We start from the raw sequence: 144,179 nt of genomic DNA, 5'->3' as shown, positions 1-144,179 counted from the left end.
ATATGTACCACATCTTTATCCAATTTGGAGGGATATTTCAGTAGTTTCCATGTCGTGGCCATTGTAAATAATTCTGAAATTTAAAAATGGATGAAAATATTTTTGTTTTCACATTTTTTAAATATAATTCTATTCTTCCTTTTTTGAGGAACTTCCATACTGTTTTCTATAATGGTTGAACAAGTTTACATTTCCAACAGCAGCAAATGAGGAGGGTTCCTTTTTCTCTGTAACCTCTTGAACCCTTGTTATTACTTATCTTACCTAATAATAGAGAAACATGTAAATTGACCATACCTCTGCTACATCCACAGCCAATCAGAGTGAGTATGCAAATTAACCCAATACCCAGGTCACTCCCAGCTGGCCATCAGGTGAAGGCTTTAGGCTTGGTAAGGGGCTGATCAGAGGTGTGGGTGGGAGAACCCCTTCCCAAGCCTAAAGCCTGGGGAAGAGACTTTAGGGCCAAGCCTGTAATTGGAGGTACAAATGGGGGAATCCTCCTAAGACTATAGCCTGGGGCAAAGGCTTTAGGCTTGGGAAGGGGCTGATCCTGGGATCAGAGGGAAGGGGGAAAAATTAATGGAAACATATCCTCAGGTAAGGATAAAAAGAAAAAGAAAGAAATGTCATATCCTATGAAAGACACATCTTGAAAATGCTTAAAGAAAGTTGTCATTTTTTTATTGTGAAGGAACTGGAGTCAGAGTTGATGAAAATACCTTGGTGGCTGAAGTGACTGGCAATGGCTGCAGCTGTGGAGTGATAGGGCTGGCACCTTCTCCGTATCAGCCCAGTCACCTCTCTCAAAGGGAGGCCAGACTGTGGCTTAGTTCTACTCCCAATGGGGAGCAGGCCTAAGCCATCAGTAGGACATCCCCTGAGAACTCCTAATATGTGAGAGGGAGCAGGCTGGGCTGAGGAACCCCACCACAGTGCACAAATTTTGTGAACTAGGCCCCTAGTTTTACTGATAATAATCATTATAACAGGTGTGAGGTAAAATCTCATTTTGGTGTTGACTTGAATTTTCCTAATAGCTAGTAGAGCACCTTTTCATAGATCTGTTGAACATGTACATGTCTTCTTGGGAGAAAACTCTGTTTAGTTCCACTTCCCACTTTTTAATTGAATTACTTGTTGTTGAGTTGTATGCATAACATATATTTTTATATTAGCCCTTTATTTGAGGTATTGTCTGTAAATATCTTCTCCCATTTATTTGGCTGCCTTTTTCTTTTGTTGTTTTTTTTTCTTTTTCTTTTTCTTTTTTTAATCCCTAATTACAACATTTTTTTCTTTCCTCAGCAAATATAACTTCTATCTATTCTTTGTATGATGGTTTGGGGTCATATTTTCCTTGTAGATTCTTTCTGTCAAGTCTGGTCATCACGAATTTTATTAATTAATGTTATTCTTTTTAATTTAATATTGGAATGAGTGTGAGGTTTTGTTCTAGATATGATTTTTGTGGCTACAAAGATGGACCAGATATAAATCCTTTCCTAGGCAGTTTATAGTTTGTTTTGTTTTTAAATAAATCTTTATTGTTCAGATTAATACAGGTGTTCCTCTTCCCCACTCCTCTTAGTTCACCTCCACCTGATTCCCAACCCTGCCCTACGCCCTTACCACCACCACTGTCTTCATCAATAGGTGTAAGATTTTCATCCAATCTCTTCCCACACCCCTCAGACCCCTTTTCCCCTGTGAATTGTTAGTCCAATCCCTTTCTATGTCTCTGATTCTATTATATTCACCAGTCCATTTTGTTCTTCAGATTTTTTTTATTATCTTGATTTTTAGATTCGCTTATTGGTAGGTATGTATTTAATGCCTTTTTGTTGTTCATAATTTTTTACCTTTACCTTTTTCTTCTTTTTTCTCTTCTTAAAGAATACCTTTCAACACTTCATGTAATCCTGGTTTGGTATTGATGAACTCCTTTAACTTTTTCTTGTCTGTGAAGCTCTTTATCTGACCTTCAATTCTGAATGATAGCTTTGCTGGGTAGAGTAATCTTGGTTGTAGGTACTTGTTGTTCATCATTTTACATATTTCTTGCCACGCCCTTCTGGCCTGCATAGTTTCTGTTGAGAAATCAGCTGACAGTCTTATGGGTACTCCCTTGTAGGTAACTAGTTGTTTTTTTTCTTGCTGCTTGTAAGATTTTCTCTTTGTCTTTTGCTCTTGGCATATTAATTATATGTCTTGGTGTATTCCTCTTTGGATTCCTCCTGTTTGGGGTCCTGTGCACTTCCTGAACTTGTAGGACTATTTCTTTCACCAGGTAGGGAAAGTTTTCTGTCATTATTTCTTCCATTAAGCCTTCAATATTCTGCTCTCTCTCTTCTTCTGGCACCCCAAAAATGCAGATATTGGTACATTTTAAGCCGTCCCAGAGGTACACTATCCTCACACTTTTGGATTCTTCTTTCTTTTTGCCTCTCTGGTTGGAAGATTTTTGCTTTCTTATATTACAGATCTTTGGTTTGATTCTTACAGCATGTTGATCTATATTTTCTGTATATTCTTTATTTTAGATTGTGTATGCTTAATTTCTGGCTGGTCCTTTTCCATTTTTTTTTTGGTATTCTCATTAAGGTCTATGAAGGTCTCACCAAGCTTCTTAGAGGTCTCATCAAGTTTCTCAAAGGTTTTTAGAAGATTCTTGAGTAATCTTATAAATGTGATTCTGAATTGTGTGTCATCCATTAGTTTACTCTGCTCCATCTCTACCATTCGTGTCATGCTTCTGTGTTTCCTCATTTTGGCTGCCTCCCTGTGTTGATGGAGTGGCTTTGTGTGGTTGGTGGCCTATAGGGGTCAGTAGCTCAGCTTCCCCAATCACCTGAGGTGATCACTTTTGCTATATTCTTTTGTGAGCTTAGTGCACAGTCTTCGTGTAATTAAGCCTTGATTGCTGTAGGTATACTGGGAGGAATTGACCTCCAGGCCAGCTGTCTGTGAGGATCCACTGTGTCTATAAAGGAAAAATTACTGTGTGGAGATATTCCTTGTTTCAGTGGAGTTTTGGTGCTCACTGAGACCATCTCCCTAATGTGCCACTTATGGGTGTGAGGGATTGAAACTGGGCACTAGAACTCTGGTTTCTGGGTCTCAATGAGGTGCAGTTAAGCTACTGTCTGAGGCCAATACTGTCACAGAAGCTACAGTGTGAACCACAGTCCTGTCCTCCTTGGATCTATTTGCCCCAGGTTGCAGTTTTGCTAAACTGCAACAGAGAGGGCCATTTATATGCAAAGTCCGTTGCTGGTAGCTTGGATGTGTTGTGAGGGGCGGAGTCTCAGGGCATCACTAGGTTGGGGCATGGCCAACAGCAATGGCTACCTGTCAGCTGCTTCTGGGATGGCATCCTGGCATCTCCAGTCTTGCACTACAGCACAGTAAAAAATTTCAGCTCTGCAAGCAAGCCAGCCTCACTTTCTGACCCGATGGCAGATAGTCTAGCCTCTCTCCAGAAACTGGATTTCAGAGAGATCCGGCGCTTGTCTCTCTTGGGTTGAAGAAAGCACTGCCCTCTGCACGCAGGGATCCTCTGCCAGGCAGTATCGAGTCCTCACCTTCCCCCCGCCCCCATCTCAGTTTTTCAGCACGTATGCCCTGGATTCTCCTCTGTCTCTTTCAGTCTATATGTAGGGCTTCCTCTCAGCCAGCTTTCATTTGGTTTTTGGGAGATAGACGTTTGTTTTTTAGTTTTTCCTTGGATTTGTTGTGCCCGGAGGCCATTTAGTAGTGTTTACCCAACACTGTCATCTTCGTTTTTTCCTTTTGTTTCTTTTGCTGTGTAGAATTTTTTTCATTTGATGTAATCCCATTCATATATTTTTGCCTTTACTTTCCTTGCCTTTGAGGTCCAATACATAAAATCATAAGACAAATGTCTAGAATTAAAATATCTATGGTTTCTATTTACTTTATTGCTTCAGGTCTTATATTTACATCTTTGATCCATTTTGAGTTAATTTTTGTATATAGGGGTAAACCGTAATGTTTCATTCTTTTGCATGTGACTTTTCAATTTCTCTAGCACCATTTATTAAAGAGGCTTCCCCCCACAGCACCAATTGTATGTTTTTGTCTCCTTTGTTGAAAGTAATTTGCCTGCATACATTATTTCTGGGCTCTTAATTATGTTTCACTGGTCAGTGTGTCTATTTTTCTACCAATACTATGTGTTTTGATTTTTGTTGCTTTGTAGTATACTTTGTCAGGTAGTGTTATACCTCTGGCTTCATTAATTTTTCTCAGGATTGCTTTGGCTATTCAGAGTCTCTTGTGGTTCCATATAAATCTAATGATTTTTCTAAAGTTTTTTTGTTTGTTTAATAAATACCTTTATTTTACTTTTAATTCATGCAGTGATGGTACCAAGAAAATGTTTTATGTGAGTTTTTCCTTTTATGTGTGGATGAGACTCATGTAATTATTATCATTAGTTCAGCATAAATAGGTAAGTTCTTTAAAAAGCTGTTTTCATTTTGAAGTGGTTGAATTTTTAGGTATTAATTTGTTTGTTAGAACTCTTCTTTACATCTATTAATAGGTAAACTTCAGCCTGAGCTAGTTCAACAGAACATAATTTCTAAATTACTGAAACCTCAATGATTTTTACTATAAATTCAAATGGAAAAAATAAGCATCTAGTCACAGACAAATATTGATTTTTCTACTTAGCTTTAAGGGAGTGTGTGTGTGTGTGTGTGTGTGTGTGTGTGTGTGTTTTCCTTTCAGGTTGGAGAAAAAATTAGAACCTGGTTTATGCTGATCGCTTTTATGTGTTCTGGAAGGAAACAGCTTTCTACTGAGCAGACAGCTGTGCAATCCTGACTCCACATTCCCCCCTTGTTGTAGATATAACATTAAAAAAATTTTTTTTTATTGATTAAGGTATTATATGTGTCCATATCCCTAATTGCTCCCCACTCAAGTGTCTTGGGTCCTTTGGTAATGTGTGCATACAAGTCCATCAGTTTATCTCTTACCTTCCTCCCCATCAAAGCCTTCCCTCTATAATTTGATAGTCTGTTTGATACTTCTTTGCCTCTGTATCTATCTGTTTGTTCATCAGGTTATAATGTTATTTGTTATCCATAAATGAGTGAGATCATGGGGTATTTCTCTTTCACTGACTGGCTTATATCACTTAGCATAATGCACTCCAGTTTTATCCATGATCTCACTTATATGTGGGATCTAATAAATAATATAAACTGGTAAACAAAAAAGACCCAGAGACATTGAGGCATATAATAGACTGATGTACTTCTGAGGAAAGTTGGGGGGGGGGGGTGATGTGGGAAAGAGATTAACTAATATATATATATATATATATATATATATATATATATATATATATATATGATTGCGCTAGGTCTTATTTTCAGGGGATGTCTTATCTTTCCATGCGCTAGGTCTTATTTTTGGAGGATGTCTTATTTCGGGGAAACACTTTATATATATAAAGTCTATGCCACCATTATGATTGGAATGACCAGAACTGGTCGCTACAATGTGCACTGACCACCAGGAGGCAGACCCCCAATGCAAGAGTTGCCCCCTTGTGGTCAATGTGCTCCCACAGCCAACCTCCCCCCAGCTGGCCAACCTCCTGCTGTCCTTCCCTCCCCATCCCCCCCAGCTGCCAGGTCCCAGGTTGGGACAGGGAACCAGGGGTGAATGGCAGCAGATGTGGCCCCCTAGAAAAGGGGGAGGGGCCAACCTCCTGCAGTCCCTCACCCTGTCCTTTCCCCTAGCTAGCAGTCCCTAATTGGCCCGCACCTGCCCACTGCAATGGCAGTGCAGCAGTGAGGGAAAGAGAAGGGAGGAAGGTGGCTAATCTCTCATGGTCCCTCCTCCCAGCTAGCAAACCTACAGTGGTCCCTCTCCCCAGCCCTCCCCCTGGCCAGCAGGTCCTGGGTCTCCCCCCTCCCTGACTGGTAGGCCCTGGTGGCAGCATGACAGTGAGGAAAGGAGTGGGGAAGTGGAGAACCACGGGGTGGTGCGGCACAGATGGTGGTGTCAGCATCTGGCATCCGTCCTTCTGCACCCAGCTTGGTGATCATCGCCTCCTTTCCTGACCCCACTGGAGCCTTTGGGCTCCTAATCGACCTGGCCCTGATCAGCCCTAATCACCAATCAGGCCTAGAGACCCCACCCATGCACATATTTTGTGTACCAGGTCTCTAATTAACTTATATGCATATATGCATAACCCATTGACAGACAATAGGGTAGGGAAAGCCTGGAGAGGGAGTAGAAGGAGGGAGGAAAGGGTCAATGGGGGAGGGGAAAATTGGACATCTGTAATACTTTCAACAATAAAGATAATTTTTTTAAAAAGATAAAAATAAATAGAAAGATAGTGTGTATTCTTGGATTGGAAGAATCAACAATTAAAATGACCATATTACTCAAAGAATTATAGATTTAATGCAATTCTAATAAAAATTCCTATGGCATTTTTATAAACAAATACAACAATAAAATGTTAGATTTGGAGAGCCCACACTATCTTGAATGGCAGAGTAGCCTTTTCTAGGAACTCATCAGTCCCACCACCCATACAGGCCTTGGACAGTGACTGTGATACAGCAGCCACTCCAACCAAAATCCTGCTGCCCCACCCATGGACACATGGACCCTGGGACCTCCACCTCCAAAGGGGCACCACTCCCATAGCAGTAAGTGCAAATTCCCCCAGCAACAGAACTTTGTATACCACATGTTTTTGTTTCTAGTGTGTAGGCACCAAAGGCACACTACTCAATAGGCATCACTTGGGAGCTACTGTGTACTCCTGTTGGGTGTGATTCTGTACAGACAAGGGTGCACTGCCCCACAATAGAAATTCTGAATTCCCTCTTTCTGAATATCTGCTCACAGATACTCCAGCTTCACAACTTCATTACCAGGGCACCTCAGAGTGTGTCAGAGCTCTGCACCAGCAAATACACCACCACAGTGGTGCACTTCAAATAGGAAGGCACCCTGAGCCCATCTATCCACAGAGCACTTGAGGGATCTGCTGTGAGCCCTCATTGAGTGTGATCTTAGACAAACAAGGACACACACACAAACACATCCCTGCAGTAGAAATTATGAATTCACTCATCCTGGATACCTGACCACAGATGCATCAATTATTAGGATTCAGTGTCAGGGACCTTCAGAGTGCTTCAGTCCACTTTGCTGACAAATTTACCATGGGTGCCCCTGTGAGCTGCCACTGGGATCTTGTGCCTATCCCCTACAGGTGAAGCAGCAAAAGCTGAGTCTGCCCACCCCACAACTGCAGAACTCTGGATATCACAGTCACAGCTTTCCAGAGCATAGGCTTCTTGAGCCCCATCAGCCCAACAGACAGTTCCTGGCTGCCACTGTGAGTCCCTGCTGGGCCTGTGTGATTTAAATCAAGGGCACAAGATAGCAAAATTGGAACACCCCCCTCCACAACTGTTGACTTCTAGATACTGCAGTTGTGCCTTTTCAACTTGAAGGCCTACATCAAGAGAACCCAAATAGCTTAAGTAGGGAGCTACACTAGATTACCAATCCCAGAACTAAGAGATCACACCAGTAGAACCATCCCCAAAAGAACCTGGGTAGCAAAGCAATTGGATCTACAATTAAAACATTACAGCAAAACATGGGAAGACAAAAAAGCAATCTCAGAAGGAAAAAAAATAAAATAAAAAGGAATCACCAGAAAGGGAGTTAAATGAAATTGAGGCTAGCAACATATCAGAAGGAAGAATTCAGAGTATCGTGTTTTCCGGCGTATAAGACGACCCCCTAATTTTATAGTTAAAACATAGGTTTAGGCCTATATTCGCTGTATAAGACTAACCCCACTTCCGAGGCAACACCAGTTCTTTTTTGAATAGACTGCCTCTCTGACTCTGGCCAAACTGAGCAGGCTTTTTACTAGAACACAGTGTAGCTTCGGGTACAGAACATGTATAATTTGCATGCATAAAAAGCCTGCTTAGATTGGCTGAGTTAGAGAGGTGGTCAATTAAAAAAAGAACTGGTGTTGCCTCGGAAGTGGGGGTAGTCTTATACAGCAAATATAGGCCTAAACCTATGCTTTAACTGTAAAATTAGGGCATCGTCTTATATGCCCAGTCGTCTTATACATTGGAAAATATCGTAATGGTTAAAAGGATGCTCAAACGGCTGGATGACAAATACACACAACTCAATGAGAATTATAAGGAGCCGAATGAGAATGTCAGCAATATGAAAAGGAACTAAAAGCTGTTGAAGAACATAGCTGCAATAAAAAACACAACAGAAGGCTTAAAAAGTAGACTAGAAGAAGATGGGGATCACATCAGCAAATTAGAAGACAGGAAAAACACACAACCACAGCAGCAACAGGAAAGAAGACTTAAAAAGCAAGAAGAGAGCCTAGGAGAGCTTTGGGACAACACAAAACAAAACAATATTTGCATAATAGAGATACCAGAAGAAGAGGAAGAGTAGCAAGGAATAGAAAATCTGTTTGAAGAAATAATGACAGAAAACTTCCCTGAGAGTGGCAAGAAAAAAATTATGCAAGTCTGAGAAGTACATAGGGTCCCAAAGAAGATGAACCCCAAAAGACCAACACCAAGACACATCATAATTAAATTGGCAAACACCAACATCAAAGTAAGGATCTTAAAGGTTGCTACAGAAAGGTTACCTACAAGGGATCTCCTATTAGAATATCGACTGATTTCTCAACAGAAACATACGAGGCCAGGAGAGAATGGAATGAAATATATATAGTCATGCAAAGCAAGGGATTGAATCCGAGAATATTATACCCAGCAAGATTATCATTCAAAATTGAAGGTGGTATCAGGAGCTTCACAGACAAAAAAGGGCTAAGAGAGTTTATCACTACCAAGCCAGCAATGCAAGAAATGCTAAAGGGATTGCTGTAATAAAAAGAAACAGAAAGCCAAGAAGAAACACAAACATTAAAAATAAAAATGACAACAAACAAGTACTTATCAACAAATAATTATCAATAATAACATTAAATGTAAATGTATTAAATGAACCAATCAGAGAGGATCCAAGACCTAACCACAGCCGCACACAACAATTTCAATAAAATACAACTAAAATATAAAATGGACATTGCCCAGAGCTACAGGAAGTCGACTGACTGAAAATCCTACAACAAGAAGGAAAGAGAAAACCAGAAGGAAAATCAGAAGAGCTGTAAAAGCCTAAGGTACGGAGACATGCTCCACGCATGCATGGAGAGGACGGAGCCGGAGAGGAGGGGGAGGCTGAGTGCCTGGCTGGCGTTCCTTAGCGGGAAGGAGATAAAAGCTCCGGACTGTGCTGAACCCCAGACCCGACAGTGCTGAACCCCAGTTGTAGGCCAGACCCTGGGGATCCAGGCTCAAACAGAGGGAGCCTGGGCTGTGAGGCAGAATCCCAGGGGAGCGGTGAAAGGCAGAGGCCCCAGAGTTGCACACATTGCACTCAGATGATGGACTATTGACTCTGCTGCCAAATTGCCCTAGCAGGAAGGAGACAAAAGCTCCAGACTGGAAAGAATGTGATGAGCAGGAGCCGCCGCCAGGTGCTGGCAAGGAGCCGGGCGAAAGGGCCCCCATGCAGGAGGTGCCACTGGACTCATGACCACTGATCGAGGGCCATGGAGCCGAGGCTGGGGGCTGCTTTCTGGGTGGCGCCAACCCCAGCAACAGGCTGAAGCCACACAGGAGGCCACAGAGAACAAAGGGGTGCCGTGGGCCAACCAGCTGAGCTTTCAGGACGAGGAGGAAGAAACCGAAGTTTTCAATGTGAAGAAGTCAAGTTATAGCAAAAAGATAGTAAAATTACTTAAGGAAGAATACAAAGAAAATCTTGAAAAATCAAAGATTAAGACAGAACTCAACTCATCAGCCAACATTGCAACATAAATGCATTAAAAAAAAAAAAAAAAAGACAGAATGTTGCAGTGGCAGTGGCCAGGCCCAGAGTGGCCAGGCCCAAGGCAGTGGCAGCCGGGTCCAGAACAGCAGCAGCCAGGCCCTGGAGCACCCAGGCCTGGGGCAGTGGCAGCCAGGCCTGGGGCGGCCAGGCCCAGAGCATCCAGAACCAGAGCATCTGGGCCTTGAGCAGCCAGGTCGGGAGCAGCCAGGCCCAGAGCAGCAGCAGCCAGGCCCGGAGCAGCCGGGCCCAGAGCAGCCAGGTTGGGAGCAGCCAGGCTTGGAGCAGCAGCAGCCAGGCCTGGAGCAGCCAGGCCGGGAGAGGCCAGGGCCGGAGCATCCAGGCCAGGAGTGGCCACGCCCGGAGCAGCCGGGTCGGAAGCTGCCAGGCCTGGAGCAGCAGCAGCCAGCCCCAGAGTGGCAGCAGCTGGGCCCAAAGCTGCAGCAGCTGGGCCCAGAGCAGCTGGATGTGGAGCAGCCAGGTCAGAAGCAGTCAGGTTGGGAGCAGCCAGGCCCAGAGCAGCAGCATCCAGGCCTGGAGCAGCCAGGCCAGGAGTGGCCAGACCCAGAGCAGCTGGACCCAGAGCAGCAGCAGCCAGGCCCAGAGCATCCAGGCTGGGAGCGGCCAGGCCTGGAGCGGCAGGGCCTGGGACAGCCGGATCAGAAGCAGCCAGGCCTGAAGCAGCACCATCCAGGCCCGGAGCAGCTGGGTGTGGAGCGGCGGCAGCCGGGCCCAGAGCAACAGAGGCCAGGCCCGGAGCAACAACCACCAGGCCCAGAGCAGCCCGGCCCAGAACAGCTCACTCCTCGCCTGCCCATGCCCCAGGGATGCTTCTCAGACATGGCTGAAAACTTTTGTGGGAACTTGAGGGTCTGCTGAATCAAGTGATGAAGGCTTAGAACTGGATGTGTTGATTTATTATAGCACTGGGGTGTTGATCTGTGAGTGCCTTGTGTGGGGTCTGCATGAGGTTGGTTGATATATTTGGAAGTGTCTTTTGTGTGAAGTGTATCCTTGGGCATGTGGAGGTATTATTGATTTCAGAAAATACTGAGTAATTGATTTACTACCTGAAAAATTTAAAGTTCTGAAAGTGTAAGGTCTCTTGCCAAAAAGAGGTTTTAAAGCTAACACCTTAATTTCAATGGAGAAAGGGGAGGACAAGCTCTTCCCACCCAGAACAGGTAATCCAATTCCATTCAGCAGATATCTTTAAACAATGTGTTCATTTACATTTGAATGGCTATACCTTTTGATAGCCTAAGGGCAAGTTTACATGTAAACAAGTTTGCTTCTCAGTTCCCAGGGCAGAAAAAACAAGGTTTAAAATTATTAGATTTTAAAATTTATTCTTAAAAATATAAAAGTTTATTAATTAAAAAACACACAAGGAAATTAAAAAACCTAATGAACAATATTAACTGTTGATTATAATAGAATCAGAGATACGGGAGAGTGAGGAATGGAAAATAACTGACCTTGCCTGGAGGGTAGAAAGTTGCTACTAACCCCTCCTGGGCCTGAAGGCCAAATCAACAGTCTGGGGTAGATAAGGCTGAAGGCCAAATCAGCAGACTGTTAGTCAAGGCTAAAAAAACAGGACAAACCAAGAAGGGAGATTACGCCATCTGGCCGATGCATGCAACCATAGAAATGACCTCCACCCCCTTTTTTTGAAATGTATATAAAAAGCTGGATTTATAGCTGCTGGCTTCTGTTTGCTGCCTGCTCCATCCTGGTGGCAGCAGCCCAGATTTGAATCTGTAATAAAATTTGTTATTTGACTCCACAATTGGCTAGTTGGAGTTGTTTCCCGGGTAGGGGTCTCTGCCTCTTGGGTGGTCTCTACTCCATTCAACAGAGAGGAGTGGACTGACAATTCTTGAGGAAAAGGGGAAAGGGGGGTGTGGGAAGAGACTGAACATAAACTGTGCACCTATGGATGAGGACAATGGGAGATGGGAAAAGGGCAGAGGGTGGGGTGGGAACCCAGTGGAGGGGGGGGAAATGAGGAACTTTTGTGATAATATGAACAATAAAGATTGGTTTTTAAAAAATTAATTAAATGAACCAATCAAAAGACATATGACAGCTGAATGGATAAGAAAAACATGGCCCATACATGTATTTGCTGTCTGAATGAAACCCACCTAAGAACAAAGGATTCACACCAACTGAGAGTGAAGGGGTGGAAAAACATTTTTCAGGCAAATAGAAATGAGAAAAAGAGCTGGGATTGTGATACTTATATCTGATCAAATAGATCTCAAAGTAAAGGCCATAAGAAGAGATAAGAAAGGCCACAGCATAATATTTAAGGGACCAATTCAACAAGAAGATATAACTCTGCTAAATATATACTGAGTATCCAGATTATTATGATCTCTGAATGTATAATAATCTGTCCACTCAGTGTATATATTGTATATATATATATATATTAGAGGCCTGATGCATGAATTCATGCATGGGAGGGGTCCAGCCAGCCTAGCCAGGCAGAGAGGACATGCGCAGTTTTCTGACCTGCTGGTCGAACTTCTGGTCCAGGGGACAATTTACATATTAATCTTTTATTATATAGGATATACATTGAGTGCCAGATTATTATGCATTCAAAGGTAATAATAATCTGGCCACTCAGTATATATGCACCAAATAAAAGAGCAAACCAAATACATTAAAAAAAAAACCTTCTGGAAGATATCAAGGGAGATATTGATAGCAATACAATCGTAGTAGAGTACTTTAATGCCATACTGACAACACTGGATAAATCCTCTAAACAAAAAAACAAAACAAAAAATCAGCAAAGAAAACAGCAATTCTAAATGACTTACTAGATCAGATGGGCTTAATTGACATCATCAGAAAATTTCACCCTTAAGCTACAGAATATACATTCTTCTCCAGTGCACATGGGACATTTTCAAAGATAGACCATATATAAGGACACAGGTAAAGTCTCTTCAAATTCAAGAAGATAGGAATAATAACAAGTACCTTCTTAGACCATAATGGAATAAAACTGGAAGTCAACTATAATTAAAAAAATGGGGGGGAAACCTTAAATACTTGGAGGCTAAATAGCATGATATTAAACAGTGATTGGGTTACAAAAGAGATCAAAGAAGAAATTAAAAGCATCCTGGAAACAAATGACAATGAAAACACAACAATCCAAAATCTATGGAACATAATGAAAGCAGTCCTGTGAGGGAAGTTCATAGATCTATAGGCCTAACTCAAAAAACAAGAAAAAATGGTAATAAAGTATCCAACCTTGCAACTTGAAGAACTAGAAAGAGAACAATAAGAAAAGCCCACAGTAACTAGAAGGAAGGAGATAATAAAAATAATAAAGATCAGAGCAGAAATAAATGACATAGAGATAAAACAAACAAACAAACAAACAAAACAAAACAAACAAACAAAAAGCAATACATAAGATCAATGAAACCAAGAGCTGGTTCTTTGAAAGGATAACCAAGATTGATGAATCTCTAGGCAGGAAACAACTAGAGAGAACCCAAACGAACAAAATAAAAAATTAAAGTGGTGATGTAAAACTGACCCCACAGATATACAAAGGATTGTAAAAAAATAAATTAATTAATTTTAAAAAATACTATAAACAACTCTACTCCAACAAACTGGACAATCTAAATGAAATGGACACATTCCTAGAAAAATATAAGCTTCTAAAACTCAATCAGTAAGAATAAAAAACCTAAATAGACTGATAACTACTGAAGAATTTGAAACAGTAATCAAAAAGCTTCTAGCAAACAAAATCCCTGGACCAGATGGCTTCACAGGGGAGTTTTATGGAGCATTCAAATAAGAACTAAAACCGTTTTTTTCTCAGACTATTCCAAAAATTCAAGAGGAAAGCACAATTCCAAACTCTTTCTCTGAAGCCAACATTCCAAAACCAGACAAAGACACCACAAATAAAGAGAATTACAAGCCAGTATCCTTCATGAACATAGATGCTAAAATCCTCAAAAAATTCTAGCAAACTGGATCCAGCATTACATTAGAAGGATCCTACACAATGACCAGGTTGGATTTATTCCAGGAATGCAAGGCTGGTACAGTATCCACAAATCAATAAATGTGTTACAGCACATGAACAAAGTGAAAGACAAAAATCACATAATCATATCAATTGATGCAGAAAAGGCATTTGACAAAATCCAGAACTCTTTTCTGATTAAAGTGCTCCTCAAAGTGAGAACAGAGGAATCATACCTCAACATAATAAAAGCCCTATATGACAAACATCATACTGAATGGGCAAAAACTAAAACCATTTCCACTAAGAACAGGAACAAGACAGGGATGTATGCTTTCACTGCTTCTGTTCAACATAGTACTAGAAGTGCTAGCCAGAGCAATCAGACAAGAAGAAGAAATAAAGGGCATCCAAATTGGAAAAGAAGAACAATTTTTCATTAGTCACAGATGACATGATACTGTACATAGAAAACCCTAAAGACTCCATCAAAAATTATTAGACTTAATAAATGAATTTGGCAATGTAGCGGGATAGAAAATTAACACCAAGAAATCTATGGCATTTCTACACACCAACAGTGAATTTACAGAAAGAGAGACTAAGAAAACAATCCCATTTACCATCGCACCAAAAAAATTTAAGATACCTAGGAATAAACTTAACTAAGGAGGTAAAAGACCTCAACTCAGAAAACTACAGGACATTGAAAAAAGAGACAGAAGAAGACATAAATAGATGTAGGAGCATACCGTGTTCATTGATTGGTAGAATCAACATCATTAAAATGTCCATACTGCCCAAATTCAATGCACTCCCCATTAAAATAGCAATGTCATATTTCATAGACCTAGAACTAACTCTCCAAAAATGCATCTGGAATTAAAAAAAAAAAAAAAAAAAAAAAAAAAAAAAAGACCTCAGCCTGGACCGGTTTGGCTTAGTGGATAGATCATTAGCTTGCGAACTAAAATGTCCCGGGTTCGATTCCGGTCAAGGGCATGTACCTTGGTTGCTGGCACATCCCCAGTGTGTGTGTGTGTGTGTGTGTGTGTGTGTGTGTGTGTGCAAGAGGCAGCTGGTCGATGTTTCTCTCTCATCGATGTTTCTAACTCTCTGTCTCTCTTAATTCCTCTCTGTGTAAAATCAATAAAATATATTTTTTTAAAAAGACCTCAAATAGCTGCACCAATCCTGAGAAAGAAGAGCAACATAGGAGGGCTTTCAATACGACATATAAGCTGTTCTCAAAAGCCACTGTTCTCAGAACTTCCTGGTACTGTCATAAGAACAGACATATAGACCAATGAATGGAATAGAGAACCTAGATATTGAGCCAAACCACTATGTTCAATTAATATTTGACAAAGGAGACAAGGCATACAATAGAGTCAAGACAGTTTCTTCAATAAATGGTGTTGGGAAAATTGGAAAGATACATACAAAAACATGAAACTAGACCACCAATTTACACTACACACACACACACACACACACACACACACACACACACAAAACAAAACAAAAAAACCCTCAAAATTGATAAAGGACTTCAATGTAATACAGGAAACCATAGAAATATTACAGGAATCCACAGGCAGCAAAATCTCAATTATATGCCAAAGCAATATCTTCACCAATATAGCTCGTAGAACAAGAGAAACTAAAGACACAATAAACAAATGGGACTACATCAAAATAAAAAGCTTCTGCACAGCAAAAGAAGCTATCAACAGAATAACAAGAAATCCCATTGCATGGGAAAACGTATTTGGGTTTAATCTCCAACATTTAGAGGAAACTCATCCAATTTAACAAAAGGAAAATAAACAGCCCAATCAAAAAATTGGCAATGGACCTAAATAGATACTTTGTGAAAGAGGACATAAGGAAGGTCAAGAGACACATGAAAACATGCTCAAAATCGCTGATCATCCAAGAGATGCAAATCAAAATGACAATGAGGTGCCTTCACACACCTGTCAGAATGGGTATCATCAAGAAATCAACCAATGACAAGTTCTGTGCAGAAGGCAGCTAGTTGATGTTTCTCTCTCATCTATGTTTCTAACTCTCTATCCCTCTCCCTTCCTCTCTGTAAAAAAATAATAAAATATGTTTGTTTAAAAAAAAGAGAGAGAGAAAGAAAGAAAACTTAAGGGGAGAGACAAAGGGAAAATCTCATACCATTATTTCTCTGACAACACCAAATTTATTTAAATTTAGTACACATTTTGTTGTATCTATGTTTGGAAAAATAAATCCATTATCTCTGTTACAATGGAGTAAATGCTGAAGCTTGATTGCTGCATAAATCTGATTTCTTATTTTTTGGCTTTTAATAGAGACTAGAGATGTGGGGGGTCTTTTAATAAAAACTATCTTGCGCTCCATTAAAAAATATTTCTGGGAAATATGAATGTTTTTTGCCAATCAAAGAAACTTTGTTTCTAAGGGTTATAAATTGTGTTCATGAATTACCAATCTAAGGAGTGAGAGGGCAGGGCGGGGTGGGGCTAACTCCTGACTCCATTTTTTACTGTGAGGCAGGGTGGGGCTATCCTCCATTTTGTAACCGGACCCTAGCCCTCACCCAACCAATCAGGGTCAGCCAAAACAGTGACATCACCACCCCATAAAACCCCTTGATCTGTTGAAGCTCACTCTCTTCTGCCACGCTGCTGTTGGTATAAGTGGGACAGATCCCATGCTCGCATGGAATACAGGTTCTCTGCTATTGCATCGGTCTTGGCTCCCTGGTGGTCTTTGGGGATCACGAAATCTGGGCATAACCAGAGCACTAATTATTTACTTTTGGGTGTCACTCAAATTAGGGTTTCTAAATGTTAAGAATTCTAAATAAGATGGAAATAAATGTTAAGTTTTAGTAATAGAAGGCATGAGGTATGAAAGTACATTTTTGAAAAAATCTAAAGAATAAGGTATGTCTTTTAAAAAATTTTATCTTATCTAATAAGAGTGATATGCAAATTGATCATCATTCCAACACACAAGATGGCTGGTCCCATGTGGTCAAAAATGGCTTCCCCCATGTGGACACCAGAGTGCCACCACAAAATGGCCAGCAGGGGAGCGCATTTGAGAGGGACCAGGCATGCAAGGGAGGGCAGTTGAGGGCAATAAAGCCTGCAGGGGAGGGTAATTAGGGGGTAACCAGGCTAGCAGAGGAGTGAAGTTGGAGGTGACCAGGCTTGCAGGGAAGGGCAGTTGTGTGTGTGTGTGTGTGGGGGGGGGGGGGCGGACCCAGGGATGCAGGAAAGAGAATTTCAGGGGGACCAGGCCTGACGGGGAGGGCAGTTGGAGGGGACCAGGCCTGCATGGAGGGCAGTTAGGGGCAATCACACTGGCAGGGGAGCATTTAGGCATCAATCAGGCTGGCAGAGGAGAGGTCAGGGGGTGATCAGGCTGGCAGGCAGAAGCAGTTAGGGGCTAATAGGAAGGCAGGCAGGTGAGTACTTGGGAGCCAGCAGTCCTGAATTGTGAGAGGGATGTCCAACTGCCCGTTTAGGCCTTATCCTGGGATTGGACTGCCAGACTTCCCTTGAGGGATCCCAGATTGGGAAGAGTACAGTCTGGGCTGAGGAACACACACCCTCATGCACAAATTTCATGCATAGGACCTCTAGTTTCTAAATAAATAAAAGAATTACAAATAAAATTGTAATTCTTTTAAGAAAAATCTTGAGGAAATTTTACATACGGTTAAGTTCAATAGAATTGAACATTAAGTCAATAAATTTAAATATCCCATGTAAGCTAACATAGAATGAAAGTTTGGTTCTCTTTTTTTTTTAATGTATTTTATTGATTTTGTACAGAGAGGAAGGGAGAGAGATAGAGAGTTAGAAACATCGACGAGAGAGAGTCATCGATCAGCTGCCTCTTGCACACCCCCTACTGGGGATATGCCCACAACCAAGGTACATGCCCTTGACCGGAATCGAACCCGGGACCTTTCAGTCCCCAAGCCGACGCTCTATCCATTGAGCCAAACCAGTTTCGGCTAGTTCTCTTTTGTTCTGTTAGTTTTCCTGTATTTAGTGTTCTACTCCAGATAATATTATAAAAAGAATTCTGCCTATAAAGCACAAATTCAACTTTTGTTAAAATAATTGTCATTATTGTTTCAAATAGATTACTTAAGAAAACAATCTTCTGAATGCTAAGAACCAAAGTTTTCTAAAGCAAATTTTAATTTGTTATTTTTAAGAAATATATTGATTTCAGAGAGGAAGGGAGAGGGAGATATAGAAATATCAATGATGAGAGAAAATCATTGATCGGTTGCCTCTTGCAGGCACTCCACTGAGGATCAAACCTGCAACCTGGGCATGTGCTCTGACCTGAAATAGAATTATGACCTCCCAATTCATAGGATGATGTTCAACCAATGACCCATGCCAGACAGGCTATTTGATATCTTTTATTGTCACATGGGTAAATAGATAATTATTGTTTCATAATAACATATGGTATCTTTTTTTTTCAAGTGTGTTTGACATACTTCCCAGGGTTTAAATTTTTAAAGGCTACTTAAGCTGGAAATGGCTCTGGGTTGTTCTAATGAACACCTGAAATACTTCAAAGGAGGATTTGTTTTCTGAGTCTTCACTTGATCTAAATAGAAACAGCATTTGACACTATCCTGAACTAGAGCTTAGGAGGTGTAATAGATTTACACAATACATAGTCACAAAACCAAACAGGCAGCCAAAATGGGGAGACAAACAACAACAACAACCCCCAAGTGAAAGAACAAGAAAATTCTCCAGAAGAAGACCTAAGTGAAACCTAGATAAGAAATTTATCAAGAGTTCAGAATAATTGTGGCAAAAATGCTCAACAGCATGAGAAAAAATATAGTAACTATGAAGCATGACATAGCACTAATAAAGAACACAATGGAAGAAATACACAGAAGATTACAGGAAGCTGAAAATTGGGTCAATGAATTAGAAGATAGGACCTTAGGTAGTTTGGCTCACTGGCCTTCAGACTGAAGGGTCCCAGGTTCAATTTTGGTCAAGGGTACATGCTTATGGGCTTGATACCCAGTGGGGGGCATGTAGGAGGCAGCTGATCAGTGGTTCTCTCTAATCATTGATAATTCTGTCTCTCTCTTCTTCTCTGAAATCAATAAACTATATTACACACACACACACACACACACACACACACACACACACTCACACACACACACACACACTAGAGGAGGCCCGATGCATGAAATTCATGCATGGATGTGGTGGTATTCCTAAGCCCAGCCTGCACCCTCTCCATTCTGGGATCCCTCAAGGGATGTACAACTGCCTGTTTAGACCTGATTCCACCAGTGAGATTGGGCTTTAAGGGGCAGTCGGACTTCTCTCACAATCCAGGACTGCTGGCTCCCAACTGCTCACCTGCCTGCCTTCCTGATTGCCCCTAACTGCTTCTGCCTGCCAGCCTAGTCACCTCCTAACAACTCACATGCCAGCCTGATTCATGTTTACCTGTTACTCTGCCAGCCTGTTTGTCCACAACTTCCATCCTCTGCCAGCCTGATCACCCCTTAACCACTTCCCTGCCAGCCTGATTGATGCTTAACTGCTCCCCTGCCAGAATTTTTGCCCCTAACAGCCATCCCCTGCAGGCCTGGTGATCCCTAACTGTCCTCCTCTTCAGGCCTGGTCCCCCCAACTGCTTTCCCCTGAAGGCCTGGGTCTCTCCTAACTTCCCTCCCCTGCTGGCCATCTTGTGGTGGTCATCTTGTGTCCACATGGGGGCATTGATGCTTAACTGCTCCCCTGCCAGAATTTTTGCCCCTAACAGCCATCCCCTGCAGGCCTGGTGATCCCTAACTGTCCTCCTCTTCAGGCCTGGTCCCCCCAACTGCTTTCCTCTGAAGGCCTGGGACTCTCCTAACTTCCCTCCCCTGCTGGCCATCTTGTGGTGGTCATCTTGTGTCCACATGGGGGCAGCCATCTTTGACCACATGGGGGAAGCCATCTTATGTGTTGGAGAGATGGTCAATCTGCATATTACTCTTTTATTATATCGGATAGTGGCCAGCTGGTTTTCCCTGAAAGATGTCCTGGATCAGGGTGGGGGTTTCCTTGGGGTGTGGGGCAACCTGGGCGAGGGGCCTGTGGTGGTTTGCAGGTCAGCCATGCCCCCCTGGAGAACCAAGCAGAGACTCTGGTATCTCAGGTTTATTTATCTTCTACAATTAAAACTTTGTAACCTAAAGCAGAGCCAAGCCTTCTGTTTGTTCCATGGTGGCAGCCATTTCCTTTGGGATATATGTATCTTCTATAATTGAAACTTTGTAGCCTTAAGCTGGAAAGAACAAGAGGCTAAGGTTTCTCCTGGCAATGGAGGAAGCCAAGCTTTCTGCACACCCTGGCTTTCTCCATTGCCAGGAGAAACCCTAGCCTCCTGTTCATTCCAGCTCTGTGGCTGCTGCCATTTCTGTTTGGATTTATGTAACTTCTATCATTGAAACTTTGTAGCCTTGAGTGGAGGCCTGGGCCAGCAAGGGCAGGTGGAAATCTTGGCTTCCTCCATTGCATGAGAAACCCAAGCCTTCCTACTGCTCTCTGTGGCTGTAGCCATCTTGGTTGGGTTTATATGCATATTTGCTCCTGATTGGCTGGTGGGCGTGGCTTGTAAGTGTAGCAGGGTGATGGTTAATTTGCATATTACTCTTTTATTAGAAAGGAGATATATATACATATATATATATATATATATATATATATATATATATATTTTTTTTTTTTTTTAAGAGTGAAAAGATAGGATAGAAAAAAATCATGGAATCAGAAAACCAGAAAGATAAAACAATTAGAAAATAGAAGAACAGCTTAAGGGAGCTGTGGAACAACATGAAACATAATATCCACATGATAGGTGGTCAAAAGAAGAAAGTGAGCAAGGAATAGAGAATGTGTTCAAAGAAATACTGACAGAAAACTTCATGAACCTGGTGAAAGAAAAAGTCACACAAGTACAGGAGTCACAAGAGAGTCCCACACAAGAAGAACCCAAACAGGCCCATGCCCAGACACATCATAATTAAAATTTCAAAAATTAAAGACAAAAAGAGAATCTTAAAGACAGCAAGAGAAAATAAATTTGACCTACAAAGGAGTTCTCACAAGGCTGTCAACAAATTTCTCATCAGACACTTTCCAGGTGAGAAGGGAATGGCATGAAATACTCAAGGTAATGAAAAGGAAGGAATTTATTATTATATACAACAAGACTATGATTAAAAATATATGATGAAATAAAGAGCTCCCCAGACACAATTATTGAAGGAGTTTATCATAATCAAACCCATGCTATACAAAATGTTAAAGGGACTTTTATAATGATAAAAAAAAAATAATGTGAGAAACATAGGTGTACATAATTCAAATGGCAATAAATAAGTACCACCAAAACAGGTTTGGCTCAGTGGATAGAGCATAAGCTTGCAGACTGAAAGGTCCCAGGTTCGATTCCAGTCAAGGGCATGTACCTTGGTTGCAGGCACATTCCCAGTAGGGGGTGTGCAAGAGGCAACTGATTGATGTTTCTAACTCTCTATCCCTCTTCCTCTCTGTAAAAACTCAATAAAATATATTTGATAAATAAAAAATAAGTAAATAAATAAGTACCTATCAATAATAAACTTAAATATAAATGGAATAAATGTCCCCATCAAAAGTAGGGTAGACATTCCATTACCATTGCACCAAAAAATTTAAGATACCTAGGAATAAAATTAACCAAGGATGTAAAAGACTTGTACTCAGAAAACTACAGGACATTGAAAAAGAGATAGAGGAAGACATAAACAAATGGAAAAACATACCATGTTCATGTATTGGTAGAATCAACATCATTAAAATGTCCATATTACCTAAAGCAATCTATAGATTCAATGCAATACCTATTAAGATACCAATAGCGTATTTCAAAGATCTAGAACAAATTCTCCAAAAATTAATTTGAAATAAAAAAGAGAACCCAAATTGCCACAGCTATACTGAGAAATAAGAACAAAGTTAGAGGGATCACAATACCAGACATCAAACTATATTACCAAGCCATGGTTCTCGAAACTGTCTGGTACTGGCACAAACACAGACATGTTGAGCAATGGAACAGACTAGAGAACCTAGAAAGCGAGCCAAGCCATTATACTCAATTAATATTTGATAAAAGAGGCAAGAGCATACAAAGAAGTCAAAACAGTCTCTCTTTAATAAATGATTCTGGAAATTTTGGTGAGAAACATGCAAACAAATGAAGCTAGACCACCAACTTACACCATACACAAAAACAAGCTCAAAATGGCTTGAATATAAGATGGGAAACCATAAAAATTCTACAAGACTCTATAGGCAGCAAAATTGCAGACATATGTTGTAGCAATATCTTTACAGACACAGATCCAAGGGCAAGAGAGACTAAGGAGAAAATAAACAAATGGGACTACCTCAAAAAAAAGAAAGAAAAAAAGAAAGGAAATATATGTAATACTTTAAACAAAAAATAAAAATTTTAAAAAGCCTCTGCTGCACAGCAGAAGAAACCATAAACAAAACAATAAGAAAGCCCACTGCATGGGAGAACATATTTGCCAATGATTCTGATAAGGGTTTAATTTCCAACATTTATAGGAAACTTATACAACATAACAAAAGGAAGATAATTCAGTCAAAAAAGGGCAAAGGATCTAAATAGATACTTTTTAAATTTTTATTGTTCAGATTATTATTGTTATTCCTATTTTCCCCCCGATAGCTCCCCACCACCTGGTTCCCACACCATCCCACCGCACGCCCTTACCGCCCCCACTGTCCTCATCCATAGGTGTATGATTTTTGTCCAGTCTCTCCCCACACCCCCATATCCCTTTCCCCTGAGGATTGACAGTCCACTCCCTTTCTATGCCTCTGATTCTATTATATTCATCAGATTATTCTGTTCATCAGCTTTTTTATTCATTTGACTTTTAGATTCAATTACTGATAGATATGTATTTGTTGTTCATAATTTTTATCTTTATCTTCTTCTTCTTCTTCTTCTTCTTCTTCTTCTTCTTCTTCTTCTTCTTCTTCTTCTTCTTCTTCTTCTTCTTCTTCTTCTTCTTCTTCCAGAATACCTTTCAGCACTTCAGGTAATACTGGTTTGGCGATGATGAACAACTTTAGCTTTTTCTTATCTGTGAAGATCTTTATCTGTCCTTTAATTCTGAATGATAGCTTTGCTGTGTAGACTAATCTTGGTTGTAGGTTCTTGTTATTCATCACTTTGAATATTTCTTGCCGCTCTCATTTGGCCTGCATAGTTTCTGTTGATAAATCAGCTGACATTATATGGGTGCTCCTTTGTAGGTAACTAACTTTTTCTCTTGTTGCTTTTAAGATTCTCTCTTTGTATTTTGCCCTTGGGATATTAATTATTATGTGTCTTGGCGTGGTACTCTTTGGATTCCTCTTGATTGGGGTTCTGTGTGCTTCCTGGACTTATATCTAATTCTATTTCTTTCACCAAGCAGGGAAAGTTTTCTGTCATTATTTCTTCAGGTTTTCAGTATCTTTCTCTCTCTCTTCTTCTTCTGGCACCCCAATAATTTGAATGTTGGTACACTTGAAGTAGTTCCAGATAGTTATACTATCTTCATGTTTTTTTATTCTTTTTTCTTTTTGCTTTACCAGTTGGGTGTTTTTTGCATCTTTGTATTTCAAATCTTTGACTTGATTCTTGTGATCCTCTGGTATGCTGTTGAATTTCTATTTATTGTTTATTTCAACCAGTGTGTGCTTAATTTCTAGTTGGTCCTTTTTCATATTCTGGAGGGTCTCCCTAAATTTATTAGCCTTTTCTAGAAAATTCTTAAAAAAAACCTTATAACCGTAGTTTTGAATTCTATATCCAGTCATTTGCTTTCCTCCATTTCTTTTATTTGTGACCTATTTCTTTATATCTGCATTTTGGCTGCTTCCCTGAGTTGATAGAATGGCTTTGTGTTCTTGGTGTCCTATAGAGCTCAGTGGCTCAGCCTCCCCAGTTACCTGAGGTGGACACTCTTTGTGTACCCCTTTCTGGGCTGTGTGCACAGTCTTGTTGCAGGTAAGTCTTGATTGTTATTGATATCACTGGGAGGAATTGAACTGTAGGCCATTTGGCTGTGAGGATTAGCTGTGTCTATGCTGGGAGAACTTCTGTGCTGGAGACAACAATATGAGGCAAGAATTGCTTCAGTGGGGCTTTGTTGCTCACTGAGTCTGCCCTCTGAGTGCCCTCCCTTATGAATCTGATGAGTTGTAATCTATGGTCCTACTCTGAACACTCAATACAGTGGCTCTTGGATCTCAAGGAGGTGCCAATTTAGCCTCTGCCTGAGGCCACCCAGCACAAGCTATGGAGAGATCTGCAGATTCTTCTTTTTTGTTTGGGTTTTGGAGGTGCCCAGATGAGGCCCAGCTGTGAAGCAATGCAAGCTTCTGTGAGGCCTTGGGCCTTCATTTGGATGTTCTGGGTCTCTCTTACTTAGCTGAAGTTTTATAGGTAAGTTTAAATTTCAAAGGACCAGGCCATTCATATGCAAAAGCCTCTGCGTACAACTTGAATGGGGCAGAGTCTCTGGTCACAGAAAACAGCAATGGCTTCCCATTATCCCTGCCCTAAGAGGCCCCAGGTTTTAGTGTGTCTTGGTAATCTCTGCAAGTACCCCTTAGAGAAAGCCGCCCTCAAGTTCTGCCCACTGACAGACAATCCAGTTTCTCCCCAAATGAGTCTGGGTCCCCATAGTGTTGCCCAGAACTGAAGTTCAATGCAGCCAGGAGTTTGTGTCTCCCTCCAGCTTGAAAAAGCCTGCCATGTACTCAGTTGCCAGCCTTCTCCATGCACGTGCCTCCATGCATCTGCCTTCTGCACCTCCTCTGAATCATAGTGTGCTTTTCTCTTTCTTGCCAGTTGTAGGATTTCCATTCAGTTACTCTTCCTGTGATTCTGGATGATGCCCATTTTATCTTTTAGTTGTAATTTTGAAGTTGTTGTGTGAGGTAGGAAGTACAGTTGTTTACCTATGCTGCCATCTTGGTTTCCCTATATGGACATTTTTTGAAAGTGGATATTCAGAAAGCCGAGAGACATATGAAAACATGCCCACAGTCACTAATCATTTGAAATATGTAAATTAAAACAACAATGAGGTACCAACTCTCACCTGTCAGAATGCATAACATCAACAAAAAAACAAGTAACTGGAAAGAATGTGGAGAAAAAGAAACCCTCCTTCACTGTTTTTTGGAATGCAGAGTGGTGCAGTCACTGTGAAAAACAGTATGGCATTTTCTCAAAATTTTAAAAATGGATCTACCATTTGACTGAATAATACCACTTCTAGGAATATATCCTAAGAAAACAGAAACACAGATCAGAAAGGATATATTCATCCCTATGTTCATAGCAGCACAATTTACAATACCTAAGATTTGGAAACAGCCTAGGTGCCCCTAAGCAGATGAGTGGATTGGAAAACTATGGTACAACAACACAATGGAATACTACACTGACATAAATAAAGAAGGAATTCTTACCATTTGCAGCAGCATGGATGGAACTAAAGTGCATTATGCAAAGTGAAATAAGCCAGGCAGTGAAAGAAAAATTTCACATTATCTTACTTATTTATGGATAATAAAGAACATTTTAATTTGATGAACAAAAAATAGATACAGAGGAAGAGAAACATTGAACAAACCTTCAAATTATAGTGGGAAGGCTGAAGTGAGGTGGGTAGGGAAGGTAAGAGGTCAACCAAAGGACTTGTATGTATGCATATAAGCATAACCAATGGACAAAAGATACTGGGGTGGTGGGGTGAGGGCATATGCTTGGTGGTAGGGGAGCCTGGGGGAAGGTCAATGGGCAGGAGGAAGAAAGAGACATATGTACTACTATTTTTAATACTTTAAACAATATAATAAAATTACAAAAAAATCATGGCCCAATTATATGATGTCTATAAGAGACCCACCTCAGAACAAAAGATGCACATAGGATAGGATTGAAGGGATGGGAAAACTTCATAAGCAATGGGAATAGGAAAAAAAATGGGATAGTAATACTATTGTAATATCTGACAAAATAGACTACAAATTCAAGGCCATTGCAAGAAACAACAAAGGTCACTAATGGGATTGACTCAATAAGAGGTAAACATGTATGTATCCAATATAGGAGCCCCTAAATATATATATATTTTAAAAACTTCTAGAGGATTTTAAGGGAGAGATAGACAACAATACAATCAAAGAAGGGGGCTTGAACATCCTACTGACTTCACTAGATAGATCACTAGACAAAATATTCACAGGGAAACAGTGGATCAGATGGATTGAATTTATATTTATAAAACATTTCCCTCTGAAAGCTGCAGAATATAAATTGTAACCAGATGGGTTTAATTGACATTTATAGAACATTTCTCCCCATAGCTGAAGAATATACATTCCTCAAGCACACATGGATCATTTATAAAGATAGGCCACATGTTGGGACACAAAACAAGTCTCTACATGTTCAAGAAGACTGAAATTATATCACACATCTTCTCAGATCACAATGAAATAAAATTAACAATAAAAAGATAATCTTAAAGGCAGCAAGAGAAAAACAGTTAAAATAGTAAAATATTCAAGCACATGAAGAATAAATAGCATATTATCAAACAATGAATTGGTCACCAGTGAGATCAGGAAAGAAATAAAAAACTTACTGGAAACAAATAATAATGAACATAGAACAACCCCAAATCTCTGAGACACAGTGAAAGCAGTTCAAAGAGGCAAGTTCATAGCAACACATGCCTACCTCAAAAAAAATTTAATAATAAATTTATAATATTTAACACTACAACTTAAAGAATTATAAAGAGAAAAACAAGAAAAATCCAGAGAAGGTAAAAGGAAGGAAATCTATATATATAAAAGCCAAGTGACTGGAACAATGGAACAACCAGAACAACAGGAATGACCAGTGGTTATAATGAGAACTTCAGTGGCCAAATGGCCAACCAGCTCAATCGAGGCCAGGCCCTGATTGCCACCCACCCAAACCTCTTGCAGCCTCTCCCACCTGCTGATTGGCTTTCATCAGGGTTGGCCGGCTGGACCTCACCCATGCACATATTTGTGCACTGGGCCTCTAGTAATAAATATTAGGGCAGAAATAAGTGATATACAAACTAAAAAAAACAAAACAAAAAACAAAAAACAAACAAACAAACAAAAATGACCTGGTTCTCTGAAAATATAAACAAGATTGATGAATCATTAAGAAATATAGAGGACCCAAATAAATAAAATCAGAAACAAATGTAGAAAAGTAACCACTGACCACAGAAATACAAAGGATTATTAAAAAAAAAAAATACTATGAACAACTATATGCCAACAAGCTGGACAATGTGAGTGAACTGAACAAATTCCTAGAAAAATACAATCTCCCAAAACTGAATCAGGAAGAATTAAAAAAAAAAAAAAAAAAAAACCTGAATAGGTTAATAACAACTGATGAAATAGAATTAGTAATAATTTAAAAAAGAAATACACCTCACCACAAACAAAAGCCCTGGTCAGGAGAGCTTCACAAGGGAGTTTTACCAAACATTCAAAGAAGAGCTAACACCTATTTTCCTCAAACTATTGAAAATCTTAGTAGGATACAGCAAATTAATATGATAAGTAGAAACTAGATATTAATGTGAAATCATGTTCTAACAAGGAAATACCTTTTTCTAGCTGTCTCCAAATGGGGCCCAATCGTAATGATACAACTTTGCTCAAAATTCACATGCAGTCCAAAATTCAAAGACAGTACTGCTAAAAGGGTACATGACTCAGTGAAAATTTAATTATATGTCACACAAAGTTTTACATTGTTTGTTCAGCCAGCTGTCTTAAATATTTTTAAAAATAAAGAAAACCTTTCATAGGGAAAAGAGAACTGGAATTGTAAAGCATGTGGAGAAGTGTAGCCACAGTTTCTTTTGACTCATTTACATCAATTGAGGTTAATATTAAATTAATTTTCATTTTAAAATATAAGTTATTGAGATAATGTTCTGCAAGTCCTGAAACAACTTTATAAAAGGTAATTAATATATATTTCTTACTAAAGTGTGCTCTCCTATGAAGTTGTGCCATCCTTTTATTCTTGGGCAGTAGGAACAATAGAAAATATGGTATATAAGGAAAATCCAAATTTACTTTAGTGTCTGTGTTAGGCTTTCAAATCTAGCTAGCAAGACCTTTTACTGAGAAAAATTTTAAATAGAAACTTCTATTTCTGGTTTCATATCCTCTTTCAAATATATTTGTTTGTTTTCTCCTTTCCTAAATTCCTTGGAAAGTAACTAACTTCATGACTTTGGGCAAAAAACACTGAGGATGGGTTTGGAACATACTACTATTGCCAGAAATTAAAGATGCTTGCAAATGTGTCATCAGAGCAGTACTGAAGGGAGCTTAAGTTGTGACTATTTGAGTGCAAATTGCAAAAGTCCATGAATTTATAAGAATAAAAAGAAAAATATTAAAAATGCAATACACAGCCAAAACCAGTTTATCTCATTGGATAGAGTGTTGGTCTGAGGACTGAAAGGTCCCAGGTTCAATTCCGGCACATTCTCAGTAAGGGGTGTGCAGGAGGCAGCTGGTCGATGTTTCTCTCTAATTGATGTTTCTAGCTCTCTATCTCTATCCCTTCCTCTCTGTAAAAATCAATAAAATATATATTTTTAAAAATAAAATAAAATGAAAATAAAAATGCAACACACAAATACACAGGCATCCTACCTAATAAAAGAGTAATTGCAAATTAACCATCTCTCCACTCCACAAGCCACACCCACCAGCCAATCAGAGCAAGTATGCAAATAAACACAACCAAGATGGCTACAGCCACAGAGAGCAGGAGGGAGGCTTTCCCCCGGAAACAGAGGAAGCCAGCCTAAGCCTCCATTCAAGGCAACAAAGTTTCAATTATAGAAGGTAAACAAATCCAAACAGAAACAGCTGCTGCCACTGAGCGCAGGAGGCTTGGCTCTGCTTCGGGCTACAAAGTTTCAATTGTAGAAAGTAAATATAACCCAGATACTAGGGCCTCTGCTTGGGTCACTGGGAGCTGTGGCCGGCCTGCAAACCACCACAGGCCCCTAGCTCAGGCTGCCACACACCCCAAGGGAACCCCCACCCTAATCCGGGACATCCTTCAGGGCAAACCACCTGGCCCCCATCTGTGCACCAGGTTTCTATCCTATCTAATAAAAGAGTGATATGCAGATTGACCATCACTCCAACACACAAGATGGCTGCCCCATGTGGTTAAAGATTCTGCCCCCATGTGGACACAAGATGGCCAGCACAAGATGGCCAGCAGGGGAGGGCAGTTGGGAGGGACCAGACCTGCAAGGGAGGGCAGTTGTGGGTGATCAGGAAATTAGGTGAGGGTAGTTGGGAGGCACCAGGCCTGAAAGGGAGGGCAGTTGACAGGGACCAGGCCTGCAAGGGAGGGCAGTTGAAGGTGATAAACCCTGTAGGTGAGGGCAGTTAGGGGTGACCAGGCCAGCAGAGAGGGAAGTAGGGGGTAAACAGGCTGGCAGGGAGCAGTTAGACATCAATCAGGCTGGCATGGGAGTGGTTAGGGGTGATCAGGCTGGCAGGCAGAAGCAGTTAGGGCAATCAGGAAGGCAGGCAGGTGAGCAGTTCGGAGCCAGCAGTCTTGGATTGTGAGAGGGATGTCTGACTGTCTGATGGGATCAGGCCTAAACAAGCAGTTGGACATCCCTCAAAGGGTCCCAGATTGGAGAAGGTGAAGGCTTGGCTGAGGGACAACTCCTCCCCTGCCCCTGTGCACGAATTTCATGTACCGGGCCTCTAGTAATAATATAAGAATGAATTTAGTAAGTACAAAGTTTAAATACACATACATGGATTTCTCATCCATTAAGTATATAAGGCATATAAATGTGTATCTCAATGTATAGTATTAATAGATATATCTCTTTTATTTCCCATGTCTTTAATCAAACATCAAATATAAGAGTCCTTCCATGGCCACACAATCTAAAATATCAACCTGGTTCCCCACCTCTTCTTTCACCTTAGAACTTATTATTTTATAAAGTATATATTCTATTATCTATCTATCTATCTATCTATCTATCATCTATCTATCTATCATCTATGTATCTACATATCATCTATCTTTATTTCCTGCCTGACTCATCAGAAATCAACTCTATAAAAGTAGATTTGTCTGTTTAATTCACCATTTTTATTTCCAATGCCCAGATTAGAACAAAGATTGGCACACAGTAGGCACTCAATACAAAATTTTCAAATAAAGCACACACAAATAAAAACCTTCTTCTTAATGAAACTCTTAAATATGACAAGCAAAAGTTATACAAACTATAACAAGGCAGAACGATATGGCAGCATAATCAAATTTAAAAAGGGGATCTAATGGTTCATCACTATTGATCACACTCAACATTAGAAGGATTTCACCCAGCATGTTCTAAATTAACTTGTAATTTAAGGCATATGCCTGGGTTGCAGGCTTGATACCCAATGTGGGTTGCTCCCCAGGCCTGGTTGTCCCAAACTACCCTTGTAATATCTGTAAGCTACTAATGAATCATGAATATAGATAGATAGATAGATAGATAGATAGATAGATAGATAGATAGATAGATAGATAGATAGCCTGGTGCACAAAATTAATGCATAGGGGTTGGGGGGGTCCCTCAGCCCAGCCTGCATGCTCTCAAGTCTGGAATTCCTCTCACAATCCAGAACTGCTTGTTCCCAACTGCTCACATGCCTGCAATCCTGATCACCCTCTAACTACTCCCGTGTCAACCTGATCGATACTTAACTGCTCCCATGCTGGCCCCGTTGCCCCTAACTGCCATCCCCTGCAGGCCTGGCCACCCCCAACTGCCCTCCCCTGCAGGCCTGATCACCCCTAATTGCCCTCTCCTGCTGGTCCGGTCACCCCCAACTGCCTTCACCTGCAGGTCTGGTCCCTCCCAACTTCCCTTTCCTATAGGCCTGGTCCCCCACAACTGCCCTCCACTGCAGGCCTGGTAATCCACAACTGCCCTCCCCTGAAGGCCTGGCCTCCCCGCCTCCCCACTGCCCTCCTCTGCTGGCCCGATCACCTCTTAACTGCCCTCTCATGCCAGCCTGGTTGCCCCTAACTGCGCTCTCCTACTGGTCTGGTTATTCCCAACATTCCTCCCCTGTAGGCTTGGTCCCCACTGACTGCCCTTCCCTGCAGGCCTGGTTCTCCCCAACTTCCCTCCCCTGCAGGCCTGGTTGCCCCCAACTGCCCTCCCCTGCTGGGCTGGTTTTCCCCAACTGCCCACCCCTGCAGGCCTGGTTGCCCCAACTGCCCTCCCTTGCAGGCCTGGCCCCTCCCAAAAACCCTTCCTTGCTGGCCTGATTACCCACAACTGCCCTCTGCTGCCGGCCATCTTTTGGTGGCCATCTTGTGTCCACATGGGGACAGCCATTTTTAACCATATAGGGGTAGCATCTTGTGTGTCGGAGTGATGGTCAATTTGCATATTACTTTTTTATTAGATAGAATATATTTTGATTTCAGAGAGGAAGGTAGAGGGAGAGATAGAAACATCTATGATAAGAGAATCATTGTCTCCCACTTGCACCCACTCTAGGGATCAGCCTGCAACATGGGCATGTGCCCTTGAATGAAATAGAACCCAGGAACCTTCAGTCTTCAGGCTGACACTATTTACTGAGCCAAACCAGTTAGGGCTGAAGCAAGAGTTTTTAATAATGTGAAATGATCAAATCAATATATCACAACAAGACAATGGATTGTATAATTACAAAAAATATTAGTACCTTGCTGTGAGGAGAATCACTAGATTATAAATTATAAACACCTACACTAAAAGCATGGATGTAAAGATTTTATCAACATTACAAATGAAATTGAACTATAAAAATAGCCTGGCCTACCCCCTCTCCAATCAGGGACCCTGCAGAGGATGTCCAACTACCAGTTTAGGCCTGATAGCAGAGACTGGGCCTAAACTGGAAGTTGGACATTTTTCTCACAATCTGGGACCACTGGCTCCTAACCGCTTGCCTGCCTGCTTGCCTGCTCACCCCTTAAATGATCTCCTGCTGGCCTTGTTGCCCCCAACCAACCTGGCCACCCCCTAACAACCCTCCTGCCTGGATGCTCCCAATTGGCCCCTGCTGGCTTGCCTGCTTGCTCCCTAACTGTCCCCCTGCTGGCCTGGTTGCCCCCAACTGCCCCCTTCCAGCCTGGCAAACCCCCAATTGCCCCCCTGCTGGCCTAGTCACCCCCTGTCCAGAAGGAAGTCGAATGTCTGGAAGATGGGGAACCAAGATGGCAGCGTAGGTAAACACTCCTAAAAGGCTATTGGGCACAACAGGTTAAAAAAAAAAAAACAACTATAAAACAAACGTCTGTCTCCCAAAAACCAAATAAAAGCTGGCTGAGAGGAAGCCCTACAACTAGACTGAAGGAGAAAGAAGAGAATCCAGGGCACAAGCGCTGAAAATCTGAGGTAGGGGGGCGAGAACACAATAAGGGCTGGTGATAGATCCAGGCTGGCAGAGGGCAGTGCTTTCTTTAACCCAAAGAGAGACAAGAACCCGATCTCTCTGAAAACCAGTTTCTGGGGAGAGGCTAGACTGTCTGCCATCAGGTCAAAAAGTGAGGCTGGCTTACTAGCAGAGCTGAGATTGTTTGCTGTGCTGTGGTGCAAGATGCGGGGAGACACGGGGAGATGCCAAGACACCATCAGAGACGCGGCAACCATTGCTGTTGGCCATGCCCCAGCCTGAGACTCAGCCCTGAGACTCCACTCCTCACAACACATCCAAGCTACCAGCAGCGGACTTTGCATATAAATGGCCCTCTCTGTTGCAGTTTAGCCAAATTGCAACCTGGGGCAAACAGATACAAGGAGGACAGGACTGTGGTTCACAATGTAGCTTCTGTGACAGTACTGGCCTCAGACAGTAGCTGAACTGCACCTCATTGAGACCCAGAAACCAGAGTTCTAGTGCCCAGTTTCAATCCCTCACACCCATAAGTGACACATTCAGGAGACGGTCTTGGTGAGCACCAAAGCCCCACTGAAACAAGGTGTCTCCAGCACAGCAGTTCTTCCTTTATAGACACAGCAGATCCTCACAGACAGCTGGCCTGGAGGTCAATTCCTCCCAGTATACCAACAGCAATCAAGGCTTAATTACACCAAGACTTTGCACTAAAACCACAAAGAGATATAGCAAAAGCGACCACCTCAGGTGATTGGGGAAGCTAAGCTACTGACCCCTATAGGCCACCGACCACACAAAGCCACTCCATCAACACAGGGAGGCAGCCAAAATGAGGAAACACAGAAGCATGACACGAATGGTAGAGATGGAGCAGAGTAAACTAATGGATGACACACAGTTCAGAATCACATTTATAAGATTACTCAAGAATCTTCTAAAAATCTTTGAGAAACTTGATGAGACCTCAAAGAAGCTCGGTGAGACCTTCATGGACCTTAATGAGATACCAAAAAAAAAATAAATAAATAATGGAAAAGGACCAGCCAGAAATTAAGCATATACAATCTAAAATAAAGAATATACAGAAACTCAACTATAGATCAACATGCCCCAAGAATCAAACCAAAGATCTGGAATATAAGAAAGCAAAAATCATCCAACCAGAGAGACAAAAAGAAAGAAGAATCCAAAAGTGTGAGAATAGTGTAAGGAGCCTCCAGGACAGGTTAAAGCATACCAACATCTGGATTTTTGGGGTGCCAGAAGAGAGAGAGCAGAATATTGAAGGCTTAATGGAAAAATAATGACAGAAAACTTTCCCTACCTGGTGAAAGAAATAGTCCTACAAGTTCAGGAAGCACACAGAACCCCAAACAGGAGGAATCCAAAGAGGAACACACCAAGACACATCATAATTAAAATGCCAAGAGCAAAAGACAAAGAGAAAATCTTATAAGCAGCAAGATAAAACAGCTAGTTACCTACAAGGGAGTACCCATAAGACTGTCAGCTGATTTCTCAACAGAAACTATGCAGGCCAGAAGGGAGTGGCAAAAAATATTCAAAATGAACAAGAACCTACAACCAAGATTACTCTACCCAGCAAAGCTATCATTCAGAATTGAAGGTCAGATAAAGTGCTTCACAGACAAGAAAAAGTTAAAGGAGTTTATCAACACCAAACCAAGATTACATGAAATGTTTAATAAAAGAAAGAAGAAGAAAAAGGTAAAGGCAAAAAAATTATGAACAATAAAAAGGCATCAAATTAAAAAATAATCTGAAGAACAAAATGGACTGGTGAATATAATAGAATCAGGGACATAGAAATGAATTGGATTAACAATTCACAGGGGAAAAGGGGTCTGAGGGGTGCAGGAAGAGATTAGACAAAAATCTTATACCTATGAATAAAGACAGAGGCGGGGGTAAAGGCGTGGGGTGGGGTTGGGAATCAGGTGGAGGGGAGCTAGGTGGGATGGGGAGGAATACCTATAATAATCTGAACAATATTTATTAAAATTAATTAATTAATTAAATGCAAAATGCCTCTACAATTAAAAAAAATGTCTGGAAGATGTCCAGTCATCCAGTCTAATTAGCATATTACCCTTTTATTAGTATAGGTAATATAGTTCAACAGTGTTTTATTACCAGTATATTTGTTTCTGTTCAAAGTCTGAAGTATTTAGTTATTCTAAATCTATCCTTTAAAGGGAATTTGTCTTTATACTTCACAAAAATATTTTTTAGATTTTTGTTCAATGTATATAAGTATAAATTAACTATTAAAGGAATTGTGAAAGTAGTAGCCATTGTTTTGCTCCATGCACATATGCAAATCCTTCACTCTTTTCTAACTCATTTGTTCTGATTTTTTTTTAAGGGTGACCTCCAGAAAATGCTCAAGATTCTAACCAGTTCTAACTGTTCAAGGTTTACCTCCCTACATCCACTCATAAAATAGGAACATGCTGCTTCACATCTTCATGTTCCTCATTACTCTGAAGAATGGTATTTATTTATTACCTAAATATTTCAGGCTCCAACTTCTTTATTTTTACCATTATTTGAAAATGGCCAATTCTGTCTGCCAGCAATGTCTTTATCTGATATCTTTTTTTTTTGAAATTTATCTTTATTCTTTAAAATATTACAGATGTTCCCTTTATTTCCCCCATGGACCTCCTCTACCCTCCACGCCCCAAGATTTCACTGCATTGTTGTCGGTGCCCATGAGTTATGCATTTATGCACAGAAGTTATTTGGTTGATCGCTTCCCATTCCTTTCCATCTGAGATTGGTTAGTCTGTTCCATACTTCCATGTCTCAAATACAAAGGCTCTTTAGTTGAACCAGCAATTTCTCTTTTCCTCCCCATTTTTTTTGTCCTCATCCCCCCCCCATCCCATCCTAAACCCCATATGCCCTTACCCCCTCCCCAGCCCCCCACTCCTCCCCCACCCCCCCGTTGTCCATGGCCACTGGCCAGGGCTATATGCATGCACACAAGTCCTTTGGTTGATCTCTTCCCCTTTACCCCCACCCTCCCCTACTTTCCCTCTAAGGTTTGAAAGTCTGTTTGGTGCTTCTCTTTCTCTGAGTCTGTTTTTGTTCATCAGTCTATGTTGTTCATCATTTTCTCTAGATGTGTGAGATCTTGTGATCTAAGAAATACCTTTGTAAGAACCTAAACTGAGAAAAATCATAATGGTTATGCTGAGAGGCAAATGAATCAGTCTGTAGTGAGTTCCTTCCTGGACCAACAGTTCTTTTGAGTCCCAATTTCAATGTCAAATAGTTCCTTATGTATACATGTCATCCATGCTATTTCAGATCTGGGTGGTGGCCAAACGGTGGTGATGCAGGTCCAACCACCTCTGGTTTGGTCCTGGGTATCCTTCAGCAACACACAACTGCTGTCTGCTGGTATGGCGAGGTGTCGTCAACATTTTCCATCTCTGAATTGTTTCTCTTTTGTCTTCATGGCTGGAGAACTTCTGTCTATTCCTCTCTGTTACAGGATTCCAGATGGTCTCAGAGTTGTTTTCTGAAAATATACAAACATATTCTCGACCAAAAGTTAATCAAGGGATATTTTCTATAAATTTGACTTGGGATCCTACCCCCCCCCCCCCAAAAAAAATGATTTTCTTCTGGCTTGTTTTGAAACCATGTGTGTGTTTTCATGGGTATCTTTCTGTTAGCGTTTTGAATAAAGGTTAATTTTCTAAAGTACAAACTTTTTAGATGTAAACTATTCACAGGATATTTTTCCTTACATGATATTCTTCCACTGTCACCCCCTTTTTAAAATTTAAATAATAGGAGACTTTTGGAAATTTTTAATGTAGTCTTGGTAGCTTTTACATTTTAATTATTTGTGCTAAACTATGAGTGCTTTAGGGTCATAACATGTTATGCAATTCAGCTTGTTGTATAGTACAATCGGTTTTTCTAGAATATTAATTTATTTCCATTAGCCACATTAATTTTCTCTGAGAAATTTGCTACTATTCAACTGTTAAACTCAACACTCTAGCAACAATCTTATTTACCATGTGTGTATTAGTGGGATTGATTATTTGCCTTCTTGAGAAGAACCTGAGCATTCCTGGTACTAGGCTGAATTTAGATATTTAAAACCCTCTTTTCCACATCATGGGTACCAGACCTCTCAGACAAGTCTTGTTGCAGTGAGAGGGCAGCTGCTGTCAGCTAAGTCTCTGTCTGTTACCTGGGTTCCAATTTGAGCTGTGCATGGGAAACTAAGCAGCCATGGGGGCAGGATGCTTTCCTCAGAATGGGAGAAGGTTCAGGCGCCTGCCACATAGGGGCGGGGGGGGGGGGGAGCGTAGGGTCTGTGCCCCACCTCTGTTGACCCTCAAGTTCTCTCCTGATGGCCCCTCTGCGACTGTGCCTGACTTAGGTTGTTCCTTCCCTGAGGAATCTTACCCATCTCTGGCTAACCAGCCATCCTTCGGGGCCAAGCAGCATGGTGTGAGTTTTGGTCTGTCTCCTTGGTAGCCTATGCCCACATGGGCTCCACACCCAGAACCTGCCTTGGGGGTCCCTCACCTGCTGGTGAGGCCTTTGCTTTGATCTCATATATTTGTGAACCCATGTTTCTTCTCCGGAGAGGGTCCAGCTCCCAGCACTGGACCAGCGAAAGATCCATGGTACCAGCCACCATGGTGCTTCAGCCTTGGCATGAGCTGAAAGGTCAGGTAACAGTTGTGGTCACCTGAATCATGAGAAGAGAGCCATTTTTGGCCAAAAGGGCAAGACTGGCCAATATAGAATGCTCAGGTGCCTTCCCAGGGGGCCCTCTGCCCAATGGAAGGGATAAATTCCTTTCATGTCCTTTTTAAAATGCTGCCAGACATTCAAAAGTTTGGTTTGTAAGTTTCTTTGGGATAATTGTACAATATGCTGTTGTAATTCTAAAATATCTAGAGATGTGTTACCTTTGCCTCCAAGCACCAACAAAACATATATATATATATATATATATATATATATATATATATATATATATAACCTTGTAGAATAATATTATGTAAGGATAATCTTTGCTCTAGGCCATGGAAATTCCATTTTAAACTGGCTGTCAATTTTTTTTTTTTGTATAGACAAGGTATTTGTTACATTTTCTCCACCTCTCCCAGGAGGAAGTAGTGATGGGCCTTTCCTTTGGTGTCCTCACAAGCCAGAAACCTCTCTTTACTTTTACACACAAAGGATCAGTGGTTTAATTTTGTGTCATACATAATGGCAGCTGGGTGGTGACTCCTATGTAATTATATTTCCTTGTCCCATCCGTGGTCCTCCTGGATGACCAAGGTGTTTGGTATCATCAGTGACTACTTTGGGCAGGAGGCTCAGCCCAGGTAAGGGCTCCCACCTGTGGAGGATTAGAAACATAAGTCCAGAAATACCCAATAGCTCCAGGTTATATTACTGTACAGCTGCTGACTGTTAACATGGCAGAAAAGGAGTTCTCTGGTGTTCATCAGTCTATGCTCTTCATTATATTCCATAAATGAGTGAGATCATGTGATGTTTATCTTTCTCTGCCTGGCTTATTTCACTTAGCATAATGCTCTCCATCTCCATCCATGTTGCTGCAAATAGTAGAAACTCTTTCTTTTTACCGCAGCATAGTATTCCATTGAGTAGCTGTACCACAGTTTTTTAATCCATTCATCTGCTGATGGGCATTTAGGCTGTTTCCAGATCTTAGCTATGGTGAATTGAGCTTCTATGAACATAGGAGTGCAAATATCCTTTCTGATTCGTGTTTCTAGTTCCTTAGGATATATGCCTAGAATTGGGATCATTGGGTCAAATGGGAGTTCCATTTTTAGTTTTTTGAGGAAACTCCATACTGTTCTCCACAGTGGCTGCACCAGTCTGCATTCCCACCAGCAGTGTAAAAGAGTCCCTTTTTCTCCATATCCTCACCAACACTTGTCATTTGCTGATTTGTTGATGATATCCATTCTGACTGGTGTAAAATGGTACCGCATTGTTGTTTTGATTTGCATCTCTCTGATGATTAATGACTTTGAGCATGTTTTCATATGTCTCTTGGCCTTCCTCTGTCTTCTTTTGAAAAGTGTCTGTTTAGATCAGTTGCTCATTTTTTGATTGGGTTATCTTCTTTTTGTTAAGTTGTATGAGTTCTTTGTAAATGTTGGAGATTAAACCCTTATCATTGATATCATTGGCAAATATGTTCTCCCATGTAGTGGGGTTTCTTGTTTTTTATTGATGGTTTTCTTTGCTGTGAAAATGCTTTTTATTTTGATGTAGTCCCATTTGTTTATTTATTTATTTTTTATTTATTTTTTTTAGCTTCCATTGCCCTAGGATCAGTATCAATGAAGAAGTTCTTTTGGAATATGTCTGAGATTTTTTGCCTGTGGATTCTTCTAGTATTTTTATGGTTTCCCATCTTATGTTTAAGTCCTGTATACACTTTGAGTTTATTTTTGTGTATGATGTAAGTTGGAGGTCTAGTTTCATTTTTTTGCATGTATCTGTCCAATTTTCCCAGCACCATTTGTTGAATAGACTGTCTTGACTCACTTGTATGTTCTTGCCTCCTTTGTCAAATATTAACCTGTTAACCAGGGAATTCCCTTTTTAGTTACACAACATATAACGGGAGCCTACTCTTTCACTAGGATGTGTCAGTACATCACGCCCAGAGGATATAATTTCATATTATTTTTTTATTTATACTTAAAATAAATGAAAAGACTATGAAACATATATTTTTTGTTTATATATAAAGCAGAAAAGAAAATACAAAATTACAAATAGAAAAGAATACCAACAAAAATGGAAACATCGAATTAAAAAATTATAAATTTTACAATTATAGATTATAAAAATATATATATTTTTATTTCGATGCACAATAAAAATATGAAAAAGTTTACAATTACAAAACAATAAACAAAAGCACACACATAAAATAGAAATATTGAGTTTAAAAAATTAAAATATCTATGTAAAAATTCAAAACTCAACTTCCGTGTGATATATTTTAAAACAATTGTTGATACATAGTGCTACCTTACAATCCGGACACCAGTATGTAGATTCTTTCCTAACACCTTTTTTGTAGCAAACTTGGCATTTCCTGAATTTAGTTTTTCCTATATCACTTTTCATTTGTTCTGGAAAATGCCTTTCAACTAAGCGTGATGGTTTAGATGTAGAGATGCTTGTTGATGTCTTTGGGTGGGTTTTCACTATGTTGTTATCTACCAATTTCTCTGCACACTCTATCAAAAAGTGTAATCGATCCAAATGACCTTTATCTTTTTTGTATATAATATATGCATTGAAGCAGCACATATCAATTAATCGTAGAAAAAATTTTTTCATAGAATTTTTTTACCCTATTACGGGCAGCTGTGTAGGCCACCATAACTCCAATTCCCAAATCTACACCGTCCATATTCTTGTTATAATTCAGGACAACATTCGGTTTTTCTTGCCTTCTTCCTCTCTTTTCAATCATTGTCTTTTTGTCATTATGAATAGAACTGAGCATCAATACATCTTTTTTATCCTTCCATTTTAAAACCATAAGCTTGTCTTTGAATCTAACTATATGTTCATTTTTCTGTAATTTTTTTGTTTTTATTTCACTGGGGATTCCGACTCTATTTATCCTCGTTGTTCCAACAATGACTGTTGACACAAGAGTTCGGCCAAATGAATAGACATAGAAAAATTGTGTAAGTAAATCCTATACCCTTTATTCAATAAGTCATGTGTTAACTCCAAAACAATTCTTGTTGAACACGTCCACCACTCTCACTAGCGAAATTATACTGATTACCTCTGTGTCTTAAATTCATGTCGAGACATGTATGGAAGACTAATACCTTTATTGTTCGGAAATATATGTCCCACCCGTTTCAGGGCTCAACATATATTTCAAGGATGTATTCATATGTCCTACCCGTACCCGATATTGTTTACATTTGACATATTTATATGTCCCGCTCGGTTTACAGGTTAATTGAGCATAGTGGTTTGGGTTGATATCTGGATTCTCTATTCTATTCCATTGGTCTGTCTGTCGGTTCTTGTACTAGTACCAGGCTGTTTTGAGAACAGTGGCTTTGTAATATAGCTTGAAATCTGGTATTGAGATCCCTCCTACTTTACTCTTCTTGCTCAGGATTGATGTGGCTATTCAGGGTCTTTTTTTATTTCAGATGAATATTTGGAGTGTTCTTTCTAGGTCCGTGAAATATGCTGTTGATATTTTAATGGGGAGTGCACTAAATCTATTGATTGCTTTGGGTAGTATGGACATTTTAATGATGTTGATTCTACCAATCCATGAATATGGTATGTTCTTCCATCTGGTTTACATCTTCCTCTATCTCTTTTTTTCAGTGTCATGCAGTTTTCTGCATATAGGTCTTTTATCTCCCTAGTTAAGTTTATTCCTAAGTATCTTAATTTATTTTGTGTGTGATGGTAAATGGGATTGCTTTTTTAGTCGCTCTTTCTGTAAGTTCATTATTAGTGTTTAGAAATGCCATAGATTTCTTGGCATTGATTTTGTATCCTGCTACCTTGTTGAATTCATTTATTAAGTCTAATAATTTTTTGATGGAGTCTTTAGGGTTTTCTATGTATAGTATTGTGTCATCTGCAAATAAGGACAGTTTTACTTCTTTTCCAATTTGGATGCCTTTTATTCCTTCTTCATGTCTGATCACTATGGCTAGTACTTCCAGCACTATGTTGAACAGGAGTGGTGAGAGTGGGCATCCCTGACTTGTTCCTGTTCTTAGTGGAAATGGCTTTAGTTTTTGCCCATTGAGTATGATGTTGGCTGTGGGTTTGTCATATATGGCTTTTATTATTTTGAGGTATGATCCTTCTATTCCTACCTTGCTGAGAGTTGTTATCAAGAAAGGGTGTTGGATTTTGTCAAATGCTCTTTCTGCATCAATAGATATGACTATGTGATTTTTATCTCTCCATTTATGTGATGTATCATATTTATTGATTTGCGAATATTGTACCATCCTTGCATCTCCAGGATAAATCCTACTTGGTCATGGTATATGATCTTTCTTATGTACTGCTGGATCTGATTTGCTATAATTTTGTTGAGGATTTTGGCATCTATGTTCATGAGGGATTTTGGCCTGGAATTCTCTTTCATTGTGTTATCTTTATCTGGTTTTGGTATTAGGGTGATGCTGGCTCATAGAAGGAGCTTGGAAGTGTTCCTTCCTCTTGAATTTTCTGGAATAGTTGGAGGATGAGATAGGTTTTAGTTCTTCCTTGAATGTTTGGTAAAACTCCCCTGTGAAGCCATTTGGCCCTGGGCTTTTGTTTGCTGGAGGCTTTTTGATGACTGCTTCAATTTCATCCATAGTTATCTGCCTATTGAGATTTTTAGTATCTTCTTAAGTTTTGGAAGTTTGTATTTTTCTAGGAATGTGTCCATTTTGTCCAGGTGGTCTAGTTTATTAGAATAGAGTTGTTCATAGTATTTTGTAACAACGCTTTGTATTTCTGTGGGGTCTGTTGTTACTTCACCTCTTTCATTTCTGATTTTATTTGATTCCCCTCTCTGCCTTTTGGTGAACCTGGCTAGAGGTTCATCATTCTTGTTTGTCCTTTCAAAGAATCAGCTCTTGGTTTTATTGATCTTTTGTATTGTTTCTTTGGTCTCTATGTCATTCATTTCTGCTCTGATCTTTATTATTTCCTTCCTTCTGCTCACTGTAGGCTTTTCTTGTTGCTCTCTTTCTAATTCTTTGAGTTGTGGAGTTAGATTATTAACCTTTTTCTTTCTTTCTTTCTTTCTTTCTTTCTTTCTTTTTTTTTTTTTTTTTTTTTTTTTTTTTTTTTTTTTTTTGGGGGGGGGGGGGGGGGGTAGGCCTGTAAAGCTATACACTTCCCTCTCAGGTCCGCTTTCAATGTGTCCCATAGGATTTGCAATGTTGTATCTCCAGGATGTTTTTAATTTCTTCTTTGATCTCATTGTTAACCTAATCATTGTTTAGTAGCATATTATTCAGTTTCCAGGTGTTTAAATTTTTTGGAATGTTTTTATTGTAGTTCATTTCTAATATTATGCCATTGTGATGTGAGAAAATTCTTGATATGATTTTAATCTTTTTGAATTTGGGGATATTTTGCTTGTTACCCAATATGTGGTCTATTTTTTGAGAATGTTCCATGAGCACTTGAGAAGAACATCTATTCCTTGGCTTTGTGGTGAAATTCTCTGAAGATGTCAATTAGGTCCATCTGGTTTAGTGTATCGTTTAGGATTGCTGTTTCTTTACTGATTTTTTGTCCAGAGGATTTATCCATTGATGTCAGTGGTGTATTAAAGTCCCCTACTATGATTGTATTATTGATCTCTCCCTTGATATCTTCCAGGAGATTTTTTATGTATTTTGGTGGTCCTGCATTGGGTGTGTATATGTTTACCAGAGTTATATTTTCTTGCTGAATTGCTCCCTTTAGTATTATGTAGTGGCTTGCCTTATCTCTTGTTACGGCCTTTATTTTGAGGTCTATTTTATCTGATATAAGTATCGCAACCCTAGCTTTTTTCTCGTTTCTGTTTGCCTAAAAAATGTTTTTCCATCCCTTTACTCTCTGTGTGAATCCTTTGCTCTAAGGTGGGTTTCTTGTAGACAGCAGATATATGGGTCATGTTTTCACATCCCTTCAGCTACCCTATGTTTTTTTACTGGTGCATTTAATACATTTACGTTTAATATTACTATTGATAAGAACCTGTTTGTTGTTATATTTACCCTTAGTGTTTGTGTTTCTGCTTGTCTTTCTCTATCTTCTTTTTACAGCAGTCCCTTTAGCATTTCTTGCATTGCTGGCTTGGTAGTGATAAACTCTTTTAGCCCTTTTTTGTCTGTGAAGCTTCTGATTCCACCTTCAATTTTGAATGATAGCCTTGCTGGGTATAGTATTCTTGGGTTAATCCCTTGTTTTGCATCACTTTGTATATTTCATTCCATTTCCTTCTGGTCTGGTATGTTTCTGTTGAGAAATCAGTTGATATTCTAATAGTAGATCCCTTGTACATAACTTTCTGTCTCTCTCTTGAAGCCTTTAGGATTCTTGCTTTGTCATTGGTGTTCGCCTATGTAATTATGATGTGTCTTAGTGTCAGTCTTTTGGGATTCAACTTGTTTGGGACTCTATGTACTTCTTGGACTTGGATAGAATTTTTTCTTGCCAATATCAGGGAAGTTTTCTGTCATTATATCTTCCAGGATGTTCTCTATTCCTCCCTTCTCTTCCTCTTCTTCTTTTATCTCTATTATTCTAATGTTGTTTCGTTTTGTGTTGTCCCACAGCTCACTTGGGCTCTCCTCTTGCTTTTTAAGTCTTCTTTCCAGTTGCTGCTGTGTTTCTGTGTTTTTTACTACTTTGTCATCTACTTCGCTGATGCGGTATTCAGCCTCTTCTAGTCTACTCTTTAAGCCTTCCATTGTGTTTTTTATTGCAGTCATGTCATTCTTCATCTCCTCTTGGTTTCTTTTCATGTTGGTGACATTCTCATTCAGCTCCTTGTAATTCTCCTTGAGTTGTATATGTCATTGAGTTGTGTTGTCCTCTAGCCGTTCAAACATCCTTATAACCATTACTCTGAATTCTGTCTCTGATAAGCTACTAGCCTCGAATTCATTTAACTCCCTTTCTGGTGATTCCTCTTTTTCTTTCCTTTGGGGATTACTTTTTTTGTCTTCCCATGTTTTCCTGTAATGCTTTAATTATAAATCCACTTGCTTTGCTGCCAGATTTCTTGGGGGATGGTGCTACTATTGCAATTTCTCAGTTTTCCTGTGTTTGTTAATCTAGTGTAGCTCCCTATTTGAGCTATTTGGGTTCTCTTGGTGTAGGCCTGTGAGCTTGAGAGGCACAACTGTGGTGTCTAAGAGTCAGCCAAGTTGCGGAATAGTGTGTCTTTGGAGATCAAGATCCCAGTGTCCTCGGGTCTGCAGCTGAGGTCACAGGACACTGGCTAGAGTGTGTGCTGGGTCACAGGGAAGCTCCAAGGCCTATCTTGTTGGTGAGTTTCTAAAAAAGGCCGTTCAAGATGGCGTGGGCTCTGTGCTGGAGTCCCACCATCCAGGGAGTGCTGGCAGCAGTGATAGTCTCTCCTTGTCCAGGGGAGGCTGTTGTCCAGCTCCTGCGTGATTTAACTTTCCCTCACTCACTCACACCCCATGCACTTCCACACACACTCCTTTCATACACTTACTCACTTCTCTCTCAGTTCCGTCCTGGTAGTCGCCATCTTTCTTTATCTGATATCTTGAGTTCTAAGATATTTATAGATATCTTGAGATATCTATAAATTTCTTAATCGAAGTTTACAACCCACTCATAAAAGACTTCATTTGCAATTCTGTTTTATTATATTCTATCACAAAATAGGTTTAAACACACACTGAGAACAGAAAATCAAACAATTTCTATAAGCTGAAGAGCCATTCTTTAAACCAATGGAACCATTATTCTCTTAGCTAGTCATTCTTCCTTTGAAGGCCTATGGTAAGTCACTGTCACAAGTGATTTTAATTCCTTATACAAAAGCCTATTAAAGAGTGTCATTAGGTGAATTTTTTGTCTTTTCTATAATTTCACCTAAATAAAACCATAGTGCAAGCAATCTTTGCATTTTTCTTTCATTTAGCATAATGAAATTTTCCATGTTGTTGTGTGCATCGACATTGTGTTCCTTGCATTAGCTTTGCCCTAAGTAATTCTACATCCTTATAAATAGATTTAACTAAGAAGTATCCTGTTATAGTCCTTTGCCTATAAATATAAAAATAAACACAATGTAATGGTAAAAAAAAAAAATCATGCCTATTATGAAACAGAATACAAAATTAATTTTATCAATAAAATGAAGTAATTCTCTCAGTTTTATAACTGCTGTGTATTTAACTTTGATATGTTTGTTATAACAGAGTTTCTCCTTAGAATAAATAATTATGCCCTATAAAAAATCAACCCCAGCCAGTGTGGCTCAGTGGTTAAACATTAATCTATGAACCAGGAGGTCACAGTTTGATTCCCAGTCAGAGTACATGCCCAGGTTACAAGTTTGATCTCCAGTAGAGGGCATGCAGGAGGCAACTGATCAATGATTCCCTCTCATCATTGATGTTTTTATCTTTCTCTCTCCGTTTCTCTGAAATGTGTGTGTGTGTGTGTGTGTGTGTGTGTGTGTATATATATATATATATATATATATAGACAATTATATATATATATATATATATTAATTAAGGCTTTCTTACATATGTAGCAAACATACATATATGAGTCAGGACTCTTAATTTCAAGAGAGAGAAATCCAATTCAAATTAACTGAAAAAGGAAAGAAATTTATTGGATCACAAAAATGAAAAAGTAAAAGATGGTGTAGATTTCAGACATGACTGGATCCAAAAGATCAAACAATGTCATCACATTTCTGTCTCTCACCTCCATTTTCCTCTGTGTTGTTTGTCTTGGAAAATCTTTCATGTAATGGCAAAAACAAAACAATTAAAAAAAAAAACTGCTGATGAGTTAACCTTACTAAATCCTTGAAACTTTGAAACTTCTCTTACTTCCCATAATAATACTTATCCTCTGGCTCTATTGATCCAGATAGGGCTATTTTCCAATCCCTTAATTGCTAGGTTGAGGAAAATAACTGGTCAGCCTATGACCAATTCACAGCTCTCACTGATTAATAATTGCACCAGAATCATATACATTTATGGGGAGGAAAGTCTCAAAGAAGGCATAGTAACATATCACAAAGAAACAGATATCTACTACTCAGGCTATATCAAATAAAGAATGCTCATGAGCTGAAAGCTTTTCCATAGGTACTACATTCATAGAATTACTAACTAAATAATTTACTGATATTTATTTAATAAGGACTGAGTGGTGACTAAATGTTCTCTTATCATATATAATAAAAGCCTAATATGCTACATGTCTGGTCATGATCAGCCATTCAACCAATCAAAGCATGATCCTATATAATACAAGAGTAACATGCAAATTAACCATCACTTTGTGATAAAATGGCCATGCCCACAGCCAATAAGGAGGGAATATGCAAATTGATGGGCCAAAATGGCAGTGTGGGCCAGAGCCACAGAGCCTGCAGGGAGGGGGGAAGGCTTGGCATCCTGGTTGGGTCACCCCAGCAACCAGGAGAGTGGAGGGAAGGCTGAGAAGAATGGGGGAAGGCTTGGTGTCCCAGATTGCTCCTCAGAGTGGAGTGGGATCTGGGCAGGAAGGCTTTGCATCCTAGATTGCTGGGAGGGCAGTTGGTGCGGGGGGGGGGGAAGGGGACCAGGCCTGCAAGGGAGGGCAGTTGGAAGGGAACAGGCCTGTAGGAGAAAGCAGTTGGGAGGGGGGGCAGGCATGCAGAGGAGGGAAGTTGGGGGAACCAGGCTTGCAGGGGGAGTGAGGTAGGGGTGACCTGGCTGGCAAGGGAGGGCAGTTAAGAGGTTACCTGGGCCAGAAGGGGACAGCAGTTGGGGGCGAATAGACCTATAGGAGAGGGAAGTTAGGGACAACTGAGCCAGCAGGGGAGCAGTTAGGCATCAATTAGGCTGGCATGGGAGTGGTTAGTGGGTGATCAGGCTGGCAGGGATTGGTTATGGGGTGAACAGGCAGTTGGACATCTCTTGAGGGGTCCCAGATAAGAGAGGGTGCAGGCTGGGCTGAGGGATACCCCTCAACACACTCCCTGTGCACAAATTTCATGCACGGGGCCTCTAGTATGCTAATGATATGCTAAGGCCACTCAACCACTCGCTATGACATGAACTGGCCACCAGGGGGCAGGCAACCAACCAATCATGATGATGTGCACTGACCATCAAGGGGAAGAAGCTCCAACCAGTAGGTTAGCTTGCTGCTGGGGTCTGTCCAATTCAGACTGAGTGAGATGGGTCAGACATGCCCTGGAGTCCTCTCAGTCTTGCCCTGGCTAGCCAACCTCCCACATCCCTCTCAGCCCTGATAGGGCACCAGTGAGGACCCTTGGCTTGGCCTGCACCCTCTCACAATCCAGGACCCCTAGGGGGATATCAGAGGGCTGGTTTCAGCACAATCCCACAGGCCTGGCAGAGGGACCCATGGTGCATGAATTCATGTACCAGGCCTCTAGTACTTGTTATAATTAGAGAGTTTAATTATGAATTTACTAATGCTGTTTAAGGGCTGAGGCACAGCTAAAATCATTCCCACATTCATTAACAGTTATAGGTTTTTTTTTCCAATATGAATCCTCTCGTGTAGCCTAAGGGACAAGATCTGATGGAAAGCTTTCCCACATTTGTTGCATTCATAGGGTTTCTCCCCAGTATGAACTCTCTGATGTTGATTAAGGTATGAGCCACAACTGAAGGCCTTCCCACATTTGTTACATTTATAGGGTTTCTCTCCTGCATGACTTCTCTTATGATGAATTAGAACTAAAGCATCACTAAAGGTTTTCCCACATTTACTGCATTCAAAAGGTCTCTCTCCAGTATGAATTCTATGATGTCGATTAAGTTGTGAATCAGTTCGGAAAAACTTCCCACATTTGATGCACTCATAGGGCTTCTCTCCAGTATGAATTCTATGATGTTGATTAAGGTGTGAGCGATAGCCAAAGTTCTTCCCACATTCATTACATTTAAAGGGTTTCTCTCCTGTATGAATTCTTTGATGCAGTGTAAGGGCTATGCGTCTGCTGAAGGCTTTTCCACACTGATTACATTCATAGGGTTTATCTCCAGTGTGAATTCTCTGATGTTGATTAAGGTGTGCACTCTGTCTGAAGGCTTTGTTACATTCCTTACATTCATATGGTTTCTCTCCTGTGTGAATTCTTTGATGTTCAACAAGGAAGGCAAAACGGCTAAAGGCTTTTCCACAATCATTGCATGTAAAGGGTTTTTCTCCAGTGTGGATTCTCTGATGTTGAGCAAGATGTGCACTCTGTCTAAAGGTTTTGTTACATTCCTTACATTCATATGCTTTCTCTCCAATATGAGTTCTCTGATGTTCACCGAGAAAGAAGTCGTGGTTAAAGGCTTTTCCAAAGCCATTGCATGCATGTGGTTTCTCTGCACTGTGAATTATCTGAGGTTGAGTATAGAATGAGTAACCACTAAAGGCGTCACCACATTCATTGGGTAATTTTCCAAAATGTGTTGTTTGATGTTGAGTAAGTAATGAGTGGAAATTTAAGAGATTTGAAAAATCATTACTTTCATAAGGTTTCTCCTCAGGAGGAATTCCTCTGTCTTTACTAAGGTATGAACTGTGGTTAAATTTTTCATATTTATTACCTATTAAAAATTCCTTTTCATGATGTTGTCTTTTATGCTCCACTGGGACTGAATTTTGGGGGAACATTTTATCATAAATATCAAATTTATATACTGGCTGTACTGTGGGAACTCTCTGATGTGTTAAAAGTACTGACTTCAAGATAACATTTCTTTCAGAATTATTATAGTCATTGTCTTTTTTCATAACATAGATTTCCTTAAGACTTGCCACTTGCTTGAAATGCCTCTTCTGATTTCCATGCTGCTTCTCAAATTCACACTTATATATCCAAGTTTTTCTGAAACTGGAGCATCCAATATCATGTCTTATTAGTCTTTCCATTACTATGCTCTGAGATATTTCCTCTTCATCATCAATGTACCATTTTGGAGATAATTCCTTAATTTCATACCAGTCTGAAAAATATAAAGAAATCAAATTTATCTTTTATCCATTGCAAGGGGAAAGTAAAATATTATAGAAGAAATTGAAGAATTGGGGGGATGAGGAAAGAAAGCACATGGTTCTGATATCTCCAAATTAGGATATGCAATATAAAAGGAAGCATATACTTTGTTAATGGATTGGGAGAATTAACTTGATTAAAATGTCCATACTACTCAAATTAATCTGCATATTCAATATAATTCTTATCAAAGTGCCAAGGGCTTAATTCTCAAAATTAGAACAAATAGTCACAAAATTTACATGGAACCACAAAAGACAATGAATAGTCTTGAAAAAGAAGAACGAATTTGGAGTTATCTGATACCTGATATCTACAAGGCCAGAGCAATCAAAACAGCATGGTACTGGCATAAAAACAGACATACAGATCAATGAAATAGAATAGAAAGATCAGAAATAAACCCATGCCATTATGTTCACTTAATATCTGATAAATAAGATCAGAACATATAATGGTATTGAGAAAGTCTATTTAAGACTTTCAGTCAAGAGGGCCACATAGGTAAATGCAGTACTTGCCACCTCCCACAACCACATCAAAATTTACAACTAAAAATATAAAATAACCATCATTCAGAATCACCTGAAATCTAGCTTAACAGAAGTCCTATAACTAGAGAATTAAAGAAGCAACATCAAGATGGTAGGAGGTGCAGAGATGTGGGGTGGAATTGAGGAACCAGTTGGTACCACACCCATGTGTGGTGGTTTAAAATTGGGAGGAATACTTTTGGAGAGGAGGTTTCCCTGAGGAGTGAGGGGTTTTGCCACATAACAGCTCCCCAGCCCAAGATACCAGTGCCAGGAAGAGAAGTCTCCACAACTTCTAACTGTAAAACCAGTGGGGATTGTGACTGAGTAACATAGAAGCTGTAGGAATCACAGGCAGAGATGTTTTTTAAAATATATATTTTTTATTGATTTCAGAGAGGAAGGGGGAGAGAGAGAGAGAGAGAGAGAGAGAGAGAGAGAGAGAGAGAGAGAGAGAGAGAGAGAGAGAGGAACATTAATAATTAGAGAGAATTATTGATCAACTTCCTCCTGCATGCCTCCTGCATGTCTCCTACTGGGGATTGAGCCCATAACTTAAGATTGTGCCCTGATTGGAAATCGAACCATGACCTCCTGGTTCATAGGTCAACAAGCCAAGCTGGCAGGGCCAAGGTAGAGCTCTTAAAGGGGCCCATTCACTGGACTTAAACTCCCTCACTTTGAGCTCCAGCACTGAGGTAGCAGCTTGAAAAGAATCTGGGATATTCAGGGAGGAACAAACTTATCTGGAATCAAGACAAGAGCTGGAGGAGCAGCTTTTTTCCCAAACAGAAGTACTGGAGGAGAGGCCAGTATTCCTTTGCTGAGCCTTCCCTGTGACAGAGCTGACAGGCTGAACCATATCTGAATCTCCATTATGCTGACTCATATTTTTTGTCCTGCCCTGGTGATTTCCTGAGACCCTATCCCTCCCTATTTGCAGGCCCATCTAAGCTGTTTCCAGTGGCTTTCCATACAACTGGCTTCTCTTGTCTCATGCTTCAGACTTTCCTAACATCCCTTAAAGCAAGCAGCAGCAGGCATCAGCATGCCCTATACTGCTCAATAAGTGACCCCAGGCCTGGCACTAGTGGCAGCCCGCCCTGGTTCACAGCTTTGCCTCTTCTGGGCACCTCCAAGCTCAACACATACACATGTAGCAGACATATGAAGATTGATTTGTAGCTCATGCTGGCTGGCTGATGCTGGGTGGCTCCAGGCAGGGCACAGGCAGAAGCTAACTTTGCACCTTCTGAAAGGCTAGTTAGTGCACCTCGACCACAGCAGATTACAATCCTACCATCTCCACAGGTGACACACTCAATGGGTGGACTTGGTGATCACCAAAGCCCTCAATGAAAAAAGTCTTGCTCCATAGGGTTGGCTCTTGAACAGCAGCTCTTCAGCTGATCCTTGCAATTGATTGGCCTGGGGGTCAATCCCTCCCAGGGACACCAACATAAGTCAAGGCTCAACTACAATAGAACAGTGCACACAGCTCACACAGGGAAGCATCTGGAGTACCCAGCTCAGGTGACTGAGGAGGCTTATCCACTGAGCCCTATAGGATAACTACATAAGGTGACTTTACCAAGTCCAGGAGACATATCTATCGAATACACAGAAACAAACACAGGGAAACAGCCTAAATGAAGGCATAAACATATAACAAATGAAAGAACAGGAGAAATCTCCAGAAAAAAACGTAAATGAAATGGAAGCAAGAAAACTACCAGATAGAGTTCAAAACAATGGTAATAAGGATGCTCAAGGAACTTAATGAGAACTTCAAAGGACTCTACCCAGCAGAACTCTCACTTAGAATCGAAAGTCAGATAAAGAGCTTCACAGACAAGAAAAAGCTGAAGGAGTTCATCACCACCAAACACGTACTACATGAAATGTTGAAGGTTATTCTTTAATAAGAGTAAAAAAGAGATTAAAAAAGAACAATAAAGGCTACGGGCTCAGAGGGAAGGCTGCGCCATCTTACCAGGAAAGGAGGACCTTCTCTGAGGCCTGGAAAACCCACAACAGAGGAGACCATCCAGCAGCTGTGACACCCCAATTGGTGCAAACACGTGGATTCAAGGGAGTTCTTTAGTCACTCACGGAAAGGTCAGAGTTTGCGGGGAAAACATGAGGGTTCTGGGTCACTGCGGCACAGGCGGCAACTGAACCCATGGAACACCCCATGGGCTCTGTGCCCCAGCGCCTCGCGCCATGAGCTACCCTAGCCCTACAAGGCCTTGAAACACCAGCGGCCCTGTGCCTTGGAAGACCCTGGCCCCACGCGGCCCCACGCCCGGAGCAGTGCCGAAGGAGACAGCGGCTACAGAGGGAGTCGCACACTGGTGGACCCAGCACTTGGTTTGGCGAGATCTTCCCCAAAATCGGTCTTTTTAAAAAACACCAAGGAACGCGGGGCAAATTGTTAAGAATTGGGACCATCCTGCCAAGGCACAGACACATCCTGCACCTGATCCCCTTCACCCCCTTGCTTCTGAGTACTAGGGAAGTACTGCCCAGTTTGGCATATCCTGGGAGACTGCAGGGGGAAATTGCCTTCCTGGAAACAGGGGATCAGAGTGAGAAAGGACAGTCTGGGGGTCAGTCGGCACCCTGGCAGCCTACTGGGACAAACCATAGAGCCATAAAGAAAGAAGGCTAGAGCAACCAAAAAGACTGGGAAGTTAAACCAGAAACAATGCCACCTAGGGGCTGAATTACAAACTGACTTTTTTTTTGGTTCCCCTTTTTTCCTTTCTTTTTTTAAAATTTTTATTTTTTATTACTTTTAATTAATCAAAAATAAATGAACATAATTAACTAAGATATAGCCTACTTAAAATTAAGGACTAGCTTACAAAACTGATATACAGTGGAACGCTGGGAATTGTAATACTGTCAGGACTGAGAATCAGACATGCCAAATAGAATAACAGAGGAAGTGAATGACCACTACTGGACATTTTTATGCTAATCTTTTTATTCTTTATTTTATTTTCATTTTTTACATCTTTTACTTAAGAAACGAATTGTTTTTCCTTTTTTCCTTACTTGATTGTACCTTTTCAATTATTACACTTTTCAATTTTCAATCATCATTATTACTACTGCTATTTTGTATTTTTCTGTTTCCTTTTTCTTCTTTCTTTCTTTTCTTCAGAACCATTTTACTTTCTCTATTTTACCTTGGGATTAGTCTTCATTCAATTTTAATCTCTACTATAGCATCATTCAATCCTATCTCAACTCGACCTTTAGGATATCACTCTCTTGCTAACCTTTACCCTTTTCGTCTCCTGTTCATCTTATCTCTTTCCAGCTTTAGTTGTTTCCTATTCTTTCTGTATATCCCCTGCTAAAATTCTTACCATACTTATAGACCTAATTTCCAACCCCCTGCTCCAAGTGTATAAATACCACTCTCTTCACTATATTAACTAGTTAAAAAAAAAAACCAAAAAAAATTGTTCTACTCTCTACCCTTTTGTTGTTGTTTATGAGAATATTGATTACAGTGAATTTTTATGATTTTTAGTGAAATTGTTAGGCTTATTCTTCTGTTGTTATTGTTGCTTAGTATTTTTTAAATTCCTTTGTTTTTGTTTGTTTTTTACTTCTGTTTATCGTAGCCTTGCTTAATAATAGTGGATATTGTAGTTTGTATTAATCTCCAAGTATTATTGCTAGCATTTGCTAGGATTAATGGTTGTTCTATGGGAATTTTCTCCACATATATTTATAGTTTGTTTCCCCTTTCTCTCTTAGTCAGCTTCTCTCTCTCTCTCTCTCTCTCTCTCTCTCTCTCTCTCTCCCTCTCTCTCTCTCCCTCTCTCTCTCTCTCTCTCTCTCTTGCTTCTCCCAGTTTCCCAACTTCATTTCGACATTACTTGTTTTTTCTTTTTCTATCTCTTTATTTATCACTCCTTTTTATATTTTATTATTATTATTATTATCATTATGATTATTATTATTATTTTACCTTTCTTCTTTCTCTCCTATCCCCTAATTTGCCTCTCTCTAGTGATCACCTTTAGTAGAGCTTATTAATATCGCAAATACATTCTTCTTCAGTGCTTTTTGTGTTTTACCGGGTAGTGTTGTATTTTGTGCCTTTAAATCAACGCCGGAGAAAGATAACCACATAACAAGACATCCTGAAAAGAGAGACCATGGGCAGACAAAGAAAAAGCTCGCACATGAAAGAAAACCAGGCATCACCAGAAAAGGAAATAAACGAGTTAGAGGCAAGCAACCTACCAGAGCAGGAATTCAAAGTAATGATCATAAGATGGCTAAAAAGAATGGAAGAGAAATTTGACAATAACCAAGAAGAAATGAAGAACCATGAGGAATTGAAGAAGAACCAAGAGGAAATGAAGATGAAATAAGAAGAAATAAAAAATGACATCACTACCATGAAGAACTCAATAGAAAGCATCAAGAGTAGAATAGAAGAAGCAGAGGACCGTATCAGTGAGCAAGAAGACAAAATGGAAAAATATACCCAATTAGAGCAGCTTCTAGAAAAAAAAATTAAAAAGCAGGAGGAGAGCCTACGGGAGCTTTGGGACAATACAAAACAAAACAATATTCAAATAATAAGGGTTCCAGAAGGAAAGAAAACTGAGGTAGACATGGAAAAAGTATTTCAAGAAATAATGACAAAAAACTTTCCTGAGATAGAGAAGAAAAAACCCACACAAATCCAAGATGCTCGCAGAGTCCCCAGCAAAATGAATCCCAGAAGACCGTCACCAAGGCACATTATGATTAAATTGGCAAACACCAATGACAAAGTAAGAATCTTAAAGCAGCCAGAGAAAGACAGAAAGTTACATACAAAGGAACCCACATCAGATTAGAAACTGATTTCTCAACAGAAACTTATCAGGCCAGAAGGGAATGGGATGAAATATACAAAGTCATGCAAAAGAAGGGTCTGAATCCAAGAATGCTGTACCAAGCAAGGCTATCAATCAAAATTTAAGGGGAAATCAGGAGCTTCATAGACAAAAAAAGACTGAAAGAATTTATCTCCACCAAACCAGAAATGCAAGAAATGATAAAGAGTCTGTTAAATTAAAGAAATAGAAAGCAAAGAAGGAACACAGGTGTATAGAATAAAAATGGTGTCAAATGAGTACCTATCAATGATAACCTTAAATGTAAATGGATTAAATGCTCCAATCAAAAGACATAGGGTAACAGATTGGATAAGAAAACAAGACCCATACATCTGTTGTCTAGAAGAAACCCAACTCAGAAAAAAAGATGCACACAGACTGAGGGTGAAGGGATGGAAAAAAGTTTTCCAGGTGAACGGAAATGAAAAAAAAGCTGGGGTAGCAATATTTATATCTGACAAATTAGATCTCAGAGTGAAGGACATAACAAGAGATAATGAAAGCCACTTCATAATACTAAAAGGAGCAATCCAACAAGAAGAAATAACCTTGGTAAATATATATGCACCCAATACGGGAGCACCCAAATAAATTAAAAAAATAAAAAACTACTGGAGGACATTAAGGGAGAGACTAATAGCAATACAATCATAGTAGGAGATTTTAATACCTTACTGTCACCCTTCAACAAATCATCTAAACAAAAAAAATCAGCAAAGAAATATCAATCCTAAATGACTCACTAGACCAGGTAGAATTAATCAACATCTTCAGAACATTCCACCCAAAGCCACAGAATATGCATTCTTCTCAAGTGCAAATGGGACATTCACAAAGATAGACCACATTTTGGGACATAGGCAAAGTCTCTTCAAATTCAAGAAGATAGAAATCATATCAAGCATCTTACCAGATCATCTTGGCATAAAATTGAAAATCAATACAATAAAAATAATCCAAAGAAATCAAACACATGGAGACTGAACAGCATGTTATTAAACAAGGACTAGGTTACCATAGAAATCAAGGAAGAAATTAAAAACATCCTGGCAACAAATGACAATGAAAACACAACAATCCAAAATCTATGGGACACAGCAAATGCAGTTTTGAGAGGGAAGTTCATATCCCTACAAGCCTATTGCAAAAAACAAGAAAAAATGGTAACAAATTATCTAACTCTACAACTCAAAGAGTTAGAAAAAGAGTAACAAGAAAAGCCCAGTGTATGCAGAAGAAAGGAAATAACAAAAATCAGAGCGGAGATAAATGACATAGAGAACAAAGAAACAATACATAAGATCAACGAAACCAAAAGCTGGTTCTTTGAAAAGATAAACAAAATAGATGAACCTCTTAACAAAGAAACAAAGATAGAGTACTCAAATAAAGAAAATCAGAAATGAAAGAGGTGAAATAACAACAGACCCTGCTGAAATACAAAGGATTGTTACAAAATACCATGAACAACTCTATTCCAACAAACTGAACAACCTGGAGGAAATGGACATATTCCTAAAAAAATACAACCTTCCAAACTCAGTCATGAAGAATCTAAAAATCTCAATAGACCAGTGTCTTGGGAAGAAATTGAAACAGTCATCAAAAAGCTTCCAGCATACAAATACCCAGGGCCAGATGGCTTCACAGGAGAGTTTTACCAAACTTTCAAGGAAGAACTAAAACCTATCCTCCTCAGATTATTCCAAAAAATTCAAGAGGAAGGAACACTCCCAAACTCCTTCTATGAAGCCAGCATCACCCTAATACCAAAACCAGATGAAGACAACTCAATGAAAGAGAATTACAGGCCAATATCCCTCATGAACATAAATGCCAAAATCCTCAACAAAATTCTAGCATATCGGCTCCAGCAGATCATCACAAAGATCATACACCATGACCAAGTAGGATTTATTCCAGGAATGCAAGAATGAGACAATATCCACAAATCAATAAACGTGATACATCACATAAACAAATTGAAAGATAAAAATCATAGAGTCATATCAATTGATGCAGAAAAAGCATTTGATAAAATCCAACACCCTTTCCTGATAAAATCTCTTAACAAGGTGGGAGTACAAGGATTATACCTCAACGTAATAAAAGCTATATATGATAAACCCACAGCCAACATCATACTCAATGGGCAAAAACTAAAACAATTCCCTCTAAGAACAGGAACAAGACAGGGATGCCCACTATCGCCACTCCTCTTTGACATAGTACTGAAAGTACTAGCTATTTTTATGCTTTTTAGTGACATCGTTTTCCTTATTTTTGTTTATGTTTTGTTTTGTTTTTGCTTGCTTTGCTTTTATTTTATTTTATTTACTTCTGTTTTCCCTTGCCTTGTTTAATATTAGTTGGTGTTGTAGTTTGTAGTAATCTCCAGGTATTTGTTGCTGGAGTTTGCTGGGAACAGTGATTGTTTTATTGGAGTTTTTCATATATATATATATATATATATATATATATATATATATATATATATATATATGTAGCTGGTTTCCCTTTTCTCTCTTACTCTTAGGCTTTTCTCACTTTTTTTCCCCCCAATTTCATTTTGACACTTGTTTTTTTTCTTGCTTTTTACTCTTCTTTCTTGTCCCCTAATTTGCCTTTCTCTAGTGGTCATCTTTATTGGAGGTTATTAATATGGTGAATACATTTCTGTTCAGTGCCTTGTGTGTTGTACCTGGTTGTGTTATATTTTGTTCCTTAAATCAAGGCAGGTGAGAGAGAACTGGTACATAACCAGACATCTAGAGAAGAGAGACCATGGAGAGACAAAGAAACAGCCCACATATGAAAGAAAACCAGGCATCACCAGAAAAGGAAGTAAATGAGTTAGAGGCAAGCAACCTACCAGAGCAAGAATTCAGAATAATGATCATAAGATGGCTACAAAGAATGGAAGACAAATTTGACAACATGAGTAAGAAACAAGAGGAAATGAAGAAGAACCAAGAAGAAATGAAAACTGACATCGCTGCTGTAAAGAACTCAATAGAAAGCATCAAGAGAAGACTAGAAGAAGCAGAGCACCACATCAGTGATCTATTATAGAAGACAAGATGGAAAAAAATAACCAAGTAAAGCAGCTTCTAGAAAAAAAAATTAAAAAGCAGGAGGAGAGCATAAGGGAACTTTGGGACAACACAAAACAAAACAATATCTGTATAAAGGGGTTACAGAAGGAGAGGAAACTGAACAAGAAATAAAAAAACCTATTTGAAGAAATAATGACAGAAAACTTTCCCCAATATAGGGAAGAAAAATCCAAGAAACTCACAGAGTCCCCAGCAAAATGAACCCTAAAAGACTGACACCAGGCACATTATAATTAAACTGGAGCATGAAACTCATGCATAGAGTTGGGGGGGAGGGGGCCCTCCCTGGAGAAGAAACCCGAGGTTCACCAAGATATGTGATCAGTGCTGAGGCCCCACCAGCAGGCAAGGGTATCCCAAGGCAGGAGCTGGGTGTCGAGGCCATGGGGTCATAGGCTACCAAGGAGACAAAACGGAACCTCACAACACCCTGCTTGGCCCTGAAGGATGGTTGGTTAGCCAGAGATGGGTAAGATTCCTCAGGGAAGGAACAACCTAAGACAGGCACAGTCGAAGAGGGGCCATCAGGAGAGAACTTAGGGTAGGGTACCTCACACCCCCCCCCCCAACTTTGCAGTGGCCTGAACCCTCACACCTTTTGAGGGAAGTCTCCTGCCCCCATGGCTGCTTTACTTCCCATTCCCAGCTTAAATCAGGACCCAGGTAACAGACAGAGACTTGGCCAACAGCAGCTACCCTCTCACTACAACAAGACTTGTTTGAATTGTCTTGTACCCATGGTGTGGAGAAGTGGGTTTTTGATATCTAAATCCAGCCTACCACCAGGAATGCTCAGGGCCTACCCAAAAAGGCAAATAATCCTTTCCACTAATATTTACAAGGTAAAATAAGATGGTTTTTAAGAGTATTAAATTAAAGAGTAAAATAACAGACAAGTTTTGGGGATAATTTAAATTGGCTAATTGAAATAAGCGAATATTCTAGAAAAAATAATTGTACTAGACAAAAAGCAGTTTCTAAAGTGTTAACTAAAATTTTTATTGGTAGTTCATCTCATGATAAAATTGCATTACATAGGGGGCGGAGCTTGAAGATGGCGACTGAACAGTCGGACTTGTTCTGACTCTGGTCCCAGAACAGACAAAAGTAGCATCTGAGCAGCTCAGGGAATGTTGACTGGCAGCTGAGGGGCAGCGGAGTTCTCAAGGAAGGGTAGGGAGCTGTCCGCTGGACAGGATTTCCTGGCCGGGTGGCCAGCACTGCCGCGGCGAGCTGAGGGCTGCGGCTCAGGGGCTCCGCCACCTTACCAGGAAAGGAGTAGCTTCTCTGAGGCCTGGAAAACCCCAGCGGAGAGGTCCATCAAGCAGCTGAGAAGCCCGAATCGGCGCAGACACGTGGATTCAAGGGAGCTCTTCGGTCACCCACGGAAAGGTCAGAGTTTGCGGGGATAGCCTAAGGGTTCCTGGTCCTGCGGTGCAGGCAGCCATAGCCGGAGCTCCGGCAAGGCCCCGCCTCCACTGTAGGGGGGAGTGCCCGCTGAGGTGAGCCCAAAGAAGGCTGCAGCGACACCTAGTGATGGGTTTGATGTAAGCTTCCCCAGAAGCGGGATTTTTTTAAAAAAAACGCCAGGGGACACGGGACAGAGTGTTAAGAATCGTGGCTGTCCCACCAAGGGCGGAACATCTGGACACCTTGGTGCCTGATCCCCTTCACCCCCTAGCTTCGGAATACTAGGGAAGGACTGCCCAGTTGGGCATATCCTGGAAATTGCAGGGGGAAATTGCCTTCCTGGAAACAAGGGATCGGAGCCAGAAGAGATAGTCTGGGAGCCAGCTGGCACCCTGCCAGCTAGAGCCATAGAGAAACAAGGCCAGAGCAACCAAAAAGACAGGGAGGTCAAACCGGAAACACTGACACCTAAGAGCTGAATTACAAACTGCCCTTTTTTTTTTCTTTTCTTTTTTCTTTTAATTAATCAAAAATAAATGGACACTAATAACTAAGATATAGCCTACTTAAAATTAAGGATTACCTTACAAAACTGAGGTGCAGTGGAATGCTGGGAACTGCAAGACTGTCTGGTCCGAAAATCAGGAGTGCCAAATACATTAACTGAGGAAGTGAATGACCACTACTGGACATTTTTATGCTAATTTTACTATTTTTTATTTTATTTTCATTTTTTACATCTTCTATTTAATTTTCATTTTTCATATCTTTTACTTAAGAAATAATTGTTTTTTCTTTTTTCCTTACTTGATATTACCTTTTCAATTATTACATTTTTCAATCTCTATCATCATTATTACTACTGCTATTTTGCAATTTTTGTTTCTTTTTTTTTCTTTTTTTCTTTTTTTTTTTCTTTCTTCTCCAGTATCATTTTATTTTTTCTTTATTTTACATTGGGAGTAACCTTCATTCTATTTTAATCTCTACTATAGCATCATTCAACCCTATCTCAATTGAACCTTTACACCATCACTCTCTTACTACACTTTACCGTTTAGTCTACAGTTTATCCTATCCCTTTCCAGCTTTAGTTTTTCCTCTACTCTTTCTGTATACCCCCTGCTAAAGCTCTCATTATACTTATAGACCTAAGTTCCAACCCCTGATCCAAGTGTATAAATACCAATCTCTGCACTATATTATCTAGTTAAAAAAACAAACAAAAAAAAAAAACTGTTCTCCCCTCTATCCTTTTTGCATTGTTTGTGTGAAGGTTGATTATTGTGAATTTTTATGCTTTTTAGTGAAATTGTTATGCTTATTCCTGTATTGTTATTGTTGCTTTGTATTTTTTTTAAATCCCCTGTTTTTGTTTGTTTCTTTTACTTCTGTATATCATAGTCTTACTTAATAATAGTGGATATTGTAGTTTGTATTAATCTCCAAGTATTGTTATTGGCATTGGCTGGGTTCAGAGGTTGTTCTATGGCAATTTTCTCCACATATATATAGTTTGTTTCCCATTTCTCTTTTAGTTTGCTTCTTCTCTCTCTCTCTCTCTCTCTCTCTCTCTCTCTCTCTCTCTCTCTCTCTCTCTTTTTTTCCCCTGTTTTCCAACTTTATTTACTCATTACTTTTTTTCTTCTTTTTCTATCTCTTTATCCCTCTTTATTTATTTACTTAATTTTTTTTAATTTTAATTTTAATTTTTTTTTAAATTTCTCTTTATTTTATTTTTACCTTTCTTCCATCTCTCCTAACCCCTAAGTTGCCTTTCTCTAGTGGTCACCTTTATTAGAGGTTATTAATATTGTAAATACATTCCGGTTAAGTGCCTCTTGTATTATACCTGGTATTGTTGTATTTTGTACCTTTAAATCAACGCAGGAGAAGGAACACCACATAACCAGACATCCTGAAAGGAGAGGCCATGGGGAGACAAAAACATAGTCCGCACGTGAAAGAAAAGCAGGCATCACCAGAAAAGGAAGTAAACGAGTCAGAGGCAAGCAGCCTACCAGAGCAAGAATTCAGTGTAATGATCATAGGATGGCTAAAAAGAATGGAAGAGAAATTTGACAATAGCCAAGAAGAAATGAGGAAGAACCATGAGGAACTGAAGAAGAGCCATGAGGAACTGAAGAAGAACCAAGAAGAAATGAAAAATGACATCACTACCATGAAGAACTCAATAGAAAGCATCAAGAGTAGACTAGATGAAGCAGAGGACCGCATCAGTGAGCTAGAAGATAAGATGGAAAAAAATACCCAAGTAGAGCAACTTCTAGAAAAAAAAGATTAAAAAGCAGGAGGAGAGCCTACGGGAGCTTTGGGATAATACAAAACAAAATAATATTCGAATAATAGGGGTTCCAGAAGGAAAGAAAACTGAGGTAGACATGGAAAAAGTATTTCAAGAAATAATGACAGAAAACTTTCCTGAAATAGAGAAGAAGAAAAATCACACAAATCCAAGATGCTCGCAGAGTCCCAAGCAAAATGAATCCCAGAAGACAGTCTCCAAGGCACATAATTAAATTGGCAAACAACATCGACAAAGTAAGAATCTTAAAAGCAGCCAGAGAGAGACAGAAAGTTACATATAAAGGAACCCCCATCAGACTAGCAACTGATTTCTCAACAGAAACTTATCAAGCCAGAAGGGAATGGGATGAAATATACAAAGTCATGCAAAGTAAGGGTCTGAATCCAAGAATACTGTACCCAGCAAGGCTATCAATCAAAATTGAAGGGGAAATCAGGAGTTTCACAGACAAAAAAAGACTGAAGGAATTTATCTCCACCAAACCAGCAATGCAAGAAATGCTAAAGGGTCTACTGTAAAAATAAAGAAATAAGAAGTGAAGAAGGAACACGGGTATAGAATAAAAATGGCATCAAATGAGTACCTATCAATAATAACCTTGAATGTAAATGGATTAAATGCTCCAATCAAAAGACATAGGGTGACAGATTGGATATGAAAACAAGACCCATACATCTGTTGTCTACAAGAAACCCACCTCAGAAAAAGAGATGCACACAGACTGAGGGTGAAGGGATGAAAAAAAGTTTTCCAGGCAAATGGAAATGAAAAAAAAGCTGGGGTAGCAATACTTATATCTGATAAATTAGATCTCAGAGTGAAGGACATAATAAGAGATAATGAAGGCCACTTCATAATACTAAAGGGAACAATCCAACAAGAAGAAATAACCCTGGTAAATATATATGCACCTAATACAGGAGCAACCAAATACATTAAAAAACTGCTGGAGGACATTAAGAGAGAGATTAATAGCAATACAATCATAGTAGGAGATTTTAATACCCCAATGTCACCCTTCGACAAATCATCTAAACAAAAAATCAGCAAAGAAATATCAATCCTAAATGACTCACTAGACCAGATGGAATTAATTGACATCATCAGAACACTGCACCCCAAAGCCACAGAATATACATTCTTCTCAAGTGCAAATGGGACATTCACAAAGATAGACCACATTTTGGGACATAGGCAAAGTCTCTTCAAATTCAAGAAGATAGAAATCATATCAAGTATCTTCTCAGACCATAATGGCATAAAACTGGAAATTAACTACAATAAAAATAATCCAAAGAAATCAAACACATGGAGACTAAACAGCATGCTATTAAACAAGGATTGGGTTACCAGAGAAATCAAGGAAGAAATTAAAAACATCCTGGAAACAAATGACAATGAAAACACAACAATCCAAAATCTATGGGACACAGCAAAAGCAGTTTTGAGAGGGAAGTTCATATTCTTACAAGCCTATTGCAAAAAACTAGAAAAAAGGGTAACAGATAATCTAACTCTACAACTCAAAGAGTTAGAAAAGGAGCAACAAGAAAAGCCCAGTGTAAGCAGAAAGAAGGAAATAACAAAAATCAGAGCACAGATAAACGACATAGAGACCAAAAAAAAACAATACATAAGATCAACAAAACCAAGAGCTGGTTCTTTGAAAGAATAAACAAGATAGATGGACCTCTAGCCAGGCTAACCAAGAAACAAAGAGAGAGGACCCAAATAAACAAAATCAGAAATGAAAGAGGTGAAATAACAACAGACCCCACCGAAATACAACAGATTGTTACAAAATACTACGAACAACTCTATGCCAACAAACTGAACAACCTTGAGGAAATGGACATATTCCTAGAAAAATACAAACTGCCAAAACTCAATCAGGAAGAATCTAAAAATCTCAATAGACCAGTGTCTTGGGAAGAAATTGAAACAGTCATCAAAAAGCCTCCAGCAAACAAAAGCCCAGGGCCAGATGGGTTCACAGGAGAGTTTTACCAAACATTCAAGGAAGAACTAAAACCTATCCTCCTCAGACTATTCCAAAAAATCCAAGAGGAAGGAACACTTCCAAACTCCTATGAAGCCAGCATCACCCTAATACCAAAACCAGATAAAGACAACTCAAAGAAAGAGAATTACAGGCCAATATCCCGCATGAACATAGATGCCAAAATCCTCAACAAAATTCTAGCAAATCATCTCCAGAAGAACATCACAAAGATCATACACCATGACCAAGTAGGATTTATTCCAGGAATGCAAGGATGGTACAATATCCGCAAATCAATAAATGTGATACATCACATAAACAAATTGAAAGATAAAAATCATATAGTCATATCAATTGATGCAGAAAAAGCATTTGATAAAATCCAACACCCTTTCCTGATAAAAACTCTTAACAAGGTGGGAGTACAAGGATCATACCTCAAAATAATAAAAGCCACATATGATAAACCCACGGCCAACATTATACTCAATGGGCAAAAACTAAAACCATTCCCTCTAAGAACAGGAAGAAGACAGGGATGCCCACTCTCGCCACTCCTGTTTGACATAGTACTGGAAGTACTAGCCATTGCAATTAGACAAGAGGAGGAAATAAAAGGCATCCAAATTGGAAAAGAAGAAGTAAAGTTATCCTTATTTGCAGATGACATGATATTGTACATAAAAAAACCAAAAGACTCCATTAAAAAACTAATTGACTTAATAAATGAATTTGGCAATGTAGCAGGATACAAAATTAATGCCAAGAAATCCATGGCATTTCTATACACCAACAGTGAAACTACAGAAACAGAGACTAAAAAAGCAATTCCATTTACCATCGCACCAAAAAAATTAAGATACCTAGAAATAAATTTAACTAAGGAAGTAAAGGACCTATATGCAGAAAACTACACGACACTGAAAAAAAGAGATAGAGGAAGATGTAAGGAGATGGAAGAACGTACCATGTTCATGGATTGGTAGAATCAACATCATCAAAATGTCCATACTTCCTAAAGCAATCTATAGGTTCAATGCACTCCCCATTAAAATACCAATGGCATATTTCACTGACCTAGAAAGAACTCTCCAAAAGTTCATTTGGAACAATAAAAGACCTCGAATAGCCACAGCAATCCTGAGAAAGAAGAGTAAAGTAGGAGGGATCTCATTACCAGACTTCAAACTGTATTACAAAGCCACTGTTCTCAAAACAGCCTGGTACTGGCACAAGAACAGACATATAGATCAATGGAATAGAATTGAGAACCCAGATATCAACCCAAATCACTATGCTCAATTAATATTTGACAAAGGAGGCATGAATATACAATGGAGTCAAGACAGTTTCTTCAATAAATTGTGTTGGGAAAATTGGGCAGACACATGCAAAAGAATGAAACTAGATCACCAACTTACACCATACACAAAAATAAACTCAAAATGGATGCAGGACTTAAACATCAGACGGGAAACCATAAAAATACTAGAAGCATCCACAGGCAGCAAAATCTCAGACGTATGCCAGAAGAACTTCTTCACTGATACTGCCCTTAGGGCAATGGAAGCTAAAGAGAAAATAAACAAATGGGACTACATCAAAATAAAAAGCTTTTTTACAGCAAAAGAAACCATCAACAAAACAACAAGAAAGCCCACTGTGTGGGAGAACATATTTGCTAATAACACCACTGATAAAGGTTTAATCTCCACCTTCTACAGACAGCTGATACAACTAGATAAAAGGAAGGTGAATGATCCAATTAAGAAATGGGCAATGGATCTAAATAGAATATTTTCAAAAGAAGACAGAAGGAAGGCCAAAAGGCACATGAAAACATGCTCAAAGTCACTAATTATCCGAGAGATGCAAATCAAAACAACAATGCGGTACAATCTCACACCTGTCAGAATGGCCAACATCAATAAATCAACAAACGACAAGTGTTGGCGAGGTTGCGGAGAAAAAGGAACCCTCGTGCACTGCTGGTGGGAATGCAGACTGGTGCAACCACTGTGGAGAACAGTGTGGAATTTCCTCAAAAAACTGAAAATGGAACTCCCATTTGATCCAGTAATCCCACTCCTAGGAATATATCCCAAGAAACTAGAAACACCAATCAGAAAGGATATATGCACCCCTATGTTCATAGCAGCACAATCTACAATAGCCAGAATTTGGAAACAGCCTAGGTGCCTGTCAGCAGATGATTGGATCCAAAAACTATGGTACATCTACACAATGGAATACTATGCTGCCATAAAAAAGAAGGAATTCTCATCATTTGCAGCAACCTGGATAAATTGGAGAACATCATGCTGAGTGAAATAAGCCAATCAATGAAAGAGAAACACCACATGACCTCACTCATTTGTGGATAATAAAGATCATTATAAACTGATGAACCAAAAGATAGATACAGAGACAGTAAAGCAACAAGCAGATTGTCAAATTTCAGCGGGGAGGGGAGGAGGAACTGGGGAAGATAATAGATCAACTGAAGGACTTGTATACATGCATATAAGTACAACCAATGGACATAAAGCTCGGGGGAGGGAGGGGATGTGTGGAAGAGAGGGAGGGGGGAAAATCAATAAAATATGTAAAAATAAATAAATAAATGTTTAAAAAAATAAAATAAAATAATAAAAAAATAAAAAACAAAAAAAAATTGCATAACATGTAATGAACCTAAATCAGTCATAGTATAGTGCAAAAAATTAAAATTTAAAAGCTATCAAGACTACATTATAAAATTTTCAAAAGCCTCCTAATATTTAAATAAAAAGGGGGGATAATGGAAGAATATCATGTAAGGAAAAATATCCTGTAATTTACATCTAGAAAATTTGTACTTTAGGATATAATTGCATTGCAAACAACAAGACACCCATGAACAACATACATGGATGGAGATGGAGAACATTATGCTTAGTGACATAATCCAGGCAGAGAAAGATATCACATGATCTCACTCATTTGTGGAATATAATGAGTGTCAAAACAAGCCAGAGGAAAATCATTTGGGAAAAAAATGAAAAAGGAATATAGAAAATATTCCTTTATTAACTTGGTCGAGAATATATTTGTATATTTTCAGAAAACAACTCCAAGACCATGTGGATTCCAGCAACAGAGAGGAATTGACAGGGCCACTCTAGCCATGAAAACCGAAGAGAAGCAGTCCAGAGATGGAAGATGCTGACATCGCCTTGCCATACTAGCAGTCAGCAACCGCATCACTGCAGGTTATTTAGGACCTGCATTACCATCATTTGTCCACCATCCAGAACTGAAATATTATTGCTGGCATGTACACATAAGTAACTGGCATTGAAAATGGGTCTCAAAAGAACTGCTGGCCCAGAAAGAAACTCTCTACAGACTGATTCATTTGCCTTTCAGCATAGCCATTATTGCTTGTCTCATTTTTGGTTCTTATAAGTGTATTTCTAGTAGGACATGATCTCACTCATCTAGGGGAAATGATGAACAACATAGACTGATGAACAAGACAAGGAGGCATGGATCAGACTGTTGTACCTCAGAGGGAGAGTAGGGGACAGTGGGAAAAAAGGGGAGAGATCAACCAAAAGACTTGTGTGTATACATATGAGCCTAACCAGTGGTCAAGGACAACAGGGGGGTGGGGGCATGTGTGGAAATGGGGGGGGAGATGAGGACAAATATGTGATACCTTAATCAATAAAGAAATTAAAAATTATAATAACAAATAAATAAATAAAATGTGCAGTAGTGAAGGTCATTCAATTCTTCTATTGCTCTGTTTGGCACACCTGTTTCCCAGTCCAGACAGTATTGCAGTTCCCTGCATATCACTTCTCCACAGTGTTGTAAGCCAGTCCTGATTTTTAAGCAGGCGGTGTCTTAATTTCTCATATTACTTAATTTTTTATTAAACAAGAGTCAATTTGTGATACAGCCCCTGGGTGGCACTGTTTCTGCATTGACTTCCCAGTCTCTCTGGCCTCTCTAGCCTTATTCCCGTGGCATTCAATACCGGTTTGTGTGGGTGAGCTGCCTCAGAGTTGGCTCTCTGATGGTAACTCCCCACTCCAATTCCCAGGTTCCAGAAAAACCAACTTTCCCCTGTAGTCCTCACCTGGGTTTATCCTATGTATTGGGCTTAGTAATCAGAAGAGGAAAAAGCCCAAGTAGTGGTTCTGTGAGTGAGTCTAAGCAGACTGCTTAGACTTTCACATTCACGATCACGCCAGCTCCAACAGCCATGGATTTTTCTAGGCATAGATTTTCCTGGTCCTCCAGCTCCTACAAAGCAAGAGTTTCTATCTCCTGCCAGGACCAGAGATCTCACCTTATTCCAGGCGAAATCTGACCTTTCCATAGTGAAGTGAAGAGGTCCTTTGAATCCGCGTGTTTGCGCTGACTGGGGACCAGTGTTCTGGGGCTCACAGCTGTTTGGTGGTCGCTGCAGTTGTGGATTTTCAGGCCTTCAATAAGATCCACTTTCCCTTTTAAGATGGCACATCCGAGCCTGTATGATTGCATCCTCTAACAATCTGGGACCTCTGGCTCCTAACCACTTGCTTGTTGGCCAGCTTGATTGCCCCTAACCACTCTGCTTGCCTGCCTCATTGCCCCTAACAGTTCACCTGCCTGCCTCATCACCCCTAACCGCCTCTGCCTGCCTTCCTAATCACCCCTAAATGCCTCTGCCTGCCTGCCTGATTGCCCCTAACTACTTACCTGTCTGATTGCCCCTAACTGCCTTGCCTGCTTACCTCATAACCCTCTGCCTATCTTCCTGATTGCCCCTTATATTACACTTTTATTATTATAGATAGTTGCCGTGCTGAAAGTTATAAGAACCTGCTTATCATAGCTAACTAACACAGATGGCCATCAAAAAGGTGACTTACCAAATGGTGTAAAGCAAATGATGCTGTTAAGTTCTCTTCCATGAAAACGTGCGTTTTGTGCATTTTATTTGCCTGGGTACATGGAATAGCAAAGTTTCTTTCTGTCTTTGCAATCATATGAGTGAACTGTGTGAGACTCCAGCCCAATCTGGTTTGGTACTCACAGAATAATAGAGGTCCTCTTTTTTTTTTTTTTTTTTTTTTTTTTTTTTGGGGGGGGGGGGTGTTAAAGAATGATTTTATTTGGAAATATTGAAAGTAACCACAGGAGGAGAATCCAAGGTGGTGGCATAGGTAACACCTAACTGCAGCCTCAAACAACAATTTCAATAAAATACAACTAAAATACAAAATGGACATTACCCAGAACTACAGGAAAGTCAACTGACTGGAAATTCTACAACTAGAAGGAAAGAGAAAACCAGAAGAAAAATCAGAGGAGCTGTAAAAGCCTAAGGTACGAAGACACGTTGTATGCAGAGAGCATGGAGCCGGAGAGAAGGGGGAGAATGAGTGCCTGGCTGGTGTTCTCTAGCGGGAAGGAGATAAAAGCTCTGGACTGTGCTAAACTCCAGATCCGACAGCACTGAACCCCAGTTCTAGGCCAGACCCTGGGTACACAGGCTCATACAGAGGGAGCCTAAGCTGTTAGGCAGAATCTCAGGGGAGCGGTGAAAGGCAGTGCCCCCAGAGGTGCACATATTACACGCAGAGAACTGACTGTTGACTGTGCTGCTGGATTGCCCTAGCGGGAAGAAGACAAAAGCTCCAGACTGTGTTGAGCCCCAGTTCCGACTGCACTGAACCCCAGTTCTAGGCCAGACCCTGGGGACCCAGGCTCATACAGAAGGAGCCTGAGCTGTTAGGCAGAATCTCAAGGAAGCGGCAAAAGGCAGTGCCCCTGGAGGCATGCACATTATGCACAGAGAATGAGCGGTTGACTGTGCCACTGGATTGCCCTAGCGGGAAGGAGACAAAAGCTCCAGACTGCTCTGAACCCCACTTCCAACTGAACTGAACCCCAGATCTGGGCTCATTGGGAGAGAGCCTAGACTGTTTGGTAGCAGGCGAATCTTGAAGGCACCTTTCTCTCAGAGGTGCTTTCAATGAGTACTGAAAGACCCTGAGGAATATTGAGACTCAGGAGCCTCATAGGGCATGGCTGATGAAAGCCAAGGCTGTAGGCTCCATCCTCAAATTCCACCCCAACCAAGCTGAACACAGAGACTTTTAAGGCTACCAACTCAGGGAAGCTGCGAAAATGCCAAGACAAGGAAACAGATCACAAACAAAAGAAATGGAGGACAAAAAGCGACTGGATATAGAGTTCAAAACCATGCTTATAAGGTTTTCAAGAATTTCCTAGAAAAGGCCAATAAGACCTATGAGGATATGAAAAGGAATCAACTAGAAATAATAAGGGATCAACAAGAAATAATAAGGGATCAACAAGAAATAAAGAATACATTGTCTGAAATAAAAAATATTATACAGAGTCCTAAAAACAGAATGGAAGATCGCAAGAATCAAGTCAAAGATTTGGAACATAAAGAGCCAGAAGATACTCCTCCACAGAAGCAAGAAGACAAGAGAATCCAGAAAGTTGAAGATAATGTAAGAAACCTCTGGGACAACATCAAGTGAACCAACATCAGAATTATGGGGGTTCCAGAAGAGAGAGAGCAAGATACCGAAAATATACTGAAAGAAATAGTGACAGAAAACTTCCCCCACCTGGTGAAAGAATTAGACCTACAAGTCCAGGAAGCACACAGAACCCCAAACAAAAGGAATCCAAAGAGGACCATACCAAGACACATCAGAATTAAAATTCCAAGAGCAAAAGACAAAGATAGAATATTAAAAGCAGCAAGAGAAAAACAGGTAGTTACCTATAAAGGAGCACCTATACGGATGTCAGCTGATTTCTCAACAGAAACCATGCAGGTTAGATGGGAATGGCAAGAAATATTCAAGGTGATGAATAGCAAGAACCTATAGCCAAAAATACTCTATCCAGCAAAGCTATCACTCAGAATCAAAGGACAGATAAAGAGCTTCACTAATAAATAAATTAAAAAAAGCTAAAGGCGTTCATCACCGCCAAACCAGAATCATATGAATTGCTGAAGGGGGTTTTTTAGGAAGAGGAAGAAAATAAAGATAAAAATTATGAACAACAAATACATAACTATCAACAAATGAATCTAAAAAGAAAGGGAATTAAAAAAACCTAATGAACAATATTAACTGTTGAATATAATAGAATCAGAGGTATGGAAGGGGAGTGGACTGATGATTCTCAGGGAAAAGAGGAGTGGGGGTGCAGGAAGAGATTGAACATAAACTGTGCACCTATGGGTGGGAAAAGGGCAGAGGGTGGGGTGGGAACCTTGTGGAGGGGAGCAATGGATGGTAAAAAATGAGGAACATTTGTAATAATATGAACAATAAAGGTTTATTTTAAAAAATAAATAAATAAAAAGAAAGTATCCACAGGATATTTTCTTTTCCATTGCTTTTTAAAATTTACTTGTCTGTACCACAGGATCTTTTCATTATTATTATTATTATTATTATTATTATTATTACATTGGGAGTCTGCAGGGATCCAGAGATGCTAAGCTGGAAGTAGGACTAGAACAGGGCACATACAAGAACCAACCAATGAATACATAAATAAGTGGAACAACAAATTGATATGGGTTTTTTGGTCTCTCTCTTTCCTTTCCTCTCTCTCTTTCTAAAAAATCAATTTTTTTTTTCTTTGCTCCATTGGTGGAGATTTCCTAGAAATTGCAGAATATCTTCCTTTTAATTTTTTCCTCAACACTCTGACTTTACTTAAGTCTCTCACCTTTGCTTTCCCTCCACCCCAACCCACAATAGTAACTTGCTCCAGGCTCACTTCGCTCGAGTGTCGAGTGTCTAGGAGATAGCACAATGCATCTGCCACCAGAACTATGATTTCCAGCATTTCTGCTGCTCCCTGCTCTCTCAGCTTCTGCCTCTGGTCCAGGGACCACCACCAAAACTACGATTCCCAGCACTCCTGGTGCCTCAGTAACCAAAAGGACTGGGGACTTCAGTCACCTTCCCTCCAGCAGGGCTGAAAGGACCAGTGACTCAAGCAGCGGGGATCAAAGGACTGAGGGACTCCAGCAGGGCTGAAGGGACTGGGCCCCGTCATCTTGTGGCTATGGGTGCTGCCATATTTTTGACGGAGTGACAGTTAATTTGCATATTACCCTTTTATTATATAGGACAAGAGGCCCAGTGCATGACATTCATGCACTCAGGATAGGGAATGGTCCCTCAGCCTAGCCTGCGCCCTCTTGCAGTCTGGGAGCCCTGGGGGGTGTTCAACAGATGGCTTAGGCCTGGACCTGGCAGGGAGCAGACCTAAGCCACAGTTGGACATCCTTAACTCTGCTGCAGAAGTGGGAGAGGCTCCTGCCAGCACCACTGCACTTGCCAGCCATCAGCCCAGCTTTTGGCTGAGTGGCACTGGCCCTGTGGGAGTACACTGAGCACCAGGGCGAAAGCTCCTGCATTGAGTGTCTGCCCCCTGGTGGTCAATGCATGTCATAGCGACCATTCCACTATTTGGTCGATTTGCATATTACCCTTTTATTTTATAGGAAGGATTCTTTATACTTTTCTGTATTTTTAACTTTATCAATAAAAATATTTTTTTAAAGCCAAAACAATTCCATTCTGAAAGAGAACATGATCAAGACTGAGACATGCCTTAATAAAATGACTTTAAAAGAACCATCTGGGGAGCTCGGCAGAGGAGGATCCAAGATGGCTGCACAGGTAAACACCTAACCGCAGCCGCACACAACAATTTCAATGGAATACAACTAAAATATAAAATGGACATTGCCCAGAGCTACAGGTAGTCAACTGACTGAAAATTCTACAACAAGAAGGAAAGAGAAAACCAGAAGGAAAATCAGAGGAGCTGAAAAAGCCTAAGGTACGGGCCCAGAGCAGCCAGGCCCGGAGCAGCCAGGTGAGGAGTGGCCAGGCCCCAAGCAGCCGGGCCCGGAGCAGCCGGGCCCGGAGCAGCCGGGTCAGGAGCAGCCAGGCCCAGAGCAGCAGCAGCCAGGCCGGGAGCAGCAGTGGCCAGACCTGGAGCAGCAGGTTGTGGAGCGAACTAAAGCAAGAGTCCAGCTCGCTCCTCGCCTGCCCACACCCCAGGGCTGCCTCTCAGATATGGCTGGAAATTTTGGGGGGAACTTGAGGGTCTGCTGAATCAAGTGATGAAGGCTTAGATCTGGATGTGTTGAGTTATTATAGCACTGGGGTGTTGATCTGTGAGTGCCTTGTGTGAGGTCTGGATGAGGTTGGTTGATCTACAGTATTTGGAAGTGTCTTTTGTGTGAAGTGTATCCTTGGGCATGTGGAGGTATTATTGATTTGAGAAAATGCTAAGTAACTGATTTACTACCTGAAAAATTTAAAGTTCTGAAAGTTTAAGGTCTCTTGCCAAAAAGAGGTTTTAAAGCTAACACCTTAATTTTAATGGAGAAAGGGGAGGACAAGCCCTTCCCACCCAGAACAGGTAATCCAATTCCAACCAGCAGTTATGTTTAAACAATGTGTTCATTTACATTTGAATGGCTACACCTTTTGATAGCCTAAGGGCAAGTTTACCTGTAAACAAGTTTACTTCTCAATTCCCAGGGCAGAAAAAACATTTAATATTATTAGATTTTAAATTTATTCTTAGAAGTGTAAAAGTTTGTTAATTAAAGAAAAAAAGAAAAAAACAACAACCAAAAAAAAGGAGATTGAAAAACCTGATGAACAATATTAGCTGTTGATTGTAGTAGAGTCGGAGATACGGGAGGGGAGTGGACTGATAGTTATCGGGGGAAGGGGGAGTGGTGGATACGGGAAGAGACTGAACATAAATACGGGAGGGGAGTGGACTGACAGTTATCGGGGAAAGGGGGAGTGGTGGATACATACGGGAAGAGACTGAACATAAACTGTGCACCTATGGATGAGGACAGTGGGGGGTGGAGAGGGGGCGGAGGGTGGGGTGGGAACCTGGTGGAGGGGGGAAGAAATGAGGAACCTTTGTAATAATATGAACAATAAAGATTGATTTAAATAAAAAAATAAATAAATAAAAAGAACCATCTGGGGATCAAAAAATTATGAAGCTATTTAAACTTAAGGGATGAACATCAATCTAACACCAGTATTAATCAATATATTTTAAAGAAATAATGACCATAAACAAAGTAGAACTTGGGAGCACATTGTTTGCACAAGTCCATTTTGAGATAACTGCTAGAGAACAAACCTTAGCCAATCAAAAGATACATAGAAAATTTTCAGCAAAAGGACTGAGAAAATATTTAATATACTTCACTACAAAACTAAAACTAAATATAAGGTTAGAACAAATGCATCAGAATAGCATCTTATATACGTACACATATCTATCTATATAATAGAGGAATATGTAAATTAGTTGGGATGCTGTAATGTCATGACCAAACAGCAAGGAGGCTACATGATGCCTGGCCAGAGTGAGGGACCTCAGGACACACTCTCTCCACCCCCTCTCTCCTGCCCAAGCACCAGGCCAGGAGACCTCAGACTGTACCCCTCACCCAGTGGGGCTTGGCGGTGGTCCTCAGGCCATGCCTCCTGCCTGGCGGGCCTTGACAGGGGATCTCAGGCCATACTCCTCCACCTCAGGGCCAGGCCAGGGGACCTCAGGCTGTCCCCCTGCCCTGGTGCTGTACAGGGGAACCTGAGGCTGCACCCCTCACATGGCACTGAGCCGGAGGACCTGAGGCTACTTCCCCCACCCAGTACTGGGCTGGGGGATCTGAGGTTACGCCACCTGCCTGGAGGGGCTTGACAAGGGTGGGGCTGGCCGGGTCTGGGTCTCACTCAATGCAGGTAGGCCAGGTCTGAGTTTCCTATATTTTCAAAGCGTGTGCAGGTGGTGGGCAGGGACTTGACTTTGGGTCTTGAGGCATGCACCAGACTCTGACAGGAGAGATAGTTTCATATACATTTCACTAATTTTCTTTCATCTCTGAAATATTAAAATATTTCCTCTAATTAATCCCCTTTTAATGTGCATGAATTTTGTGTATCAGGCCACTAATCCTATATAATAAAACGGTAATATGCAAATTGACCCTAACAGTGGAATGACCAGAACAACCACTCAACCAGTCACTTTGAGGCACACTGACCACCTCTTGGTCCCTTTCCCCAGCTGACAGGCTCCCATGGCCCAACAGCAAATGGGGAACCGAGGGTGGGTGGCTGGGTATTTGGGCAGTGCCAGGCCAAGGCCCCATACCGTGGGTCACCCCACACACAGAGAGCAACCCACGGCAGGGGCGAGGCCAGCAAGTAGGCTGGAATGGCCAACCTCTTGGTCCCTTCCCCTAGTCAGCAGGCTCTGATTGCCTTATGGTGAATGGGGAACCGGAGGTGGGTGGCAATAGGGGGCAGGGTTAGCTGCCAGAAGCCAGGGAAGATGGCTCTGATCAAAGGCCAGGCCTAGGGACCATACCCAAGCAGGAATTTTCATGTGCTAAGCCTCTAGTGTAAATATAATACATGTTGATAATGTAAAAACTATATAAATAATTAAACTTAAGAAGAGAATGTAGGGAGTAAAATAAGTCTACTCATCTGCAACAGGTAAAAACCAAAGGCTAGTTTTTAAAGCTCATCAATCAAATAACAGAAAGAGTAAATACTGTCAATATAAACAGAGGAGTATAACCATGAAGGTAGTCACTAGAAAAAAAGGAAAAATTTCCTGATTATTATCTATATATATATAAAAGCTGTCATTATGACCAGACAGCCAGACTACCAGATGACCGGCTGGTAGCTATGATGCGCACTGACCACCAGGGGACAGACACTCAATACCAGAGCTGCCTCCTGATGGTCAGTGGGCTCCCACAGCCAACCTCCTATAGCTGGCCAACCTCCTGTCGTCTCATCCCAAGGCCAGCCGGATGGTCAGTATGCCCCCACAGCCAACCTCCAACAGCCAGCCAACCTCCCATGGTACCTCCCCCTAGCCAGCCAGCCCAATCAGCCCTGATCAGGACTAGGCAAGATAGCTTTGATCAGCCCGGATCACTGGCCAGGCTGAAGGACCCCACCTGTGCACCAATTTGTGTACTGGGCCTCTAATAAAAAATAAAGTTTTACATGACCAAAAAAGGTTAGGATAAAAGATAAGTGAAAGTCTTTTAAAAAAAAATTATAAGACAACAAAAAAATAACATAAAACCATATACAGAAGTAAGCCCAAATATATTTTTTAAAAATGCCCTGGCTGGTATGGTTCAATCAGTTGGGCATTGTCTATGCAATGCCCACTTTTTTTTTTTTAAATCAATCTTTATTGTTCATATTATTACAAAGGTTCCTTATCTCTTCCCCCCTCCACCAGGTTCCCACCCCACTCTCCACCCCCTCCCCATCCCCCATTGTCCTCATCCATAGGTGCACAGTTTATGTTCAGTCTCTTCCTCCCTCCCTTTCCCCGATAGTAAATCCCTTTTCAGATAGTAAATCAGTTACTTAACATTTTCTCATATCAATAATACCTCCACATGCCCAATGATACACTTCACACAAAAGACATTTCCAAATATGTCAACCAGCCTCATCCAAGCCCCACCCAAGGTACTCACAGATCAACACCCCAGCACTATACTAACTCAACACATCCAGATTTAAGCCTTCATCACTTGATTCAGCAGACCCTTAAGTTCCCACAAAAGTTTCCAGCCATGTCTGAGAGGCAGCCGTGGGGCAGGGGTAGGCGAGGAGCGAGCTGTTCCAGGCCTGGCTGCTTCGGGCCTGGCCTCTGTCGCTCTGGTTCGTTCCACAACCAGCTGCTCCAGTTCTGGTCACTGCCGCTCCCGACCTAGTTGTTCTGGACTTGGCTGCTGCTGCTCCAGGCCTGGCCACACCCAACCCGGCTGCTCTGAGCCCGGCTGCTCCGGACCCGGCCGCTCCGGGCCTGGCCGCTCCCAGCCTGGCAGCCGCTGCTCCAGGCCTGACCGCTTCCAGCCTGGCAGCCGCTGCTCCGGGCCTGGCTGCTCCCAGCCTGGCAGATGTTGCTCCGGGCCTGGCCACACCCGACCGGCTGCTCCGGGCCTGGACGCTCCCAGCCTGGCAGCTGCTGCTCTGGGCCTGGCCGCACCCGACCCGGCTGCTCTGGGCCTGGCCGCTCTCAGCCTGGAAGCCGCTGCTCCGGGCCTGGCCGCTCCCAGCCTGGCAGCTGCTGCTCCGGGCCTGGCTGCTCCCAGCCTGGCAGCTGCTGCTCCGGGCCTGGCCGCTCCCAGCCTGGCAGATGTTGCTCCGGGCCTGCCCGCACCCGACCCAGCTGCTCTGGGCCTGGCTGCTCCCAGCCTGGAAGCCGCTGCTCCAGGCCTGGCCACTCCCAGCCTGGCAGCCGCTGCTCCGGGTCTGGCCGCTCCCAGCCTGGCAGCTGCTGCTCCAGGCCTGGCCGCACCAGACCCGTCTGCTCCAGGCCTGGCCGCTCCCAGCCTGGCAACCGCTGCTTCGGGCCTGGCTGCACCAGACCCGGCTGCTCCGGGCCTGGCCACTCCCAGCCTGGCAGCTGCTGCTCCAGGCCTGGCAGCACCCGACCCGGCTGCTCCGGGCATGGATGCTCCCAGCCTAGCAGCTGCTGCTCCAGGCCTGGCCGCACTCGACCTGGCTGCTCCGGGCCTGGCCGCTCCCAGCCTGGCAGCTGCTGCTCCGGGCCTGGCCACACCAGACCCGGCAATGCCCACTTTTATTCCTGGTCAGGGCACATGCCCATGTTGGAGGCTTGATCCCCTGTAGGGGAAAGGCAGGAGGCAGCTGATTAATGTTTCACTCTCACTTGATGTTTCTCTCTCACTCTCTCTCCCTTCCTCTCTCTCTTAAAAAAATTAATGGAAATACTCTTAAAATGCAATTGGACTTTCATTTATTAAGTTGAAATAATATTCAGATTGGTTCAAAAAGCAAAACTCTATTCTATATTGCATATAAACCCTAAATTTAAAACAAAGAGATTCTACAACGTTTAAAATAAAAGGATGGGTAAAGGACCTACTAAAAAGTATAAAAAGGCAAAGAAACAGTTTCTGCCAAAGGGCCTTCAGAAGGAAAACATGGTATTTAGCCCGGTAAGATCCATTTTGACAGCTAAAATATAATAACTTTCTGTTGTTGTAGGCACCAGCAAGAGAAACCCAATATAGAAATCAAATTGGTACAACTTTCTGGAGGGGAATTTGGCAATTCCTAATAATATTATATATGCACTTACTCAGCAATTCCACATCTAGGAATCTGCCCTGAAAACACAGCTTCAACAACACAAAAAATACATATGTACAAGGTGATTCATTGTAACATTAATTGTAATTGTAAAATATTGAAAACCTAAATGTCCACACATTAGAGTACTGGAATAAATTATAACATCTACTTAATGGAATATTTTTCAGATTTTAAAATAATGAGACAGCTCCCTATTAACTAATATAAAGGAACTTCATACATATATGTATATTAGAGTAGGTAGCTAGGTAGACAAGAGCAAGGATAGATGGCTAAGATTAAGGGGAAGATGTAACAAATAAGAATTAAGCAACAGTTAGCAGACTGAAGAGTGCGGAAAGGGTAGCCTTGAAACCTCTTCCAGGTTGTGGTCTAATAGAGAGCTTAATATCCAGGTGGAGCAGCCTTGAAACCTGAGGAGGAATTTTTATGTTTTGCGCAAACCTACTCAATGTATAAAATTTCAAAGGCCCAAATGAGCAGGACATTGGTTTGGCTTTGGCCCATTCAGCTAACCACTCTATATCTAAGCATATTTCCTTTTCTTGCAAATAAATTCTTACACACTTTGCTGCTATTTGTTACTGTCTTTTGTTTTAATTCCTTCCTATAAGCAAGACAAGAATTGGGGCATAGAGATCATCTCTATCATCCTGGTGCCATGACTCAGACTGCACTAACCATAAGTCCTCTGGCTGCAAGGCTGGAAAGAAGCTATTTTGCTTTTGCTTCTTGTCCAAGATCAGAACGGCAAGGGAGCAATTGTAGTTAATTGGGAGGAAATTACTATGAGCGAAAAATAAAAGTAGCAATGGGTGCATGGCAATGAACTGACGGAGAAGGTGAGAGGAATATCTTCCCTCCAATCTGCACAAGTAGACACTCTCAGGTAACTGAAGGTTTCTATGCAGGTGTCAGAAGGTCTTCTGGTGTAAGGGTCTCATAGAGACTCCAGAACACAGAGGTAATTAAACTTTGGTCCTTACCATTGTTCTAGACACCCGGCAAGAGAAACCAAGACACATAACAGGAGTGGAAATGACCAGCGGTGTTATGGGCTCTGGCGCAAGCAGCACACTATGACCCATTACATAGAGCCCTGAGAACTCCATTCACAGTCATAACTGCCTCATGCCTACATTCTCAACACATTACTTTGGCTCATATGAATTGAGGTGCCTCACCTACACTAACAGGCTCCTGAATATAGAAATTGCATTCATGGTTTATGTTGCATCTGTCAAAGAGCTAAAAATAAATAAATAAAACAACATCATGGGACAGAGAGATTTGAAGGATTCTTCTCTAAGAACACTGATGAGGTTCTACTTTTAACATGTATTCTTCAACAATGCCAGGCAACACTTTGACCTGAACCTCTTAACAGGAAGCTTTTAATTTGTGCCCTGAAATTACATCAGCTTAAAACTCTAGGAGAGCAGGTTAAAGTCCTAATGTTTTTTACTAGAGAGGCTTTTTATTCACTTACTAAGGCCCGGTGCACGAAATTCATGCATGGGGGTGGGGAGAGTCTCAGCCCCGTTTGCACCATCTCCAATTCAGGACCCCTCAAGGGATGTCTGTCTGCCTCTTGCAATCCAGGACCACTGGCTCCTAACTGCCTGCCTGCCTGATCTCCTCTAACTGCTCCCCTGCTGGCCTGATTGCCCCTAACCGCCTCTGCCTCACCCCAAACCCAGGATCCAGGATTCTTGGGCTTGAGAGTGGGTGGCTTTGCCTGGGCTGCAGTGCAGGCGCTAACACCTGGGACTGTGGGGCAGGTGGCTTGTCACTCTCCCGAGCTCCAGGTACAGCCACTGGAACCCTGGACCACAGAGTGGGTGGCTTGTCCCTCTCCCGGGGGACCAATATGGCTGGTCCCCATTCCTCTTTTGTGACCTCATTTGTGCCTGGCTGGTCCCCATTCCTCTCTCCTCAGTATTGTGTTCTGAACCTCGAAACTGTGATGAACATTTGCATATTAGCTGTTTATTATATTGGATAGGATTATGGGTCTGTCAATGGAGGCCCCTGACCTTCATGCCTACAGGATACAGCCTCTCACCTTCTGGGCCAAGTACCCATAGTTATTTTCATTTTCTGCTCACAGAAAATAGGATCAGGGACTTTTCCTTCCTAGTAAGAGGATTAATTCCTGACTATAACACTTTCACAAAATGTTCTAGGTATTTAGAAAAAGATAATTGACATAGCAAGGAATGTCTTCTCTGTACTTTTAGGGAAACCTAACCCTGGGTCCTGAATTCTACTTTACTCTTGAGTGGAAGTCGACTTCCATACTTCTTTCATCATTTAATATACATGAACCTGCAGAAGCTGAGAGAGGGGATGCCAGGGGGGCTAGAAAGCTATTTTGAATGACAAATTTACCATTCATACAATCAACAATATTGGCTTCATAGTTTTTCTTTCCATTTTAAGATGACATGAGACAGGGAGAATTTCTTCACTGGGTAAACTGGCCCAATTAACCACCTTTAATTTTAAAAGGCCAAGGGCAATGGCAGAGCTATAGGTGGAATAATTGGGAATTTAAGAAAATAAGACACAATGGGGTGCATCTAAGAGGAACAAATCCCACAGAAGTTACGTGATTCTGTCAACAACATGTAGGACAGAGAATATCCCCATGCTAAGGAGAAATGGGCTGGAGGTGGAGCATGTGCTAAGGCCAGCTAATCCAAGGCCCAGGGAGACGAGGAGTTTGGGATGCCTACTCCTCAGCAGGGTAAAGGTAAGGATATGTTAGGGGATACATGAACATTCCCTAGCACTTTTCTCCTCTATTCTTTTACAGATGATGAACATGGGTAATTTCAGCAAGTATTGCAGGATCTATCTTGCAGCCTTTGCATAAATTTAGGTCATTCCTTAAGGCCTTTCATCTATTCCCCAAGATTTTCACCTGGGATGCATCTTAAAAGAACTGGAATAAATATGACCCCCCCCCCCCGACTTTAAAGTAAAAGAGATTAATATTTTTCTATAATATGGGTTGGCTCCAATACAAACTGGAGGATCAAGAGATATGGCCCAAGAATGACAAGCTGAATTTTAATACAATCTTATAAATTAACCAATTTTGTCATTGACAAATTGGACAGAGGTTTATTTTGTCCAGGTCTTTAAGGCCTTAAGGAATGACTTTAAGGAATGACCTAAATTTATGCAAGGGCTGCAAGACAGATCCTGCAATACTTACTAAAATTACCGATGTTCTTAAAACCCACTTAGAGGAAGAAATAACGTCACCAGAAGTCACATAGGCAATGACTCCTGAACCAACACCATACTCCTCTTTCGGGGGCCCAGCTCCCCATACCATGGAATCCTAGTTAAATGTCTTTTGTCCCATTACAAGAGGCAGCAGGACTACAGGGTATCACTAAGGTACTAGTTCCATTTTCTATGTAGTACCTAATATATATAAAAGACAAAGTAGGAAGTGTCACTGATAATCCTGACAAATTTATAAATGAATGGAGAAAAGTTATATCAACTTTTGACATAACTTGGGAGGGATCTAAGCCTTCTTCTATAGGAAGCTATGTCCTCAACTGAATGGAATGAGAATATGCTAATAAGCTAAATGTCCAAAATCGCCAATATCCCTGGGGAGGTAGGGCCATTCCCCTAGATCAGTGGCCGGTAAACTGTGGCTCGCGAGCCACATGTGGCTCTTTGGCCCCTTGAGTTTTTAGCAAAGGCCAGGTTAAGAGTACCCTAATTAAGTTAATAACAATGTACCTACCTATATAGTTTAAATTTAAAAAATTTAACTTTCAAAAGAAACTTCAATCGTACTATTGATATTTGGCTCTTTTGACTAATGAGTTTGCTGACCACTGCCATAGACAATCCAAACAGGGACTAAAATTCTCAATCATGCAGATAGTACTGAGATCATATGATTCATTGCTTATATAACAAGCCCCTCTCCCCCCACCAAAAAAAAGTCAACTACAACAAATTGGCCACCAGGGACCATAGGAAAACCTTATACCTTCCTAGAAAGGCTGAGAGAAGCAATCATTAAATTTACCTACTTAAACCCCACTGAACCTGCAGGAGCCATTCTGCTCAACAACAAATTTATAAACCAATCAGCTCCTGATATATGCAAGAAATTTCAAAAATTGGGCATGGGTACTTCCACTTCACATGTTAACTACATTCAACATGGTCTTTTATAATTGAGACTAAGAAGAGTAGGAGAGGCTCTGGACAAAGGAACAATGCAAGAAGAGGCAGACACAGTTGTTAGCTCCATTACAGGGATATCAGCCACACTAGGGAAAGTCCCATCAAGTATTGGGCCAAGGGTGATCCCAAAATGGCTCTCCTGGTAATTGCCACAAAAGTGGGCAGCCTGGGAACTGGAAGCAAAAAAGCCCTAAGAAGGGCCCTAACAAGCCTTGCCCCATATGTCACAAATTTGGCCATTGGAAACAGGACTTCCCAAAGGGTTAGAAAATGGCACTGAACTGATGAGACCCTCAATCTACAACAACTCCCACCAAGATCATCAACATTACCAAGATAGAGAAAAGGGTAAGTCTACCAGGATGGAGAAAAGGGTAATTTTCTTATTGATACAGGAGGTTCTCACTCAGTGCTAACTTCCTATTCTAGCACAGTCTCCACAAAAACTAGTCAGATAATGGGAGTGAAGGGAAAACCAACCACAAGACACTTTACTCCTCCTTTGAACTGCCTCTAGGGAGCTGGTATACCACATTTGCACACTTTTTTCTTATAATACATAAATGTCCCACTCCCTTATTGGAGAGAGACATCTATCCTAACTAATAAAAGAGTAATATGCAGATTGACCATCATTCCAACATACAAAATGGCTGCCCCCATGTAGTCAAAGATCCTGCCCCCATGTGGACACAAGATGGCCACCACAAGATGGCCACCAGGCCTGCAATGGAGGGAAGTTGTGGGCAATCAGGCCAGCAGGGAAGGGCAGATGGGATGCACCAGGCCTGCAAGGAAGGGCAGTTGGGGTCAAATGGGCTGACAGGGGAGCAGTGAGACATCAATCAGGCTGGCATGGGAGTGGTTAGGGGTGATCAGGCTGGCAGGCAGAAGTGGTTAGGGGCAATCAGGAAGGCAGGCAAGCGAGCAGTTGGGAGCCAGCAGTCTTGGATTGTGAGAGGGATGTCCAACTGCTCGTTTATATGGATTGGAGAGGGTGCAGGCTGGGATACCACCACCCCCTCTTCCCCTGCCCCTGTGCATGAATTTCATACAGTGGACAGTGGGCCTCTAGTGTGTGTGTGTGTGTGAGTGTGTGTGTGTGTGTGTGTGCGCGCGCGCGTCTGTATGTGTGTGTGTGTGTATGTGTGTGTGTGTGTGTGTGTATGTATGTGTATATATATATATATACCGAGTGATCAAAATGCCAGAACGACTGACCAGAATGACTGGTCGCTATGATGTGCACTGCAGTTGCCAACTAGCCCAATCAGGGTCCCAATCGGCCCTCCCTAACCACTTATGGCTCTTTCCCCAGGCCAGCCCAGCACCCGATCAGGCCCCAATTGGGGATGGAGCTAGTGACCAACCACCTAAGACCCCTCCCCCAATCAGGGGTGGGCAGGCTGGCCAACCTCCCACATCCTTCCCCCTCCCACTGGTCTGACCCCTTGATTTTCCCCCATCAAGGCGGACTGGCTGGATACCACCTGTGCATGAATTTGTGCACCAGACCTCTAGTCTTAAGTAAGATCAAAACTCAATTCAAAACTCAAATTATCTTTTCCAGTCAGGAGGACTTAATTCAAATAATGGTACTATATGCTAACAAATGGGAGAATTGCTTTAGACACAGGAAAACATTGGAAATTGACCCTTGTATAGGCAATGGGAGTCCTTAGACAAACAAAATATGATAAACCTACGATGACTGAATTAAAACTCCTACAAAATTTCCACATAAAAAACAATATCCAATTAACTCTGAGGCAAAAGAGGGCTCACAGGAAACCATATCCAAATTCCTCAAATGTGGCCTCTTAATTCCTTCCAAATCCCCTTGTAATACTCCTATTCTTTCCTTATTTGCTCATTTATCTATGCACCTCAGGTACTTCATTTTAAGCTTGTTTTGATCTTTTCTGCCTCTGAACTTAACTCGTGCCTTAGGCATAAACTAGAGAAACAACAGCTATTTTTTTATTTACTCAAGAAATCATTTGTGGGATGATCCAAGATGGCAGCATAGGTAAACATCTAAACCGCTGCTGTGCACAATGATTTCAAAACTACAACTAAAAGACAAAATGTCTATCACCCAGAACCATGGGAAAGCTGGCTGAGTGGAAGCTCTACAACTAGACTGAAAGAGAAAAGAATATTCAGGGCACACGTGCTGAAAAACTGAGGTACGAGGGCAAGCGTGCAATACGGGCTGGCAGTGAATCCTGGCTGGCTGCGGGTGTTGCTTTCTTCAACCTGAAGAGAAACAAGCTCTCAATCTCTTTAAAATCCAGTTTCTGGAGAGAAACTGCACTGTCTGCCATTGGGTCGGAAAGTGAGGGTGGCTTGCTTGCAGAGCTGCGAGCAAGAATAATTGTTTGTTGTGCTGGGGCGCAAGACACGGGGACGCGGTCAGAGAGGCAGAAACAACAGACTGGCAGCCAATGCTGTTTGCCATGCCCTAGCCTAGTGATGCCCTGAGACTCCACCCCCCCACAATCTACAAACACACCCAAGTTCCAAGCAGCAGCTTTTGCATATGAATGGCCTTCTCTATTGCAGTTTAACCTAGCAAACTTGCAACCTGGTGTAGACAGATCCAAAGCCTCCAAGCTCCAAACAGGGAGGAGAGGACTGTGGTTCTTGCTGTAGCTCCTGCAGGGTGGCCTCAGACAATAGCTGAACTGCACCCCATTGGAGATCCAAAAGCCATTGTACAAAGTGGTCAGTGTGAGACACCAGATTTCAACCCCTCACATCCATAAGTGACACATTCGGAGACAGACTCAGTGAGTACAAAAGCCCTACTGAAACAAGGCCTGCACCATAAGCGTGTCTCCAGCAGAGTAGTTCTTCCATTATAGACACAGTGGATCCTTACAGCCAATTGGCCTGGAGGTCAATTCCTCCCAGTGTACAACAGCAGTCAAGGTTTAACTACACCAAGACTTTGCACTCAGCCCACAAAGGGTGTACCAAGAGCAACCACCTTGGGTGATTGGGGAAGCTGAGTACTGGTCCCTATAGGTCACCTACCACACAAACCCACTCTATCAATACAAGGAAGCAGCCAAAATGCAGAGACACAGAAGCATGTCTCGAATGTGAGAGATGGAGGAAAGTAAACTAGTAGACAACACAGAGTTCAGAATCACATTTATAAGGTTACTCAAGAATCTTTTAAAAACCACTGAGAAACCTGAAGAGACTTTCAAGAACCTTAATGAGAATGCCGAAAAAAAAAAAAAGGGAAAAGAACCAGTCAGAAATAAAGCATACACTGTCTGAAATAAAGAATATATAGAAGGAGTGGGGGGGAGGTTCCAAGGTGGCTGACAGGTAAACACCTGAAATGAGGAGTTAGAGCTTTTCTCTGGATTAGGTTCTGGCTTAAGGAAATGTTTTGGCTGGTTGGATTTCTTATCCAGATCACTAAAACTTTCCTCCTTTCAGCAATAATTCTGTTGCACTTTCTAATCATTCATGTGTTCACTGAAGTAGCAGGAATTTCAGGCATGAAAAGTAGGCAATGAGGGCTAGGGCGGGACATCATTGTTTGGGCAACAAGGTTGTTAATCTTTCCATGATAATAGGCAGTTCTTTTTTCAATTTTTTTTTTATTTTTTTATTGTTTGAAGCATTACAAATAATAATAGGCAGTTCTTGAATAAGAATAAACCACATTGGAAAGAATCCAAGATGGCTGCACAGGTAAACACCTAACCTCAGCGGCACACAATTTCAATAAAATACAACTAAAATATAAAATGGACATTACCCAGAACTACAGGAAAGTCGACTGACTGGAAATTCTACAACGAGAAGCAAGGTGAAAACCAGAAGGAAGCGCGGAGGAGCTGTAAAAGCCTAAGGTACGGAGACACGCAGCGCACACGGAGAGGACGGAGCCGGAGAGGAGGGCAGCTGAGTGCCTGGCTGGCGTTCCCTAGTGGGAAGGAGATAAAAGCTCCGACTGTGCTGGGCCCCAGTTCCTACTGCTCTGAACCCCAGTTCTAGGCCAGAACCTGGGGACCCAGGCTCATGCAGAGGAAGCTGGGCTGTAAGGCTGAACCCTGGGGGAGCGGCAAAAGGAGGTCCCAGCAGCGCGCACATTGCGCGCAGAGAAGGGACAGTTGGCTGTGCTGCGGGATTGCCCTGGCGGGAAGGAGACAGGAGCTCTAGTCTGCTCTGAACGCCACCTCCAACTCCACTTCCAACTGAACTGAACCCCAATACCGGGCTCATTGGGTAGAGCCTAGACTGTTTGGTGGCAGGCGAAAATCGAGGGCACCTTTCTCTCAGAGGCGCTTGCCATGAGTACTGAAGGACCCGCATAGGGCGGGGGTGAGGGAAGCCAAAGCTGTAGACTCCACCCTCAAACCCAGCCCTGTCAGGAAAGCTGCGAAAATGCAGACGAAATAGATCACAAATTAAAGAAATGGAGGACAAAAAGCGACAGGATATAGAGTTCAAATCTACGCTTATAAGGTTTTTCAAGAATTTCCTAGAAAAGATGGATAAGACCTATGAGGATATGAAAAGGGATCAACTAGAATTAATAAGGAATGAACAAGAAATAAAGAATACATTGACTGAAATAAAAAATATTATACAGAGTCCTAAAAACAGAATGGAAGATCACAAGAATCAAGTCAAAGAGTTGGAACATAAAGAGCCAGAAGACACTCCTCCACAGAAGTTAGAAGGCAAGAGAATCCAGAAAATAGAAGATAATGTAAGAAACCTCTGGGACAACTTCAAGCGAACCAACATCAGAATTATGGGGGTCCCAGAAGATGAGAGAGAGCAAGATATCGAAAACATACTGAAAGAAATAGTGACAGAAAACTTCCCCCACCTGGTGAAAGAATTAGACCCACAAGTCCAGGAAGCACACAGAACTCCAAACAAAAGGAATCCAAAGAGGACCACACCAAGACACATCAGAATTAAAATTCCAAGAGCAAAAGACAAAGAGAGAATATTAAAAGCAGCAAGAGAAAAGCAGGTAGTTACCTATAAAGGAGCACCTATACGAATGTCAGCTGATTTCTCAACAGAAACCATGCAGGCCAGATGGGAATGGCAAGAAATATTCAAGGTGATGAATAGTAAGAACCTACAGCCAAAGATAATCTATCCAGCAAAGCTATCACTCGGAATCGAAGGTCAGATAAAGAGCTTCACTAATAAAAAAAAAAAAAGCTAAAGGAGTTCATCACCACCAAACCAGAATTATATGAATTGCTGAAGGTTTTTTCAGAAGAAAAAGTAAATAAAGATAAAAATTATGAACAACAAATATGTAACTATCAACAAGTGATTCTAAAAAACAAGGAAATTAAAATAAAAATCTTATGAACAATATTAACTGTTGAACATAAGAGGTATGGAAGGGGAGTGAACTGATGATTCTTAGGGAAAAGGGGAGAGGGGGATGTGGGAAGAGACTGAACATAAACTGTGCACTTATGTATGAGGAAAATGGGGGTTGGGGAAAGGGCAGAGGGTGGGGTGGGAACCTGATGGAGGAGAGCAATGGAGGAGAGAGGGGGGAAGGAACATTTGTAATAATATGAACAATAAAATTCTATTTTAAAAAATTTAAAAAAAAAGAATATATAGAAGCTCAACTCTAGATCAACATAACTTAAGAGTCAACCAAATATCTGGAATATGAGGAAACAAAAAACACTCAACCAGAAGGGCAGAAAGAAAGAAGAAACCAAAAGTGTGAGGATAGTGTAAGAAGCCTCTGGGATAGCTTTAAGTGTAGCAACATCCAAATTTTTGGGGTGCCAGAAGAAGAGAGAGAGCAGAATATTGAAGGCCTATTGAAAGAAATAATGACAGAAAACTTTCCCTACCTAGTGAAAGAAATAGACTTACCAGTTCAGGAAGCACACAGAACCCCAAAAAGGATGAATCCAAAGAGGACCACACCAAAAACACATCATAATTAAAATGCCAAGGCCAAAAGACAAAGAGAGAATCTTGAAAGCAGCAAGAGAAAAACAGTTACCTACAAGGGAGTACCCATAAGACTGTCAGCTGGTTTCTCAACAGAAACTATGCAGGCCAAAAGGGGGTGGCAAAATATATTCAAAGTGATGAACAGCAAGAACCTACATCAAGATTACTCTACCCAACCAAGCTATCATTCAGAATTGAAAGTCAGATGCAGAGCTTCACAGACAAGAAAAAGTTAAAGGAGTTCATCACCACCATAATTAAAATGTCAAGGCCAAAAGACAGAAGCTAGAAGGCAAGACATTACATGAAACGCTGAAGTGTATTCTTTAAGAAGAGGAAGAAAGCCGAAACCGGATTGGCTCAGTGGATAGAGCGTTGGCCTGCAGACTGAAAGGTCCCAGGTTCGATTCGTCAAGGGCATGTACCTTGGTTGTGGGCACATCCCCAGTAGGGGGTGTGCAAGAGGCAGCTGATTGATGATTCTCTCTCATCGTTGTTTCTAACTCTCTATCCCTTTCTCTTCCTCTGTGTAAAAAAACAATAAAATATATTTTAAAAAAGAAGAGGAAGAAGAAGAAAAAGACAAAGGTAAAAAGTATGAACAAAAAAGATATCAAGTACATACCTACCAACAAGTGAATCTAAAAATCAAGTGAATAAAAAATCTGAAGAACAGAATGGACTGGTGAATATAATAGAATCAGGGATATAGAAATGGAATGGACTGACAATTCTCGGGAGGGGGGGGGGGGGTGTTTGATGGGTACGGGAAGAGATTGGACAAAAATCTTACACCTATGGATGAAGACAGTGGGGGGGGGGGGGGGGGAAGGGCATGAGGTGGGGTGGGGAATCAGATGGAGGGGAGCTATAGGGGGGATAAAGGGGGAACATTTGTAATAATCTGAACAATAAAGATTTATTATATTAAAAATAAATAAATAAAATAATAATAAAAGAAAGAAATCACTTGTAGCTTACTAGGATGTGAACTATGAAAAGAATGCTAATGGTTCCAATTACTGGAGAAACAGGGTGATGATGGCAACAAAGAAATCCTGGGATGTTGGATACAAACTAACGGCTTTTATTCCTCCTGTATACAGCAATACATCTACAAATAATGACTCAACAAGGCTATCAGCCTATACATCAAAATCTATTAGAAGAAGCTGCACAGAACTTCCACTCTACCCCAATTTAGCCACCCTGGACAGAGAGCTAAGGATGTTGGGCAAATACAGTTAGTTCTAAGTCCAAATTCAGCAGGAAGTAGATTCAGAAGCCAGAACTGTATCTCTCTACTTCCCAAGCGAATTTGGTCTATATCAATTAATGAGGGGAATGTTAGAGTAGGTAGCTGGATAGAAATGAATCAGAACAGTTAAGATCTATTGGACAACATAGGAGACATGGCAAACAAAAATTAACCAAGAGTTAGCCAACCCAAGAGTGAGGAAGTGGAGACTTAAAACCTCCTCCAGGATGTAGTCTAACAGATAGCTTAATATCTGGGTGGGGCCAACTTGAAACCTGAGGAAGTTTTTTTGTATGTATTTTTTTCACAACCCAGCTCGAGTATAAAATTTCAAAGGTCCAAATAAGCAGGGCACTTGGTTAGAGTTTGGCCAGCTAAGCTGGAACTATTGTATATCTAAGTATATTTCCTTTTCTTAGAAATAAACTAGCATGCTTTGCTGCTATTTGGCATTGGTTTGAATTCTTTCCTACAAGGAAGACAAGAGTCAGGGGTACAGAGACAACCTCTAACATATAGTTAAGTAAAAAAAACAAAATGCAGATACTCTAAGGTATGTAACTTTTCATTGTAGCAAACAAGGAGATATAAGAAACTACATATGTATCTGCTCATTTGTGCAAAAGAAACATAAAGAGAACAATCCCAAAAATAAAGAGACTGGTAATCTACAAGGGATGAGTAAGAAAGGGGTACAAAGAAGTAGGGAATGAAAATAGGATAGTAGGGATGAGAAGGGAGCAACAAATTTCTGAAGATACATTCTTAAAGAGCTCTGATTTTATTTGTCATAGCACAGTGATACTTCAGAGATCAAAAATAAACAAATAAATAAAACACTCCAATTAAAACCAAAGAGGATGTGGTAGGAATCAAAATTAGAATACAAACAGTAACAAGGGAACTAAAAAAAAAAAAAAAAAAAACTAACCTAAGTAACTTTGAAATATAGTACATTGACTAAATACTGTAAGATTAAAGAAACTAAAAAGAACCATATAAAAATAGTGTAACCTAGTTGGTAAATTTGTTACTCAAAGAGAAATAAATAGGAAATTCTGAAACTGACTTCATGTAAATATTAAAATTGAGCAAATAAGTAAATACATTGTTTCTCATTGTCATAAAAATAAATTACAAATAAGTAAAAGAAGAAGGCTACAATAAACACTAGGAAGCAGGAATAGAATCATTATATCAATATAAATAGATAGTTTAAAATATAAAAAGATAGAGGCAAAAACATAGATGTATGTATATGTCTATATATGTGTGTATGTATGTTCAATCTGTGGTGAGGGCTTAGAAGTAATGACATCCCAGTAGCATTGAGCACACTTAATGGCCAGATCTTCATTTCTAATTATTTCCAATAAATAAAAAAGGAACCAGGACTCTTTGGAAAGTGGTTGATTTAAGGCTGGGGTAAGTAAAATAAGAGGGAGTTGGAACACCTGGAATTGCAAAAGAAGTGCTCAAAAATGATGGGATCATGTTAAAATTTCAAAGAAACTAATTTGAAGGAGATGTCAAATAGCGAACCCAGAACAATTTTAGCAACTAAATAATGATTCATTGGATTTACTTCAAAAAAATAAAAATCCATGATTCCATAAAGAAATAATTGAATATATAATAAAATGGGATAGAAGAAACAGTTCTTCCCTACAGAACAGTCCTAATTAATATAAGAAGGAAGTGGAAAAAATCATTAGGTCAGGACAGTAATAACTGTTGCAGATAAGATTCATTAAGCCAATGGAGGCTAAAATTAGTTAACAAAAGTTTTAGAAGAATCTGAATAGTTTCACAGTATCTCCCCCAACATATTTATAAATTACAATAGAAAATCTGTAACCTTACAATGGAGAAATGAGGCAGACATCACTTTCACCCACTAATCATCATCAACATCATCCATACATAACAAGACATATCAACATTACGATACCCTGAGAGGAATACAACATTATTTTTGTGACACTCTTTTAAAAAGTGCAATTCACATCAATATAATGTGTAATGCATTTTTTACACATTGGATAAATCCCTCCCATTCACATACCAACAGCAATCAAGGCTGAGAAAACATCAGAATAAACCAGATTCAGTAACTGCAGATATAATGACCCATTTGTTCAGTAAGATATATATAAAGATTCTGAGAATTTCTCCTACATGATGAAATCAGCAGATCACCTAATGTGTCTGAGTGTCTTAAACTAAGCAGAAAAACAAATATAAAAGGCCCCTGGACGTTTATTAACTGCAGGCACAATAAAAAGTTATATAGAAGCCTGGTCAAAGTGGCGGTGTAATTAAATGCAGTACTTACATCCTCTCACAACCACATCAAAATTACAACTAAACTAAAGAACAACCATCATCCTTAACACCCAAATCCCAGCTATAACAGAAATCCTATAGCTAAGGATATAAAGAAGATGCCACATCAAAACTGGTAGAAGGGATGGAGATGCAAAGGGCTGGTCCCACATGTATATGTAGCAGATAAAAATCAGGAGGAATATCTCAATTGCAGAAGTCTCCCCTGAGGAGCAAGGGGTCCCAGTCCAACATCAGGCTTTTCTGCTCAGGGTTCTAGTGCCAGGAAGAAATTTCCCCATAAAATCTGCCGAAACCAGTTTGGCTCAGTGGATAGAGCGTCGGCCTGCAGACTGAAGGGTCCCGGGTTCGATACCGGTCAAGGGCATGTACCTTGGTTGTGGGCACATCCCCAGTAGGGGGTGTGCAAGAGGCAACTGATTGATGATTCTCTCTCATCAATGTTTCTGACTCTCTATCCCTCTCTCTTCCTCTCTGTGAAAAATCAATAAAATATATATTTAAAAATAATAATAATAAATAAAATCAGTGAGGATTGTAGCTGAGTGGGGATTGTAACTTCTGGCGTCCCAGGCAGTTCCTCTTAAAGGGTCCATGCATGGACTTACTCAGACTTACTCTCTCTGAATTCTAGCACTGGTGCAGCAGCTCCAAAGCATCAGGGACATACAAGGATGAACTGAATTGCTGGTATCAGGACAAGAACTGTAAGGACAGCTTTCTCTCAGACAGAAGTGCTGATAGAGGCTATTGTTCCTTTGATGAGCACTCCCCTCACAGACCCAGCAGGCAAGAACCACATCTGAGTCTCCATTAACCTGGCTACAAAGGTAGCCTTACCCTTGTGATACCTAAGATCTTGTCCCACCTAACTTGCAATTGTTCCAGTGGCTTTTCCACACAAATGGCCTGTCTTCAGACTTTTCTAAAATCTCTCAAACAAGCAGCACCTGGCCTCAGCATGCTCCGTACATGTCACTTAGGGGCCCAGACCTAGCACTAGTGGCAGCTTGTGTTGGTTCAGAGCTTGGCTTCCCCTGGACACCTCCAAGCCCAGCACAAATAGCATCCATCTGCAAATAATTTTATAGCTCAAAATACAGGTGGCAGGTGACCTCAGACTGCATCTCCTGGGGAGCCTGAGCCAGTACACCCAGTGGACAGGTTTAGACCACAAAGGACACACTCAAGAGGAGGACTCAATAGGCACCACAGTCCCACTGACATGAGTTCTGCTCCATGCATTGGGTGGGCCCCAGCACAACTGATCCTCCATGGTAGTCAAAGCCAGTCCTTGTAGCCAATTGGCCTAAGGATAAATCCCTCCCATTCACATACCAACAACAATCAAGGCTCAACTACAACATGAGGGTATACACAGAGGGGAGAGGGAGCATCTGGAATGCCCACCACAGGTAAATGAGAAGGCTGTGCCACTAGACCCTACAGGACATCTACTGAATTAGGCCACTATACCAAGCCTGGAAGATATAGCATCTCTACCTATGCTAAATAGAAACAAAGAAAGGCTGCCAAAATGAGGAGATAAAGAAATATGTTTTCTGGAGAACAAAACTCCAAAAAAAGAACTAAACAAAATGGAGACAATAAATCTACCAGATGCAGAGTTTAAAACACTGGCTATAAGGAGATAAAAGAATTTAGCATAAAATAGGACATGGAAACTATAAAAAAAAAAAAGTCAGAAATGAAGGATACACTAACTGAAATGAAAAATAATTTATAGGGAATTAATTGTATGTAAAGTAGATGAACCCAGGAATCAAATGATTGATTTGAAGTATAAGGAAGCAAAAAGCACCCAATCAGAAAAGCAAAAAGAATTAAAAAAATAATGAGGATAGTGTAAGGACCTCTGGGATAATCTCAAGTATACCAACATTCGCATCATAAAAGCACCAGAAGGAGAGAGAGAGAGAGCAAGAAAAGGAAAATCTACTCGAAAAAATTACAGAAAACTTTCCTAACCTGGTAAAGGAAATAGACATACAAGTAAGTGCAGGATGTGCAGAATCTAAAACAAGATGAATCCAAAGAGGCCCTCACCAAGATATATCATAATTAAAATGCAAAAACTTAAAGACAAAAAGAACCATGAAAGCAAAAGACAAAAGACGCTGGTTACCTATAAGGAAGATCCAATAAGACTGTCAGTTGATTGCTCAAAAGAAACTTTGCAGGCTAAAAGAGACTGGCAAGAAATATTCAATGTGATGAAAAACAAGGACCTACAACAAAGATTACCCAGCAGAACTATAATTTATCATCAAGGACAGATAAAGGGCTTTCTAGTCGAGAAAAAGCTAGAGTTCATCACCACCAAATCAGTATTATGTGAAATTTTAGAGCATCTTTTTTGAAAAAGGAGGAGGAGAAGAAGAAAAAGAGATTTTAAAAAATTAACAATAAAATGGCAATAAATACATATCTATCAATAACTGAATCTAAAATCAAACAAATCAACAAGCAGAACAAAAACAGACTCATTGATACATATTGAATTTTTCCAGATGAAAGTTTGGGAAAGTTTGGGAGTTTGGGAAATGGGTGAAATAGGTGAAGGGATTAAGAAGTACAAATTGGTAGTTACAGAATAGTCATGGGGTTATAAAGTATAGCATAGGAAATATAGTCAAAAATCCTATATAATAAAGAGATAATATACAAATTAACCCTTACGCCTTCACAAGATGGCTGCCTATGGCCAGGCCAGCAGGGGGCGTTAGTGGGGGACGACCAAACGACTGAACAGCAGGCTGTGTGGGCGACCAGGCTGGCAGGGGCGGGTGGGGGGGGGGGGGATAAGAGGAGGGAGAAGGAGGGAGAAGGGGGAGCAGTTAGGGGTGATCAGGCCAGCATGCAGAGGCAGTGAGGGGTGATCACGCCGGCAGGCAAGTAAGCGATTAGGAGTCAGGGGTACAGGATTATGAGAGGATGTCCCGGATTGGGCTAAGGGCCCCATTCTCTGTGCACAAATTTTGTGCACCAGGCCTCTAGTATTTTAATAACTATGTATGGTGTCAGATGATATGAAGCTTAATAGGATGATCACTTAGTAAGTAGTATAATATCTAATCACCTGAAACTAATATAATATTGTATGTTAACTGTCATGTAAAATACTAGTAAAAAATTATTTTTAAGAAGTTTACAGAAAAAAAGTAATCTTTATATGTACAGCACTGCTGTGACAAGCATTTAAAATTCATAGTAATGTAAACACTTATTTCAATCAAAGTTATGATTTTGGTGAGAGTGAGATGTATGTGTGTGTGCACGCATGTGCATATGTGTTGGATTCAGGATAAAAAAGTACTAAATTATTATTTTCTAGGTGAGAAAATATTGATAAAGATTAAACTTTAAAAAATAATCACAAAATAGGAAACACCAAAAGAAACTGCAAAATAAAAGAAAGTGGATCCCTCTCTAGAGAGAGGGAAACTGAGAAACAGGGCAAGAGACTATCTTTTTTAAAGGAATAAGTCTTATAAAACCACTTGATTCTTTAAACACTGTGCATATATAACATTGATAATAACTTTCATGAAAATAAATCTATAAATGTATATAATTCTGACTATAAATAGGAAAAAAGAGATGGGAAAAACTTGAATTCAGGGTATAGGTAGAAGTATTAGAGCGAATATAATTTAACATATATAGGAAGGAAAAAGCCAAGGTGTAGGTGAGGTTTCAGGGAAGTTCATGCTAAATAGATTTCAGTTTTCTTCTGGAACCAGGGCAGCCTGATAATGACCACTTGGACTGAAACCTTACAATAGCCTGCCCTACCCAGTTCCCATCACTCACCTGTATATTGACCATTTGACATCTCTTTCTCCACTATCCAAGGTTCCTTCCCTTGCTCCAATAAGAAGATCATGTTGGGCTTGGAAATGGAGAGTCCTGAATGCAGAAGAAAAATGAAAGTGGGAGAGGCAGAATATGCTATAGCTGTTCCAGAACTCATATCTCTTGGTCATTGGGTAAGAAAGGGTACTAGAGAAAGGACTAGAGAATGTAAGATGAAGATGAAACTTCTTCCACAGCAGAGGTTCTCAAAGTGCTAGAGCAAAAGAACCAACACTTAGTAACATCAGAAATACATATTCCCAGTCCCAAACCCAGACTTATTGAATCAGAAACCACAATAGTTCTCAAACTTTCATGGGCATTAGAATCATTTGGAGGGTTCATTAAAACCCAGACTAGTCAAAACTGGTTTGGCTCAGTGGATAGAGCATTGGCCTGCAGACTGAGGTGTCCCAGATTCGATTCCGGTCAGGGGCATGTACATTGGTTGTGGGCACATCTCCAGTAGGGGTCGTGCAGGAGGCAGCTGATTGATGATTCTCTCTCATCGATGTTTCCAACTCTCTATCCCTCTCTCTTCTTCTCTGTAAAAAAAATCATAAAATATATATATTTTAAAAACAAAAACAAAAAATCCAGACTACTGGGCTTATTCCCAGAGTTTTTTTTATTCCATAGCCTAGAATGAGACCCCATAATTTGCAATTTAACAAATTCCCATGCCATACTGATACTGCTATTCCAAACCATCATTCTACAGCAAATGATGTTACTCATTTTTAACACTAAAAAACTACTTCAAATCATTCCCTGAGAACAGAAGTAGAAATTCAGCTAACCACTAGATATTCCCAATGGGAGAAGCAAAAACACTCCAGAGGGGAGGTTTTGAGTTATGGGGAGACATCCTTACCAAGCCATACCAAATTCCTGTAGTTCTCCAACATGACATCTCTGTATAAATCCTTCTGAGATGGGTTCAGCCATTCCCACTCTTCTTGGGAAAATTCTAGAGCCACATCCCTAAAGGTTACCAACTCCTGAAATTAAAAATATATATATATATATATATTGTTTGTCAAGTGATCTCATACAGTCATAGCCAAAAAATAAAAAGGAAGAAGAGGGGGATCCCCGGAGGAGAAGGAAGAGGAGGAGGAGAAGGAGGAGGAAGAAGAGGAGGAGTTGTTGTTCTGCCAGAGTTTACAGGTCTAATTGGTCTAAGGAAAATTATTATTGGGGAACAAATACATGCCCAGGTTTTAAGAAAAAGGGGGACATATCAAAAACAGACTCACACTTTGAAAATAAAACATTTTTGCAAAAGAGAAAGGAAATATACACAGAAAAAAATAGCTTATAGCATGAAACATGAATTTATGACATAAAAGTATATGAATAAAGGCAAAGTTTTATGTTATGTATACTAAGTATCATGACATTCTTACAGGGAGAATCCTTTTATATTACCCAAACTGGGGTATCACCTGGCTCAGAGTAGTGAAAGAAGGTCTAGACTCTATATGTGAGGAGAAACTTCCTTGAGTGTATCTTGAAGAAATAATAAAGCATATGTGAAGATATTTAGATTGGATGGTTATCCTTAAAAATCCGGAAAAAACTTACATGTCCAAAAATTAGAATTTAAGCTATACCACTGATATAACAAGCTGTATAAGTGGAAGGATACATGTTTTGTAAGCTCATGTATATCCAGTGTCTATTAAAAAACCTGTCACATTTTAAATACTCAAGAAATATTTGCTCCTTAGTGAAGATTCTTATTACATCTATATGAAGGAAAAGTACTCAATGCTTAAAAATGGCAGTTCCATTTGGCATTGAATGGTCTCATCCAGTGCACAAAATTCATGTACGGGGGTAGGGGGGAGGATTGTCCATCAGCCCAGCCTGCTCCTCTCCAATCTGGGACAACCTCGAGAGATGTCTGACTGCCCACCGGACTCAGGCCTAAACGGGCAGTCGGACATCCCTCTCACAATCCAGGACTGCTGGCTCCCAACTGCTCGCCTGCCTGCCTTCCTAACTGCCCCTAACTGCTTCTGCCTGTCAGCCTGATCACCTTCTAACCACTCCCATGCCAGCCTGATTGATGTCTAACTGCTTCCCTGCCAGCCTGTTTGCCCCAATTTACCTCCTCTGCCAGTCTGGTCATCCCTAACTGTCCTCCCCTGCAGGGTTTATCGCCTTCAACTTCCCTCCTTTGCAGACCTGGTCCCTCTCAACTGCCCTCCCTTGTAGGCCTGGTGCCTCCCAACTGCCCTCATCTACTTGCCTGATCACCCACAACTGCCCTCCCTTGCAGGCCTGGTCCCTCCCAACTACCCTTCCTTGCTGGCCATATTGTGGTGGCCATCTTGTGTCCACATGGGGGGAGGTTCTTTGACCATATGGGGGCAACCATATTGTGTGTTGGAGTGATGGTCAATCTGCATATCACTCTTTTATTAGATAGGATAGAAAACTGGTGCACAGGTGGGGGCCAGTTGGCTTGCCCTGAAGGGTGTCCCAGATCAGGGTGGTGGTTCCCTTGGGGCATGGAGCAGCCTGAGCGAGGGGCCTGTGGTGGTTTGCAGGCTGGCCACGCCCCCCAACTACCCAATTAGAGGCCCTGGTATCTGGGATATATTTACTTTCTACAATTACTTTGTAGCCTGGAGCAGAGCCAAGCCTCCTGCTCACTCAGTGGTGGCAGCCGTTTCTGTTTGGATTTGTTTACCTTCTATAATTGAAACTTTGTAGCCTTGAGTGGAGGCTTACGCTGGCCAGGGCATGTGGAAAGCTTGGCTTCCTCTGTTGCCGGGGAAATGCCTCCCTCCTGCTCTCTGTGGCCATAGCCATCTTGGTTGGGTTTATTTGCATACTCGCTCTGATTGGGGGTGGGGCGTGGCTGGTGGGCATGGCTGGTGGAACAGAGTAATGGTTAATTTGTGTATTGATCTCTTACTAAGTAGGATAATAAAATATGAAATATGGTTATTCTACACAGTAAAATATGAATAAATGTGGCTAGAGAAAAGAAAACATACAACTACATAGTGTAACATAACTTTCATGTAGCCCTCTACACTTTTGTGTTGCAGAAGGCCAACCTATATTGATGACACCAAGAGACTCCTTTTTCTTATCCCATTTCAGTTGAGTTAAAAATCACATGCAAGATATGGGAGGGAGGTGAGCAAGGCTCAGCATTTTTTCCCCTGACTCCCTCCTTGTAACACCACCCTGTTTAATTTTTGTCCTTCAATCAAAGGCCACAGTGGCTGTCAAGTATCTCCTTCTCTGGGTTCAGGCCTAAACTCAGTAAACCCCAAGGCATAGCACTATCCTTTGTAGTTTTTCTATATACTTGTAAATAGTCCCCTTTGATTTTCTTACCAGAACCCTGACTAATTAACATGTTGATCCAATGTGCTTTAGGATAGTACCAGAGATCCAACAAAAACACCACTAGGCAACTCTACTATACTTCCTTAATAAATTCACTCTCTCACACCCTGACAACTATTTCATACCATCTGTCTCTCTGATCACCACCAAGTACTACCCTGTTCTCATTTTGAACTTCTTCATCTTCTAGACCAGTGGTCACCAACCTTTCAGACCTCACGGACCACTAGTAGTCCATGGACCACCAATTGGCGACCCCTGCTCTAGCCCAACATATATGTTTACTAACCTGTATCTGTACTCATATATTTTGCCTTCCTTCTGTTACTACAGATAAAACTCTAGGCGTCCTATATAAGACCAATCCCTCCTCTTGTCTAAACAAGGACATTGTCTCCTTTCTCCCTTGTAAACATCATGGATATATCAGAACCTCCCTTGTATTACCAGTATTTTCTCACTCTACTGAATTATTCCTATCAGTATACAAACTAATACAATATTTTCCATCTATAAATAGACAAACAAATTTCTTTCCATGATATCATTCTGGCTATTGTCCCATTTCTCTACTCTTTTTAATAATAAAAGTTTTAACTGTGGTACATATACGCAATGGAATACTACGCTGCATTAAAAAAGAAGGAATTCTTACCATTTGCAATAGCATAGATGAAACTGGACAGCATTATGCTAAGGGAAATAAGCCAGTCAGAAGAGATAAATATCACATGATCTCACTCATTTGTGGAATATAATGAACAACATAAACTGATGAACAAAAACAGACCCAGAGACAGAGAAGTGTGCTGTGCCAGCACAGCCAAGGCTGACGAAGGATGAAGAAAAGACAGACAAAGAGGATAAGATGGGTCTAGGTGGATCATCTGTGTGTGACTGAAACAGACTGCAAGCCTATGTTTTATTTTATAGTCAGAGGTAAACAAGGTAATTTACAATATTCTTGTAATTTTCACTTGTTTTGGCAGCACTTGCTGCACCCCACACAGCCCATTAACTCTCCAGGAAAGATCTAGGAAGCAGTCACAAGACCAAGCTTAATTATGCTAAGAGGGCTGTGCCCTCGAAGCTGGGACTTGTTTGCAGCTTTGCTAGCAGGTCAATCCCAGAATTAACCCTATAACCACTCTCTACAGAGAAGCATCGATCAGACTGTCAAACCTCAGAGGGAAGATAGGGGAGGATGGGAGTAAGGTAGAGAGATCCATCAAAGAACTTGTATGCATGCATATAAGCTTAACCAATGGACACAAACACCAGGGGGGTGATGGCATGAGTGGGGGGGGGGGGCGCAATGGGGTGATAAGGACATATATGTAATACCTTAATCAATAAAGAAAAAAATTAAAATTAAAAATTAAAAAAATAACAACAAAAGTCTTCCAAACACCATTAGATCAGTGATGTCCAGCAGAATACAACATGAGCCACAGATGTAATTTAAACTTTTTCAGTAGCTACATTAAAAAGGTATATGCAATAAGTAATTTAGTAATATTTTTATTTAACCCAGTATATCTAAAATATCATTTCAACCTGTAATAAATATAAAAGTATTAATGCTTTACATTCCTTTAATATGAAAGTATAAATATGAAAGTATTAATTCCTTTAATATGAAAGTATAAATATGAAAGTATTAATGCTTTACAATCTTCAAAGTCTAGTATGTATTTTATATTTATATGGCACATCTCAATTTGGAGTAGTCACATGTGGCTAATGGGTACATTATTGAACACACCTGTCCAGAGCTCATAAATATGTTCTGGGTATTTGAGTTTCCAGAATTTCGAACTTAAATGGCTTCAAGCCTACTTCCAGAGCCTGCCTGTACCTCTTATGTATCCAAAATTATTTTGGTCTGTCTCTATTCTCACTTTTAAGCCCTCTGTTCTCTTTTAAACCTATTGCAATGATGCTTTTGTCCAAATCACTCTATAAAGTAGCTCTTTTAAGGCTATCAGCAGCTTCCATGTTACTAAATCCAGCAGTCAGTTCTCAGTCTTCATCTGCCTCAATTTCTCTCAGAATAATGTAACTCAGTTGATTATCATCTTGAAAATTTTCTACTCTTGACTTCCAGGAGTTCTGGTTCTAGTTCTCCTTCTACATCACTCCTGCACAGTCTCTTTTGCTGGTTCTTCCTTTTCTTGTCAGCCTCTAAATCACATGTGTCAAACACAAGGCCCGCGGGCCAAATCCGTCCCGCCAGGCCTTGCAATGTGGCCCGCACCGCGCTGTCATCACTGCACTCTGCTGCGTTTCCATCACAATGACAGTTTATGACTGTTCAGTAAACCATTCGGCCTGCGATTTAGGCTGGATTTTAGATTTTGGCCCCTTCTCTGATTGAGTTCGACACCCCTACAATGATGAATGACCTAAATTCAGTCCTTGACTTCTTTTCTATCTACATTTACTATAGTCCTAATCTCAAGGTAATCTCATCCTAACCTACGTATGGCTTTAAATACACTATTTGACTCTTGCCCAAACCGGTTTAGCTCAGTGGATAGAGTGTCGGGGCCTGTGGACTGAAGTCAATTCCGGTGAAGGGCATGTACCTTGATTTTGGGCACATACCCAGTGGGGGGGTGCAGGAGGCAGCTGATCAATGTTTCTCTCTTATTGATGTTTCTAACTCTCTATTCCTCTGCCTTCCTCTCTGTAAAAATAAAATAAAATAAAATAAAATAAAATAAAATAAAATAAAATAAAATAAAATAAATAAACTAATGACTCTCAATAACATTCCACTTGGATATGCAATAGGTTTCTCAAACTTAATATATGGAACTCAATTCTTTTTTTTTTTCTTTACGGGAACGGGTACCTTAAAAAAAGAAATTACCATTATTGGTACATAATTTATATCCAGTAAAATGCACACATTTCAAACGTATACATTTGAGTTTTAATAACTGTATACAAACATGCAACTAGAGACATTTCTGTCACTCCAAAAGGGTTGCCCCTTCACTGTCAACTCCAACCCTCACTCCAGGGCAACTACCAATCTGCTTTCTGTCACTAAAATGATTCTATTTTCTTTTCTAGAATTTCACATAAATGGAATCATATGGTGTGAAAATCCACGATCAGCATGGCTTTCGGATTCAAAGTTTGGAGAAAGGACTGATGCACAAACTGATACACAAGACAAGAAATACTAATTTGATTATGGGAAGAAACCAGGGAAAAGCTCAACTGTAGTAGTCAAGTTCCACTGAGTCTCCTTTCCCAGCTGCTTTTATTTACTAGAATACACAATTGCCTTTTAGAAATGCAAACAGGCATATCAATGGTAATAGTTAGTAAATAGTAAGATTATCAGGTTTAGGTTGAGTTTGCTTTAAGCCATTGAGTCAGCAATAGGTAATAAAATGTAAATATTCATCCTGTGAATATCAAAGGGAGTCCAAACTCAGCCTTCTGGTGGACTCCTCACATTTATTTTAATTACTGTTGCTCTTGGTTTCCAGCAATATGGTGTGCCAGTTATCAATTTATGGCCTCACAGTTGCAAGTTGCTAAATTGGAGTTTGGCCCTTTCAATCTTTTTCCTTTAGGGACTGACGTAATATTAACTTTTTCCAGTAGAGGGAGCCAGAGAGATGCTGCAAGAAGAAATGGCTTTGCTTCTAACTTCCAGACATGGTTCCCAGGGCAGGCAGCTTCTCTAGCCCAATCTCACAATGTTCCTGCTTCTCCAGTGGCTGGCAATCAGCACCTTCCTCAGGCCCCCGAGATAGTTCTTTGTGAACTGTTTTCTCTAGCGCCCTGGAGAACTGACTTCTGGTAAGTTCCAGAGGGTGGATTCCAGCAGGTTCCACAAGTGCAGCACCATAGAGACTCCTTTGCCCATTAATGAATCAAGGTCAAGGGTTTCCTGTGAGATCAGGATCCTGGGATGTCATCGAGTTCTGTATCTTAGACCTTAGGATTAGCGACTGCTCCTTCTATCTGCTGTTTCTGTTTTCTTTAGCATTCTCTTTATTTCTTAGTAGCCAATCCCTCTTACTCCAATCCCTTGCTATAATGCATAATGTATATTTAGCATTAGCTCTTCATTTTTAAAAATTTCTTTATATATTAAGGTATTACATATGTGTCCTCATCCCCCCATTAACCTCCTAAGCCCCTCCCCACTCATGCCCTGGAGCCCTCATGGGCAGGTGGAGACCCGGCGATCAGGGGAAGGTGATGCCCCTAACACACCTCTGTTGTTGCCACTGCCAGCAGTGCAAACCTTGGCCAGCCCTTGTTATTTGAGCCTCTGGCAACTCTGGGCAGCTGGGCAACCACCATCCAAGGCTTGCCTGCACCTTGGGCCAACCCTGGGTGACCAGCAGGGCTGAGCTTTAGCCTGGCCACACCATGCATCTGCCACCTCCCAACCCCTCAGCCACAGCTAAGTTTAAAGAACTGTGGTACTCCGGTGGGGCTGAATGTACTGGGCACTGCCATCTTGTGGCTAGGGGTGCTGTCATCTTTGTGACAGCGTGATAGTCAATTTGCATATTCCCTCTTTATTAGATAGGATGGTGGAGAGAGGACTATCGAGGCTATCTGTGACTCTCTCTGTACTCCAAAGTCCTAAAAAATGAGGTAGCAGGAGAGACAAAATGGCAGAAGACTAGATGGACGGGTTCTGAGCCTTTTCCTAAAACAGAAAGAGAGAGCAGCTGAGGGTCACGCTGGGAGTGTTCATTAGCAAGCTAAGAGACAGGCGAACTCCAGGAGAAGGTGGGGGGCTGCTGATCAGGGTGGCTCTGACAGGGAAGCACCCACGGCAGGGCTGAGTCCCCTCCCAGAGCTACCTACGGGCTTGGATGGGGAAATCTCGCCATCTTTAAAGGAAGAGTGGATCTTGTCAGAGGCCTGAACACCCACAGCAGCAGTGACTGACCGCAGAGCAACTGTGAGTCCCAGAACGCTGGTCCAAGGCAGCGTGAACACTTAGACTCAAAGGAGCACTCCAACACACAGCGAAAAGGTCAGATTTCGCAGTGACAGGGTAAGTCCCTGCAGCAGAAGACAAAAGCCCTCGCACTCCTGGCGTGGAAGCTGGAGGACTGCAGCAGTATTTATAAGGAGAAGCCCCTGGCTATTGGGCTGGTGTCACCCGTGAATGTGGACAGGGCTCCTAATAGGGGAGATATCTAAAGAGCAACATGTTTTGATCTGACTCGGAGGCATATCCGGAGAATTACAGGGGAGTGCAGTCGGCTTGGACTTGCCCCCTAACCCCTCCACAGATCAATGTCACAGAGAAGAAGAAAAAAAAAAAAAGCTAGAAAGGCTTTAGAGCCCTGGAAGTTAACCCAGAAACACTGCCACCCAAAGGCTAAATCACAAATTTACCCTAATGTAATAAAAAATCAAAGCAAGACCTGCTTAAAAAATCAGGACCAGATTACAACACTGAGGAGCAGTGAAACTCAGGGAACTGCAATACTGTTCAGTCTGGGAAATAGTTGTGCCAAACAGAACAATAGAGGAAGTGAATGACCTTCACTACTACAAATTTCATTATTTTTATTTTTTAATTTTTTAATTTTTGTTTTTTATTTTCAATATTTGCAACATTTACTCAAGAAATTATTTTTTTCTTTATTCCTCACTTGATTTTATTTTTTAATTAATACATTTTTATTTGTAATCAGCATTATTATTACTACTATTTTACTTTTTTTTTATCTTACTTACCGTACTTTATTTATTTTTTAAGTGTCATATTATTTGCTCTTTATTTTACTTCAGGATTAGTGTTCTACAGTCTATTTTTACCTTTCCTTCACCAATGATTTATTCCACATGTGTCAAACATAAGGCCCGCGGGCCAAATCCGTCCCGCCAGGCCTTGCAATGTGGCCCGCACCGCGCTGTCATCACTGCACTCCGCTGCATTTCCATCACAATGACAGTTTATGACTGTTCAGTAAACCATTTGGCCCGCGATTTAGGCTGGATTTTAGATTTTGGCCCCTTCTCTGATTGAGTTCGACACCCCTAATTTATTCTATCTCAATCCTACCTTTATGCTATCACTCTCTTCCTAACCTTATCTTCTATGGTGTCCTGTTTATCTTAACCCTTTCCTGCTCTAGATTTTCCCTATTCTTTCTGTTTACCACCTCCTAAAATTTCATCCTACTTGTGTATATATAATTTGCAACCGCCTGCTACAAGCCCATACACACCTCCCTTTCCGCTGTCTTAAAAAACAAAACAAACAGCCTTTCTCTCTATCCCCTTGATGTTGTATGTTAACTATATCGAAGTTTTATGCTTTTTTGTAAGATTGTTTTGCTTATTATTTTTGTTTGATTGTATGCTTTTGTTAGCTGTGTTTTAATTAGTTATGACTTCTGCTTTCCCTTTCCCCGCTTGATATTAGTTAGTATTATAAACTGCGTTAATCTCCAGATACCTGTTGCTAGCATTCACTGTGATTAAGAATTGTTACATTAGAGTTTCCTTCCCATATGCATAGTTAGTTCCTCATTTCTCTCTTCGTATCCTTCTAGTTTCTCTCTTCTTTTTTTTCCCCTCTACTCCCAATTTCATTTTGCCACTCCCTTTTTTCCTTTATTTTTCTTTTTTCTTTTTTTCTCTTCTATCTCTCCTACCACCTCATATGCCTTTCTCTAATGGTTATTAATATCACAAATCCATTTCTGTTCAGTGCCCTGTGTGTTGTACCTGGTTGTGTCGTATTTTGTGCCTTTAAATAAACGCAGGAAAAAGAGAAGTACATAACCAGACATCCTGAAAAGAAAGATAATGGGGCAACAAAGAAACAGCCCGCACATGAAAGAAAAGCAGGCATAACCAGAAAAGGAAGTAAACGAGTTAGAGGCAAGCAACCTACCAGAGGAAGAATTCAGAATAATGATCATATGATGGCTACAAAGAATGGAAAACAAATTTGACAATATAAGTAAGAACCAAGAGGAGATGAAGAAGAACGAAGTGGAAATGAAAAATGACATCGCTACTGTAAAGAACTAAATAGAAAGTATCAAGAGTAGACTAGAAGAAGCAGAAGACCGCATCAGTGAGCTAGAAGACAAGATGGAAAAAAATACCGAATAAGAACAGCTTCTGGGAGAAAAAAATTAAAAAGCAGAAGGAGAGCCTAAGGGAACTTTGGGACAATAAAAAACAATATTAGAATAATAGGGGTTCCAGAAGGAAGGGAAACTGAGGAAGGCATAGAAAATTTGTTTGAAGAAATAATGACAGAAAACTTTCCTGAGATAGAGAACAAAAACCCCACACAAATACAAGAAACTCACAGAGTCCCAAGCAAAATGAATACCAAAAGACCAATGCCAAGGCACATTATGATTAAACTGGCAAACACCAACGACAAAGTAAGAATCTTAAAAGCAGCCAGAGAGAGACATAAAGTTACATACAAAGGAACCCCCATCAGACTAGCAACTAATTTCTCAACAGAAACTCATCAGGCCAGAAGGGAATGGGATAAAATATACAAAGTCATGCAAAGGAAGGGTCTGAATGCAAGAATACTGTACCCAGAAAGGCTATCAATCAAAATTGAATGTGAAATCAGGAGCTTCACAGGCAAAAAAAAAAGACTAAAGGAATTTATCAAAACCAAATCATCAATGCAAGAAATGCTAAAGGGTCTATTGTAAAAATAAAGAAATAGGAAGAGAAGAAGGAACACAGGGTTATAAAATAAAAATGGCATCAAATAAGTACCTATCATTAATAACTTTAAATGTAAATGGATTAAATGCTCCAATCAAAAGACATAGGGTAACAAATTGAATAAGAAAATAAGACCCATTAAAATACCAAGGGCATATTTCACTGACCTAGAAAGAACTCTCCAACAGTTCATTTAGAACAATAAAAGACCCCGAATAGCCACAGCAATCCTGAGAAAGAAGGATAAAGTAGGAGGGATCTCAATACCGGACTTCAAACTGTATTACAAAGCCACTGTTCTCAAAACAGCCTGGTACTGGCACAAGAACAGACATATAGATCAATGGAATAGAATCGAGAACCCAGATATCAACCCAAATCAATATGCTCAATTAATATTTGACAAAGGAGGCACGAATATACAATGGAGTCAAGACAGTTTCTTCAATAAATGGTGTTCGGAAAATTGGGTAGACACATGCAAAAGAATGAAACTAGATCACCAACTTACACCATACACAAAAATAAACTCAAAATGGATACAGGACTTAAACATTAGACAGGAAACCATAAAAATACTAGAAGCATCCTCAGGCAGCAAAATCTCAGACGTATGCCAAAAGAACTTCTTCACTGATACTGCCCCTAGGGCAATGGAAGCTAAAGAGAAAATAAACAAATGGGACTAAATCAAAATATAAAGCTTTTTTACAGCAAAAGAAACCATCAACAAAACAACAAGAAAGCCCACGGTGTGGGAGAACATATTTGCAAATAACATTACTGATAAAGGTTTAATCTCTAACATCTACAGACAGCTGATACAACTAAATAAAAGGAAGATGAATGATCCAATTAAAAAATGGGCAAGGGACCTAAATAGAATATTTTCAAAAGAAGACAGAAGGAAGGCCAAAAGGCACATGAAAACATGCTCAAAGTCACTAATTATACGAGAGATGCAAATCAAAACAACAATGCGGTACCATCTCACACCTGTCAGAATGGCCAACATCAACAAATCGACAAACGACAAGTGTTGGCGAGGTTGCGGAGAAAAAGGAACCCTCGTGCACTGCTGGTGGGAATGCAGACTGGTGCAACCACTGTGGAGAACAGTGTGGAGTTTCCTCAAAAAACTGAAAATGGAACTCCCATTTGACCCAGTAATCCCACTCCTAGGAATATATCCCAAGAAACTAGAAACACCAATCAGAAAGGATATATGCACCCCTATGTTCATAGCAGCACAATCTACAATAGCCAGAATTTGGAAACAGCCTAAGTGCCCGTCAGCAGATGATTGGATCCAAAAACTATGGTACATCTACACAATGGAATACTATGCTGCCATAAAGAAGAAGGAATTCTCATCATTTGCAGCAACCTGGATGGAATTGGAGAACATCATGCTGAGTGAAATAAGCCAATCAATGAAAGAGAAACACCACATGACCTCACTCATTTGTGGATAATAAAGAGCATTATAAACTGATGAACCAAAAGATAGATATAGAGACAGTAAAGCAACAAGCAGATTGTCAAATTACAGCGGGGAGGGGAGGAGGATCTGGGGGAGATAATAGATCAACCGAAGGACTTGTATACATGCATATAAGTACAACCAATGGACATAAAACTATGGGGAGGGAGGGGATATGGGGGAGGGAGGGAGTGGGGCAAAAAAAAATCATTAAAATATGTAAAAAAAATAAATAAATTAAAAAAAATAAAAAATAAAAATAAAAAAAAATTAAAAAAAAAGAAAATAAGACCCATATATCTGTTGTCTACAAGAAACCCACTTCAGAAAAAAAGATGCACACAGACTGAGGATGAAGGGATGGGAAAAAAAAAAAAAAAAAAAAAAAAAAAAAAACTGGGGTAGCAATACTTATATCTGACAAATTAGATCTCAAAGTGAAGAACATAACAAGAGATAATGAAGGCCACTTCATAATACTAAAGGGAGCAATACAACAAGAAGAAATAACTCTGGTAAATATATATGCATCCAATACGGGAGCACTGAAATACATTAAAAAAAAAAAAAAAAACTGCTGGAAGACATTAAAGGAGAGATTAATAGCAATACAATCATAGTAGGAGATTTTAATACCTCACTGTCACCATTGGAAAAATCATCTAAACAAAAAATCAGCAAAGAGGAGAAACCAAGATGGCAGCATAGGAAAGATACTTGAATGCAGCCTACCACAACAATTTTGAATTTAGAACTGGAAAACAGGGGAAACATTGACTTGAAGCACTGGACAGCTGGCTGAGAGGAGGCTCTACCATCTGGGAAGGAAAGAGAAGGTGCGCTGAACCTCAGGAACTGTGAAGGTGTGGTGAACTGTGTGCGCAAAAAGGCAGCCGCCCGACTTCTCTGCTGGCTTGCTTGTGGAGTGCGGAAAGGGCTGGCTGAGTTCACTACTGGCTTACTCCCTGCGCACAAAGAGGGTGGACAGCTAATGCGTGGCTAGCTTTCTTGTTTGGGAGAAAAACAGAACCACCCTATTGCTCTGATAGATGGTCCCAACAGGGAAAGGCCAGACTGTCAGGCAGTGGGCAGAGATCTCTCGGAGGTGTGTGAAGCCAGCAGCCATTACTGAAGGACTCAGAAAGCAGACCCTCGTAGGGAGGGGCTGACCAAAGCTTGTCTGCACCACCCCAAGACTCTCCCCATCCAAGCGGAGCACAGAAGCCCTTCCAGTGTCTAGCTTTCTCGTTTGCCTCGAATAGGACTCTCCTAGGGAGGGACAGACAGGAATCCAAAGCTTGTATTCGCCTATACCAAAGAGGTGTGCGCACCTACAACCAATCTTGCGGGATTCACCAAAGATTGGGCCACCCCAAGACTCTGCCCCATCCAAACGGAATACAGAAACCCTCCTAGCTGAGACACTTCTGATCCTCATAGCCAATTGGCTTGGAGATCAACGCTTCCCAGTGATACCAACAATAAGCAAGGCTTAAAAACAAGTCTGCAAACAGCCCACAAAGGGCTACACCAAGACTGTCCACCTCAGGTAACTGGGAGGCTGACCCACTGAACCATATAAGACACCTTAGCACACAAAGCCACCCAACCAACTCAGGGAAGCTGTGAAAATGCCAAGACAAGGGAACATATCACAAATAAAAGAAATGGAGGACAAGAAGCGACTGGATATAGAGTTCAAAATCATGGTTATAAGGTTTTTGAATAATTTCCCAGAAAAGGCCAATAAAATAAATGAGACCTATGAGGATATGATCAACTAGAAATAAAGAATACATTGTCTGAAATAAAAAATATTCTACAGAGTCCTAAAAACAGAATGGAAGACTGCAAGAATCAAGTCAAAGATTTGGAACATAAAGAGCCAGAGGACACTCCTCCACAGCAGCAAGAAGATAAGAGAATCCAGAAAGTTGAAGATAGTGTAAGAAACCTGTGGGACAATTTCAAGCGAACCAACATCAGAATTATGGGGGTCCCAGAAGAAGAGAGAGAGCAAGATACTGAAAGCATATTGGAAAAAATAGTGACAGAAAACTTCTCCCACCTGGTGAAAGAAATAGACTTACAAGTCTAGGAAGCTCGAAGAACCCCAAACAAAAGGAATCCAAAGAGGACCACACCAAGACACATCATAATTAAAATTCCAAGGGCAAAAGACAAAGAGAGAATATTAAAAGGAGCAAGAGAAAAGCAGGTAGTTACCTATAAAGGAGCAACCATATGACTGTCAGCTGATTTCTCAACAGAAACCATGCAGGCCAGACTGGATTGGCAAGAAATTCAAAGTGATGAATAGCAAGAACCTACAGTTAAAAATACTCTACCCAGCAAAACTATCACTCAGAATCAAAGGCCATATAAAGAGCTTCACAAAAACAAAACGAACAAAAAAAAAGCTAAAGGAGTTCATGACCACCAAACCAGAATTATATGAATTGCTACAGGGGGTTCTTTAGGAAGAAGAAGAAGATAAAGATAAAAATTATGATCAACAAATATGTAACTATCAACAAGTGAAACTAAAAACCAAGGGAATTAAAAAATCTGATGAACAATATTAAGTGGTAAATATAATAGAATCAGAGGTATGGAAGGGGAGTGGACTGACGATTCTTGGAGAAAAGGGGAGTGGGGGGTGCGGGAAGAGACTGAACAAAAACTGTGCACCCATGGATGAGGACAATGGGGGGTGGGGAAAGGGCAGAGGGTGGGGGGTGGGGAAAGGGCAGAGGGTGGGGGGGGAACCTGGTAGAGGGGAGCAATTGGGGGGGGAAACATTTGTAACAATCTGAACAATAAAGACTTATTAAAAAAGAAAGAAAGAAAGAAAGAGAACTTCAACAAAGAAATATTAATCCTAAATGACTCACTAGACCAGATGGAATTAATCGACATCTTCAGAACATTCCACCCCAAAGCCACAGAATATTCATTCTTCTCAAGTGCACATGGGTCATTTTCAAAGATAGACCACATGTTAGGACATGGGCAAAGTCTCTTCAAAGTCAAGAAGATAGAAATCATATCATGCATCTTCTCAGATCGTAGTGGCATAAAACTGGAAATTAAGAACAATAAAAATAATCCAAAGGAATCAAACACATGGAGACTGAATAGCCTGCTATTAAACAAGGACTGGGCTACCAGAAAAATCAAGGAAGAAATTAAAAACATCCTGGAAACAAATGACAATGAAAACACAACAATCCAAAATCTATGGGACACAGCAAAAGCAGTTTTGAGAGGAAAGTTCATATCTCTACAAGCCTATTGCAAAAAAACAGGAAAAAATGATAACAAATTATCTAACTCTACAACTCAAAGAGTTAGAATAAGAGCAACAAGAAAAGCCCAGTGTAAGCAGAAGGATGAAAATAAAAAAATCAGAGTGGAGATAAACGACATAGAGACCAAAGAAACACTACATAAGATCAACAAAACTAAGAACTGGTTCTTTGAAAGGATAAACAAGATTGATGAACCTCTAGCGAGGCTAACAAAGAAACAAAGAGAGAGGACTCAAATAAACAAAATCAGAAATGAAAGAGGTAAAATAACAATAGACCCCGCCAAAATACAAAGGATTGTTACAAATACTATGAACAACTCTATTCCAACAAACTGGAAAACCTGGAGGAAATGGACACATTCCTAGAACAATACAACCTTCCAAAACTCAATCAGGAAGAATCTAAAAATCTCAATAGAAAAGTAACTTGGGAAGAAATTGAAACAGTCATCAAAAATCTTCCAGCAAACAAAAGCCTAGGGCCAGATGGCTTTACAGGAGAGTTTTACCAAACATTCAAAGAAGAACTAAAATCTATCCTCCTCAGACTATTCCAAAAAATTCAAGAGAAAGAAACACTTCCAAACTCCTTCTATGAAGCCAGCATCACCCTAATACCAAAACCAGATAAAGATAACACAATGAAAGAGAATTCCAGGCCAATATCCCTCATGAACATAGATGCCAAAATCCTCAACAAAATTCTAGCAAATCAGCTCCAGTAGAACATCAGAAAGATCATACACCATGTCCAAGTAGGATTTATTCTGGGAATGCAAGGATGGTACAATATCTACAAATCAATAAACGTGAAACATCACATAAACAAATTGAAAGACAAAAATCATAGAGTCATATCAATTGATGCAGAAAAAGAATTTGGTAAAATCCAACACACTTTCCTGATAAAAACTCTCAGCAAGGAGAGAGTACAAGGATCATACCTCAACATAATAAAAGCTATAATATGATAAACCCACAGCCAGCATCATACACAATGGTCAAAAACTAAAACCATTCCCTTTAAGAACAGGAACAAGACACAGATTCCCACTCTCACCACTACTGTTTGTCATAGTACTGTAAGTACTAGTCATTGCAATTAGACAAGAAGAGGAAATAAAAGGCATTGGAAAAGAAGAAGTAAAGTTATCCTTATTTGCAGATGACATGATATTGTACATAAAAAACCAAAAGAATCTATCAAAAAACTAAGACACTTAATAAATGAATTTGGCAATGTAGCAGGATACAAAATTAACGCCAAGAAATCTAGGGCATTTCTATACACCAATAGTGAAATTATGGAAACAGACTAAAAAAGCAATCCCATTTACCATCACACCAAAAAAAAAATTAAGATACCTAGGAATAAACTTAACTAAGGAGGTAAAAGACCTAAACTCAGAAAACTACATGACACTGAAAAAAAAAGAGATAGAGGAAGATGTAAACAGATAGAAGAACTTACCATGTTCATGGATTGGTAGAATCAACATCATCAAAATATCCATACTTCCCAAAGCAATCTATAGGTTCAATGCATATTTCACTGACCTAAAAAGAACTCTCCAAAAGTTCATTTGGAACAATAAAAGACCCCGAATAGACAGCAATCCTGAGAAAGAAGAGTAAAGTAGGAGAGATCTCAAAACCAGACTTCAAGCTGTACTACAAAGCCACTGTTCTCAAAACAGCCTGGTACTGGCATAAGAACAGACATATAGATCAATGGAATAGAATAGAGAACCCGGATATCAACCCAAATCACTATGCTCAATTAATATTTGACAAAGCAGGCACGAATATACAATGGAGTCAAGACAATCTCTTCAATAAATGGTGTTGGGAAAATTGGACAGGTACATGCGAAAGAATGAAACTAGATCAACAACTTACACTATACACAAAAATAAACTCAAAATGAATATAGGACTTACACATAAGACGAGAAACCATAAAAATACTAGAGGCATCCACAGGCAGCAAAATCTCAGACATATGCTGAAAGAACTTCACTGATACTGCCCCTAGGGCAATGGAAGCTAAAGAGAAAATAAACAAATGAGACTACATCAAAATAAAAAGCTTTTTTACAGCAAAAGAAACCATCAACAAAACAGCAAGAAACCCCACTGTATGAGAGGACATATTTGCAAATGTTATCACTGATAAAGGTTTAACCTCCAACATCTATGGACAGCTTATACAACTTAATAAAGGGAGATAAATGAGCCAATTAAAAAATGGGTAATGGGCCTAATTAGAATATTTTCAAAAGAAGACAGAAGGAAGGCCAAGAGGCACATGTAAACATGCTCAAAGTCACTAATTATACGAGAGATGCAAATCAAAACAACAATGCGGTTCCATCTCACACCTGTCAGTATGGCCAACATCAACAAATCAACAAACCACAAGTGTTGGCGAGGTTGTGGAGAAAAAGGAACCCTCGTGCATTGCTGGTGGGAATGCAGACTGGTGCAACCACTGTGGAGAGCAGTATGGAGCTTCCTCAAAAAACTGAAAATGGAACTCCCATTTGACCTAGTAATCCCACTCCTAGGAATAATCCCAAGAAACTAAAAACACCAATCAGAAAGGATATATGCACCACTATGTTCATAGCAGCACAATTTACAATAGCCAAGATTTGGAAACAGCCTAGGTGCCCGTCAGCAGATGATTGGATCAAAAATCTATGGTACATCTACACCAGTGTTTTTCAACCTTTTTTGGGCAAAGGCACACTTGTTTCATGAAAAAAATCACGAGGCACACCACCATTAGAAAATGTTAAAAAATTTAACTCTGTGCCTATATTGACTATATATAAAGTAATTCTCTTGAATAGGAATCAAATAAACACAAAGAAAGTATTTTATAATTACTTTATTATGAAATATTAAGTAAACAAAATAGTGAAAAATTATAAAATTCTTGTCTTGTCTGCACCTACGGCACACCAGGCAACATCTCACGGCACACTAGTGTGCCGCGGAACAGCGGTTGAAAAACGCTGATCTACACAATGGAATATTGTTGCCATAAAAAAGAACGCATTCTCATCATTTGCAGCAACCTGGATGGAATTGGAGAACATCATGCTGAGTGAAATAAGCCAGTCAATGAAAGAGAAACACCACATGACCTCACTGATTTATGGATAATAAAGAACATTATAAACTGATGAACCAAAAGATAGATATAGAGACAGAAAGCAACAAGCAGACTGTCAAATTTCAGCGGGGAGGTGAGGGAGATCTGGGGGAGATAAGAGATCAACCAAAGGACTTGTATACATGCATATAAGTACAATTAATGGACACAAAACTCTGGGGCGGGAAGGCATGTATGGGAGGGGTGCAATGGTAAGATATGTACACAGATAATAATTTAATTTTAAAAAATGGTAAAACAAAAATAATTAATTTTTTTTAAAAAATGAGGTAGCATTTCTGGAAACAAAGTGAAAACCTCAACCTGGGATTCAAACAATCCAACAGCCAGTCTTCATTCCTTCTTCAATTTTCTCTTTTGGAGAACAAAGTCCTAAAAAGGGAAATGTTAAGGAAGAAAAATGGCAGACCATCCCTATGTTGCTGATTTTAGACTTACAACGATAGAACTATTGCCTGTGTTGTGGTTCCCACAACCCAGCCCTACTCACTTCCAAGATCTGAGAAAAAGGCCAAAACTGATATTAATCCCTGAAGTTCTGAATGATAACATTTAGCCTGAATTCACTAAAATCTAAAATCCTATGGCTAACAAAGAAGTATGATCTAGCTGTGGCTAGCCCTTAGACCTTATTTCCCCCCTTGCTTACTCTACTCTAGGTACACATGTTTCCTTATAGTTCCTCAAACACTGTGTACAATATTTCTTCAAGGCTGCTTGTTGCATTTGCTTTTCCTATTGCCTGGATATGTCTCACTCCCTTTCTTCATTCCTATCTGTGCTCAGTTGTCACCATATCAGAGGGACTTCCAGTCTTTTCCTTATTTTGATTTCTTTTTCTTCTTAGAATTTAACACGCTCTAACATAGTACTTATTTTTTCCCTACTTACAGTTATCTTGCCAATCAGTGGTGTAGATCTAAAAGGGCTAGGATTTTTTGGGGGTCCACTGGTATATCTCTAGTGCTACAATAATGCAAAAATCATTGTTACATTCTCAAAAAATATTTGATAAGTGAATAAATAAATCTTACTCTGCTTCCTGTAATATGTAATATGTTGTATTTGTCTTAACTTATTTAATCTTCACAAAACTGTCAAGATAGGTGTTATTATCCCCATTTTACCAACAAGTGAAATTGAGGTAAAAAAAAAAAAAAAAAAAAAAAAAAAAAAAAAAGCTTAAAAACTAACTTGAAGTCATAAGAGTCAGATTATAGTGTGACTCAAACTCTGGTTATCTTTCAAGAGACCACAATGCTTGAATGAGAAATATTTAATATAAACTGAGAAATCAATGCCATGTATTTCTTAGAAAAGCATCTTTAGGGATGGAATATATTACACTATTACTCCACAGAAATGAAGCCAGAGGCAGTCATTGCCAAATTTTAAAACTAAAACAGTAACAAACTCCACATCCTCAAATATGTTCCTTGTACTCTCAGAGCCTACATTTCTCCATTCTGAAAATTAGAATAGTTGTTCTTGACCTTTAATGTAGGCTACATGACACCCTAATTCTGGGCTACTATGCACTAGCCAACTCAGTCTCTAACAAAGTTATTTCCTTAATGCAATGCAGCTTTAAATTGTTCATAAAAGCCTTTGTAACCTGAGAGGAAAATCGAAGTCTTCTCATCGAAGTCTTCTCAGCATCTGAGAGCCCTAAGTAGTATCTGCATAAAAGAAATGTATTTTAAATTTTTATTTGAAAAAAAAAGATGTGTATCCTTTGGGTAATATTTTCCAAGTTTCAGGTAAACCAGCTGAAAAAAAGTTGTGTTAAAGACTTGGGCATTATATAGCCCACAATCTGCTCCCAGCCTCTCTCTCTATTCCTTCACTCATTGTCTGTATGTCCTTGGGCAATTTAATCCACTTCTCAGAAACTTTTTTTCTTTACTGTTAAGATTGCCATACAGAAGTGATCCTTGTTTCCACTTAGATTCTCATACGTTTTGGAAAGGAAAAGAGAATATTTTTCTTTATTAACTGAGAAAGTCAGAACCAAAAATTTAGCTCACTTAGTACATCAGAAAAAGAGCTGCAGATCAACCTCTCTCAGTGCCAAACATTAAAAAAAAGTATAACAAGGAAAATGTTAAAATCTCCAATTCCATGGCCTAAGGAGAGGAAGGCTGAGCTTTCATGGTGCGATTTCCCATCGCACAGGCAGCCAATTTGAGGATGGTCTCACCACAATGTCCTCAGACTGGGTTCACAAAGGGACTGAAGGAAGAGAACCAGATTTAGTTCTCATGTTCCAGAGGTTCCTGCTCCAAGACCACAGACAATACCCTTAGAATCCAGGGCCTCTATTTTTTACTTTGGTAATTAAAAGCAAGGACTCGAGAGCTAATCCCCGTTTTGTCACTTATTAACTGTGTGAACCTAGGCAAGTAATTTTAATCTTCCTGTAACTCAAAATCACACGCTGAGTCACACATACACACGAATTCTCACTCAATCACACCCATAATGTCATACACAAACATAGTAACATTAACACAAAGTTACAGATTGTGATAACACAATTACACACGCAATTAAGCGCGCGTGGTGACACACAAAAATCACATTCTGTCACACCTGTAGCCTGTCACACAATCACCCAATGACACCCACCTGGTCGTCGTCCTGTCCCATGTGGTCCAGCCCAGCTCACTTCTTGCTCCAGCGCAAAGCCAGGCCCAGCTCACCTCCCAGCACTGTGGGTTCTGGAAACCTGACGAGCCGCCCGAGACCCGCGATGTCGCCTCCCAGAATCCCCAGCGGGGCGGAGAAGGGCAGAGGCTGAGGCGCGCTGGACCCCAGAAATTAGCTGGGGAAAGATACAGCTACACGGATTTAGCCTGTTTCAGCTTTTCCTTGAGACTCCGCGAACCTCCAGCCCCAGAAGGCTTTGCGCAGCAACGTTCTTTGCTAAACTACATTTCCCAGAGGGCCCAAGGCCCACCTCTACCTTGCGCTGGCGTTCTCGGCGGCCTTACAGCGGTACCACAGAGCTGAGTGTCTCTCCGGGTAGCACTGGGCTTTCATATGACCCTGAGCGACTGCGTGTGAGTACACGGTGATGCTGCAAGTGTCTGTGATTGTATGCTGAGGGGTGGCCGTTGTTCGCACAAGGTGGGTGGCAGGTACTGCTGGTGTTGAAAGCTTCTGAATTTTAAATCACCTCCTGTGATTGGGATCATTATGTGACAGCCCGTGGGGCTGTCGCACGGAGAATGTGAGTTATTGTGGTTGTGTGAGAGTTCTGTGGTTGATTTTGAGCTTCACCGGTTTTGTAACTGTGTTGTTATTCTAGAGGTCGTAGTTGACCCGCGACAGGCGGTGGAACTTTGTTTCTAGTCTTGCCTTTAAGGTTGAGTCCCAGAAAGAAGTCCTTATGTGTCTCAGTGTGTAACTGTTTCCAGATCTAACTGTTGTTCCATCCCCACCCCATCCCTCACCCCCAGGCATGGTCGGGGTCACTGTTATCTGCATTTTTATATCCCTTTTCTACTTGCACCTGATGCGATGTGGGCACAGCAGGGTAGGTAGATTCCATTTGTAGGAAGATGCTCATTTGTACCATTTACGTTGTAGCCAGTAGTTCTGGAGTTTCCCCTGTTGCTGCTTCCACCTTTTCACTTTACAACTTTGGAGTCCAACTTTAAGAAACTGCCCCCCACCCCCCCCTCTCACACACACACACACACACACACACACACACACACACGAGCGCAAAAGAAGAAAGTGTCCACAGTCAGGAGGACAAATGCGAGCCCCTGAAGTGATGTTAAAAACACAGTTGGACAGTAGTTGAAGTAGGTGGGGGGTAGAGAGAAAAAAAATTCAGGAACTATTTCAATAGGGGAATAGAGATCAGTATAAAACTGAGCTCAGTTTCAAATACAGCAAGAACAAGTGGGATTTATAGGAAAGGAGCAAGTTGGGGGAGGGGCGGGATCAGTGTATGGAAAATTACTAAGAGAAGACATAGGATAGAGAGGAATTTTTGCTAGAAAAAGATTCTTGCTGAGAGGAGGCCAAGGTGATCAATTATTATGTGGGTGGATAAGGAATTTAATTAGATATTGTGAACACATATCAAGAACTCTGGCTAAACCAACTTGACAGAATTCTTGCTAAAACTGAGTGGTGCAAAGGCAAACTGAAGTGAAAAGGTTGAAGTCAAGGTAAGAAGAGTATTCAGCCCTAACTGGTTTAGCTCAGTGGATAGAGCATTTGCCTGTGGACTGGAGGGTCCTGGGTTCAATTCCAGTCAAGGGCACATGCACAGATTATGTCCCCTGTGTGGGGGTGTGCAGGAGGCAGCCAATCAATGATTGTCTCTCATCATTGATGTTTCTATCTCTTCCTCACTGAGAGCAATCCTATCTAATAAAAGAGTAATAAGCAAATTGACCATCACTCCAACACACAAGATGGCCACCCCCATGTGGTCAAAGATGGCAGTCCCCATGTGGACACAAGATGGCAGCTACAAGATGGCCTGCAAGGGAGGGCAGTTGGGAGGGACCAGGCCTGCAAGTGAGAGAAGTTGAGGGCAGGGGGACCTAGGCCTACAGGGGAGGACAGTTGAGGAGGACCAAGGCCTAAAGGGAGGACAGTTGGGAGCAATTGGGCCTGCAGGGGAGGGCAGTTGGGGGACCAGGCTGGCAAGGATAGGCAGTTAGGGATGACCAGGCCAGCAGTGAAGGACAGTTGGGGGCAACAAGGCCAGCAGGGAAGGACAGTGGGGGTTACCAGGCCAGCAGGAGAGGGCAGTTAGGGGTGACCTGGTGGCAAGGGAAGGCAGTTAGGGGTGACCAGGCAGCAAGGGATGGCAGTTAGGGGCTATCAGGCTGGCAGGGGAGCAGTTTGGCATCAATCAGGCTGGCAAGGGAGTGGTTAGGGGTGATCAGGCTGGCAGGCAGATGAGCAGTTGGGAGCCAGCAGTCCTGGATTGTGAGAGGGATGTCTGATATCCCTCAAAGGGTCCCAGATTGGAGAGGGTGCAGGCTGGGCTGAGGAACACTCCCTCCCCATGCATGAATTTCGTGCACTGGGCCTCTAGTAAAAATATATTTTTTATTTTTATTATTTTTTTAATATATTTTATTGATTTTTTACAGAGAGGAAAGGAGAGAGAGAGCTAGAAACGTCGATGAGAGAGAAACACCGACCAGCTGCCTCTTGCACACCGCTACTGGAGATGTGCCCGCAACCAATGTACATGCCCCTGACCGGAATCGAACCTGGGACCTTTCAGTCCGCAGACCAAGGCTCTACCACTGAGCCAAACTGGTTTCGGCTAAAAATATATTTTTTAAAAAGAAGAGTGTTCAAAGGAACCTGATCAAGGAGAGAGTCTTTGTCAGTGAAAGTGAAAGAAAACACACACACATACACACACACACACACACACACACACACAAATAAATAAATAAATAAATAAATAAATAAATAAATAAATAAATAAATAAATTTTGCCATATCACCAGACTCTGGAAGATCTGGAATGTGCACTTAAGTCAAGATTCTGACAAGTAGCAATATGTGAACACAAGGGTAAATTCTTGAGAACCCATCGTTTGAAAATAATCTCTTTAATCCCCTCCCCACAAAAGAGTCCTCTGGCTAAGACCAGAGTCATGGAAAAATGGAGCATGACTGCTGGGGCTGCAGTTATTTGCTGTTTATGAAAATGGGCATTGTTACTTTCAGAAAAAAACACACAAGCAATTGTTATTTTTTAAGGCTTTATAAACATTTAAGAGTTGGGTTGCTTTGATGGGGGTAATTTACTAGTTTGGTATTCTTTAGATATGTGATTTGGTAACTAGCAAGTACATCAAATAGCTCTTCTCTGGACTTGATTACCAGGCAGGTTAGAGATCCTCTTGGACATTTCATACTAAAGTGCTAGAAATTTAAGATACTTCCTTCTTGACTGGAAAGATATACCTTCAGAGAAACTTTGTATATGTATGACTATCTCTTCATATGTCAGTAATTGATCATAGGAAAACTTTTTTTAAAATATATTTTATTGATTTTTCTTACAGAGAGGAAGGGAGAGAGATAGAGAGATAGAAATGTCGATGAGAGAGAAACATCGACCAGCTGCCTCTTGCACACCCCCTACCGGGGATGTGCCCGCAACCAATGTACATGCCCTTGACCGGAATCGAACCTGGGATCTTTCAGTTCGCAGACTGACGCTCTACCGCTGAGCCAAACAGGTTTCAGCTGACCATAGGAAAACTTTTTGTCCTTTATTTTCTTATTGCAAACCACTAAGTCCAACACTGGTTGGTTCCATTCAGTTCCAGTAGAATAGGGCAGTGGTCCTTGAAGTATGCCAAATAAGTAAGTGGTTACACTATTTAAAAAAATAGTCATAGGACTCTGTCCATCAGTGTCTAATCAAGAAAGCAAAACTGCAATGGGAATTTCCAACAGGAGATTATTACAAAAAGTTAATTACACAAGATTGAAGGACTGAAAGAGACAAAAGGGAATGGAATTTTAACTTCAAGAAGCAACTAATGCCCTAGAGTTTAGGTACCAAACGGGGAAGAGATGAATTTACCAGAACCTAAGGTCTCTGAAGAGGAGTTTCAACCTGGCTATTAACTGAGTTTGGTAGTCTAGGGCTAGGAAAGCATAAAAAATCTGCAGGCCAGGTATAGCCCTCTGCTGCTAGAGATACTGAGAAATTAGAATGTAGAAAGTGAGTTCCTTATCCCTTTCTGGCTTTCCAATTTCCCTTTAATGTCTCCATGGGCAAACTAAACCAATTAGCAAGGGAGACTGGGAAATATCTTTATCAGAGTCCCAGCACCAACATCACAGAATAGAAAGTCATGCTTGGAGATGAAAGAATGACAGGGAAGTAATCAGCACACAATCCTTTTTAAATTTGCTAGAAAGTAAATTAATTCATCTACTTTTCCAAGTTTTTACTTCCCCAAATCTTTTCTTAGTAATATTACTTATAATCCTGTTAAATTTTTATTTTAGATGGTGCATATTTAGTAACTAGAGGTCCAGTGCATGAAATTCGTTCACAGGTAGGGTCTCTAGGACTGGCCAGTGATCAGGGCTGATCTGTGAGACAGCTGGTGGGGCAATCAGGGACCTGTGTGCTGGGGGCAGCTCCAACACTGAGCGTCTGCCCCCTGGTGGTTAGTTTACATTATAGTGACCAGTCATTCCACCTGTCGTTCTGCAGTTCAGTTGATTTGCATATTGGGCTTTTATTATATAGAATGGTATCTTAATAACAAAGCAATACAAATTCTGAAATATCTTATGTCTAGTTTAATATATAGTTATTTGGATGAAGTCATTACCTATTTTGTTATAATCCTAATATGCAAATTGTTCAACCAGGAGTTTGACCAGAAGTTGTACAGCTCAGTATGATGTATGCTGACCACCAGAGGTCAGTGCAGAACATAGCAGGTGTTGATGACACAGTGCTGGCACTGGGCGATAGTGGAGGCACTGCAGGCCCTGATGGGGCCTGATGAGAGCGGGACCATGGCGGGATGATGCAGCAGGTCAGCGGGCAGCACCAGGCCAATGCGGGTGCAAGCAGGGACCCAATTGCCCTGCCGATCGTCCTGCAGATGGTCCTGCAGATGGTGACCAGTGGTGGCAGTGGGGGGTGGGGCCACTGCCTGGCTTCCAGGCACTGAGGCAGCTAGGCAAGGGGCCCAGCCCTGATTGATTGCTCCATAAGCAGGATGGTAGAGCAGGTGAGCGGGTGGCACCAGGCCATAGCAGGGTGCCAGGTGGAGCTGCACACATGGAGGTAAGAGGTGGGGCCTGATCTCCACAGGTCATCCCAAGGGACCCTACCCATGCAGGAATTCATGCACTGGGCCTTTAGTCTATATATATAAAAGCCTAAGCCAGCGTTTTTCAACCGCTGTTCTGCGGCACACTAGTGTGCCGTGAGATGTTGCCTGGTGTGCCGTAGGTGCAGACAAGACAAGAATTTTATAATTTTTCACTATTTTGTTTACTTAATATTTCATAATAAAGTAATTATAAAATACTTTCTTTGTGTTTATTTGATTCCTATTCAAGAGAATTACTTTATATATAGTCAATATAGGCACAGAGTTAAATTTTTTTAACATTTTCTAATGGTGGTGTGCCTAGTGATTTTTTTCATGAAACAAGTGTGCCTTTGCCCAAAAAAGGTTGAAAAACACTGGCCTAAGCGACTGGCCAACTGGCTGACCAGCAGGTAGCTATGACATACACTGACAACCTGAGAGCAGAAGCTCAGCACAGGAGTGGAAACCACAGGCATGGACACATGGAACAGACTGATGAATCTCAGGGGTGGGGGGGAGGGGGGGAAGAGATTAACCAAAGATCTTATGTGAATACTAGAGGCCTGGTGCACAGATTTGTGCATTGGTGGGGTCCCTCACCCGGGCCTGCACCCTCTCACAATCTGGGACCCCTCTGGGAGTGTCAGAGAGTGGTTTTAGCCCAATCTTTGCAGGCCAGGCCAAGGGACCCCCATGGTGCATGTACTGAGCCTCTAGTGTATTTATATAAAAGGCTAGGGGACCAGCCAACAGGATGACTGGCTGGTAGGTATGATCACCAGGAGGCAGATGCTCAACACAGGAGCTACCAAGCAACAACTTTTCAGAGTGCCCTCTCTCACTCCTGGACTCCTCAAGGGATATCGGACTGATGATTTTGGCCCAATCCCCACAGACCATGTGGAGGGACCCCACCTACTGGAGGGATCCCGCTCACTCCACAGATGTCCTTAGAGCTCTGATGCCACATCAGGTGCTGTCAGCCATGTAGGAACCACAGGAGGTTAGCTCCAGAGTGTGTACAGTCCATCTTACCCAGTCCTACCCTGCCAGCCACCTTCTAATTAATTTCCTTGTAACGTGCACAAACCCATGTACTTGGCCTCTACTTTATATGATAAATACACACACATTTCCCCAGCTTTGTTATTGAAAGGTTTGGAGTGGGTCTGGGTCATGCACCTATGGCATGAGGCCATAAGTATCCAAGAAACTTTTACTCCAAGTATCCGGATGCAGATGGGCTAAGACCGAAATAGGAGTCAATCTAGACTGAAGGAGGGGAAGGCTTTTTTTTTTTTTAAGTTTCTTTATTAATTAAGATATTATATAAGGTATTTGGCCTCATCCCCACATTAACTTCCTAAACTCTCTCCACTCAATATCTCACCCCCATGTTGTCTGTGTCCATTGGTTAGGCTTATATACATGCATGCAAGTCCTTTGGTTGATCTTTCCCCCTTACCACCACCCTCCGCTACCTACCCTCTGAAGTTTGACAGTCTGATCCATACTTCTCTATCTCTGGATCTGTTTTTGTTCATCACTTTATGCTGTTAATTATATTCCATGAATGAGTGAGATCATGTGGTATTTCTCTTTCATTTATTGGCTTCTTTCACTTAGCATAATGCTCTCCAGTTCCATCCATGCTGTTGCAAATGGTAAGAATTCCTTCTTTTTTACCGCAGCATAGTGTTCCATTGTGTAGATGTACCACCGTTTTTTAATCTACTCATTAGCTGATAGATACTTAGGCTGTTTCCAAATCTTAGCTATGGTAAATTGTGCTGCTATGAACATAGGAGTGCATATATCCTTTCTGATTGGTGTTTCTAGCTTCTTGGGATATATTCCTAGAAGTGAGATCTCAGAGTCAAATGGGAGTTCCATTTTTAGTTTTTTTGAGGAAACTCCATACTGTTTTCTACAGTGGCTGCACCATTCTGCATTCCCACCAGCAGTGCACAAGGGTTCCTTTTTCTCTGCATCTTTGCCAACACTTGTCGTTTGTTGATTTGTTGAGGATAGCCATCTGACAGGTGTGAGATGGTACCCCATTGTCGTTTTGACTTGCATCTCTCGGATAATTACTGACTTTGAGCATATTTTCATGTCTCTGAAACCATCCTTCTGTCTTCTTTCAAAAAGTATCTATTTAGGTCCATTGGCCATTTTATGATTGGGTTGTTTATCTTTTGTTAAGTTGTATGAGTTGCCTGTAATTTTGTTGGAGATTAAACCCTTATCAGTGATAACATTTGCTGCAGTGGGATTTCTTGTTGTTTTGTTGATGGTTTCTATTGCTGTGCAAAAGCTTTTTATTTTAATGTAGTCCCATATGTTTATTTTCTCTTTAGTTTCCATTGCCCTACCAGTAGTATTAGTGAAGAAATTGTTTCGGCATATGTCTGAGATTTCACTGCCTGTGGATTCCATTTGGATTTTTAGTTTCCCGTATTATGTTTAAGTCCTTTATCCATTTTGAGCTTATTGTTGTGTATGGTGGTCTAGTTTCATTTTTTCACATGTATCTGTCCAATTTTCCCAACACCACTTATTGAAGAGACTGTCTTGATTCCATTGTATGTTCTTGCCTCCTTTGTCAAATATTAATTGAGCATAGTGGTTTGGGTCAATTTCTTTGTTCTCTATTCTATTCCATTGATCTATATGTCTGTTCTTGTGCCAGTACCAGGCTGTTTTAAGAACAGTGGCTTTGTAATACAGCTTGATATCTGGTATTGAGATCCCACACACTTTGTTCTTCTTTCTCAGGATTGCTGCAACTATTCGGGGGGGGGGGGGGGGGTGTGTTTTTTGTTTGTTTGATTTTTGTTTTTTAATATTCCAGATGCATTATTTGAGAGTTTGCTCTAGGTCTGTGAAATATGCCATTGGAAATTTAATGGGGATTGCATTGAATCTATAGACTGCTTTGTGTAGTATGGACATTTTTATTCTCCCAATTTATGAACATGGTATGTTCTTCCATCTGTTAATGTCTTCCTCAATCTCTTTTATCAGTGTCCTGAAGTTTTCTGAGTACAGGCCTTTTACCTCCTTAGTTAATTTTATTCCTAGGTAGATATCTTAATTTTTTTTGGTGTGATGGTAAATGGGATTGCTTTTTTTAGTATCTTTTTCTATAAGTTCACAATTGATGTAAAGAAATGCCATAGATTTCTTGGCATTAATTTTGTATCCTGCTACACTACCAAATTCATTTATTAAGTCTAGTAATTTTTTTATGGAGTCGTTAGCATTTTCTATGTCATCTACGAATAAGGACAGTTTTACTTTTCCAATTTGAATGCCTTTTATTTCTTCTTATTATCTGATCGCAATGGCTAATACTTCCAATACTATGTCGAAGAGAAGTGGTGAGAGTGGGCATCCCTGTCTTGTTTCTGTTCTTAGGAGAAATGGTTTTAGCTTTTGCCCATTGAGTATGATGTTGGCTGTGGGTTTGTAATATATGGCTTTTATTATGTTGAGGTATGATCCTTCTATTCCCACCTTGCTGAGAGGTTTTATCAAGAAAGGGTGTTGGATTTCGTCAAATGCTTGTTCTGCGTCAATTGTTATGACAGTGATTTTTATCTCTCAATTTGTTTGTGTGATGTATCATGTTTATTGATTTGCAGATATTGTACCATCCATACATCACGAGGATAAATCCTACTTGGTCATGGTGTATGATCTTTCTAATATACTGTTGGATCCAATTTGCTAGAATTTTCTTGAGGATATTGGCATCTATGTTCATGAGGGATATTGGCCTATAATTCTCTTTCATTGTGTTGTCTTTATTTGATTTTGGTATTAGGGTAATCCTGGCTTTATAGAATGAGCTTGGAAGTGTTCCTTCCTTTTAAATTTTCTGGAATAGTCTGAGGAGAATTGGTATTAGTTCTTTCTTGAATGTTTGGTAAAATTCCCTTTAATGTTTGGTAAAACTCCCCGGGCTTTTGTTTGCTGGAAGTTTTTTGATGACTGCTTCAATTTCTTCCATAGTTATTGGCTTACTGAGATTTTTAGAATCTTCCTGATTGAGTTTTGGAAAGTTGTATTTTTCTAGGAATATGTCCATTTTCTCCAGATTGTCTAGTTGATTGGAGTATAGTTGTTTATAGTATTTTTTTAACAATCCTTTGTATTTCGGTGGGGTCTATTATTTTGCCTCTTTTATTTCTGATTTTGGTTATTTGGGACCTCTCTCTTTGCTCCTTGGTGAGCCTAGCTAGAAGTTCACCAATCTTTTTTATGCTTTCAAAGAACCAGCTCTTGGTTTCATTGGTCTTTTGCATTTTTTTTCTCTATGTCATTTATTTCTTTTTTTAAAAATAAATCTTTATTATTCAGATTATTACAGGTGTTCTTCTTTTTCCCCCCCAATAGCTCCTTTCCACCTGATTCCCCACCCCACCTCATGCCCTTCCCCCACCACTGCCTTCATTCATAGGTATAAGACTTTTGTCCAATCTCTTCCCACATTCTTCAAGTTCCCCTCTCCGCCCCCCCGAAAATAGTCAGTCCATTCCCTTTCTGTATCCCTGATTCTATTATATTCACCAGTCCATTCTGTTCTTCAGATTTTTTATTCACTTGGCTTTTAGATTCACTTGTTGGTAGGTATGTATTAGATGTCTTTTTGTTGTTCATAATTTTTACCTTTGTCTTTTTCTTCATCCTCTTCTTAAAGAATACCCTTCAACATTTCATGTAATCCTGGTTTGGTGGTGATGAACTCCTTTAGCTTTTTCTTGTCTGTGAAGCTCTTCATCTGACCTTCAATTCGGAATGATAGCAGCTGCTACTCCAGTCATCCCTTGGGAGTAGGGGGAGGTGGAGAAATCCTCAGGGGCAGTTGGGGCCAGCTGCTGCTGCTTGCACACACTGATGACACTGAGCAATCAGGACCCATTCCAGGCGCCAGCAGCAGGTGCGAGTGCCCAGCAGGACTGTGGTGCATGGGAGCAAAGAATTTTCAGTAACCACGAGAGGCTCGACAGGATGACAGAGACCAGTACCCCCCCTTGTTCTGGCTCTCACTTGCTCCATCAGCTCACCACAACTGCCACTCATCACGTCCCACACTCTGCCATCTGCTGCCAAAACCCGCCATGTTCCACGCATGCCCCCTGGTGGTCAGCGCACATCATATTGATGGGTTGTTTGGCTGTTTAGTCTATTTGCATATTAGAATTTTTTATATAGAAAGGGGGGCCATTGGGGGTGACCAGGCTAGCAGGCAAAGGTGGTTAGGGCGATCAGGCTAACAGAGGCGGCAGTTAGGGGTGATCAGGCTTGTAGGCAGAAGAGGTTAGGGGTAATCAGGCTGGCAGGGGGGGGGGGGGGGATCAGGCAGGCAGGAAGGCAGGAAGGCAAGTGGTTAGGTGCCAGCAGTCCCCCATTGTGAGAGAGATGTCTATGATTGCCGGTTTAGGCCTGATCCCTAAACCAGCAGTTGGACATCCTCTGAGGGGTCCTGGATTAGAAAGGGTACAGGCTGGCCTGAGGGGGATGCTACCCCCCTGTGCACAAATTTTGTGCCCTGAGCATCTAGTAAATTATATAAATAATACTGAAATGAATACTCTTATTCATACATCATTTCAATTCATGCAAATATATCTTTAGGATTAATTTTCAAAAGAGAGATGTCTGGCTAAATATAATGTTTATTTGAAATGTGTATACATATTATTTAATTTATTTCTTCAAGGTTGTAACAATATATACTCTCATTAGCAAAAGTGTTTACTGTATATTTCAATACCTTCACAAATAGAGTGTTAATAAACCTTTGAACATGATATACCTTTACATTTATTAAAGTCTTTTTTGCCTCTCAGCATTTTATAAATATTTTATATGAATCTTGCACATTTTTACTTATTTATTATATTTTATTGTTTTTAAAAATTTATATAGAGAAAGGGAGAGGGATAAGAGTTATAAACATTGGTGAGAGAGAAACATTGAACAGCTGCCTCCTGCATACCCCCTACTGGGGATGTGCCCGCAACCAAGGTACTGCCCTTGACTGGAATCGAACCTGGGACCTTTCAGTCCACAGGCTGCTGCTCTATCCACTAAGCCAAATCAGTCAGGGAAAATCTTGCACATTTTTAAAAGTTTATTTCTGAAACTTGTTCTTTTTTTTATTATATATATAAAATGCTTTCAACAAGATATATATGTCCCCTTTCCTTCCCCTCATTGACCCCTGCTAGCCTCCCCTCCCCCTGCTCCAGGCCTTCATCCCCTTACTGTCCGTGACTTGGGTTAAGCATATATGCATACAATTTGTTTGATCACTTCCCTCCCAGGCACCTCTCCTATCTTCTCTCTGAGATTCTGCAGTCTGTTCCATGCTTCTATGTCCATGGATCTATTTTGTTCATTAGTTTATTTCGCACATTATATTCCATATGTGAGTAAGATCATATGATACTTGTCTTTTTCTAACTGACATTTTTCACTTAGGATAATATGCTCCAGGTCCCTCCATGTGGTCTTAAAGGATAATAGATTCTTTTTTACTGCTGCATGGAATTCCATTGTATAAATGTATCATAATTTTTAACCCATTGATCTACTGATGGGCACTTGGGCTGTTTCCAGATCTTAGCTATTATAAATTGTGCTGCTATGAACAAAAGGGTACATACATTCTTTCTGAATGGTAATTTTGGAAATGGGAGTTCCATTTTGATTTTTTTTTTTTTTTTTTTTAGGAAACTCATACTCTTTTCCGTGATGGCTGCAACAGCCTGCATTCCTACCAGCAATGTACTAGAATTCCCTTTTCTCCACACCCTCCCCAGAACTTATCATTTGTTTATTTATTGATGGAAACCATTCTGACAGGCATGGGGTGACATCTCATTGTCATTTTAATTTGCATCTTTCTAATTACCAATGACTTTCAGCATTATTTCATATGCTTTTGGCCTCCTATGTGTCCACTTTGGAGAAGTGTCTATTTTAGTCCTTTGCCCATTTGAAATTCCATTGTTAGTCTTCCTTTTGTTAAGTTGTATGAGATCCCTATAAATTTTGGAGATTAACCCCTTTTTGGATGTATCATTGGCAAATATGTTCTTCCATGCAGTGGTGTATATTTGTTGATGGTTTCTTTTGCTGTGCAGACACTTTTTATTTTGATGTAGTTCCATTTGTTTATTTTCTCCATTATCCTAAGATATATATCGGTAAACATATTACTACGAGATGTGTCTGAGGTTTTGCTGTCTATGGTTTCACATCTTACATTTAAGTATTTTATCCATTTTGAGTTTATTTTTGTGTATGGTGTAAGTTGATGGTCTAGTTTCATTTTTTTGCATGTATCTGTCCAATTCCCCAACACCTTTATTGAAGAGACTGTCTTGATTCCATTGTATGCTCTTCTTCCTTTGTCAAATGTTAATTGAGCATAATGGCTTGGGTCAATTTTTGGGTTCTCTATTCTGTTCCATTGGTCTTTATATCTGTTCTTGTACCAGTTCCAGTGGCTTTGTAGTGTAACTTGATATCTGGTATTATGATCCCTCCAACTTTGTTCTTCTTTCTCATAATTGCTGCAGCTATTCAAGGTCTTTTTTTAAATTTTTTATTCCATATAAATTTTTGGAGTATTTGTTCTAGATCTGTGAAATATGATGTTGGTATTTTAATAGGGATTGCATTAAATCTGCCTTGGGTGGTTTGGACATTTTGATGATGTTAATTCTACCAATCCATGAACACAGAATAGTCTTCCACTTGTTTATATCTTCAATTTCTTTTTTCAATGTCATGTAGTTTTTAGAGTACAAGTCTTTTACCTCCTTGGTTAAGTTTATTCCTAAGTACCTTAATTTTTTGTTGTAATTGCACTGGTAAATGGGATTTCTTTTTGTTTCTTTTTCTGAGAATTCATTATTGATGTATAAAAATTACATGGATTTCTAGATATTAAGTTTGTATCCTGTTCCATTGCCAAATTTCTTTATTAAATCTAATAGGGTTTTTTGGTGGAGTCTATGGTTTTCTGTGTCTACTATCATGTTGTGTGCAAATAATTCATGCCCTAACCGGTTTGGTTTAGTGGATAGAGCATAGGCCTGGAATTATTTCAAAATATTCAAGAACCCTTCCAAGCTCTTTATATAAGGCCAGAATTACCCTACTCCCAAAACCAAACAGAGGTAGTATAAAGGAAGAGAATTACAGGCCAATATTACTGATCTAATGATATCACTTAAGGGTCCCGGTTCAATTCCAGTCAAGGGCATGTACCTTGGTTGCGGGCACATTCCCAGTAGGGAGTGTGCAAGAGGCAGCTGACTGATGTTTCTCTCTCATTGATGTTTTTAACTCTTTTCCCTCTCCCTTCCTTTCTGTAAAAAGTCAAGAAAAATATTTTTAAAATAATAATAATAATTCAATTTTACTTCCTCCATTCCAATTTGGATGCCTTTTATTTCTTCTTGTTTGATTGCTATGGCTAGGACTTACAGTACTATGTTGAACAAGAGTAGTGAAAGTGGGCATCCCTGTCTAATTCCTGTTTTTGGGAGAAATGGCTTTAGTTTTTGCCCATTAAGTATGATGTTGCCTGTAGGTTTCTCATATATGACCTTTATTATGCTAAGGACATGATCCTTCTATTTGCACTTAGCTGAGAGTTTTTATCAAAAATTGGTGTTGGGCCGAAACCGGTTTGGCTCAGTGGACAGAGCGTCAGCTAGAGACTGAAAGGTCCCAGGTTCGATTCCTGTCAAGGGCATGTACCTTGGTTGCAGGCACATCCCCGGGGGGGGGGGGGGGGGGGGGTGCAAGAGGCAGCTGATCAATGATTCTTTCTCATCGATGTTTCTAACTCTCTATCCCTTTCTCTTCCTCTCTGTAAAATATCAATAAAATATATATATTTTAAAAAAATGGGTGTTGGATTTTGTTGAGTGCCTTTTCAACTGATCATATCAATTGATATGATCATGAAAATTTTGTCTTGTAATCTGTTATGTGATGTATCACATTTATTGATTTGCCAATATTGTACCAGCCTTTCATCCCCAAATAAATCCCAACCTGGTGATGGTATATTATCTTTTTAATGTATTACTGGATCCAATTTGCTAATATTATGTTGAGTATTTTAACATCTATCTTCATCATGATATCAGCCTGTAATTCTCTTCCTTTATAATATCTCTATTTGGTTTTGGGAGTAGGGTAATTCTGGCCTCATAGAAAGAGCTTGGAAGGGTTTTTGAATGTTTTAAAATAATTTGAGGAGGTTAGGTGTTAGTTCTTTGAATGTTTGATAAAACTCCCTTGTGAAGCCATACAGACCAGGGCTTTAGTTTGTTGGTAGTTTTTTGTTTGTTTGTTTGTTTGTTTTGTTTTGTGTGGGGTTTTTTTTTTTTTTTTAATTATTACTGCTTCTAATTCCTCAGTAGTTATCAGCCTATTCAGGTTTTCTGATTCTTCCTGATTAAATTTTGGAATAATATATTTTCCAGGAATATGTATATTTCATCCAAGTTGTCCACTGTGTTGGAATATACTCATTCATAGTATTTTTTTATGATCCTTGGTACACCTGTGGGATCAGTTGTTACTTTATCTCTTTCCTTTCAGATTTTGTTTTTTGGTCCTCTCTCTTTGTTTCTTGATAAATTTGGCTTATGGTTCATCAATATTATTTATCTTTTCAAAGAACCAGCTCTTGGTTTTATTGGTCTTTTGTATATATATGTGTGTGTGTATGTGTGTGTGTGTGTGTGTGTGTGCGCGCGTGTTGTTTATTTCTGCTTTTATCTTTATTCTTTCCTTCCTTCTATCTACCCTAGGCTTTTCTTGTGGCTCTCTTTTTAATACTTTAAGCTGTATGGTTATATAACTTATTACAAGGTTTTCTTGTGTGTTTTGTTTTTTAGGTAATCCTGTAGTCCTGTGAACTTCACTCTTAGAACTCCTTTTACTATGTTCCATAGATTTGGGGTTGTTGTGTGTTCCTTTTCTTTTTTCTTTCTTTTCTTTTTTTATTAAATTATTATCTGTGTACATATCTTACCATTGCCCCCCCTCCCATACTGTGTGTTCATTTTCATTTGTTTCCAGGATGTTTTTTATTTCTTTGATAACTTTGATAACTCTTTAATTGTTTGATAGCATGCTATTTACTCTCCATGTGTTTCATTGATTTTAGTGTTTTTATTGTAGTTGATTTCTAATTTCATGCCATTGTGGTCTGCGCAGATGCTTGATATGATTTCAATCTTCTTAAACTTATAGAGACTTAATTTGTGTCATTTAACATTTGGTCTACCATTGAAAATGTCCAATGTGCACTTTGCATAATCTGTAGTGTTGGGAGTGAAATGTTCTGAAAATATCAATTAATTCCATCTGATCTAGTGTATTGTTTAGGATCACTGTTTCCTTGTTATTTTTTGTCTAGAATATCTATCCAGTCATGTCAGTGAGGTCTTAAGATCCCCTACTGCCCTGACCAGTTTGGCTCAGTGGATAGAGTATCGGTCTGCAGACTGAAGGGTCCCAGGTTGGATTCTGGTCAAGGGCATGTACCTCGATTGCAGGAACATCCTCGGTAGGGGGTGTTCAGGAGGCAGCTGATCAATGTTCTCTCTCATTGATGTTTCTAGCTCTCTATCACTCTCCCTTCCTCTCTATAAAAAATTCAATAAAAACCCCCACTATTATTATATTGATATCAATCTCTCCCTTGATATTCTATAGAAGTTATTAAATATATTTGGATGCTCCTCTATTGGGTACATATATGTTTAGCAGAGTTATATCCCTTTATTATTATGAAGTGGCCTTGTTATAGACTTCACTTTGAAGTCTATTTTGTTAGATATGCCCCAGCTGTTTTTGTTTTGTTTTGTTTTGTTTTGTTTTGTTTTTCCAGTTGCCTGGAAAAAAAATTTTTCATCCCTTCACTTTTAGTCTGTATGAGTCCTTTGTTCTGAAGTGAGTCTCTCGTAGACAGCATGTATATGGGTCATGTTTTCTTATCCATTCAGCTACCCTATGTCTTTTGATTAGAGCATTTAATCCATTTACATTATATTTTTTTTAATATATTTTATTGATTTTTTTCCCCCTCCTTCCCTCCCACACATCCCCTGCCTCCCCAGAGTTTTGTGTCCGTTGGTTGTACTTATATGCATGTATAAAAGTCCTTTGGATGATCTATTATCTCTCCCAGATCTTCCTCCTCTCCCCGCTGTAATTTGACAGTCTACTTGTTGATATACTGTCTCTATATCTATCTTTTGGTTCATCAGTTTATAATGTTCTTTATCATCCACAAATGAGTGAGGTCATGTGGTGTTTCTCTTTCATTGATTGGCTTATTTCACTCAGCATGATGTTCTCCAATTCCATCCAGGTTGCTGCAAATGATGAGAATTCCTTCTTTTTTATGGCAGCATAGTATTCAATTGTGTAGATGTACCATAGTTTTTGGATCCAATCATCTGCTGACGGGCACCTAGGCTGTTTCCAAATTCTGGCTATTGTAGATTGTGCTGCTATGAACATAGGGGTGCATATATCCTTTCTGATTGGTGTTTCTAGTTTCTTGGGATATATTCCTAGAAGTGGGATTAGTGGGTCAAATGGGAGTACCATTTTCAGTTTTTTGAGGAAACTCCACACTGTTCTCCACAGTGGTTGCACCAATCTGCATTCCCACCAGCAGTGCACGAGGGTTCCTTTTTCTCCGCAACCTCGCCAACACTTGTCGTTTGTTGACTTGTTGATGTTGGCCATTCTGACAGGTGAGATGGAACCGCATTGTTGTTTTGATTTGCATCTCTCGGATAATTAGTGACTTTGAGCATGTTTTCATGTGCCTTTTGGCCTTCCTTCTGTCTTCTTTTGAAAATGTTCTATTTAGGTCCATTGCCCATTTTTTAATTGGATTATTCATTTCCTTTTATTTAGTTGTATAAGCTGTTTGTAGATGTTGGAGATTAAACCTTTATCAGTGGTATCATTTGCAAATATGTTCTCCCACACAGTGGGCTTTCTTGTTGTTTTGTTGATGGTTTCTTTTGCTGTAAAAAAGCTTTTTATTTTGATGTAGTCCCATTTGTTTATTTTCTTTTTAGCTTCCATTGCCCTAGGTGCAGTATCAGTGAAGAAGTTCTTTTGGCATACGTCTGAGATTTTGCTGCCTGTGAATGCTTCTAGTATTTTTATGGTTTCCCGTCTGATGTTTAAGTCCTGTATCCATTTTGAGTTTATTTTTGTGTATGGTGTAAGTTGGTGATCTAGTTTCATTCTTTTGCAAGTGTCTGTCCAATTTTTCCAACACCATTTATTGAAGAAACTGTCTTGACTCCATTGTATATTCGTGCCTCCTTTGTAAAATATTAATTGAGCATATTGATTTGGGTTGATATCTGGGTTCTTGATTCGATTCCATTGATCTATATGTCTGTTCTTGTGCCAGTACCAGGCTGTTTTGAGAACAGTGGCTTTGTAATATAGTTTGAAGTCTGGTATTGAGATCCCTCCTACCTTACTCTTCTTTCTCAGAATTGCTGTGGCTATTCGGTGTCTTTTATTGTTCCAAATGAACTTTTGGAGAGTTCTTTCTAGGTCGGTGAAATATGTCGTTGGTATTTTAATGGGGAGTGCATTGAACCTATAGATTGCTTTACGAAGTATGGACATTTTGATGATGTTGATTCTACCAATCCATGAACATGGTACAGTGGTGCCTCACACAACGAACTTAATTCGTTCCAGGAGCAAGTTTGTTATGCGAAAAGTTCGTTATGTGAAACGCGTTTTCCCATAACAATACATGTTAAAAAAAAAAAATTCGTTCTGTAGCATAAAATATGCTAAGATGACATAAAAAAAGATAAATTTTTTGTTATTATTTTTATTTAGATACATCTAAAAACAATTTTTTTTTAAACACATTTTTTAAATTTTAAGACAGACTAAGTAGAGTCTACCGAATCTTGCACATCTTCATCCATTTTCTGCTTTTTGGCCGATGGTTTCATGAAAAACCTGTCCAAAGTCGTTTGTTTTTCTCTTTTCTCCAACATCTGCCGGAAATAACGGACAAGAGTATCGGAGTAAAGATCGTTGATCCTGTTTGCTTCAGCTGAATCCGGATAGTGGGCATTGGTAAACTCCTGAACTGCTTTCCATTTGACCAGGATGTTCTTGATGTCAGCAGTTGGGATTGGTTGGTTGTTTGATTGTTGCTCCTCGTTATCAGATGACGCTTGCCTTTGAGCATTGTCCTGTTGCTGGACCAGAAGTGCTTGGAGCTCTTCAGTTGTCAGCTCTTCTTCGTGTTCCTCAATAAGCTCCTCTACATCCTCTTCCTCTACCTCTAATTCCAACCTTTGGGCCACTGTGATGATGTCCTTCACCACTTCTGTGTCATCAACTACGTACTGCTTCTTCCTGGGTCCACGAAGGCACAAGCATCTTCCAAGCAGAAATGAGGGTCCTTTGTGACACTTCTTCCCAGGCCTTCTGTATAAGTCGTATTGCCATAAGGACATCAAATTTCTCCTTCCAAAACTTTCGGACAGTCATATTGTCTCCACCAAACTCGCATTCTTCAAACACCTTATTAAAGAGGGCTCTAGTGTAGAGTTTTTTAAAGTTCGCAATAACTTGCTGATCCATTGGCTGAAGAATGGATGTAGTGTTTGGTGGCAAATACTGCACCTTGATAAAAGGATAATTTTCCTGCAATATTTCCTCCAGGTCTTTTGGGTGAGAAGGGGCATTGTCAAGTAGTATCAGAAGGGCTTTGAGCGGCAGTTCTTTTTCCAGCAAGAATTTCTTCACGGCAGGAGCAAAGGTTTCCAGAATCCATTCGTTGAAGATAACTTGGGTCACCCAGGCTTTTTGATTGGACTTCCAATGGACGGGCAGTTTGGACTTAATAACGTTATTTTTCTTGAAAATTCTTGGATTTTCAGAGTTTGATCTTGAGGTCTCCGCTGGCATTAGACGAAAACATAAGGGTAAGTCTGTCCTTCATGGCTTTGTGTCCTGGCAATTTCTTCTCCTCTTTTGTAATGAAGGTTCTGCTCGGCATTCTTTTCCAGAAAAGACCCGTTTCATCGGCATTGAACACTTGTTGTGGGCAGTATCCTTCATCCTTAATACATTTTTGAAAGTTAATAGAGAACTTTTCTGCTTCTTTCTTGTCAGCACTGCCAGCCTCACCATGCATAGTAACGCTGTGGATTCCACACCTTTTCTTAAATCTAAAAAACCACCCCCTGCTGGCTTTGAATTCTTCTTCATTATCTTAATTGCTGCTACTTCCAGGGACGTTTTTCTTTAGATCGTCATAAATTCTCTTGGCTTTGTGACAGATAATATCTTGGGTTGTTACGTCACCTTTCACCTGCCTGTCCTTAATCCAAATCGCTAATAGCCTCTCCATTTCCTCGTGGATTGAAGACCTATGTTTTTCATGAAATAGTTTTGATACTCCTTTGGCTACTTTGGCTGATTTGATTGCATCCTTATTTGTCAAAATGGTGAAAATGGTAGTCTTGCTGAGGCCAAACTCTTTGACGAGGTCACACTGTTTTACCCCACATTCACTCCTTCTAATTATTTCCTGTTTCATTTCAACAGAAATCACCTTCCTGCTTTTTTTAGAAGCCATGATATAAAAAAAATATTGAGTTTAACTTAAAAGGACGATTGCCGTGATACGTGCGTGATTTAATTCGTAATGAAGAACGATTGCCGCGATACGTGCTTAAGTTAAGCGCAGTGACTAACGACTGCCTGCAGTGCCTGCGCGGAAGGATGCAATACATCGGCAGCGGTCGTGGAAGCTCGGGCGACTTCGTTGTGTGAAACGAAGTTCGTTGTATGAATCATGAAACGAAGTTCGTTGTGTGCAGCGTTCGCTGTGCGAGGCGTTCTTTATGTGAGGCACCACTGTATGTTCTTCCATCTCCTTACATCTTTCTCTATCTCTTTTTTCAGTGTCGTGTAGTTTTCCGCAAATAGGTCCTTTACTTCCTTAGTTAAATTTATTCCTAGGTATCTTAATTTTTTTTTGGGTGATGGTAAATGGAATTGATTTTTTAGTCTCTGTTTCTGCGGTTTCACTGTTGGTGTATAGAAATGCCATGGATTTCTTGGCATTAATTTTGTATCCTGCTACATTGCCAAATTCATTTATTAAGTCAATTAGTTTTTTAATGGAGTCTTTTGGGTTTTTTATGTACAATATCATGTCATCTGCAAATAATGATAACTTTACTTCTTCTTTTCCAATTTGGATGCCTTTTATTTCCTCCTCTTGTCTAATTGCAATGGCTAGTACTTCCAGTACTACGTCAAACATGAGTGGCGAGTGTGGGCATCCCTGTCTTGTTCCTGTTCTTAGAGTGAATAGTTTTAGTTTTTGCCCATTGAGTATAATGTTGGCTGTGGGTTTATCATATATAGCTTTTATTATGTTGAGATATGATCCTTGTACTCCCACCTTGGTAAGAGTTTTTATCAGAAAAGGGTGTTGGATTTTATCAAATGCTTTTTCTGCATCAATTGATATGACTATATGATTTTTATCTTTCAATTTGTTTATGTGATGTATCACGTTTATTGATTTGCGGATATTGTACCATCCTTGCATTCCTGGAATAAATCCTACTTGGTCGTGGTGTATGATCTTTGTGATGTTCTTCTGGAGTCGATTTGCTAGAATTTTGTTGAGGATTTTGGCATCTATGTTCATGAGGGATATTGGCCTGTAATTCTCTTTCATTGAGTTGTCTTTATCTGGTTTTGGTATTAGGGTGATGCTGGCTTCATAGAAGGAGTTTGGGAGTGTTCCTTCCTCTTGGATTTTTTGGAATAGTCTGAGGAGGATAGGTTTTAGTTCTTCCTTGAATGTTTGGTAAAACTCTCCTGTGAAGCCATCTGGCCCTGGGCTTTTGTTTGCTGGAAGCTTTTGGATGACTGTTTCAATTTCTTCCCACGTCACTGGTCTATTGAGATTTTTAGATTCTTCCTGATTGAGTTTTGGCAGTTTGTATTTTTCTAGGAATATGTCCATTTCCTCCAGGTTGTTCAGTTTGTTGGAACAGAGTTGTTCGTAGTATTTTGTAACAATCAGTTGTATTTTGGTGGGGTCTGTTGTTATTTCACCTCTTTCATTTCTGATTTTGTTTATTTGGGTCCTCTCTCTTTGTTTCTTGATTAGCCTGGCTAGAGGTCCATCTATCTTGTTTATCCTTTCAAAGAACCAGCTCTTGGTTTTGTTGATCTTATGTATTGTTTCTTTGGTCTCTATGTCGTTTATCTGTGCTCTGATTTTTGTTATTTCCTTTCTTCTGCTTACACTGGGCTTTTTTTGTTGCTCTTTTTCTAACTCTTTGAGTTGTAGAGTTAGATCATCTGTTACCATTTTTTCTAGTTTTTTGCAATAGGCTTGTAAGGATATGAACTTCCCTCTCAAAATTGCTTTTGCTGTGTCCCATAGATTTTGGATTGTTGTGTTTTCATTGTCATTTGTTTCCAGGATGTTTTTAATTTCTTCCTTGATTTCTCTGGTTACCCAGTCCTTGTTTAATAGTATGTTGTTTAGTCTCCATGTGTTTGATTTCTTTGGATTATTTTTATTGTAGTTAATTTCCAGTTTTATGCCATTATGATCTGAGAAGATGCTTGATATGGTTTCTATCTTCTTGAATTTGAAAAGACTTTGCCTATGTCCCAAAATGTGGTCTATCTTTGAGAATGTCCCATGTGCATTTGAGAAGAATGTATATTCTGTGGCTTTGGGGTAGAATGTTCTGAAGATGTCAATTAATTCCATCTGGTCTAGTGAATTGTTTAGGATTGATATTTCTTTGCTGATTTTTTGTTTAGATGATTTGTCGAAGGGTGACAGTGGGGTATTAAAATCTCCTACTATGATTGTATTGCTATTAATCTCTCCCTTAATGTCCTCCAGCAGTTTTTTTTATGTATTTGGGTGCTCCTGTATTGGGTGCATATATATTTACCAGGGTTATTTCTTCTTGTTGGATTGTTCCCTTTAGTATTATGAAGTGGCCTTCATTATCTCTTGTTATGTCCTTCACTCTGAGATCTAATTTGTCAGATATAAGTATTGCTACCCCAGCTTTTTTTTCATTTCCATTTGCCTGGAAAACTTTTTTCCATCCCTTCATCCTCAGTCTGTGTGCATCTTTTTTTCTGAGGTGGGTTTCTTGTAGGCAACAGATGTATGGGTCTTGTTTTCCTATCCAGTCTGACACCCTATGTCTTTTGATTGGAGCATTTAATCCATTTACATTTAAGGTTATTATTGATAGGTACTTATTTGACGCCATTTTTGTTCTATACCGGTGTTCCTTCTTCACTTCCTATTTCTTTATTTTTACAGTAGACCCTTTAGCATTTCTTGCATTGCTGGTTTGGTGGAGATAAATTCCTTCAGTCTTTTTTTGTCTGTGAAACTCCTGATTTCCCCTTCAATTTTGACTGATAGCCTTGCTGGGTACAGTATTCTTGGATTCAGACCCTTACTTTGCATGACTTTGTATATTTCATACCATTCCCTTCTGGCTTGATATGTTTCTGTTGAGAAATCAGTTGCTAGTCTGATGGGGGTTCCTTTGTATGTAACTTTCTGTCTCTCTCTGGATGCTTTTAAGATTCTTACTTTGTCGTTGTTGTTTGCCACTTTAATTATAATGTGCCTTGGCGTCTGTCTTCTGGGATTCATTTTGCTTGGGACTCTGCGAGCATCTTGGATTTGTGTGGGTTTTTTCTTCTCTATCTCAGGAAAGTTTTCTGTCATTATTTCTTGAAATACTTTTTCCATGTCTACCTCAGTTTCCTTTCCTTCTGGAACCCCTATTATTCGAATATTATTTTGTTTTGTATTGTCATTTAAGGGTATTATTAGAGGGATTTATTTATTGCCATTCTTATTCTTTATGCCTGTGTTCTTCTCCTTCTCTCTTTCTTCTTACAATAGTTCCTTTAGCATTTCTTGCACAACTGGTTTGGTGTTTCTTAATTCTTTCAGCCTCTTTTTCTCTATGAATATCTCTATTTCACCTTCAATTTTGAGTGGTAGCCTTGTTGCATAGAGTAGTCTTGGGTTTAGTTCTTTGGTTTTCATTACCTTGTATATTTCCTGCCATTCCCTTCTGACCTGAAGTGTTTCTATTGAGAAATCAGCTAATAGTTTAATGGGAGAGCTCTTGTACTGTAGTTAACTCTCTGTCTCTCTCTTATAGTCCTTAAGACTCTGTGTTTAATTTTTGCCATTTTAATTAATATATGCCTAAGAGTGGGTCTTTTGGGATTGCCTGTGGCTGTCTATGTTTCCTGATCTTAAGAGACTTTTTCCTACACCAAGTTAAGGAGATTTTCTGCCATTGTTTCTGCAAATTGGTTCTCTATTTCTTGCTTTGATTTTTCTTCTTCTCCTACCCCTATTATATGAATGTTATTACAGTCCTTGTTGTCCCAAAGCATTCTTAAACTCTCATTTTTTCCTCATTTGCTGCTCTAAATGGTGGTTTTTCCCTACCTTGTCTTCTAATTCACTGATTCAGTCCTCAACTTCTAGTCTATTGTTGGATCCTTCCAGGATATTTTTATTTTAACTATGTCATTCTTCTTTTCCAATTGACTCTTATTTATTCTTTAAACCTCTCTTTTCATGCTGGTGTAGCTCTCATTAAGTCCCATAATATTTTTATTAATTTTCTTATAATTCTCATTTAATTGCTTATAGTTGTCACTGAATTGTTTGAACACCCTTGTTACCATTACTCTAAATTCTGTATCTGACAAATTGCTTACTTCCATTTTATTTAGTTCCATTTCTGGCAATTCCTCCTTTCCTTTCATTTAGGGGTTGTTTCTTTATCTCCCTATTTTTACTGTCCTCTTGTATTTGTTTCTATGTATTAGATCAACCTGCTATGCTTCCCAGATCTTCTGAGGTGGTCTTATGTAGTAAGTGTTTTATGAGATCCTATGGTGCAGACTCTTAGATCTCCCAAGCTGGGTGGTCAAGGGGAGCCCCTTACTTTTGTTATTTGGGTTCTCCTGTTGTAGTTAGATCTTGAATGTTATTGTATTGTTAGTGGATAGTAGTGGATAGAATGTGCTCACAGTCTGGCTGACTATGTGGCTCATCCTTAACCCCTTCTTGCAAGCTGTTGAATAGTTGCTGACTGAACAGAAAAAAAAAAAAAACATACACAAGACCCCTACAGCACCAACAAAAGGAACCACTATAGAAGAGAGAATTGGGAAAGAGTAAAGAGAGCAAAACTTATAGAAAAAAAATACAAGTAGGAAAGAAAGAAGCAGACAAACACACACACACACACACACACACACACACACACACACACTAAAAGTGGGGCAGAATAAGTAAAGCAGAGCTGCAATAAAGAAAATAAGAATAAAGAATTAGACTAATTGGAAAAGGGAAATGGTTTAAAAGAAATGAGGGAGGGAGATTAAGGAGGGAAAAAATGGCAGCTGAATAGGCATACCTGTTGTACATCTCATCCTAGGGTCAGACTGGAAATAAAAGGAAATCAGAGAAATCCACCCAGAATTAATGAATTAGACACAGATGAGGAGACAATTTATAATTAGGAAAGGAAGAGGATGACTGAAAACTGGTAGGGATGGGAACGTGGGTTTGAGAGGGGTATCCAGCCAGTGGGTTGAGATGGTGAGGAGGAAGCTGTAATGCACCAAAGCTATGTCCCTTGGCAACAGGTATAACATACAACTGCGGGGGGGGGGGGGGGGGGGGAGCCTCAGGTCTGCTGAATGTCAAGGAATCTGGACCCAAGATCACAGCTGCAAAAGGTGTGCTGCAAAAGGCAGCCCAAGCAGTGTGGTGCTAGGGGGAGAGAAATCCACAATTTTATTGTATTGTCTATGCTTTTATTCTCTAAACCCAGAACACGGGATTTTTCAATTGCAAGCAATCACTAGAGGCTTTGGTGCAGAGAGAGAGGCACTTGAGGTGCCTGAGAAGTGGCTAGGGAGGAAAGCAAGAGAGGGATAGTTGGCCAGAAGTTCTGCATTGAGACATTCATAATCTTCCAAACCTAAGTGGCCATTTAGAAGAGCTAGCCCCTCCCAGTAGCCTCAAGGCAGGTAATACAACCTGCCAAACCCTGCAGTTGGAGCTTTATGGAGGAAACAAGGGCAGGGGCCACATTTATACATCTTAATAGTCCTAAGATACTCGCAGTGACATCATTATTTTTGGAAGCAGATTGACCAACCCCATTGGTCTCCATACAAGGATATCTGAACAACCAAGGCCAGAGTAATATTTTGGGCCAATCATGGAGGAATAGCTTTGGATCAGGAAAAAAACAACCATCTTATTCCCTGAAAGTAAAACAGCACCAACCCCACCTAAAGCCCTGTCAGAAACAGGTGTTTGAGTAATTAAGACTGACAGATAACAGACCAGCAAAGAGAAGAAATTGGCCCTGCCTGCTTCAACCAAGGCCTGTGGAGACAGACACCAGCAGAGGATCTGTACATCAATTGGAGTTTCAAGCAGGGTGCTAAAAGCCAAAAGATAGTACCTGACTGTAGCCAACCACTTAGGAGGAAGCTCATAATTAGCAGATAGAACAGAATTGTGGGGTCCTAAAGCAGCTCCCATGGGGTTTTAAAACTCAACTGAACCAAATAACGCTTCACATTTTTATTTTTTATTTCTTAGTTATAAATTTTTAATTATTTTTTGTTATTTTATCTTTATTTTTTTTTTGCATCTTTTACTTTTGCACTTCTCTTTTTTCCCTCCTATTTTTCTCCTCTTTTCCCTAATCATAGTTTTTATCATCCCATTTTCCCCTTTTCAAAAATGGATCTTCATTATCTGTTTTATTGATGTGTTAATATCCTAGTCTGTTGGTTTATTCATATATCTAATATCTTCTTCCCTGCTCCTACTCCATTTCCCATTATCTTTTCTTTTTCTTCACTACTCAATTTTTTTTCTCTCTTCTCTCTTACTCTTTTCTTCTCCTAATCTTTTAACTTGTTCCACTTTTTAAATTCAGACCTATCTGCTCTCTCCTTTATTCTCCTTTTCAAAATTTTTTTTAATTTTTACATTTTTAATTTTTTCTTCTAGTCTTCTCATTTTCTCCCTCCTCTATTCCAAACTGGCCCTTCTCCTATTCATCTAATTTCTTAATCTTATTTTTTCTATTTCAGCTCTGCTTCTACAGATTCTCATCCCACACACATTTAGTGTGTGTGCCTGCATGCGTGTGTGTGTGTGTGTGTGTGTATGCACGAGTATGCTTTTTAGTTGATTTGTTGTGTTTTCTCCCCATATTCTTTCTTTTTTTTCTCACTATCATGCTTTCTCTTTTCTCTTTTCTAATCCTCTTTTCTCTGGTGGTCACTTTTATGGGGCTAGAGATGTCTTGTGTACATTCTTGTTCTGTGTTATGTCTTTTCATGTTGTATTTTGTGCTGTTTAGTCAGCAACACCACCATGGTTGGTATGATGTGGTAGGGAGCGAGCCATATAATCAAG

General features: G+C 40.3%; 1 protein-coding gene across 1 annotated transcript; it reads right to left on the bottom strand.

Moving 5' to 3' along the window:
* Positions 1-47,584: 47,584 nt before the first annotated feature.
* On the bottom strand, positions 47,585-117,625 carry ZNF527 (zinc finger protein 527). The gene is made up of 4 exons (XM_045570932.1): positions 117,369-117,625; positions 96,560-96,686; positions 95,644-95,739; positions 47,585-49,400 (listed from the first exon to the last, which is right to left on the bottom strand). The coding sequence occupies exons 1-4, from the start codon at positions 117,387-117,389 to the stop codon at positions 47,923-47,925; spliced, it is 1,722 nt and encodes a 573-aa protein (XP_045426888.1). The 5' UTR covers positions 117,390-117,625; the 3' UTR covers positions 47,585-47,922.
* Between the last annotated feature and the right edge of the window lie 26,554 nt (positions 117,626-144,179).

This window comes from Pipistrellus kuhlii, unplaced genomic scaffold (assembly GCF_014108245.1).
Source record: "Pipistrellus kuhlii isolate mPipKuh1 unplaced genomic scaffold, mPipKuh1.p scaffold_m20_p_38, whole genome shotgun sequence".
Classification (NCBI taxonomy): Eukaryota; Metazoa; Chordata; class Mammalia; order Chiroptera; family Vespertilionidae; genus Pipistrellus; species Pipistrellus kuhlii.
The sequence above is the reverse complement of the archived record's forward strand: the minus strand, read 5'-3'. Positions and strand labels throughout refer to the sequence as shown.

Excerpts from the sequence above, each read along its gene's own strand:
- ZNF527 (XM_045570932.1), bottom strand. The coding sequence starts at position 117,389 with ATGGGACAGGACGACGACCAG. Across the intron at positions 96,687-117,368 it reads TGGGACAGGACGACGACCAG|GAGTTGGTAACCTTTAGGGA; the intron begins GTGGGTGTCATT and ends TTTTAATTTCAG. Across the intron at positions 49,401-95,643 it reads GTCAAATGGTCAATATACAG|ACTGGTATGAAATTAAGGAA; the intron begins GTGAGTGATGGG and ends TATATTTTTCAG.